This window comes from Canis lupus, chromosome 10 (genome assembly GCF_048164855.1).
Source record: "Canis lupus baileyi chromosome 10, mCanLup2.hap1, whole genome shotgun sequence".
NCBI classification, from domain to species: domain Eukaryota; kingdom Metazoa; phylum Chordata; class Mammalia; order Carnivora; family Canidae; genus Canis; species Canis lupus.
The window spans coordinates 1,875,545-1,997,385 of NC_132847.1; the positions used below are offsets into that span (position 1 = coordinate 1,875,545).

Genomic DNA, 121,841 nt, shown 5'->3' on the forward strand with positions numbered 1-121,841 from the left:
AATAATACTTTTCTCTTTGTGTGTATTTCAGAATGTTTTATAATTCTCAGATTACAGATCTTTTACCTCCTTGGCTTATTCCAAAATATTTTATTCTTTTTGATACTATTGTGAAAATTTTTATTTCCCTTTGGATTTCTCATTGTTAGTATACAGAAACACAACTGATTTTTGAGTGTTTTGTATCCTGAAACTTGGCTGGATTTGTTCATTAGTTCCAACAGTTTATTTGTGGATTCTTTAGGCTTTTCTACAGACAAGATCATGTCATCTGCAGAGATCATTTTACTTCTTCCTTTCTAATTTGTATGCCTTTTACTTTTTTCTTGTCTAATAGTTCTTGCCAGGAACTCCAGGACTATATTGAACAAAAGTGGCAAGAGTGGGCATCTTTGCCTGTTCCTGATCCTAGAAGAAAGGTCTTCACTCTTTTGAACACTGTATATGCTGTGTTTCATACATGGTCTTTATTACATTGAAAAAGTCTCCTTCTGTTCCTAGTTTTAGAGTTTTTATCATGAAATATTTGTATTTTGTCAAATATGTTTTCTTCAACAATTGAGTTAATGTAATTTTTGTTCTTCATTAAGTTCATGTGGTGTTTTTACATGGATTGATTTTTATATGCAGGACCATGCTTACATTCAAAAGGGTCACAAGTTGGCAAGGATGTAGTAAAAAGGGAACCAATCTACACTTCTAGTGGGATTGCTAGTTGCAACAGCCACTATGGAAAAGAGTATGGGGGTTCCTCAAAGAAGAAAAAAAAATAGAACTATCATGTGATCCAGCAATACTGGTACCTCTGGGTACCAAATACCTCTGGGTATTTGTCTAAAAGAAATGAGATCACTATATCCAAGAGAGATTTGTACTCTCATGTTCACTGCAGCGCTAGTTACAATAAAACTACATGAAACTACATAAATGTCCACTGACAGATGAGTGGATAAATAAAATATGGCATATATGCGATGGAATATTATTCAGCCACACAAAAAGGGAAAACCTGCCATTGATGACAACATGCATGGATCTTGAGGACATTGTACTAAGTGAAATAAGTCAGACAGAAAGATGACATACTGCATTACCTCACTTACATATAGACTCTTTCCAAAGCAAAGTCATAGGTAGAAAATAGAGTGGTGGGACGCCTGGGTTGCTCAGTGGTTGGGCATCTGCCTTTGGCTCAGGGCATGATCCCAGGGTCCTGGGATCGAGTCCCACATTGGGCTTCCTGCCTGGAGCCTGCTTCTCCCTCTGCCTATGTCTCTGACTCTCTCTCTCTCTCTCTCTCTCTCTCTCTCTCTCTCATAAATAAAATCTTTAAAAAGAAAATAGAGTGGTGGCTGCCAGCGGCTGGCAGGTGGAAGTAATAGGGAAATGTTAGTCAAAGGCTACATTTTGGGCAGCCCGGTGACTCAGTGGTTTAGCGCCACCTTCAGCCCAGGGCATGATCCTGGAGACCCGGGATCGAGAGCCACGTCGGGCTCCCTGCATGGAGCCTGCTTCTCCCTCTGCCTGTGTTTCTGCCTCTCTCTCTCTCTCTCTCTCTCTGTGTGTCTCATGAATAAATAAATAAAAGCTTTAAAAAAAAAAGAGGGTACATCTTCATGGTTATAAGATGAGTAAGTTCTGAGGTACATTATGGTGAGTGCAGATAAAAATACTGACTTACAAATTTGAAAGATGCTAAGACAGTATATCTTAAATGCTCTCAGCACACACAAAAAAAAATGAAATTACAAGGTAATAGATGTGTTAACTAACTTTAATGTAATCATTTTCATTATATGTGTGCATCAAATCATCATGTTGTACACCTTAAACTTGCACAACGCTATATACATTATATCTGAATAAAGCTGCGGGAGGACCCATAGACTCAAAAATAAAATAGTAGACTTTGGATTCCAAAAAAAAATATGTACCCTAGCCAAAAGAAATATCTTAAGATGATAATAATGTAATACATATGAACCAAGAGTGGGTAAAATGCAGTGAAAATTAATAGTTAAATCAAAATAAATATATATGGAGGGAGCTAAGATGACAGCAGAATAGGAGGACACTCAGCTCTTCCAGTCCCATGAACACAACTAGATAACTATCAAATCATTTGGAATACCCCATAATTCCACCAGAAAACTGTCATAACAAGCTTCATAACTACAGGGAGAGAAGAAGACACATGGAGGAAGGTAGGAAGTAAGGAGACATAGTTTGCGGAAAACAAGAGAGGCTAAATTTCCTGAATCCTTGCAACTAGCAGGGCTTGAAGACTGGAATTTTAAAGGTCAAGGGCTTGGCTAGGATACAGACCTGAGGGTGCCACCTTACTCCTGGAGAAAAGGCAGGCAAACAACCCAGGAATATGACAGCATGCTCTGAGGAACACCTAGGGCACACAGGGGGAAGATTATTTGCTCTTTTTGGACCAGTCCCTGAGAGGTATAGTTCAGGGAAATACCTCTCCAGAGATAAAAGAGCCAGTTGGTGTCATTTCCCTCCTGCACCCCTCAGCATAAACAGAGTGCCACCTATGGAAAGCAGCTCAACCCCAACACAGGGTGCCTAACCTGCTGACACCAAGTCCCACAGCTCTGCACCCTCAGCATGACAGCCCTTCTCTGTTAAGCTTCCCTCAGTCCCAGCAAGATGAAACCTTCTCCCAGAAGAGGAGCACAGGCCCCTGCCCACACAATGTCCCTAAAGCCTGCAGTTTTGAAGATCAGCAGGTTTGACTGGAATAGAGCCCAGAGGGCACTGTGCTGCTCCTAGAGAGAAAGCAGACAAACAACCAGGAGACAAACAGCATAGAAAGAGCAATTTGAAAAACTCCTGGAACATGGCGGGGGGGGGGGCGCAATATTCTCTCTTCTCAGAGTGTTTCCCTGACAGGCAGCATCCACAGAGGTGCCACTCTGGAGACAAAGGAACTGGCTGATGCAATCTGCACTCTCCCACCAGCATATACACAAAGCCACCTGCAGTAAGCTGCACAGCACCAACACTGGCTGCCTAACCAGCTTACACTGAATCCCATACCCCTCCACTCTGGCAGTACCACTTTCCTCAGTGAAATTTGCCTCAGTCCCAGTGCAGTGGTGGACCCCTTCCCTAGAACACTGGCAGAAATGCCACCCATACCACATCTCCCAACCACAGAGTTCTGCAGAGCTTTAGTTCAAGTGGAGTAGTAGTCACATTTAACAAACACATCAGAGCACATCTAATTAAAACTCACCACACTTTGGCCTTAACCAAACACCACCCTCTGCAGACAAGGAGAGCCTCTGCAGATGACTGGCCTGAAGGATACAGTAGCCAAAACACACAGCAGAGTACACACAGCACACACCAGAGACACTCCCTGAAGTGCCAGACCTTGGACACTATATGACCTCTTCTTCATAAAGCCATTACTTTCAGGAGCAGAAAACATAATAGGCTTTTCTAATACACAGAAGAAGGTTTGACAAAATGCCAAAACAGATAAATTCATCCCAAATGAAAGAACAAGATAAGGTCATGGCCAGAGAGCTAAGCAAAGCAGACATAAGTAAAATGCCAGACAGAGAACTTAAAGCAACAATCATAAGGATATTCATTGGGCTTGAGAGAAGAGTGGAAAACATCAGGGAGACCCTTATCACAGAAATAAAAGAGTTAAAAGAGAATCCATTAAAAATGAAAAATACAGTAACTGAGTTTGAAAACAGTTTTGATGCAATGAACACAAGACTGGAAAAAACAGAGGAATGCATAAGTGATAACGAGGACAAAATAATGGAAACTAAGGAAGCTGAACAAAAGAGAGAAAGAATAATTATGGAACACATCAATAGACTTAGGAAACTCAGCAACTCCATCAGACGTAATAATATTCATATTACAGGAATCCCAGAAGAAGAAGAGAGAAATGGGGGCAGAAAATTTATTTAAGGAAATCATAACGTAGGGAAGAAAACAGACATCCAAATCCAGGAGCCCAGAAACACCCATCAAAACCAACAAAACCAGGTCAACATTAAGACATATTGTAACTAAATTTGCAAAATACAGCAATAAGGAAAAAAATTTACAAGACATAATACAAAAGAAGCCCTTAACATACAAGGGAGACCCCATAAGCCTAGCTGAAGATTTCTCAAGAGAAACTTGTCAAGCCAGAAGGGAGTGTCATGATGTATTCAACATGCTGAATGGGAAAAATCTGCAGCCAATACACTATTCAGTAATAGAAAGTCATTATTCTAATAGAAAGTCTATCATTCAGAATAGAAAGAAAGATAAAGCATTTCCCTGGCAAGAAGGAAAGGATTTCATGACCACTAAAACACCTTGCAAAAATATATTAAAGGAGATTCTTTGAGTGGAAAGGAAAGATCAAAAGTGACAAAGAAAGGAACAGAGAAAATCTACAGAAAAATAAATAATAAAGTGACACTAACTACATTTCTATCAATAATTACTCTGAATACATATGGACTAAATGCTCCAATCAAAAGATATAAAGTATGAGAATGGATTAAAAAAACAAGATCCATCAATATGCTGACCACAAGAGATTCATTTTAGACCTAAAGACACTTGCATATTGAAATTGAGGGGATGGAGAAACACTTATCATCAAATGGAAGCCCAAAGAAAGCTGGAGTAAGAGTACTTATATCAGACAAACCATACTTTAAACCAGAGAATGTAACAGGAGATGAAGCAGGGCACTATATCATAATATAGGGGACTATCCAACAAGATCTAACAATTGTAAATACCTATGTGCCAAACATGGGAGCACCCAAATATATAAAGAATTAATAACGAACATAATTAATAACAAACACAAACTCATTGAAAATAATACAAGAATATTAGGGAACTTTAACACACCACTTAAGTCAATGGACAGCTCATCTAAGCAGAAAACCAACAAGAAAACAATGGTTTTGAATAACACACTGGACCACATGGACTTAACTGATATATACAGAGCATTTCATCTTAAAGCAGAAGAACACACATTCTTTTCCAGTGCACATGGGACATTCTCCAGAATAGATCACATACTAGGTCACAAAACAGCCCTTAACAAGTACAAAAAGACTGAGATCATACCATGCATCTTTTCCAACCACATTACTATGAAACTTGAAGTCAACCACAAGAAAAAATTTGGGAAGACTACAATACATGGAGGGTAAAATAACAAGTTACTAAACAGTAAATGGGTCCACCAGGAAATCCAAGAGGAAATTAAAAAGTACATGGAAACAATGAAAATAAAAATGTAATGGTCCAATATTTTTGGGATGCAGGAAAAGCAGTCCTAAGAGAGAATTATATAGCAATACAAACCTACTTTAAGAAGAAAGAAAAATATCAAATAACAACCTAAACTTACACCTTAAGAAGCTAAAAGAAAGAACAATATATGAAGCCTAAAGCCAGCAGATGAAGGAAACTAGTAAAGATTAGCAGAAATAAATGATATAGAAATTAAAAAAAAAAAACAAGATAAGAGTAATAAAACCAAGAGCTGGTTCTTTGAAAAAAGTAATAAAATTAATAAATCCCTAGCCAGACTAATCAAAAAGAGAAAGGACCCACATAAATAAAATCATGAAAGAAAAAGGAGAACTCACAACCAACACCACAGAAATACAAACAACTATTAAAGAATATTGTGAAATGTAGATGCCAAGAAATTGGACAACGTGGAAGAAATGGATAAATTCCTAAAAACATATAAACCACCAAAACTAAACAGGTAGAAACGGAAAACTCAAATAGACTGATAACTAGCAAAGAAACTGAATCAGAAATAAAAAATCTCCAGGACCAGATGGCACAGGTGAATTCTACCAAACATTTAAAGAAGAGAATACCTATTCTTCTTAAAGTCTTCCAAAAAAGAAAAAAAGAAAAACAAAACTGGAGGCATCATAATTCCATACTTCAAGTTACATTACAAAGCTGTAGTAATCAAAACAGCATGGTATTGCCACAAAAACAGACACACAGACCAGTGGAACAGAGTAGAAAACCCAGAAATGGACCCATAAGTATATCTTCAACAAAGTAAGAATATCCAATGAAAGAAAGACAGTCTATGCAACCAATGGTGTTGGGATAACTGGACAGCAACATGAAAAATTAAGAACTTGTACAGCTTACTTATACCATACACAAAGATAAACTCAAAATGGATGAAAGACCTAAATTTGAGACAGGAAACCATTAAAATCCTAGAGGAGAACACAGGCGGTAACCTCTTCAACACTGGCCATAGAACTTCTTACTAGATAGGTCTCCTGAGACAAGGAAAACAAAAGCAAGAATAAACTATTGAGACTTCATCAAAACAAGAAGCTTCTGCACAGCAAAGGAAACAACAAATCTAAAAGGCAACCTTTGTAATGGAAGGAGATATTTACAAATGACATATTTGATAAAGGGCTACTAACTGTATCTATAAAGAATTTATCGAATTCAACACCCAAAAAACAAATAATCTAGTTTAAAAATGGGCATAAGACATGCATAGACATTTTTCCAAAGAAGACACAGTTGGCTAACAGACACATGAGAAGATGCTCAACAGCACTCATCATCAGGGAAATACAAATCAAAACTACAATAACATAGCACCTCACACCTATCAGAAAGGTTAAAATTAACAACACAAGAAACAACTGGTGTTGGCAAGTATGTTTGAAGAAAGAGGAACCTTCTTGCACTCTTGGTGGGAATGCAAAATGGTTTAGGCACTCTGGAAAACAGTATGGAGGTTCCTCAAAAACTTAAAAATAGAACTACCCTATGATCCAGCATTTGCACTAGTAGGTTTTTAAAAAAAACCCACAAAATTACTAACTCAAAAGGATATATGCACCCTGATATTTATAGCAGAAGCATCAATAATAGCCATATTATGGAAATGGCCCAAGTGTTTATCGAAAGATGAATTGATAGAGAAGATGTGGTTATAGAGGTGCCTGGGTGGCTCAGTCAGTTAAACAGCTGACTTTTGATTTTGGCTCAGGTCATAGGATCAGAGTTGTGACATGGAGGAGCCTTGCTGAGTGGGGAGCCTGCTTATGCTTCTTTCTCTGTCTCCAGATTGGGACTTTCTGAAAGCAAGACTGAACCACAATGAATCCACTCCAAGAAGAAACATTCTACCAGCAGTTCAGCAACAAGCTCCAGGTCACAAAGCCATACTACCGGAGGAGGGCCTACCTGTGTACCAGCTGAAGCCACATGAAGGCCCCATAACTGTCAAAGTCTGCCTTCAAACCAGGTGCCACTCGGGCCATCTGGACACAAGGCCGGTAGGAGAAATCCTGAGGCTTATGAAAAGTGCCATGCAGAAATTTGCTTTATTGACGATATAAAGTCACGACAACTAGACCCATCCCAGAAGTTCGAAATCACCTGCTATGTCACGTGAAGCCCCTGTTCCACCTGTGCCAAGAAACTGGTTGGTTTGTCAAAGATCACCCCCACATCAGCCTGAGGCTCTTTGCCTCCTGCCTGTACTTCCACTGGCGCCTGAAGCATAAGGGGGTGCTGAGGCATCTGCAGACATCCAGGATCCCCATGGCCATCATGAGCCACCTGAAGTTTGAGGACTGCTGGGAGAAGTTTGTGGGCCACGAGGGCAGGCCTTTCCAGCCCTGATACAAGCTGAAGCAGTACAGTGAAAGCATAGGCCTTTGGCTCCAGAGGATCCTTCAGCCCCTGAACAGTTTAGAGAATGACTTCGGAAATTGTTTTTTTTTTTTTTAATTTTTTTTTTAATTTTTATTTATTTGTGATAGTCACACAGAGAGAGAGAGAATGAGGCAGAGACACAGGCAGAGGGAGAAGCAGGCTCCATGCACCGGGAGCCCGACGTGGGATTCGATCCCGGGTCTCCAGGATCGCACCCTGGGCCAAAGGCAGGCGCCAAACCACTGCGCCACCCAGGGATCCCTGACTTCGGAAATTTGAGACTTTAATGATCCTCAGGCCCCTCAACCCCGTCCCTGAAGCATCTCAACGCTTCATAAACTGCTGCCTCTGGGAAGCAGGTTGTGAGCTCTGCAGACACATCTGACCCTCTCCTTTCCTCCTTCATTTGTTTCCTTTTATAAATGTTTCCTTTTATAAGTTTCCTTTTATAAAAGTGTTTCCTTTTATATATTTTTATAATTGAGAAAATAAAGATAATGTGTAAGTCTGTAGAAGTTGGGTTACTTTCTAAAAGGGAAATCAGGACTTTCCCTCAATAAAAAAAAAAAAAAAAAAAATAGATTCTCTGTGCCCTCCTCCCCCACTCACATGCTCACTCACTATTTCTCTAAAATAAATAAATCTTTTTTAAAAATATAAAAACCATTAAAAAAGATGTGAGATACACACACACACACACACACACACACACACACAATGGAATATTATTCAGCCAGAAAATGGAATGAAATCTTGCCATTTGCAACAATGTAGATAAGGCAAAAAACTATTATGCTAAGTGAAACAAGTCAGCCAAAGACAAATATTGTATGATTTCATTCATATGTAGAATTAAAAAAAATGAGCATGGGGGGAAAAAGAGAAAGGAGACAAACTCTTAACTACATAGAACAATTTTAACTACAGAGAACAATCTGATGGTTACCAGAGGGGAGATGGATGGGGAGATGGGGAAATACATATGGGGATTAAGGAAGGCACTTGTAATGAGTACCAGGTGCTGTAAATGTTGAATCACTAAATTGTACACCTGAAACTAATATTACACTGTATGTTAACTGAAATTGGAATAAAAACTTTTTTAAATTAATTAACAACGTGGGGAAAAAATGGGCAGCTATTTCCACATCTTAGTTCCACTTTTAGCAATATTATAAAGGGAAAGTGTTTTTTTTAACTCAATTAGCCAACATATAGTACATCATTAGTTTCAGATGTAGTGTTCAATAATTTATCTGCTGCATGTAACACCCAGTGCTCATCATATCATGTACCCTTCTTAATGTCCATCACCCAATTACCCTATACCCCCACCTCCCCTCCAGCAACTCTCAGTTTGTTTCCTATAGTTAAGAGTCTCTCATGGTTTTTCTCCCTCTCTGATGATTTCCCATTCAGTTTTCACTCCCTAACCCTATGATCCTCTATGCTGTTTCTTATATTCCACATATGGGTGAAACCATATAATTGACTTTCTTTAATTGACTTATTTAGCTCAACATAATACCTTCCAGTTCAATTTACATCATTGCAAATGGTAAGTATTCATCCTTTCTGAATAATTCTTCCTCTTTATCCATTCATCTGTCCACGGACATCTGGGCTCTTCCCATAATTTGATTATTGTGGACATTGCTGCTGTGAACATTGGGGTGCAGGTGCCCCTTCGGATCACTACATTTGTGTCTTTGGGGTAAATACCCAGTAGTGCAATTGCTGGGTCATAGGGTAGCTCTATTTTTAACTTCTTCAGGAACCTACACACAGTTTTCCAGAGTGGCTGCACCAGTTCACATTCCCACCAACAGTACAAGAGGATTCCCCCTTCTCCACATCCTCACTAACATTTGTTGTTTCCTATCACTAATTTTAGCGATTCTGACTGGTGTAGGGTGGTATCTCATTGTATTTTGATTTGTATTTCTCTGATGCCAAGTGATGTGGAGCATACTTTCATGTGTCTGTCAGCCATTTGTAGGTCTTCTTTGGAGAAATGTCTATTCATGTCTTCTGCCCATTTCTTGACTGGATTCTTTGTTTTGGGGGTGTTGAGTTTAATAAGTTCTTTATAAATCTTAGATTCTAGCCCTTTATCTGATATGTCATTTTAAATGTCTTCTCCCATTCTGTAGGTTATCTTTTAGTTTTGTTGACTGTTTCATTTACTGTGCATTAGATTTTTTATCTTTAATTTTTTTTATTATTCATGAGAGACACAGAGAGAGAGGCAGAGACATAGGCAGTGAGAGAAGCAGGCTCCTCACAGGGAGCCTGATGCGGAACTCAATAATCCTGATTATTGGATCCTGGGATCCCAGGATCGTGCCCTGAGCTGAAGGCAGACACTCAACTGCTGAGCCACCCAGACATCCCAACATTTTTATCTTGATGAAGCCTCAATAGTTCATTTTTGCTTTTTGTTTCCCTTGTCTTTGGAGACGTGTCCCTCAAGAAGTTGCTGTGGCCTTGGCTGAAGAGGTTACTGTCTATGTTCTCCTCTAGGATTTTGATGGATTCCTGTCTCACATTTAGGTCTTTCATCCATTTTGAGTTTATCTTTGAGTATGATGTAAAAAAGGGTCCAGTTTCATTCTTATACATGTGGATGTCCAATTTTCCCAGCACAATTTGTTGAAGAGACTGTCCTTTTTTCACTGGATGTTCTTTCCTGTTTTGTCCAAGATGAGTTGACCATAGAGTTGAAGGTCCATTTCTGGGTTCTCTATTCTGTTCCATTGATCAATGTGTCTGCTTTTTGTGCCAGTATCATACTGTCTTGGCGTCTAATGCTTTGTAATACAGCTTGAATTCCAGAATTGTGATGTCTCCAGAAATGTGATTCCAGAACTGTGATGCCTGAACATTTGCTATTCAGGTTCTTTTCTGGTTCCATAAAAATTTTAGGATTATTTGTTCCAGTTCTGTGAAAAATGTTGATGGTATTTTGATAAGAATTGTATTGAATGTGTAGATTGCTCAAGGTGGCATAGACATTTTAACAATATTTATTCTTCCAATCCATGAGCATGAAATGTTCTTCCATTTCTTTGTATTTTATTCATTTCAGTTTTTAGAGTACTGGGCCTTTACCTCTTTGCTTATAAGGGTTTATTCCTAGGAATCTTATGATTTTTGGTACAACTATAAATGGGATTGACTCTTTAATTTCTCTTTCTTCAGTCTCATTGTCAGTGTAGAGAAATGCCACTGATTTCTGTGCACCGATTTTATATCCTGTCACGTTGCTGAATTGCTGTATAAATTCTAGCAATTTTGGAGTGGGGCCTTTTGTGTTTTCCACGTAAAGTATCATGACATGTGTGAAGAGTGAGAGTTTGACTTCTTTGCCAGTTTGAATTCCTTTTATTTCTTTTGTGTTGTCTGATTGCCGAAGCTAGGACTTCTGGTAATATGTTGAACGAAAGTGGTGAGAGTGGGCATCTCTGTTGTGTTCCTGACCTTAGGGAGAAAGCTCTCAGTTTTGCCCCATTGAAAATGATATTCACTAAGGGAAAATTTCTTTATCTTCCTAATAAAGAAACCATTTCTTTCCTTTGCAAAATGGAGCCTTTGGTTCATAACTTGAGAACTCAATGAGGCAGCAGTGACTGCAAGCTCAAAACTTGGCTTAGGCACTGTTTTGTTTCCACATCGTTGGAGGTACCCTATGCAAGGGCTGCAGGTCTGGGGCACCATTTTCTGTGGATCAGATAGGACTCCAAATTCCAGATGGGGCATTGCACGGCCCAAGAAGTCAAGAACAAACAAAGGCAGTCCAACAGCTATTTGGGACAGAAAAGACACTGCAGGACCACAAGAGTGATGCATACTTTAGAGTGGACTATTGGGATCCTCCCTCCCAAGAAGTCATTCTCTCCAGGAAGACAGAAAGCTGAGAAGCTGGCATGGAGAAGAGAAAGCTGGTGCTAGCTCCAAGACTGTCACTGAGTTTCCAGACTCCAGGTTGGAAATCTCCAAGCTGATGCTTAGGGGCAAGGGGAATTTGGTGGGAGGGGGAGGGGGACACAGAGGTGAATGGTGTCAGAAGATCTACAATAAAAGGTAAAAGCTCTTCAAAGCTTCCAGAAGAAATAGTTAGGACTAGACACCATGCAACACAGCCTCCCCTGATGTGCTACAGACAGTAAAATCCATTCTCTTTTTGGCTCCAGGACCCTAAGTTTATTAGTAATAATAGTAATAGTAATAATAGTAATAATAAAAGTTAATGCATTTTGTGTCTGTTTCCTATGGTAGCCGCGGTGGTAGCTCGAGAGAGTCAGTGATTTTTGCCTTGTTTTTCCTGCTTGTTCCCCCCCACCCCCGTTTTACTTTGTCAGTAGAGCACAGTTATGGGTCGCAAGAAGAAGAAGCAGCTGAAGCCGTGGTGCTGGTATTGTAATAGAGATTTTGATGACGAGAAGATTCTTATAACAGCACCAAAAAAGCAAAACATTTTAAATGCCATATATGTCGTAAGAAGTTGTACACAGGACCTGGTTTAGCTATTCATTGCTTGCAGGTGCATAAAGAGACAATAGATGCTGTACCAAATGCAATTCCTGGGAGAACTGACGTAGAATTGGAAATATATGGTATGGAAGGTATTCCAGAAAAAGACATGGATGAAAGAAGATGACTTCTTGAACAGAAAATACAAGAGAGTCAAAAAAAAAAAGAAGCAACAAAATGATTCTGATGAATACGATGATGACTCTGCAGCTTCAACTTCATTTCAGCCACAGCCTGTTCAGCCTCAACAAGGTTATATCCCCCCGATGGTGCAACCAGGACTGCCACCAGTTCCAGGAGCACCAGGAATGCCTCCAGGCATACCTCCATTAATGCCAGGTGTTCCTCCTCTGATGCCAGGAATGCCACCAGTTATGCCAGGCATGCCACCTGGATTGCATCATCAGAGAAAATACACCCAGTCATTTTGCAGTGAAAACATAATGATACCAATGGGTGGAATGATGCCACCTGGACCAGGAATACCACCTCTGATGCCTGGTATGCCACCAGGTATGCCCCCTCCTGTTCCCCGTCCTGGGATTCCTCCAATGACTCAAGCACAGGCTGTTTCAGTGCCAGGCATTCTTAATAGACCACCTGCACCGACAGCACCAGTTCCTGCTCCACAGCCTCCAGTTATGAAGCCTCTTTTCCCCAGTGCTGGACAGGCTCAGACAGCTGTCCAAGGACCTGTTGGTACAGATTTCAAGCCCTTAAATAGTACCCCTGCAACAACTACAGAACTCCCAAAGCCTACATTCCCTGCTTATACACAGTCTACAGCTTCAACTACTAGTACAACAAATAGCACTGCAGCTAAACCAGCGGCTTCAATAACAAGCCTGCTACACTTACGACAACCAGTGTAACCAGTCAGTTGACCCATCGAGATGAAGATATATCACTGGAAGAGAGATGGGCACAGTTACCTAAATATCAACGTAACCTTCCTCGACCAGGACAGGCTCCTATTGGTAATCCACCAGTTGGACCTGTTGGAGGTATGATGCCACCACAGCCAGGCATCCCACAACAACAAGGAATGAGACCCCCAATGCCGCCTCATGGTCAGTATGGTGGTCATCATCAAGGCATGTCAGGTTACCTTCCTGGTGCTATGCCACCGTATGGGCAGGGACCGCCAATGGTACCTCCTTACCAGGGTGGGCCTCCTCGACTTCTGATGGGAATGAGGCCTCCTGTAATGTTGCAAGGTGGCCGTTACTGATCTTACTTCATCCAATCTAATAGGTTTGGAGATTAAACCTTTTCTCAACTTGCGCTGTTTATATAGCCAAGCTTCCGTCAATAAGGCTTCATTGTGACTTTAACAAACATTATCTTCCCACATACCAGGAACTATTGGACATTTATTTTACATGGGAAAAATTATTTGGAATAATAAAGCAGGAACTTTCCCTGAAGTTGCAATTTATACTGTATGACTTCTTTTTCATGTTTCATCTAGTTTTTAGAAGTGAAGTATAGTAAATTTGGTTCGTTATATTGTGAAGGTGCTGGAATTACATGAACATACCACCTTAATAAAGGCAAGTTCTGTAAGCTTACATTGCTATTTGTAAAATTATGCTTTCACAGCATTTCAGATGCTGTTGGACTTCATGTCCCCAACCTAGCTTGGTGAGGGCTGTAACTGTTTCCAAGACCTGTACATTGGAAGTCTGAATGTATAACAATATTTAATGTATTTAGAGTTCCTCATGTTGCAGGGTTTAAAAAATCTGACCCACCTCATGTGACTTTTCTGTACTGTTAAACTTCATTGTAATAAAATGAGAGAAAAACTTATGCCTTTTTATTCATAACCCAGCTGTGGACCACTGCCTGAAAGGTTTGTACAGATGCATGCCACAGTAGATGTCCACATAATAAAATTCATAGTTACTGATACAGTTTTGATAAATCATTGCATTCTGTCTGAATTGTAGGTGTTCCTTAGCTGCATGTTTTAAACTGGATACTATATATAGAATTGTATGTTAGTGCTTAAGTTGACAGAAAAACTTAGGTATATATGAGTCATTATATAGTGGGTATGAAATCTTTATATTGTGTCAGCATTCCACACCCTTGGTGTCACTACATTAGATGTCCTAGATACTTAAAATGTAAACCTTAGAATGTCCTCTTCTCTGCTGATAAAGCTTAGAGCCTAGTGTCAGACCCATTCATTTCCTTCTGATTATTTTTGAGACTGCAGTACTGCGTGGACCTCAGAAGCTTTTCAGGTGCAAACTTCTAGAAGCTTAGGTGCATGCAGTAATAGTTTCTTTGCTGTTAATGGGTTGGAATCTTTTCAAGTATAATGCTAAATGATCTAAATGTGCCTCTGTTAGGATGGTTAACAGATGGATTCAAAATTTTTTATTTTATTATGTTCCTGGAAATTACATTATTTCTTTAAGATGGCTACCTTCTTTTATTATAAAGCCTCAATGGTTTTCCTCTTAACCTTTTCATTCTTGGGAATTTGAATATTACTATGTCCTGTGAACAACTTTTTGGTAGAGGTGACACTGCTATTAGTCAATATATCTTGTGTTGCAAGTCTCCTACAATAATAGCGCTTATTGACATTTTTTGGCATTCATTTTTTTTCAATCTATTTTTGCAGGGTAGCTCTATGATCAAATGACCTGCATGAAGTATAATTATTAATACAATGAACTCAAGTTGAGTTTTTCTCAACGTAAAGTTAAGACTTCTAAGAAAATGGTGATAGTTCTTTATAACCTATATGTGAAGGTGTAGATACGACATGAAATCGGAGTTTTTGTCTTTGAAAAAAAATTTTAACCTTGTAGGAAAATACTGAAAACTGTTTTAATCATCATAAAGAGTCTGTATTTAAGCAACAAGTCATTCATTTAAACAAAACAAATATTTACAAAGCTGCATGCTGTTTTAAATCGGATATTTTGCTCCAGTGAAATGTTTTATAGCTCTCTTCTTATGGTACCATTGAGGTTCAGAAAAATTCCATAGCTTGAAAAGGCAGCATCTGTGTATCACCAAAAACATGTTTCCTTCTGCCAGCAGCTAAGGCCCATACCCTCTCCCTCACCAAACACCTGCTTACTAAGTAGTTTTGGAATTAACATAACACTCAGATTTGGCAGCACATTTATCAGACTGCCAAAGAAGAGCTTGTGTTGAAAATCTGTAAGTTAAAATGGCATGATTAAGTTTAGAATAATTAAATAGGAAATATTTTCCAAAACCAAATGTCTCTCAGGCATTTAATGCACAGGCTTAATTAACAAAAAATTCAAACGGGTTAGTAATGTTTCAAAAATTAATGCAGAGCATTATTTACATTTAATGCAGTGATAACATTTTATATCAAGGTTGCTTTCTGAAGTCTGAAGGGAGAAAATCTTACTGCTTTTAAATAAATTGTAGAACTTTACTTTTAACCAAAAGTTAATCCAAAGTGTTATGCATGGCACTTAAAGCACACCGTCTCCTGTGTTGTGTTAGGTATATGGCGCAGATGGTGCCCATTTGGTATATTTAAAGTGTAATTTGTGCATGCATCAGCATAATTAAGCTTCTAGAAAATCCCTTTTACCTAACTGCTTTTAGGGTCCATAGTATGGTTAAATCATGAGTGGAACAAATCATGTTGAAATAATTAACTCTTATTTTGACTTATTCTTCCCTTAAATAGTACATGGAGTTGAGTTGAAGTAAATTTCCATCTGCCCTCACAGAGGACATCCTTTAGGACTTGCTATATTCAGGCAGGCATTGTGATTGCCATAAATAGGAAGTTGTAAGATTAATGGGATTGCCAACTTTGGCTCTCCCTTAGTCCATTTCTATATCACCTTTAAAAAAATAAATAAATAAATAAAAATAAAAAAATAAAAAAAAATAAAAAAACAAAAACAAAAAAAGTGACAACGTTTTGTCTGGCACTAGTTTCTATTGTGTGTAGATTTTACCTACTGTATGTATGACAGAACAACACCAGCAAGTGAGGATCAACTTTGGAGTGGCTGCTGGAATTAATCATTTAATTTTAATACTTATATTTTTAGTAAAAATTGCACACATTTACCATTAGGAATTGGGAAAAGACTCCTAGTGTACTCCTATTCCACTGATCAAATTACATATTGAGCTTAAACTCAGCTTAATTAAGCTTAGTTATTTAGGGGAAGATCCCCAAAAAAAATAAGTATGGGTTCAGAGTGAAATTACAGCAGACAATAGTTTGTTTTTGCTTTTGTTTTTGAGAGCTGCTCTTTTGGAGGAAGAGTAGGGTCCCCGAGTCACCTGTCCCCACCAAATTACCTAGATAACCTTCAAATCATCATGAAAATCTACGAATTCGGCCTGAGATTTAATGAGAGACCAGCTGGAAGGCTACAGTGAGAAGAGTTCGCGCTTCTATCAGGTAGGAAGACGGAGAAAAAGAAATAAAGAAACAAAAGGCCTCCAAGGGGGAGGGGCCCCGCGAGGAGCCGGGCTGAGGCCGGGGCGAGTGTCCCCAGGACAGGAGAGTCCCGTCCAGAGAAGCAGGAGCTGCACCAACCTTCCCGGGCAGAAAGGGGCTCGCAGGGAGGTGGAGCAGGACCCAGGAAGGCGGGGATGCCCTCGGGCTCCCCGGGACACTAACAGACACCTGCGCCCCGGGAGAGTGCGCCGAGCTCCCTAAGGGCTGCAGCGCGCACGGCAGGACCCGGAGCAGCACGGGGGGCTCGGGGACTGCTCTGCGGAGGGGGCTGCGGGGCGGGAGCAGCTCGGGGGGCTCGGGGGCGGCTCCGCGGAGGGGGCTGCGGGGCGGGAGCAGCTCGGGGGGCTCGGGGGCGGCTCCGCGGAGGGGGCTGCGGGGCGGGAGCGCGAATCCAACAGCGCAGACCCGGGCACAGGGCACCGGGACACAGCCCAGGATCCGGCCTCCCCCGGGACAGGCAGAGGCCGGGAGGGCCCAGGACAGCAAGGACGCTCCTGCCCCGAGCTGAGCAGATCAGCGGCCCCGCCCCGGAGCCTCCAGGCCCTGCAGACCGAGAGCTCCGGAGCTACTGCGGGGGCTGACTCCAGGGCTCCAGAGCTGGCCCCGCCACTGGGGTTGTTCCTCCTGCGGCCTCACGGAGTAAACAACCCCCACTGAGCCCTGCACCAGGCGGGGGGCAGAGCGGCTCCCCCAAATGCTAACACCCGAAAATCAGCACAACAGGCCCCTCCCCCAGAAGACCAGCTAGACTGACAAGTTCCAGGGGAAGTCAAGGGACTTAAAGTATACAGAATCAGAGGATACTCCCCCGTGGTTTTCTTTTTCTTTTTGATTTCTGATTGCTTCCCCCCACCCTTTTTTTTTCACCTTTCTTTCTTTTGCTTTCTCTTTTTCTTCTCTTTTTTCTATTTTTCTTCCTTTTTTCTTTTTTCGTTTTCTCTTTTCTTTCCTTCTCTCTCTTTTTCTCCTTTTCCCCAATACAACTTGTTTTTGGCCACTCTGCACTGAGCAAAATGACTAGAAGGAAAACCTCACCTCAAAAGAAAGAATCAGAAACAGTCCTCTCTCCCACAGAGTTACAAAATCTGGATTACAATTCAATGTCAGAAAGCCAATTCAGAAGCACTATTATACAGCTACTAGTGGCTCTAGAAAAAAGCATAAATGACTCAATAGACTTCATGACTGCAGAATTTAGATCCAATCAAGCAGAATTTAAAAATCAATTAAATGAGATGCTATCCAAACTAGAAGCCCTAACGAGGAGGGTTAACGAAGTAGAAGAATGAGTGAGTGACATAGAAGACAAGTTGATGGCAAAGAGGGAAACTGAGGGAAAAAGAGACAGACAAAAGACCATGAAGACAGATTAAGGGAAATAAACGACAGCCTGAGGAAGAAAAACCTACGTTTAATTGGGGTTCCCGAGGGCGCCGAAAGGGCCAGAGGGCCAGAATATGTATTTGAACAAATCCTAGCTGAAAACTTTCCTAATCTGGGAAGGGAAACAGGCATTCAGATCCAGGAAATAGAGAGATCCCCCCCCCCTAAAATCAATAAAAACCGTTCAACACCTCGACATCTAATAGTTAAGCTTGCAAATTCCAAAGATAAAGAGAAGATCCTTAAAGCAGCAAGAGACAAGAAATCCCTGACTTTTATGGGGAGGAGTATTAGAGTAACAGCAGAACTCTTCACAGAGACCTGAAAGGGCTGGCAGGATATATTCAGGGTCCTAAATGAGAAGAACATGCAACCAAGAATACTTTATCCAGCAAGGCTCTCATTCAAAATGGAAGGAGAGATAAAGAGCTTCCAAGACAGGCAGGAACTGAAAGAATATGTGACCTCCAAACCAGCTCTGCAAGAAATTTTAAGGGGGACTCTTAAAATTCCCCTTTAAGAAGAAGTGCAGTGGAACAATCCACAAAAACAAGGACTGAATAGATATCATGATGACACTAAACTCATATCTGTCAATAGTAACTCTGAACGTGAATGGGCTTAATGACCCCATCAAAAGGCACAGGGTTTCAGACTGGATAAAAAAGCAGGACCCATCTATTTGCTGTCTACAAGAGACTCATTTTAGACAGAAGGACACCGACAACCTGAAAATAAAAGGTTAGAGAACAATTTACCATTCAAATGGTCCTCAAAAGAAAGCAGGGGTAGCCATCCTTATATCAGATAAACTAAAATTTACCCCGAAGACTGTAGTGAGAGATGAAGAGGGACACTATCTCATACTTAAACGATCTATACAACAAGAGGACTTAACAATCCTCAATCTATATGCCCCGAATGTGGGAGCTGCCAAATATTTAAACCAATTAATAACCAAAGTGAAGAAATACTTAGATAATAATACACTTATACTTGGTGACTTCAATCTAGCTCTTTCTACCCTCGATAGTTCTTCTAAGCACAACATCTCCAAAGAAACAAGAGCTTTAAATGATACACTGGACCAGATGGATTTCACAGATATCTACAGAACTTTACATCCAAACTCAACTGAATACACATTCTTCTCAAGTGCACATGGAACTTTCTCCAGAATAGACCACATACTGGGTCACAAATCAGGTCTGAACCGATACCAAAATATTGGGATCGTCCCCTGCATATCCTCAGACCATAATGCCTTGAAATTAGAACTAAATCACAAGAAGTTTGGAAGGACCTCAAACACGTGGAGGTTAAGGACCATCCTACTAAAAGATGAAAGGGTCAACCAGGAAATTAAGGAAGAATTAAAAAGATTCATGGAAACTAACGAGAACAAACATACAACCATTCAAAATCTATGGGATACAGCAAAGGTAGTCCTAAGGGGGAAATACATTGCAATACAAGCATCCATTCAAAAACTGGAAAGAACTCAAATACAAAAGCTAACCTTACACATAAAGGAGCTAGAGAAAAAACAGCAGATGGACCCCACGCCCAGCAGAAGAAGAGTTAATTAAAATTCGAGCAGAACTCAATGAAATCGAGACCAGAAGAACTGTGGAACAGATCAACAGAACCAGGAGTTTGTTCCTTGAAAAAATTAATAAGATAGATAAACCATTAGCCAGCCTTACTAAAAAGAAGAGAGAGGAGACTCAAATTAATAAAATCATGAATGAGAAAGGAGAGATCACTACCAACACCAAGAAAATACAAACGATTTTAAAAACATATTATGAACAGCTATACGCCAATAAATTAGGCAATCTAGAAGAAATGGACGCATTCCTGGAAAGCCACAAACTACCAAAACTGGAACAGGAAGAAATAGAAAACCTGAACAGGCCAATAACCGGAAATTGAAGCAGTCATCAAAATCCTCCCAAGACACAAAAGTTCAAGGCCAGATGCTTCCCAGGGGAATTCTATCAAAGGTTTAAAGAAGAAACCATACCTCTTCTACAAAAGCTGTTTGGAAAGATAGAAAGAGATGGAGTACTTCCAAATTCGTTCTATGAGGCCAGCATCACCTTAATTCCAAAACCAGACAAAGACCCCACCAAAAAGGAGAATTACAGACCAATATCCCTGATGAACATGGATGCAAAAATTCTCAACAAGATACTAGCCAATAGGATCCAACAATACATTAAGAAAATTATTCACCATGAATAAGTAGGATTTATCCCCGGGACACAAGGCTGGTTCAACACTCGTAAAACAATCAATGTGATTCATCATATCAGCAAGAGAAAAACCGAGAACCATACGATCCTCTCATTAGATGCAGAGAAAGCATTTGACAAAATACAGCATCCATTCCTGATCAAAACTCTTCAGACTGTAGGGATAGAGGGAACTTTCCTCGACATCTTAAAAGTCATCTATGAAAAGCCCACAGCAAATATCATTCTCAATGGGGAAGCACTGGGAGCCTTTCCCCTAAGATCAGGAACATGACAGGGATGTCCACTCTCACCACTGCTATTCAACACAGTACTGGAAGTCCTAGCCTCAGCAATCAGACAACAAAAAGACATTAAAGGCATTCAAATTGGCAAAGAAGTCAAACTCTCCCTCTTCGCCGATTATATGATACTCTACATAGAAAGGCCAAAAGCCTCCACCCCAAGATTGCTAGAACTCATACAGCAATTTGGTAGCGTGGCAGGATACAAAATCAATGCCCAGAAATCAATGGCATTTCTATACACTAACAATGAGACTGAAGAAAGAGAAATTAAGGAGTCAATCCCATTTACAATTGCACCCAAAATCAGAAGATACCTAGGAATAAACCTCACCAAAGAGGTAAAGGATCTATACCCTAAAAACTATAGAACACTTCTGAAAGAAACTGAGGAAGACACAAAGAGATGGAAAAATAGTCCATGCTCATGGGTTGGCAGAATTAGTATTGTGAAAATGTCAATGTTACCCAGGGCAATTTACACGTTTAATGCAATCCCTATCAAAATACCATGGACTTTCTTCAGAGAGTTAGAACAAATTATTTTAAGATTTGTGTGGAATCAGAAAAGACCCCGAATAGCCAGGGGAATTTTAAAAAAGAAAACCATAGCTGGGGGCATCACAATGCCAGATTTCAGGTTGTACTACAAAGCTGTGGTCATCAAGACAGTGTGGTACTGGCACAAAAGCAGACTCATAGATCAATGGAACAGAATAGAGAACCCAGAAGTGGACCCTGAACTTTATGGTCAACTAATATTCGATAAAGGAGGAAAGACTATCCACTGGAAGACAGTCTCTTCAATAAATGGTGTTGGGAAAATTGGACATCCACATGTTGAAGAATGAAACTAGACCACTCTCTTGCACCAGACACAAAGATAAACTCAAAATGGATGAAAGATCTAAATGTGAGACAAGATTCCATCAAAATCCTAGAGGAGAACACAGGCAACATCCTTTTTGCACTTGGCCACAGCAACTTCTTGCAAGATACATCCACGAAGGCAAAAGAAACAAAAGCAAAAATGAACTATTGGGACTTCATCAAGATAAGAAGCTTTTGCACAGCAAAGGATACAGTCAACAAAACTAAAAGACAACCTACAGAATGGGAGAAGATATTTGCAAATGATGTATCAGATAAAGGGCTAGTTTCCAAGATCTATAAAGAACTTCTAAAACTCAACAGCAAAGAAACAAACAATCCAATCATGAAATGGGCAAAAGACATGAAGAGAAATCTCACAGAAGAAGACATAGACATGGCCAACATGCACATGAGAAAATGCTCTGCATCACTTGCCATCAGGGAAATACAAATCAAAACCACAATGAGATACCACCTCACACCAGTGAGAATGGGGAAAATTAACAAGGCAGGAAACCACAAATGTTGGAGAGGATGCGGAGAAAAGGGAACCCTCTTACACTGTTGGTGGGAATGTGAACTGGTGCAGCCACTCTGGAAAACTGTGTGGAGGTTCCTCAAAGAGTTAAAAATAGACCTGCCCTACGACCCAGCAATTGCACTGTTGGGGATTTACCCCAAAGATACAAATGCAATGAAACGCCGGGACACCTGCACCCCGATGTTTATAGCAGCAATGGCCACGATAGCCAAACTGTGGAAGGAGCCTCGGTGTCCAACGAAAGATGAATGGATAAAGAAGATGTGGTTTATGTATACAATGGAATATTCCTCAGCCATTAGAAACGACAAATACCCACCATTTGCTTCAATGTGGATGGAACTGGAGGGTATTATGCTGAGTGAAGTAAGTCAGTCGGAGAAGGACAAACATTATATGTTCTCATTCATTTGGGGAATATAAATAATAGTGAAAGGGAATATAAGGGAAGGGAGAAGAAATGTGTGGGAAATATCAGAAAGGGAGACAGAACATAAAGACTCCTAACTCTGGGAAACGAACTCGGGGTTGGTGGAAGGGGAGGAGGGCGGGGGGTGGGGGTGAGTGGGAGACGGGCACTGAGGGGGACACTTGACGGGATGAGCACTGGGTGTTATTCTGTATGTCGGTAAATTGAACACCAATAAAAAATTGTTTTGTTAAAAAAAAAGAGGTGCTCTTTTTTCCCTTTGCTTGCTTGATCATTGGGACTTTTTTTTAAATGCATGTCTTTTAAATTAATTGGTTAATGTGTTATAAAATTAAAATTTTCTTCTTCCTATAGCCCTGCCATAGGACAGGCTGAGGCTGAGTCTCAGTGTTGCCCTGTTCAGTCTGAGGCAAGCGGGATTTATTTTATTCCTTATAGGGGCTTTCACAGCTTTATGGCTGTTGGATATTTATGTCCCCAAACTTGCAGCAAGTTTGGTGAAGGGCCCTAAATTTAATTAAACTTAGGATTTTTATACTCTTTTGGCAGAGAAGTCTCTATATTAATATTCACGTTTGACTGTGGTGTTAATAAACATAAATAAAAAGTATTTGATATATGTAATTTTATGTAATTTATTTTGTGTTAACAGCCTCGGTAAAGCTGGTACTGCTATATCGATCTTTAGTAATTTGACAAAATTTAACATTCTTGATTTGGAGGCATGAAATGTTTTGTTCAAATTTTCCACTTTCACTTTTAGGAAAAAGTTACTAGACGTTTTCTCCTCAAACTATTAAATTTAACTTCATGGATAAGTTTGATCATTGGAAATACCACGGGATACTGAAATCTGCATTTTTAATCCCAAAATTATGCATTGAACATTAAAGTTGAAGGGTCATGTGGAAATGCTTGTGATTTTTTAATATGTTCAAACTTCACCACATTACAGCTAATGTTAATGTAGAGCCCTTGTGAAGAGTGGGAAGGTGGTGTGTGGTATGTATGCATATACACTACACATTTGATAAGATAAAAGGATACTTAAAGGGTTTGGGAATTATAGACCTGTCTATATGGATAGACTACTAATTTTCAGGTAATCAAACTGAAATTGAATCGTAAATGTAAAGTTAATACATTGAACTGTGGTTTTGGAACAATCATTTTGAGGTTTATTTTCAGCCTTACTGAATGATGTTTTAGGCAATATGCACACATGAAAAGTATCCACATATGATTCCAACTAAAATTTGCTTTTATCTGGTGAGAAATTTGTTTATGTGTGTATGTAGTGGGAAGTAAAGAAGGAAATGGAAGATAGGCCAAAACATAAACCTGGTTTACTTTTGTTCCCCCCTGTGTTTAAGCGACACATCTGTTCTATCCAGATTGCATTTGCTTTTGAACAGTAACAACATATAGGTACAGTGTTTACCTAACCCAGGATTGTTTTCTATGTGTTTTTTTTTAATTTTTTTATTTATTTATGATAGTCATACAGAGAGAGAGAGAAGCAGAGACATAGGCAGAGGGAGAAGCAGGCTCCATGCACCGGGAGCCCAAGGTGGGATTCGATCCCGGGTCTCCAGGATCACGCCCCGGGGCCAAAGGCAGGCGCTAAACCGCTGCACCACCCAGGGATCCCTCTATGTGGTTTTAATTCTTGGAAGCATAATGAAGAAATGTACATTAAATGAATTCCAAATTTTCACCTGTACAATCAGAACATATGATTTTCTCTGTAACTGAATCATGGAAAAAAGATCTTAGTATTTGAAAAAAATTTTGTCACAGCAAAAGAATACATTTATAACCTGTGTGGCAATTACAGCTTCTAAGTCTCCTTAATTGGAGATGTTTTCTATTGCATCTACCATCCCCCAATATAGTGAAATATTCAAGAGTGAGGCTGCTTGTCTTAATTCTAATAATTAGAATTGAAAATATTGAAATAGGGTGAAATAATTGAAATAGGTTGAAATAATTGAAATAGGCTTACATGCATACTTGAATACTGGGAGTTGGAGGGATTTTCTAAGGGTGGCATAATTTGTTAATTTTCTTGACCTCTGAAGTAGTATGACTTTGAGAATTACATAACTTTCAGGTGTCTGTCACTTCCACTGGAAAACTTTGTAAATGAAAGGAAATGTTGAACTAGCTACCTTACAGAGATAAGATTTTGAGTAAATGGATACTTGTATTTGTTAGGGGATAAAAAAAATATTTAAAATATAAAAATTGGGATCCCTGGGTGGCGCAGTGGTTTAGCGCCTGCCTTTGGCCCAGGGCGCGATCCTGGAGACCCGGGATCGAATCCCACGTCAGGCTCCCGGTGCATGGAGCCTGCTTCTCCCTCTGCCTGTGTCTCTGCCTCTCTCTCTCTCTCTCTGTGACTATCATAAATAAATAAAAATTAAAAAAAAAAATTAAAAAAATATATATAAAAATTTGTATAAATCAGGTATGTCTTCTTAAAGAGGCAATATTTTATCTCATATTAAGTAATCTTTGTATTTTATTCTAAAACAAAGTTGGTTTTCTCTTACTGTAACTTTTATGAAAAACTCTTGTAGAAGGAGGGATTCAGTTATAAGACTATTCACTCTAAGGCAGTTTTGTAAGTAAACGCTTCCCCTAGTTACACTTCTGCTTTGCTGTCTCATGACTTAAATATTAGTAAAGGTTCTCCCCCCTCCCTTTTGTTTTTACCCTTTCTCAGTATTTTGTTTTCTGTCATCTGAATCATTTTAATAAATGACTTTTTGTTTTTCTAGCATAGAAATCCTTTAACTTCTGTGTGATATTTCTTGGCAAAATTGAGAAGCAGTTACTTTAATGATGTACATAGTGGTTATCCGTAATTTTGTGATTAATGTTGAATTTTCAGAACAATACTTTTAATAAAATATCTTGCTGTTAGGCATCCCCTATCATGGGATGTAAATCAAACGAATGCTTAGGAAATGGGGGGATACAGGACTTCAGTTTGAGCTCCCTAATACTTGATACATCTCTCAACTTTTCCCCAGTGTCTTCATGTTAATACTTGGCGTTTTTGTTGAGATATAGTAAGTTTGAAAGTAACATTTTAAAAAAAGATTTCTTTAATAAAGATCAGAAGAGAAAAAAAATAATAAAATAAATAAAAGTTAATACTCTTTGAGTACTGACTAAATACCAATGACTGTTCCGTCACTATATGAGTCTTACCCCATTTAGGCCTCTCAACAGCTTTATTTATCATCCTCTCTTTACAGATGAAGAAACCAAGAACAGTAAGGCCAAGTATTTTGCTCAAAATAGCTTGACTAGAAAGTGGATTAGCCTGGCTTTAAATTCTGGCTGTAGGGAGGCCCGGTGGCTCAGTGATTGAGCTTCTGCCTTTAGCTCAGGGCATGACCCTGGGGTCCTGGGATCAAGTCCCGCATGGGGCTCCCCAAAGGGAGCCTGCTTCTCCCTCTGCCTGTGTCTCTGGCTTTCTCTGTGTGTCTCTCATGAATAAATAAATAAATAAAATCTTAAAAAAATAATTCTGGCTGTAGAAGATCATGCACTTAACCAGTCAGCCTGGCTGTAAGCCAGTCCTCAAGTGAGGTTGGGAGTTTAGACACAGCAAGATTGGCCATGAGTTGATAAGTGTGGGATCTGGGAGATAGATTCATGAGGGTACCTTGCATTATTTTCTCTACTAAAGTGAATCTTTGAATTTTTTCCATAATATAAAGTTCTTAGGCACCTGGTTGACTGTGGGTAGAGGATGCCACTCTTTGTCTCAGAGTTGTGGTTCAAGCCCAAGAAGGGTGTGGAGCTTACTTAAAAAAAAAAAAAAAAAAAAAAAAAAAAAAGTCACAATATGAACTTCAAAATAAAAGTCCCAATGCCTGAGGTCCACCAGAGATGCCTATATTTGTGAATCAGGTGTCACCAGTGGCCACCACCCTACCTCCCCCACCGACCCACCACCGAATTCACAGCCCTCACCTGTCCTAACCCTGAGTAGCCAGTTAACGCCCACTGACTGTCTAAAGGGGAACCAGGCAAACCAACTGGTAACCCAGGTTTCCAGCCAAGCCCAAAGTCCTTTGAGCCAAGCCAATATCCCCCACCAGAAACAAAGCATAAGACAACAAACCTATAGGATAGGTTGCCCTGACCACCCAAAACATCCTATGTATTCCCCACCTACTCCCACCCCAACCCATTCACACAGGGAATGTTTAGCAGTTTCTTCTAAGCCAAACTTTGTTCCACTCTCCAAACTCCCGGGGGACCCATGGCCCAAGCAACACCCTTTCCCCCACCATTGGACAATGGTTGCTAGCCCCAGGCTAGCAAACACCCTGACATCATTCAGGTCAGAGCCCCACACACCATGTGAAGAGAAAACTAGGGCCAGGTCACCAGTACCACCAATACGGTGGCCAGAACAGTCCTGCACCGCCCCCAAAAAAGAAAAACGTGGAATTGTGGCCTGGGGCCCCCGCCCAAGCCCCCCCGCCCAAGCCCCAGGCACGCCCCGCAACCCCAGGATTCACCACGGAGCCTCGGGCCACCCTGAACTCATCCCTCTAATTCATTCCTTGAACTGCGAGCTGTTAAATCCCCCTCCAATGAAAAACCATCGGGTCGCCACCCCGAAGCCTCGCGGGAGACCGCCAACAGCGGCCTCTCCCGACTCCTCTGCGCCCTCACCTCACTCACGCCCCATCACTGAACGACCGTGGGCGCGCCCGCGTCCTTCCGTGCTTGGCTTTGCGGGGCATCAGGACTACAGTTTCCAGAATCCTTTGAGCCACGAGGAGGAGGCCACGCCTCCTAGACCACAGCCGCTGGTGGCTCTTCAGCTGTTTTCTCAAAATAAGGCCAGGGGCAGTCTCGCAAGCGAAGCCCGCTCTCTCCGGACTCCGTCGCCGCAAAGCCTACACTCCAGAGCGCCTGGCGGCCGCTGCCCCCTGCGTGGCTCTCCTGGCGCACGCGTCCAGCGCAGCATCTTCTACTCTGCTCGAGTGGGTTTGGTGACTTGCGCTCGGGATTCCGCCGGGGCGGAGCTTGGGCCTCCTGCTTGGTCCCATGGGCTTTCACTCTCCTCTCGGAAACTGAGATTGGGAAAGGCACACAGCCCTCGCCAAGGTCAGCCATGACAAGGCAGACCAAGGACGCAGAGCCTGCTCTCTGACCCACAGTTAGTGCCAGACCCTGAACTCAGCTTCTGGGAGCCGGCTCTCCTCCTGAGGATTGGGCTACCTGGAGCCTTCTGCCTCCCCTCCCTGCCCTCAGTTCCGAGAGTGGAAATCGGGCCCCTCTCCAGGGCACGGGGAGGGCGACCCTCCCGGGCATCCCAAGTCCGCCTTCTCCGGGGCGAGGACGAGAAGGGTACTGGCCGTGGGGCTAATTTCCCTCCCATTTCGTCCCCTCCTGCCGCCTCGCCAATCCGCGCAGGACGCTCCCAGGGTGAGCCGCAGCCAGCCCACACAAGAGCAGTTCAGCTGAAAGTACTGGGGTATCCTAGATGCCTAAATGTCCTGTGATAAAAGTGAAGGGCAGAGACTGCAGAGGCGGCTGTGGCTTGGGGAGGGGAGGTAGGTGTGCGGGACGAGAAGCTCACGCGGCTTCCAGGAGTTGAGAACCCGTGCCCCAATCGGAGGCTGCACCCTGCCACAAAGTGGAGGTTTGTGACGACCCAAACATCGTTTCTCTGTCTAGAACTGAGAATGCTGACCCTTTCTGCTTGTTTTGGCCCGTGTTTGCTATTTGGATTTTCAGTATGTAATCGCTGGGGGTTTCTGCTTAGAGCTCTGTTTGGCCAACCTCTCTGAGAACTTGTTTCACAACAGCGATTTCCTTCCTAGGCTGTTTGTTGTTGTTGTTGTTGTTGTTGTTTTGTTTTGTTGTTTTGTTTTTAACGCCCAGAGTTTTGTTTTGGGGTTACCATGAGGTTTGCATAAAATGTTTCCTTTTGCTGCCGATAGGAACTTATCTCTGTTTTGCTGCTACTGGTCACCACTGCCTCTGCCCCCCGGATCTGCCTCCTACACACGGTCCCTGGGGGCGCCTCCAGATCTGGCAGGTGGGGTGCTGGGTTTCTCCCAGGAGACTTGTCCTGGATGCCTCAGGGACCCTGAGCAGGAGGCGCCCACACACCCCCTCTGCCGGCTGAAGGTCCCCGCCTGAGCTGTAACTGGCCAGGCTTGAAAACAGGACTTGGTGGGTGAGAGAAATGTAGTCCCCGCCTCCTGCTTTTGAAGCTGTTTACTGAACTCTCAGTAAACCCGACTTGAAACTTTGCATTCCTGGCTCTGAAAGGCACCTGGAGAGCATGCAACCACAGGACATTGATGGGGAAACAACGCCAGGTTGTGGTCAAGGCTTGGTGGCTTCGACGATGGGAAAACTTCCCAAGCTGGTTTAAACTCCCTAATGGGCGAATCACAGACAGCTGGGCATATGAATGAATACCTTATGAACAAACGAGGGCAAGGGAACATTGTTTCTCTTATCAGACTGGGAAAAGTTATCAAAATAGATTAAAGCCGTCATAAACAGCTAGATGGGAAATTAAAAATGAGATGTTCTCCTTGGATAAGGAAGATGTGGTATATATATACAATGGAATATTACTCAGCCATCAGAAACGACGAATACTCACCATTTGCTTCAATGTGGATGGAACTGGAGGGTATTATGCTGAGTGAAATGAGTCAATCGGAGAAGGACAAACATTATATGGTCTCATTCATTTGGGGAATATAAAAAATAGTGAAAGGGATTATAGAGGAAAGGAGAGAAAATGAGTGGGAAAAATCAGAAGCTGACAGAACTTGAGAGACTCCTAACTCTGGGAAACAAACAAGGGGTAGTGGAAAGAGAGGTGGGCTGGGGGATGGGGTGACTGGGTGACCAGCACTGAACAGGGCACTTGATGGGATGAGCACTGGGTGTAATGCTATATGTTGGCAAATCAAACTCAAATAAAAATTTTTAAAAAATAAAAGAGATGCTCTCCTTGGGAGCCTTTTGGAACAAGGAATCAAAATTGTCTTTTTTCTAGCTATTCCTTTTATGGATTAATCCTTAAATAGGAAAAGGGGTACTAAGTTAAAGGATTACACAGAAACATTGGTTATCATAGCAAAATTAAGAAAAATATGCAATTGTTTAAACACATTAATAAGATCCACATAATGGACTACAGTGATGCAATTATAAAAATGATAGTGTGACTATTTTGTCATTGAAATGACTACAAACGTTGCTAAATTCACTGAAAATAGGGTTTAAATGTGTCACAGGCAGGGTTCTTCAGAGCAGACAATGGAGACAGCATGGGTGAGAGAAGCAATTAGGCATAAACATCTATGAAAGAAGCCACCAGATGTGAGCTTGGGCAGAGCGAAGAGTTAAACCATAATGCAGGCTCAACAAAACCTCCACCAGCGGACAGGGACTTCAGAAGGAGCATGACCCATCAGAGTTGACTAGCTCAACCCAAGCTGGCCGGATCTTTGTAGCCACACCTCTCCCAGGCACAGGAAGGGGCTGCCAGGGAAGGGCCTGACGCCAGAAGGCAGTTCTCTGCAGCTGAAGCCCATAGCCAAGGCTGTGCACTGAACAAACTCCTCACAGGTGAGCAGCAGTCCTTCCTTATAGGTAATGCATCTCTGTATACGCCACAACATCTGTTTATGTATATATGATATATTCTTTCAGAAAACAAATTACACCTGTCTATGCCCATAGAAAAAAATCCGAAGGAAGATAAAACAGGGACTCCAGTAGGACAACTGCCAAAAAGTGAAGTGGCCTGCCTGTGATCGTTAGTGTTATGTGTCAATTTGGCCATGGTGATGTAGTTTTGGAATGTGTTGGTGAGGTCTGGAGCTGATGGCTAAGAAATAATTCTGGAAATGTCTTTGGTGCATTTATTAAAGCCCAGGGACAGGACCATCCGAAAGGACTTCCATATGCTAAAGAAGACCGTCAGGATACTGGAGGCCTGGCTATTGCCAAGTTAAGGTTTTTCCTTCTAGTAAGGCATTAAGACCATTGGGAGATTCCTGAGGAATGCTATTACTCTATCATAAGTCCTTGTCAATAGGTTGCAGGTTATAGAGAAATTCAAGCCCCACAGAACATTGCCAATGGTCATGAGATCCCCACCCCTGCCTCAGTTTCCCCATGCATATAATGGGATCTCTAGGAACTGTGGATATGTCCACAGTGGGAGAGCCCATTCCCTCAAGGCAGTGGGAGAATGACTTGAATGCAAACACAGTGGTGATACTGCAGGAGAAAAGGGTAAAGGTTTAGAAAGCGATGCCACAGTTCTGGCTGGTAAGTCATGCAGGGGCTATTGGTTGGGCCCACACCAGATCCCAGATGGAGATTCGGGGTCCCAAGGCCCAGGTGCGGCTATGCAGGGCTTGGAGAGAAGGAAGCAAAGCACAATGTCAGGCTTGGAGGGGAGGGTGGCTATAGCTCCTCCTGAGATTCTGACACCTTGAGCCTGAGCACCTTCAGTCCTCCCCCTAGGACTTGCATCTCCCTTGTTTCACTCCTGGTGGGGTAACTAGGTAGGAGCCTTAGATGCAGGACCAAGAGCAGGATCAGGGCCTCAGGGAAGGGAGAAGATGAGGGTCCAGATGGAAATGTCTAGGAGGGCAAGTGGAGGGAGAAGAAAGGAAGTGGAAGAGATGGGGATGAGAAAGGAGTGGGGGGAGGGGCAGGAGCTATATTCCTGTCCTCTGGCTGGAGGTAGGAACATGCAGCCTATGGGTAGGGTCAGATACTGGAGCCCCAGCTAAGTGCCCTCTGCTCAGGGAATAAAGAGAGTCCATGAGCTTAGTGCTGGGCAGGGGCTGTCAACAGCAGTTGTTACCTGTACTCTCTGCCTCCTGGTCTCCTTGGTTACAAAGCCTGCCTCCCACAGGCCTCTGGTTATAGAGAACCCCACCCCTTAGAGCTTCCAGCCAGCAGGTGCTCAGGATCTCCAGTTTTCTGGGATGGGGAAGCTCAGCAAGCCTTCTGTGGTAGGCTAAATGATGGGTCCACAAATATGTCCACATCCTGAATCCCAGAACCTGAGAATATATTACCTTATATGGCAAAAGGGCTTTGGAGAAGTGATCAAGGTAAAGATTTTGGAGATGAGGAGACTGTCCTGGATTATCTGGGCCAGCTGCACGTCCTGGTGAGAGGGGAGGCAGGAGGAATCCATCCCAACTAAGGCAGTGTGATGGTGGAAGCACAGACTGGAGTGATGTGGAAAATGGAGAAGAGGACCACAGTCAAGGAATACAGCCAGCCACTAAAGGATGGAAAGGGCCTCAGACCCTCCAGGAGGAACCAGCCCTGCCAACACACGGACTTCAGCCCAGTAAAACTTGTAACTTCCGGAACTGTGAGATAATAAATGTGTGTTAAGCCACTAAGCTTGTGGCACTTTGTTGCAGTGGCAATAGGAAACTCACACATTCCCCCTGGAGGAGCAGGTAGTGGCCTGGATGCCACTACCTCTGATATGCCCTACGTCTCCCATCCCTGTCAGCCAGTTACTGCCCTCCTCTCTCCACTCAGACTCATCAGAGCTCCCGGCCTTGGCAAGCTAGCCAGGCCCTGCCTGCTGGTCCACAGCTGTCTTGTCAGCCGGACACCCTGCTAGACTTGAGAGGGGATCAAAGAATGTATTCAATCTGCCATGAACCAGGGTCTCCTGATTAGGGATTTGACTTAAAGATGGATAAGACAATGTTCAACTTCAAAACCTTAGAAACACCTTGGAATTTCCCTGTGGATAGCAAGAAGGAATCTCTGTCCCTTGGCAAGGACAGGCCAATAATGAAGTATTAGAAGTATTTGATGTTCCAGAGGAGAGTAAGGCTGCAATGGAAGACCAGGGACAGAGTGCGGCAGTGTTCCTGGGAGTTTGTGCCCTCCTCTCCAGGATCACCCTCCAGGGTTGACTGATTTCATTCTGAGCAAGGAGTGCTGATAAGAATACCCTCAGGTCCACCTCCTGGAACTTCCACTGCTCTGCTTCCCATGCTCTCTTCTGCCCTTAGAGCTGAGCCCAACCTCCTAGAACCCTTAACGCTGACTCCTGGATGCGGTGAGCACTAAATGGCCACCTCTACCCCAGACCCCAACTCCTTCCTGTCCTTGACTTCCTTTCTCCCCACAGAGCATGACTTCAAGGAGCCCACCAAGCCTCACCCCACCCCAGCTGTGACTGCATATGGCTCCCAGTGGGCATGCCCAAGGCAGCCTACCTTCATTTTCCCCCTGCCCTGTTTGCACTCCCATTCTCCTTTTATCCTGCTCTTCCCATGTTCTTCTCTAGAAATTCTCCACTTTTCTCCATTTTCACTGTGTGTGTGTGTGGTTTTTTTTTTTAAGATTATATTTATTTGAAAGAGAGTGCACATAAGCAGATGGAGGCCAGGAGAGGGAGAAGCAGGCTGCCTGCTCAGCAGTGAGCCCCATGCAGGGCTGATCCCAGGATCTCGGAATCATGACCTGAGCCCAAGGCAGACTGAGCCACCCAGGTACCCCTCATTATGCTTATAAACGAGTTTGCTCTGTGTGTTAATAAAAGGAGCATTGCTGTCCTGGGATGACCCTATTGGGATCTTTGGGACCTTGGGACCTTCTATGAGAGCACCTGGGGCTGGGAACTGGGCTTTCACTCTAGCAGGGAAATTCCCCAACTACAGTTCTGTTAGTGCAGAGGTGGCACCCAGAAGAAGCGCCCCCTCTCCAGGGGGACCATACATATATATATGAGCTCAGAACCGGCTTGCCCAATTGATGGTGCCTTGCCCACTCCTGCCCAGGGTGGTGCTCCTTCTGGCAGCCAGGCGACTCCAGGTTGAGTGGGGGACCTGGGTGCCCTGCTAGCTGCCTTGCTTCCTTTTGCATCTTTCTAATTCCTCTCTTGTAATCCCCTTTACCCCCTCTGAGTCCCCTTCTATGGTCCCTTTGGTTTCATTCCAGCCTCTGCCTCTTCTGGCCCATCCTTAATTGCCAAATTCTCCCGTCTTGGGTTTCTCACCCCCAATGAAACAGATATGTCCCAATGTTTTAGGTGCAGGGAAGCTCCCTCAGAGAAGCAGCCCCTGTCCACCGTGCCCCCTGGCCTGGTCAGGTCTGACTCATTTGGGATGCCAGAGGTCAGACTGCAGCGATCGTGGGGTATATGCCAGTGAGAGCTGAGAGAGGAGCCCTGGCCTGGGTGGCCAGGAGACCATCACTCTCCCTTAACCTTGAATGAGCCCAGTGCCTGTCCCCAGTCTGATGTTCTTCTAAGGGCCTCACTCATTTCCAGGGGGGTGCCCATGGGGATCCTCTGAGAACGTTAGTATGGGAGTCGGAACCACCCCTTCCCGAGTCTCCTTCTCCTCTGCAGATGTGGACTTCAGGGGGAGTTCTTGGGCACCACCAGCCCTTTTCAGTTTAGGAATGAATGAGTGGTGACCTGTTTTCCCACCCAGCTCCCCTGATCAATGGCTACACTTCAAGTGGAGACAAATTGGAGGTGATAAATCTGGTTGGTGATGAGGAAAAACAGGCCCTCTTGCACATCACAGGAGGAAACACCTTTCAGTCTATTTTGGAAAATAATCACTAATTAAGACCACATACAAAAATATCATAATTGCAAAAAAATTTCTGGTGCTCCTCAATAGTGAGGGGGTACAGTGCAGTTGATCTCTGCCATGGATTAGGACTTCAAGTTAGATTAGGATTGGTAGGATTAAGGCATGGAGGTTAGGGTTCTGGTGAGGACCCTAATGCTAGGATTGGAGTTAGGGCCTTAAATTTAAGATAAGGTTAGAGCTTAGTTTTGTACTTTAGGATTAAGTTGACTCTTAGGAGTAGGGTCTTAAAAGGAATGTGCTACATTTCCATTAACTGGTTCATGCAGATCTCTCAGATGTGTTGAGGCACAGAATGGATACATTATAGCCCCATTTTTGTAAAACAAATGGTGAGCAACTTTTTCTGTGTGCCATTTATGTGTACACGTATACATTCATTTCAGAATGTTGTTAACATTGGATAAATGCAGGGGGAGAAGGGGATACAGGATTTTTTAAAAAGCTGCTTTATAAAGGAAGGTGCACCTACCTCTTTTGACTCCATTGACTTCACAGGGAAATACGCACTAGTCCCCAGACTTCCCTCTTTTGCCTGGTTCCTGTCTACCTTTCTAAATTCACTCACTTGTCTGTGGACACCTTGGTTTATAAGATATGGGATATAAATGATATCCTTCAGGAAAGAACAAGACCCTGCCTCTCATGCTACAACAGACAAAATAGAATACCATACAAAATGCAGCATCTCAGGTAGTAAATCTAAGGCCTCTCAGAGGGAATATCACCTACAGAAGCCAGAATGTTGTGTGTTTTCAGGAGATCATTCAGAAGTGGCAGCAGTAGGGACCCCTGCCTCAGGTCAGCACTTGCATCATCCAGGAGGCTGCCACTCCAGGAGCTCAGGATCTCTCAAGCTGTTCTAGACAGTCCTCTTACACAAAAGCCATGTGAAATTTGGCATGTTCTCTGAATCATCCATTATAATGAGGGCCAGCCTATTGTGTATCTATTTGATCACTGCTAGGAGAAGGAACAGGAGAATTCTGGACACAGCCAACTTTCCCAGACCCCTGGTGCTGCCATTCCCTGATGCTCAGCATCAGCTGTAGTAAGTAAAAAAAAAAAAAAAAAATGCTAGGTTCCAACATTAAGCAGCAAGGGTCTGATTGTGCCTGTTACATATCTGTCATTCCACAGTGAATGATTCTAGTCCAAGACATGATTCTATGGGACCTCCTCCTCCTTAATACCCTTGAAATTCACTAGGGGATTTTTTTTCTCTACCTAACACTAGGCTCTCCTCTCAGCAGATCTGTCTCTATCCCAATCTAGAATAGTCTAGCCCTCCTCTGACACTGGCTTCATAGAGCCCTCTATTCTGGTGTTGGTGATATATCTTGCCTCAGCCTTCCTCTTCACTTTCAGGACTTATCTCTGATTCAAATCTCAGGCACCTCGATCTCTTTTATCTTGAACTGTTGAAGGTCTGCCCTGTGGTTCTTACTATCCTAGAACAGGAAATTAGATTCAATAAAGCTAGCAATAGAGAAGATGAGTGGCTGGAAGTGGAACTGTGGGACCAGAAGACAAGGGAAATTTGGGAGGGACAGAGGCAAGAGAGGAGGAGGGTGTGTGGAGGACAGCAGACCAACATCTGTCCTAAATCTGGCCCACATACTGATCTGAGCACCTGTAGAGGAGCTGATGGTGTTACTGAAGAGAGGCTTTATGATGCTCTAGACATAAATGCAGATGCTTCCATGACATGACACAGAGAGTAGATCTGGAAGGAAGAAGCGATGCTTCCTCTGGGCTCTTACATGGAGGCTGGCACCATTGTTAGCACCTCAAGGAATGAGAAGTAGAGAAGCATCTTGGCCAGCACCTCAGCCAACACACGATCATTCCCATGACAGCCAAGGGAAATGGGAGGATTTTCTAAGGGGTGTAGGGGCTACAGATGTGGCCAGCAGAGGGGGAAGAACTCATAAAGGATAAAATGTATCAAACACAAAGATAAGTCAGATACTACAGTTAGCACTTCAAAGGATTATCGTATTTAAGTATCAAAATGACCCTACATGGAATGTAATATTGCTCTACAAGCACAGAGTACAACCTAGACACTCAGATTTGAGGGTCAGCTCATATGCATGAGTCATGATGTCACTGTCCTCAAGTTTGCTCTGGATCTTAGCTCCATCATCTGTAAAAGACAAAAATAATAGTGACTACATGAGAAATAAAATGGGTAATAATGGCAAAGGACTTGACATCATGGAGGACTTAAATAAACATCTGTAACTCTCACTTATGATTATCCCCATTTTATCTATTAGCAAACATGATTAGTAACTTATTCAATACAGGAGCCCACATTTGAATAACAGACTGTGACACCAAAACACAAAATCTTATCCATGAGAAAGTATCTGCCCAAAGACTCAAAACTTATAGTGTCTTCAGACAGCCATGCCCTAATATCATGGTGGCAAGGGGATTTATGTATCAACCTAAAAACTTTATAACTATCCATGTGATCTTTCAAAAGTAAGTGCTAAAAATGTCACTGAAGATATAAAATAATTGAGAGAACTTACTCCCTTACACCCTCACTAAAGGAACTGTTGAAGAATAATTTCAGCAAAAACAAAGGTGAACCTAGAGAACAGACCAGGAATACAGGAAAAATGGTCCCAAACTGTATAATTATGCAATATAATTAGTTTCTTAACCCATTAAAAGAATAGATTCTATGTAACAATTAAAATTCATGGGAATATTTGATGGGTATCAGGACTTCTCAGGTACCCTTGAGAAGAGGATACAAATATAGAATAAATGAGATTTTGTCAGAAAATATACAATTAAACTGATTTGGGAATGGGACTTCAGAGTGAGTTGGTCAGCAAAGCCTTTCCTCAAAAAAGCAATTAGAGACACCATCACCATAACAAGATGGTATAAACTTACTATTCCCTGCTTCTCCCTTCTAATGCAGAAATGATATTTATTATTATCATCATCATCATTATTATTATTATTATTATTATTATTCAGACAGCAATAAGAAGACTCTGAAGGCTAGAAAAATAAAAGTGGACTGACCAGGAACCTCATGACTTGAGGAATTACATGGGATGAGTTCCCTGTGTGTGTGTTTTTTATGCTCTCATATATATCCAGGACTTGGTGCCAAGGAGGTCTGGAACCTGGAACCACCAATGGGGGTATACAAAACAACAATAATAAAAACCTGCTGTCACTGGTCATAGGACAAGAAAGGAGAAGGCCAACAGAGACTGAGTTGGGACATTCAACCCTCGCTCCACAACGGAGTCATCAGCAAGCAGCCCCAAATGCCCATAGTGGCAGCAGCAGCAGCAGCAGCAAAGCCTTTGGTCTCCCTGCCCTTTGCCAGTGGCATAAGGAGACCCAAGAGAAATGACCTCTGACCCACCCCTCTCTTCAACGGAAGGTGGCCCACGGACACTAGAATTAGTAAACACTCTGTCCCCATAGGCAGCACTAGCAGGAATTAAGCAGGAGTCCTAGCAACTTCAGAAGAATAAAGAAGATCAGAATAGCATTGCAAGGCTCTAGACAGTCAAGCTCACAAAAATAGATCAGAATTTACTAACCCTCAACAGCAAAACTACCTGCTAAATAGAAGATTAAAATAGGGTAAAGAGGTAAAGAGTGTCTTAACATCATAACAGAAACATTGAGGATATAACAGGAAAATCATTCCTCATATAAAGAACCAGTGAAGCCACAATTTGCATAAGAAAAGACAACTGGGGGCACCTGGGTGACTCAGTGGTTGAGCATCTGCCTTTGGCTCAGGTCATCCCAGCGTCCTGGGATGGAGTCCTGCATTAGGGCCCCCACAGTGAGCCTGCTTCTCCCTCTGCCTATGTCTCTACCTCTCTCTCTGTGGTCTCTCATGAATAAATAAATAAAATCTTTTAAAAAGAAAAGAAAAGAAGACAACTGGCTGACACCAATATCCAGACAAGTAAGATGATGGCTTGACAGACAAGGATTTTAAAGCAGTCACCATATAAAAATGCTTCAATAATCAATTACAAATTCTCTCTTGAAACAAAAAACAAAATTTTAAGCAATGAAATAGAAGTAAGAAGAAAAGAACAAAATGGGAAGAAAGAACCAATTTGAATGACAACAGATTTCTCATCTAAAACAATGGAGGAAAAAAAATTTTTAAAATAAATAAATAAATAAAACAATGGAGGCCAAAAAGAAATGGCACATTTTTCAAGTGCTGAAAGCATAGAACTGTCAGTTTTGAATCCCATATCCTTCCTTCAGGAATGAATGGGAAATAATAGTGATATTCTAAGACAAAGGAAAACAAAGAGAATTTGTTGCTAACAGACCTACCCTTAAAAACTCAATAAAAGCAGATCTCCAAATTGAAAGAAAATAGTAACAGAGGGAGATTGAAACCTTCAGAAAAAAAACAGTAGAATGGGTAAAAATAGAAGTGAATATAATACACAATCCTTCACCCTATGGGTTTCTTTAATCACTTGTAGCTGAACCAAAATTTGTAACATCATCTGATGTGGTGTTCAATGTATATAGTAGAAATACTTATATTTTAAAAGTAGGGAGGGTAAAGGTAAGTAAATTTTCTACATTTCACTTGAAGTGGTAAGACATCAACACCAGTAGGCTGTGGTCACGTACATGTGAGATTACACCTAGAGCAACTACTAGGACAACTACAGGAAAAGTAACATATGCTGGCAAACATTATAAATAAATAAAATTTAACTCTAAATGCTCAGGTAACTCACAAGATTGAAGAAAAAGGAAACAGAAGAATGAGAAATATAGGGAACAGATAACAAATAAAATGACAGAAGCATGCCCTAGTATACCAATAATTACTTTAAATGACTGTAGTCTGAATATACAAACTGAAAGAGCTTGGCAGACCTAAGCATATGTTGCCTGCAAAAACTCACTTCAAACATAATGACATACATAGGCTGGAAAGTAAAAGGACAAAGCATGCAAACATTATTTTTTTATAATCAGAAAAGACTATATAGATATCAGATAAAGTAGATTTTAATGCAAAGAAACTTATTAGGAACAAAAGGTACATTACAGAATAACAAAAGGATCTTTCTGCCAAGAAGATACAACAATTCTAAATGTGTATTACCAAACAATAAAGCTTCAAAATACATGAAGCAAAAATCTGAAAGAACTGAAAGGAGAAACAGACAAATTCACAAGTATAGCTGGGGACTTCTGTCCTCATTTATTAATCGATAAAATTAACACAGAAAATCAGCAAAATAGAAAAATTCAGTAATGCTAGTAACAAAAAGAATTTGGCATTTATAAAACACTCCCAGACAGTAAAATGGACATTCTTTCCTGACATCCATAGAACATTATGACCCTTATCCAGGGTCATAAAATAAACCTTAACAAACCTACCCTTTTAAGGGTAGAAATCATAGAGTATGTTCTTTGATCATACTAGACTAAAATGAGAAATCAATTACAGAATGGCAATGAAAAAATCTCCAAATATTTGAAATTAGACAACATACTTCTAAACTCATGAGTCAAAGAGGGAATCGCACAGGAAATAAAAATTGAAATGAAAACACAAGGTAACAAAAAATTTGTGAAATACAGCTAAAGCAGTGTTCAGAGAGGTACTTAGAGCAATAAATGCTTACATTAGGAAACAGAACTCAGTAGAAACTCAATAATCTAAGTTCCTGCCTCCAGAAATTAGAAAAATAGCAAAAATAAATACCAAGCATGCAGAGAGAAAGAATTAATAAAGACAAAAGCAGCAGCCAATGAAATTGAAACAGGAAAATAGAGAAAAATAAGCAAAAACCTACTTTTCTGAAAAAAATAAAATCAACAAGCCTTTATCAAGATTGATATGACACTAATCACCAATTATCAGCAATTAAAGAAAATATCACAATGGAACTTGCAGTCATTAAAAGAATAATGAAAGGATACTTACAACTTAAAGGAATGGAACAAGTCTCAAAAACCACAAACTACCAAAATTAAGCCAAAATGAAGTAGATAACCTGACTATTCCTAAAACCATTGAAGAAAATTAATCTCTAGGTATAAACATCCCCCAAGAAATCCCTGACCCCAGAGAGTTTCATTGGAGTATTTTATCAAATATTTGAGGAAGAATTAATGCCAATTTTATACAATATTGTCCAAAAAATTTAATAGGAGGGAATACTTCTCAACTCACTTTTTTGCAGCCAGTGTTGTGATACCAAAATCAGATAAATACAGCACATAAAACATCAAATCTCACATGGGTGTCTTCAAAAAAATTTTAGCAAATCAAATCCAATAGTGTATACAAATAACAATACATGAAGAAGTGAAATTTAATATGTTACAATATATTACAAGTATGCAAGACTCATTCAGTATTATAACACCAATCAATATAATCCACCATATCAGCACAGACTAAAGAAGAAAAGTCTTGTATGATCATATCAGTTGGCACAAAAAAAGCATTGGACAAAATTCAACAGCCATATTCCTGATTTTAAAAAATATCTTACTACAATAGGAATATAAGCAATCATCCCCAATCCTGTAAAGAATATCATACAAAAAAAAATCTACAACTAACATCATAATTAAATGTAAAAAGAGGGGCAGCCCAAGTGACTCAGCGGTTTAGCGCCTGTTTTTGGAGGGGAGTGTGATTCTGGGGACCTGGGATGGAGACCCGCGTTGGGCTCCCTGCATGGAGCCTGCTTCTCCCTCTGCCTGTGTCTCTGCCTCTCTCTCTGTGCATGTCCCTCATGAATAAATGGATAAAATCTTTAAAAAATAAATAAAATATCTTGATGAAGTCCCAATAGTTCATTTTTGCTTTTGTTTCTCTTGCCTTCATTGATGTATCTTGCAAGAAGTTACTGTGGCCAAGTTCAAAAGGGTGTTGCTTGTGTTCTCCTCTAGGATTTTGATGGAATCAAAATTTTTGATGTCTTGCATTTTGATCTTTCATCCATTTTGAGTTTATCTTTGTGTATGGTGAAAGAGAGTGGTCTAGTTTCATTCTTCTGCATGTGGATGTCCAATTTTCCCACCATCATTTATTGAAGAGACTGTCTTTTTTTCTGCTTTGTCGAATATTAGTTGGCCATAAAGTTGAGGGTCCACTTCTGGATTCTCTATTCTGTTCCATTGATCTATGTTTTTGCACAGCAAAAGAAACAGTCAACAAAACTAAAAGACAACTACAGAATGGGAGAAGATATTTGCAAATGATGTATCAGATAACGGGCTAGTTTCCAAGATCTATAAAGAACTTCTTAAACTCAACAGCAAAGAAACAAACAATCCAATCATGAAGTGGGCAAAAGACATGAAGAGAAATCTCACAGAGGAAGACATAGACATGGCCAACAAGCACATGAGAAAATGCTCTGCATCAATGGCCATCAGGGAAATACAAATCAAAACCACCAATGAGATACCACCTCACACCAGTGAGAATGGGGAAAATTAACAAGGCAGGAAACCACAAATGTTGGAGAGGATGCGGAGAAAGGGGAACCCTCTTACACTGTTGGTGGGAATGTGAACTGGTGCAGCCACTCTGGAAAACTGTGTGGAGGTTCCTCAAAGAGTTAAAAATAGACCTGCCCTGACCCAGCAATTGCACTGCTGGGATTTACCCCAAAGATTCAGATGCAATGAAACGCTGGGACACCTGCACCCCGATGTTTGTTTGTTTATTTATTTTTAATAATAAATTTATTTTTTATTGGTGTTCAATTTGCCAACATACAGAATAATACCCATTGCTCATCCCCTCAAGTGCCCACCTCAGTGCCCGCCACCCAGTCACCCCTACCCCCCGCCCACCTCCCCTTCCACCACCCCTAGTTCGTTTCCCAGAGTTAGGAGTCTCTCATATTCTGTCTCCCTTTCTGATATTTCCCACTCATTTTTTCTCCTTTCCCCTTTATTCCCTTTCACTATTATTTATGTTCCCCAAATGAATGAGACCATATAATGTTTGTTCTTCTCCAATTGACTTACTTCACTCAGCATCATACCCTCCAGTTCCATCCACGTTGAAGCAAATGGTGGGTATTTGTCATTTCTAATGGCTGAGTAATATTCCATTGTATATATAAACCACATCTTTATACACTCATCTTTCAATGAACACTGAGGCTCCTTCCGCAGTTTGGCACCCCAATGTTTATAGCAGCAATGTCCACAATAGCCTTGTCTATACAGAATCTTTTTATTTTGATGTAGTCTTAATAGCTTATTTTTGCTTTTATTTCCCTTACCTCAAGAGAGTCATCTAGAAAGATGTCATTATGACTGATGTCAGAGAAACTACTACCTGTGTTCCTATCAAGGACTTTTTTTTTAATTTTTTTTTTTAATTTTTTTATTTATGATAGGCACACAGTGAGAGAGAGAGGCAGAGAAACAGGCAGAGAGAGAAGCAGGCTCCATGCACCGGGAGCCCGACATGGGACCCGATCCCCGGTCTCCAGGACCGCGCTCTGGGCCAAAGGCAGACGCCAAACCGCTGCGCCACCCAGGGATCCTCCTATCAAGGACTTTTATGGTTCAGGTCTCTCATTAAAATTTTTAATCCATTTTGAGTTCACTTTTGTGTATAGTGTCAGAAAGTGATACAGTTTCATTCTTTTGCATGTAGCTGTCTAGTTTTCCCAAAACATTTTATTGAAGAGAATGTCTTTTTCCCAATGAATAGTCCTACCTCAGTTGCTGAAGATTGACCACATAATTATGAGTTTATTTCTAGGCTTTCTGTTTTGATCCATTGACCTGTGTGTCTATTTTTGTTCCAGTACCATACTGTCTTGATGACTACAGCTTTGTAATATAACTTGAAGTCTGGAATTGTGATACCTCCAGTTTCTTTTTTCTTTTTCAAGATTGCTTTGGTATTCAGGGTCTTTTGTAGTTCCATACAAATTTTAGGATTGTTTGTTCTAGCTCTTTAAAAAAAATGCTGTTGGTATTTTGATAGGGATTGCATTCAATGTGTCTGTTGCTTTGGAGAATATACACATTTTAACAATATTGGTTCTGCCAATCCATGAACATTGAGTGACTTTCCATGTCTTTTTTTTTTTAATTTTTATTTTTTTTTATTTTTTTTAATTTATTTTTTATTGGTGTTCAATTTACTAACATATAGAATAACCCCCAGTGCCCGTCACCCATTCACTCCCACCCCCCGCCCTCCTCCCCTTCTACCACCCCTAGTTCGTTTCCCAGAGTTAGCAGTCTTTACGTTCTGTCTCCCTTTCTGATATTTCCCACACATTTCTTCTCCATTCCCTTATATTCCCTTTCACTATTATTCATATTCCCCAAATGAATGAGAACATATAATGTTTGTCCTTCTCCGACTGACTTACTTCACTCAGCATAATACCCTCCAGTTCCATCCACGTCGAAGCAAATGGTGGGTAATTGTCATTTCTAGTAGCTGAGTAATATTCCAATGTATACATAAACCACATCTTCTTTATCCATTCATCTATCGTTGGATACCGAGGCTCCTTCCACAGTTTGGCTATCGTGGCCATTGCTGCTATAAACATCGGGGTGCAGGTGTCCCAGCGTTTCATTGCATTTCTATCTTTGGGGTAAATCCCCAACAGTGCAATTGCTGGGTGGTACGGCAGGTATATTTTTAACTGTTTGAGGAACCTCCACACAGTTTTCCAGAGTGGCTGCACCAGTTCACATTCCCACCAACAGTGTAAGAGGGTTCCCTTTTCTCCGCATCCTCTCCAACATTTGTGGTTTCCTGCCTTGTTAATTTTCCCCATTCTCACTGGTGTGAGGTGGTATCTCATTGTGGTTTTGATTTGTATTTCCCTGATGGCAAGTGATGCAGAGCATTTTCTCATGTGCATGTTGGCCATGTCTATGTCTTCCTCTGTGAGATTTCTGTTCATGTCTTTTGCCCATTTCATGATTGGATTGTTTGTTTCTTTGGTGTTGAGTTTAATAAGTTCTTTATAGATCTTGGAAACTAGCCCTTTATCTGATATGTCATTTGCAAATATCTTCTCCCATTCTGTAGGTTGTCTTTGAGTTTTGTTGACTGTATCCTTTGCTGTGCAAAAGCTTCTTACCTTGATGAAGTCCCAATAGTTCATTTTTGCTTTTGTTTCTTTTGCCTTCGTGGATGTATCTTGCAAGAAGTTACTATGGCCGAGTTCAAAAAGGGTGTTGCCTGTGTTCTTCTCTAGGATTTTGATGGAATCTTGTCTCACATTTAGATCTTTCATCCATTTTGAGTTTATCTTTGTGTATGGTGAAAGAGAGTGGTCTAGTTTCATTCTTCTGCATGTGGATGTCCAATTTTCCCAGCACCATTTATTGAAGAAACTGTCCTTCTTCCAATGGATAGTCTTTCCTCCTTTATCGAATATTAGTTGCCCATAAAGTTCAGGGTCCACTTCTGGATTCTCTATTCTGTTCCACTGATCTAGGTGTCTGTTTTTGTGCCAGTACCACACTGTCTTGATGACCACAGCTTTGTAGTACAACCTGAAATCTGGCATTGTGATGCCCCCAGATATGGTTTTCTTTTTTAAAATTCCCCTGGCTATTAGGGGTCTTTTCTGATTCCACACAAATCTTAAAATAATTTGTTCTAACTCTCTGAAGAAAGTCCATGGTATTTTGATAGGGATTGCATTAAACGTGTATATTGCCCTGGGTAACATTGACATTTTCACAATATTAATTCTGCCAATCCATGAGCATGGAATATTTTTCCATCTCTTTGTGTCTTCCTCAATTTCTTTCAGAAGTGTTCTATAGTTTTGAGGGTATAGATGCTTTACATCTTTGGTTAGGTTTATTCCTAGGTATCTTATGCTTTTGAGTGCAATTGTAAATGGGATTGACTCCTTAATTTCTCTTTCTTCAGTCTCATTGTTAGTGTATAGAAATGCCACTGATTTCTGGGCATTGATTTTGTATCCTGCCACGCTACCGAATTGCTGGATGAGTTCTAGCAATCTTGGGGTGGAGGCTTTTGGGTTTTCTATGTAGAGTATCATGTCATCGGCGAAGAGGGAGAGTTTGACTTCTTCTTTGCCAAATTGAATGCCTTTAATGTCTTTTTGTTGTCTGATTGCTGAGGCTAGGACTTCCAGTACTATGTTGAATAGCAGTGGTGAGAGTGGACATCCCTGTCTTGTTCCTGATCTTAGGGGAAAGGCTCCCAGTGCTTCCCCATTGAGAATGATATTTGCTGTGGGCTTTTCATAGATGGCTTTTAAGATGTCGAGGAATGTTCCCTCTATCCCTACACTCTGAAGAGTTTTGATCAGAAATGGATCCTATATTTTGTCAAATGCTTTCTCTGCATCCAATGAGAGGATCATATGGTTCTTGGTTTTTCTCTTGCTGATATGATGAATCATATTGATTGTTTTACGGGTGTTGAACCAGCCTTGTGTCCCGGGGATAAATCCTACTTGGTCATGGTGAATAATTTTCTTAATGTATTGTTGGATCCTATTGGCCAGTATCTTGTTGAGAATTTTTGCATCCATGTTCATCAGGGATATTGGTCTGTAATTCTCCTTTTTGGTGGGGTCTTTGTCTGCTTTTGGAATTAAGGTGATGCTGGCCTCATAGAACGAATTTGGAAGTACTCCATCTCTTTCTATCTTTCCAAACAGCTTTAGGAGAATAGGTATGGTTTCTTCTTTAAACGTTTGATAAAATTCCCCTGGGAAGCCATCTGGCCCTGGATTCTTGTGTCTTGGGAGGTTTTTGATGACTCCTTCAATTTCCTCCCTGGTTATTGGCCTGTTCAGGTTTTCTATTTCTTCCTGTTCCAGTTTTGGTAGTTTGTGGCTTTCCAGGAATGCGTCCATTTCTTCTAGATTGCCTAATTTATTGGCATATAGCTGTTCATAATATGTTTTTAAAATCGTTTGTATTTCCTTGGTGTTGGTAGTGATCTCTCCTTTCTCATTCATGATTTTATTAATTTGAGTCTTCTCTCTCTTCTTTTTCATAAGGCTGGCTAATGGTTTATCTATCTTATTAATTCTTTCAAAGAACGAATTCCTGGTTCTGTTGATCTGTTCCACAGTTCTTCTGGTCTCGATTTTGTTGAGTTCTGCTCGAATCTTTATTAACTCCCTTCTTCTCTTGGGTGTAGGATCTATTTGCTGTTTTTTCTCTAGCTCCTTTATGTGTAAGGTTAGCTTTTGTATTTGAGTTCTTTCCAGTTTTTGAATGGATGCTTGTATTGCGATGTATTTCCCCCTAGGACTGCTTTTGCTGCATCCCAAAGATTTTGAACGGTTATATCTTCATTCTCATTAGTTTCCATGAATCTTTTTAATTCTTCCTTAATTTCCTGGTTGACCCTTTTATCTTTTATCAGGATGGTCCTTCACCTCCACGTGTTTGAGGTCCTTCCAAACTTCTTGTTGTGATTTAGTTCTAATTTCAAGGCATTATGGTCTGAGAATATGCAGGGGACGATCCCAATCTTTTGGTATCGGTTCAGACCCGATTTGTGACCCAATATGTGGTCTATTCTGGAGAAAGTTCCATGTGCACTTGAGAAGAATGTGTATTCAGTTGAGTTTGGATGTAAAGTTCTGTAGATATCTGTGAAATCCATCTGGTCCAGTGTATCATTTAAAGCTCTCGTTTCTTTGGAGATGTTGTGCTTAGAAGACCTATCGAGTATAGAAAGAGCTAGATTGAAGTCACCAATTATAAGTGTTTTATTATCTAAGTATTTCTTCACTTTGGTTAATAATTGATTATATATTTGGCAGCTCCCACATTCGGGGCATATATATTGAGGATTGTTAAGTCCTCTTGTTGAATAGATCCTTTAAGTATGAGATAGTGTCCCTCTTCATCTCTCACTACAGTCTTCGGGGTAAATTTTAGTTTATCTGATATGAGGATGGCTACCCCTGCTTTCTTTTGAGGACAATTTGAATGATAAATGGTTCTCCAACTTTTTATTTTCAGGCTGCAGGTGTCCTTCTGTCTAAAATGAGTCTCTTGTAGACAGCAAAAGGATGGGTCCTGCTTTTTTATCCAGTCTGAAACCCTGCGCCTTTTGATGGGGTCATTAAGCCCGTTCAATTTCAGAGTTACTATTGAAAGGTATGAGTTTAGTGTCATCATATCTATTCAGTCCTTGTTTTTGTGGATTGTTCCACTGCACTTCTTCTTAAAGGGGAATTTTAAGAGTCCCCCTTAAAATTTCTTGCAGAGCTGATTTGGAGGTCACATATTCTTTCAGTTGCTGCCTGTCTTGGAAGCTCTTTATCTCTCCTTCCATTTTGAATGAGAGCCTTGCTGGATAAAGTATTCTTGGTTGCATGTTCTTCTCATTTAGGACCCTGAATATATCCTGCCAGCCCTTTCTGGCCTGCCAGGTCTCTGTGGAGAGGTCTGCTGTTACCCTAATACTCCTCCCCATAAAAGTCAGGGATTTCTTGTCTCTTGTCTCTTGCTGCTTTAAGGATCTTCTCTTTATCTTTGGAATTTGCAAGCTTCACTATTAAATGTCGAGGTGTTGAACGGTTTTTATTGATTTTAGGGGGGGATCTCTCTATTTCCTGCATCTGAATGCCTGTTTCCCTTCCCAAATTAGGAAAGTTTTCAGCTAGAATTTGTTCAAATACATATTCTGGCCCTCTGTCCCTTTCGGCGCCCTCGGGAACCCCAATTAAACGTAGGTTTTTCTTTCTCAGGCTGTCGTTTATATCCCTTAATCTATCTACATGGTCTTTTAATTGTTTGTCTCTTTTTTCCTTAGTTTCCCTCTTTGCTATCATCTTGTCTTCTATGTCACTCACTCGTTCTTCCACCTCGTTAACCCTCGTCGTTAGGACTTCTAGTTTGGATTGCATCTCATTCAATTGATTTTTAATTTCTGCCTGATTAGCTCTAAATTCTGCAGTCATGAATTCTCTTGAGTCCTTTATACTTTTTTAGTATAGTGCTTCTGAATTGGCTTTCTGACATTGAATTGTAATCCAGATTTTGTAACTCTGTGGGAGAGAGGACTGTTTCTGATTCTTTCTTTTGAGGTGAGGTTTTCCTTCTAGTCATTTTGCTCAGTGCAGAGTGGCCAAAAGCAAGTTGTATTGGGAAAAGGAGAAAAAGAGAGGAGAGAAAGAAGGAAAGAAAAGAGAAAGAGAAAAAAAAGGGAAGAAAAAAAAAACGAAAAAAAAAAGAAAAAAGAGAAAGAATAAGAAAGGAGAAAAAAAGGGGGTGGGGGAAGGAAACAAATCAAAAAGCAAAACAAAACAAAACAAAACAAAACAAAAAAGAACCACGGGGGAGTATCTTCTGATTCTGTGTACTTTAAGTCCCTTGGCTTCTCGTGGAAGTTGTCCGTCTAGCGGGTCTTCTGGGGGAGGGGCCTGTTGTGCTGATTTTCAGGTGTTAGCAGTTGGGGGAGCTGCTCTGCCCCTGCCTGGTGCAGGGCTCAGTGGGGGTTGTTTGCCCCGTGAGGCCCCAGGAGGAACAACCCCAGTGGCGGGGCAGCTCTGGACCCCTGGATTCAGCTCCGGCAGGAACTCCGGAGCTCTGGGTCTGCAGGGCCTGGAGGCTCCGGGGCGGGGCCGCTGAACTGCTCAGCTCGGGGCAGGAGCGTCCTAGTGATCCTGGGCCCTCCCGGCCTCTGCCTGTCCCGGGGGAGGCGGGATCCTGGGCTGTGTCCCGGTGCCCTGTGCTCGGGGCCTGTGCTGGTGGATTCGCGTTCCCGGGCCGCCGCCCCCGAGCTGCTCGCGCCCCGCAGCCCCCTCCGCGGAGCCGCCCCCGAGCCCCTCCGAGCTGCTCCCGCCCCGCAGCCCCTCCGCGGAGCCGCCCCCGAGCCCCCCGAGCTTCTCCCGCCCCGCAGCCCCCTCCGGAGCCGCCCCCGAGCCCCCCCGAGCTGCTCCCGCCCCGCAGCCCCCTCCGCGGAGCCGCCCCCAAGCCCCTCCGAGCTGCTCCGGGTCCCGCCGTGCGCGCTGCAGCCCTTAGGGAGCTCGGCGCACTCTCCCGGGGCGCAGGTGTCTGTTACTGTCCCCGGGAGCCCAGGGCATCCCCGCCCTCCTGGGTCCTGCTCCACCTCCCCGCGAGCCCCTTTCCCCCGGGAAGGTCGGTGCAGCTCCTGCTCCTCCGGGACGGGGCTCTCCTGTCCTGGGGACACTCGCCCCGGCCTCAGCCCGGCTCCTCGCGGGGCCCCTCCCCCTTGGAAGCCTTTTGTTTCTTTATTTCTTTTCCCCCGTCTTCCTACCTGATAGGAGCGCGAACTCTTCTCACTGTAGCATTCTAGCTGGTCTCTCTTTAAATCTCAGGCCGAATTAATAGATTTTCAGGATAATTTGAAGGTTTTCTAGGTAATTTGGTGGAGACAGGTGATTTGGAGACCCTGCTCTTCCGCCGTCTTGCCCCCGATCACCACTTTCCATTTCTTTATTCATCTTCAATTTCTTTCATCAATGTATTATAGTTTTCAGGGTACAAGTCTTTCACCTCTTTGTTTAAGTTTATTCCCAAGTATCTTACTACTTTTAGTGCAAGTAAATCTGATTTTTTTTTAAATCAGATTGCTTAACATCTCTTTCTGCAGCTTCATTACTGGTGTATAGAAATACAGTGGATTTCTAGAAGTACATTGAATTTTGTATCCTTACGGAATTGATTTATCAGTTCTGGTAGGTTTGTTTGTTTGTTTGTTTGGTGGAATCCTCAGGGTTTTCTATATATAAAGTATTAAGTCATCTGCAAATAGGAAAATTTTGCTTCTTCCTGACCAATTTGGATGCTTTTTATTCCTTTCTCTTCTCTGATTGCTGTGCTTAGAATTTCCAGTATTATGTTGAACAATAGTGGTGAGAGTGGACATCCTTGTCTTGTTCCTGACCTCAGAGGAAAAGCTCTCAGTTTTTCACATTTGACTATGATGTTACCTGTGGATTTTTCATATAAAGCCTTTATTATGTTGAGTTGTGTTCCCTCTAACCCCATTTTGTTGAGGGTTTTTATCATGAACAATGTACTTTGTCAAATGCTTTTTTTAAAAAACATTTATTTATTATGATAGAGAGAGAGAGAGAGGCAGAGACACAGGAGGAGGGAGAAGCAGGCTCCATGCCAGGAGCCCGACTCGGGACTCGATCCCGGGACTCCAGGATCGCCCCTGGCCATAGGCAGGCGCCAAACCGCTGAGCCACCCAGGGATCCCCTCAAATGCTTTTTCTGCAGCCATTGCAATGATCATATAGTTTTTATCATTTCTCTTATTAATGTGAGGTAGAATGATTGATATGTGAATATTGAACCACCCTTGTATCCCAGGAATAAATCCCACTTGATCATGGTTAATGTTGGTTTTGTTTTTGTTGTTGTCATTTTTTTTAAGTATTTTTGGATTCAGTTTGTTAATATTTTGTTGAGTATTTTTATATCTGTTTTCATCAGGGATATTGGCCTGTGGTTATCTTTGTGCATGGTGTCTTTATCTGATTTTCGAATTTCCTTCCTCTTCTATTTTCTGAAAAAAGTTGAGAAGCATAGGACTCTTTAAATGTTTGGTAGAATTCATCTGTGAAACCATCTGGTCCTGGACTTTTGTTTGTTGGAAGTTTTTTGATTACTAATTCAATCTCCTTGCTGATAATCAGTCTATTACAAATTTTCTATTTATTCCTGATTCAGCTCTGGCAAGTTATGTTTCTAGAAATTTATCCATTTCTTCTAGGTTGTCCAGTTTGTTGGCATATAATTTTTCATAATATTCTCTTAAATATTCCTTTGTATTTTTATGGTGTTGGTTGCTATTCCTCTTCTTTCATTTCTGATTTTTTGAGTGCTTTATTTTCCTTTTTTATTTTTATTTTTGTGAGTCTGGGTAGAAGTTTATTAATTTTGTTGATCTTTTCAGAGAACAAGCTCTTGGTTTCATCCATCTATTCTATTTAGTTTCTATATCATTTATTTCTGCTCTAATCTTTATTATTTCCCCTTTCTACTGGCTTTAGGCTCCATTTGTTCTTTTTCTAGCTCTTTTAGGTGTAAGGTTAGATTTTTATTTAACATTTTTCTTGCGTCTTGAGGTAGACCTGTATTACCATTAACTTCCCTCTTAGAACTGCTTTTACTGCATCCCAATGGTTTGGGATCATTGCTTCCATTTTCATATGTCTCTATCTGATTTTTATTTCCTCTTTGATTTCTTAATTGAACCATTTATTGTTTAGTAGGATATTATTTAACCTCCTGTGTTTCTGCTCTTTCCAGATTTTTTTTGTGGTTGATTTCTAGTTTTGTTGCATTGTGGTCAGAAAAGATGCATGGTAAAACTTTGATCTTATTGAAATTGTCAAGACCTGTTTTGTTACTCATAGGTAATCTATTCTGGAGAATGCTCCATGTGCACTTGAAAAGATGTGTATTCTGCTGTTTTAGGATGGACTGTTCTGAATATATCTATTAGATCCATCTGCTTTAGTGTGTCATTCAAAGCTACAATTCTGTTGTTGTTGATTTTCTGTATGGATGATCTGTCCACCAGTGTAAGTGAGATGTTAAAATCCACTACTATTGGAGGAGGAGGGGCAAGATGGCGGAAGAGCAGGGTCCCCAAATCACCTGTCGCCACCAAATTACCTAGATAACCTTCAAATCATCCTGAAAATCTACGAATTCGGCCTGAGATTTAAAGAGAGACCAGCTGGAACGCTACAGTGAGAAGAGTTCGCGCTTCTATCAGGTAGGAAGACGGGGAAAAAGAAATAAAGAAACAAAAGGCCTCGAAGGGGGAGGGGCCCAGCGAGGAACCGGGCTGAGGCCGGGGCGAGTGTCCCCAGGACAGGAGAGCCCCGGCCCGGAGAAGCAGGAGCTGCACCAACCTTCCCGGGCGGAAAGTCCTCACAGGGGGTTGGAGCAGGACCCAGGAGGGCGGGGATGCCCTCGGGCTCCCGGGGACACTAACAGACACCTGCGCCCCGGGAGAGTGCGCCGAGCTCCCTAAGGGCTGCAGCGCGCACGGCGGGACCCGGAGCAGCTCGGGGGGCTCGGGCGGAGGAAGAGGCTCCGCGGAGGGGGCTGCAGAGCGGGAGCAGCTGCGGGGGTGGTCTCGGGGGCGGCTCCGCGGAGGGGGCTGCGGGGCGGGAGCAGCTCGGGGGGGCTCAGGGGCGGCTCCGCGGAGGGGGCTGCGGGGCGGGAGTGCAAATCCAGCAGCGCAGGCCCCGGGGCACAGGGCGGCAGGACACAGCCCAGGATCTGGCCTCCCCCCGAGAAAGGCAGAGGCCGGGAGGGCCCAGGACAGCGAGGACGCTCCTGCCCGGAGATGAGCAGATCAGTGGCCCCGCCCCGGAGCCTCCAGGCCCTGCAGACCCAGAGCTCCGGAGTTACTGCAGGAGCTAACTCCAGGGCTGCAGAGCTGGCCCCGCCACTGGGGTTGTTCCTCCTGGGGCCTCACAGGGTAAACAACCCCCACTGAGCCCTGCACCAGGCAGGGGCAGAGCAGCTCCCCCAAGTGCGAACACCTGAAAATCAGCACAACAGGACCCTCCGCAAGAAGACCAGCTAGACGGACAAGTTCCAGGGGAAGTCAAGGGACTTAAAGTATACAGAATCAGAAGATACTCCCCCGTGGTTTTTTTTTTTTTTTCTTTTTGATTTGTTTGCTTTCCCCACCCTTTTTTCTTTCTTTTTCTTCTTTTTTCTTTTTTTTCTTCTTTTTCCTTTTTTTTTCTTCCTTTTTTCTTTTTCTCTTTTCTTTCCTTATTTCTCTCCTCTCTTTTTCTCCTTTTCCAAATAGAACTTGTTTTTGGCCACTCTGCACTGAGCAAAATGACTAGAAGGAAAACCTCACCTCAAAAGAAAGAATCAGAAACAGTCCTCTCTCCCACAGAGTTACAAAATCTGGATTACAATTCAATGTCAGAAAGCCAATTCAGAAGCACTATTATACAGCTACTGGTGGCTCTGAAAAAAGCATAAAGCACTCAAGAGACTTCATGACTGCAGAATTTAGATCCAATCAGGCAGAAATTAAAAATCAATTGAATGAGATGCAATCCCAACTAGAAGCCCTAACGACGAGGGTTAACGAGGTGGAAGAACGAATGAGTGACATAGAAGACAAGTTGATAGCAAAGAGGGAAACCGAGGAAAAAAGAGACAAACAATTAAAAGACCATGAAGATAGATTAAGGGAAATAAACGACAGCCTGAGGAAGAAAAACCTACATTTAATTGGGGTTCCCGAGGGCGCCGAAAGGGACAGAGGGCCAGAATATGTATTTGAACACATCCTAGCTGAAAACTTTCCTAATCTGGGAAGGGAAACAGGCATTCAGATCCAGGAAATAGAGAGATCCCCCCCTAAAAACAATAAAAACCGTTCAACACATTTAATAGTGAAGCTTGCAATTTCCAAAGATAAAGAGAAGATCCTTAAAGCAGCAAGAGACAAGAAATCCCTGACTTTTATGGGGAGGAGTATTAGGGTGACAGCAGACCTCTCCACAGAGACCTGGCAGGCCAGAAAGGGCTGGCAGGATATATTCAGAGTCCTAAATGAAAAGAACATGCAACCAAGAATACTTTATCCAGCAAGGCTCTCATTCAAAATGGAAGGAGAGATAAAGAGCTTCCAAGACAGGCAGCAACTGAAAGAATATGTGACCTCCAAACCAGCTCTGCAAGAAATTTTAAGGGGGACTCTTAAAATTCCCCTTTAAGAAGAAGTTCAGTGGAACAGTCCACAAAAACAAGGACTGAATAGATATCATGATGACACTAAACTCATATCTGTCAATAGTAACTCTGAACGTGAACGGGCTTAATGACCCCATCAAAGGGCGCAGGGTTTCAGACTGGATAAAAAACCAGGACCCTGGGATCCCTGGGTGGCGCAGCAGTTTAGCGCCTGCCTTTGGCCCAGGGCACGATCCTGGAGACCCGGGATCGAATCCCACGTCGGGCTCCCGGTGCATGGAGCCTGCTTCTCCCTCTGCCTATGTCTCTCTCTCTCTCTCTCTGTGTGTGTGACTATCATAAATAAATAAAAATTTAAAAAACTATTAAAAAAAAAACCAGGACCCATCTATTTGCTGTCTACAAGAGACTCATTTTAGACAGAAGGACACCTACAGCCTGAAACTAAAAGGTTGGAGAACCATTTACCATTCGAATGGTCCTCAAAAGAAAGCAGGGTTAGGGGATCCCTGGGTGGCGCAGCGGTTTGGCGCCTGCCTTTGGCCCAGGGCGCGATCCTGGAGACCCGGGATCGAGTCCCACGTCGGGCTCCCGGTGCATGGAGCTTGCTTCTCCCTCTGCCTGTGTCTCTGCCTCTCTCTCTCTCTCACTGTGTGCCTATCATAAATAAATAAAAATTAAAAAAAAAATTTAAAAGAAAGCAGGGTTAGCCATCCTCATATCAGATAAACTAAAATTTACCCCGAAGACTGTAGTGAGAGATGAAGAAGGACACTATCTCATACTTAAAGGATCATTCCAACAAGAGGACTTAACAATACTCAATATATATGCCCCGAATGTGGGAGCTCCCAAATATTTAAACCAATTAATAACCAAAGTGAAGAAATACTTAGATAATAATACACTTATACTTGGTGACTTCAATCTAGCTCTTTCTACCCTTGATAGGTCTTCTAAGCACAACATCTCCAAAGAAACGAGACCATTAAATGATACACTGGACCCGATGGATTTCATAGATATCTACAGAACTTTACATCCAAACTCAACTGAATACACATTCTTCTCAAGTGCACATGGAACTTTCTCCAGAATAGACCACATACTGGGTCACAAATCGAGTCTGAACCGATACCAAAAGATTGGGATCGTCCCCTACATATTCTCAGACCATAATGCCTTGAAATTAGAACTAAATCACAACAAGAAGTTTGGAAGGACCTCAAACACATGCAGGTTAAGGACCATCCTGCTAAAAGATGAAAAGGCCAACCAGGAAATTAAGGAAGAATTAAAAAGATTCATGGAAACTAATGAGAATGAAGATATAACCGTTCAAAATCTTTGGGATGCAGCAAAAGCAGTCCTAAGGGGGAAATACGTCGCAATACAAGCATCCATTCAAAAACTGGAAAGAACTCAAATACAAAAGCTAACCTTAAACATAAAGGAGCTAGAGAAAAAACAGCAGATGGACCCCAGGCCCAGCAGAAGAAGAGAGTTAATTAAGATTCGAGCAAAACTAATCGAAATTGAGACCACAAGAACTGTGGAACAGATCAACAGAACCAGGAGTTGGTTCTTTGAAAGAATTAATAAGACAGATAAACCATTAGCCAGCCTTATGAAAAAGAAGAGAGAGAAGACTCAAATTAATAAAATCATGAATGAGAAAGGAGAGATCACTACCAACACCAAGGAAATACAAACGATTTTAAAAACATATTATGAACAGCTATACGCCAATAAATTAGGCAATCTAGAAGAAATGGACGCATTCCTGGAAAGCCACAAACTACCAAAACTGGAACAGGAAGAAATAGAAAACCTGAACAGGCCAATAACCAGGGAGGAAATTGAAGGAGTCATCAAAAACCTCCCAAGACACAAGAGTCCAGGGCCAGATGGCTTCCCAGGGGAATTCTATCAAACGTTTGAAGAAGAAATCATACCTACTCTCCTAAAGCTGTTTGGAAAGATAGAAAGAGATGGAGTACTTCCAAATTCGTTCTATGAGGCCAGCATCACCTTAATTCCAAAAGCAGACAAAGACCCCACCAAAAAGAATTACAGACCAATATCCCTGATGAACATGGATGCAAAAATTCTCAACAAGATACTAGCCAATAGGATCCAACAATACATTAAGAAAATTATTCACCATGACCAAGTAGGATTTCTCTCCGGGACACAAGGCTGGTTCAACACACATAAAACAATCAATGTGATTCATCATATCAGCAAGAAAAACCGAGAACCATATGATCCTCTCATTAGATGCAGAGAAAGCATTTGACAAAATATAGGATCCATTTCTGATCAAAACTCTTCAGAGTGTAGGGATAGAGGGAACTTTCCTCGACATCTTAAAAGCCGTCTTCGCAAAGCCCACAGCAAATATCATTCTCAATGGTAAGCCCTGGGAGCCTTTCCCCTAAGATCAGGAACAAGACAGGGATGTCCACTCTCACCACTGCTATTCAACATAGTACTGGAAGTCCTAGCCTCAGCAATCAGACAACAAAAAGACATTAAAGGCATTCAAATTGGCAAAGAAGAAGTCAAACTCTCCCTCTTTGCCGATGACATGATACTCTACATAGAAAACCCAAAAGTCTCCACCCCAAGATTGCTAGAACTCATACAGCAATTCAGTAGTGTGGCAGGATACAAAATCAATGCCCGGAAATCAGTGGCATTTCTATACACTAACAATGAGACTGAAGAAAGAGAAATTAGGGAGTCAATCCCATTTACAATTGCACCCAAAAGCAGAAGATACCTAGGAATAAACCTCACCAAAGAGGTAAAGGATCTATATCCTAAAAACTATAGAACACTTCTGAAAGAAATTGAGGAAGACACAAAGAGATGGAAAAATATTCCATGCTCATGGACTGGCAGAATTAATATTGTGAAAATGTCAATGTTACCCAGGGCAATTTACACGTTTAATGCAATCCCTATCAAAATACCATGGACTTTCTTCAGAGAGTTAGAACAAATTATTTTAAGATTTGTGTGGAATCAGAAAAGACCCCGAATAGCCAGGAGAATTTTAAAAAAGAGAACCATAGCTGGGGGCATCACAATGCCAGATTTCAGGTTGTACTACAAAGCTGTGGTCATCAAGACAGTGTGGTACTGGCACAAAAGCAGACACATAGATCAGTGGAACAGAATAGAGAACCCAGAAGTGGACCCTGAACTTTATGGGCAACTAATATTCAATAAAGGAGGAAAGACTATCCATTGGAAGAAAGACAGTCTCTTCAATAAATGGTGCTGGGAAAATTGGACATCCACATGCAGAAGAATGAAACTAGACCACTCTCTTTCGCCATACACAAAGATAAACTAAAAATGGATGAAAGATCTAAATGTGAGACAAGAGTCCATCAAAATCCTAGAGGAGAACACAGGCAACACCCTTTTTGAACTCAACCACTGTAACTTCTTGCAAGATACATCCACGAAGGCAAAAGAAACAAAAGCAAAAATGAACTATTGGGACTTCATCAAGATAAGAAGCTTTTGCACAGCAAAGGATACAGTCAACAAAATTAAAAGACAACCTACAGAATGGGAGAAGATATTTGCAAATGACATATCAGATAAAGGGCTAGTTTCCAAGATCTATAAAGAACTTCTAAAACTCAACACCAAAGAAACAATCCAATCATGAAATGGGCAAAAGACATGAAGAGAAATCTCACAGAGGAAGACACAGACACGGCCAACATGCACATGAGGAAATGCTCTGCATCACTTGCCATCAGGGAAATACAAATCAAAACCACAATGAGATACCACCTCACACCAGTGAGAATGCGGAAAATTAACAAGGCAGGAAACAACAAATGTTGGAGAGGATGCAGAGAAAAGGGAACCCTCTTGCACTGTTGGTGGGAATGTGAACTGGTGCAGCCACTCTGGAAAACTGTGTGGAGGTTCCTCAAAGAGTTAAAAATAGACCTGCCCTATGACCCAGCAATTGCACTGTTGGGGATTTACCCCAAAGATTCAGATGCAATGAATCGCCGGGACACCCACACCCCAATGTTTCTAGCAGCAATGTCCACAATAGCCAAACTGTGGAAGGAGCCTCGGTGTCCATCGAAAGATGAATGGATAAAGAAGATGTGGTTTTTGTATACAATGGAATATTACTCAGCCATTAGAAACGACAAATACCCCCCATTTGCTTCGACGTGGATGGAACTGGAAGGTATTATGCTGAGTGAAGTAAGTCAATCGGAGAAGGACAAACAGTGTATGTTCTCATTCACTTGGGGAATATAAATAATAGTGAAAGGGAATATAAGGGAAGGGAGGAGAAATGTGTGGGAAATATCAGAAAGGGAGACAGAACATAAAGACTGCTAACTCTGGGAAACGAACTAGGGGTGGTGGAAGGGGAGGAGGGCGGGGGTTGGAGGTGAATGGGTGACGGGCCCTGAGGGGGGCACTTGACGGGATGAGCACTGGGTGTTATTCTGTATGTTGGTAAATTGAACACCAGTAAAAAATTAATTTATTAAAATGAATAAATAAATAAATAAATAAATAAAAATAAAAAAGGATTGAAAAAAAAGATATCAGTGTTGTATATGGAATAAAGGTCTGAAAAGAGGAAAAGTTAAAAAAAATCCACTACTATTAATGTATTACTATCAGTTATGTCCTTTATGTTTGTTATTATCTGTTTTATATATTTGGGTGCTGCCATGTTGGGTGCACAAATATTAACAATTGTTATGTCTTTTCTTTGGATTGTCTCCTTATTGATTATATAGTGTCCCTCTGTCTCTTGTTATAGTCTTTGTTTTAAAGTCAATTTTGTGGAGGAGGGGCAAGATGGCTGAAGAGTAGGGTCCCCAAATCACCTGTCCCCACCAAATTACCTAGGTAACCTTCAAATCCTCCTGAAAATCTACGAATTCGGCCTGAGATTTAAAGAGAGAACAGCTGGAACGCTACAGTGAGAAGAGTTCATGCTTCTATCAAGTAGCCTGCAGGAAAAACCATCTGGTGTATAGCTCTCCATCCCTGCTGGCTCTAAGTTATTCCCAGCATGTGCAATCAGAGGTATGAGGTTAGTTCTCCTCATCCACCCGAAACTGATGTTCATATATGTGATATGGGAGTTCAGTTTCACATTGTGTCTCTGAATGGTGAGTGATTAGGCCCACACAGTTTATTAAATAAACCATTTTTGGGGGATCCCTGGGTGGTGCAGCGGTTTGGCGCCTGCCTTTGGCCCAGGGCGCAATCCTGGAGACCCGGGATCGAATCCCACATCAGGCTCCCGGTGCATGGAGCCTGCTTCTCCCTCTGCCTGTGTCTCTGTCTCTCTCTCTCTCTGTGACTATCATAAATAAATAAAAATTAAAAAATAAATAAATAAATAAACCATTTTTTCCCACTGACAGTAACTGTTGTTGCTGTAGACTGATTACCAAGTACGCTAGGATACAGTTCTGACTCTCCATTATGGTTCTTTGTTCTCCATGAAGACTCCTAACTCTGGGAAACGAACTAGGGGTGGTGGAAGGGGAGTAGGGCGGGGGGTGGGAGTGAATTGGTGACGGGCACTGAGGGGGGCACTTGACAGGATGAGCACTGGGTGTTATTCTGTATGTTGGCAAATTGAACACCAATAAAAAATAAATTTATTATTAAAAAAAATAAAAATAAAGTCAATTTTGTCTGATATAAGTATTGCTACCCTGACTTTCTTTTCATATCCATGTGCATGATAAATGCTTCACCATCCCTTCAATTTCAATCCGCATATGTCATTAGAGTCTTAAGTGAGTCTCTTGTAGGCAGCATATAGAAAGGTCTTGTTTTTTATCCATTCTGTCACCCTATGTCTTTTGATTGAAATATTTAGTCCATTTACACTAAAAGCAATTATTGACAGGTATATATTTATTAAAATTTTGTTACTTGTTTTGTGCTTGTTTTTGTGGATTTTCTCTCTTCCTTTCTTCCCTTGCTGTCTTCTCTCACCCTAAGTTTTCTATCTTTGGTGATATATGCTAATTCCTTCTCTTCAGTTTTTGCATATCTACTCCTGGGTTTTGATTTGTGGTTATCACTAGGCATGTATATAACATCTTCTACATACAGCAGTCTATCTTAAGTTGTAAGCTTGATTCCATTCTTTACTCCTTTCTTCCCCATATTTTAGGTATATGGTGTCATATTTTACTTCCTTTTATTTTGTGAGTTCCTTGACTGATATCCTTATTTTTACTGCTTTTGTGTTTCTTATTTTTCTAACTCCTATGGCCTTTCCTTTGCATTTACCGAATCCACTTTAACATTTTTTGTAGGGCTGGTTTAGTGGACATGAAGTCTTAACTTTTGTTTGTCTATGAAATTCTGTATCTCACCTTCTCTTCTGAATGATAGCCTTGCTGTATACAGTATTCTTAGCCTCAGATTTTTCCTGTCAGCACTTAGAATATATTATGCCGTTCTCTTCAAGCCCGTAAAGTTTCCACTGACAAATCCCCTTATGGGGTTTCCCTTATATGTAACTGTCTTCTTTTCTCTTGTTGCTTTTATAACTCTTTCTTTATCAGTGCTTTCTGCCATTTTAATTGCATGTGTCTTGGTGCATACTTCCTTGAGTTGATTTTGTTGGAATATATCTGTGCCTCATAGATATGAATTTCTGTTTCCTTTCCCAAATTTGGGAAGTTTTCAGCTACTATTTCTTCAAATACATTTCCTGCCCTCTTTTCTCTCTCTTGTTCTTCTAGGATCTCTATAATATGAATCTTTTTACACTTGATGGAGTCACTGAGTTCCCTAAGTCTATTCTCACTTTGCATAATTATTTTCCTCTCACTTGCTCAGCTTGATTATTTTACATTACTCTGTCCTCCAGGTTGCTGATTCACTCTTCCACTTCTTCTAGCCAGCTATTTATTACAATGAGTGTGTATTTAACTTCAATTATTGTGTTCTTCGTATCTGATTGGTTTTTTATCTCTATTAAGGATCTCATGATGTCCTCCACTCTCAAGTTCAGTATCTTTAGATCATTACTTTAAATTCCCTGTCAAGCTTATTACTTTTCTGTTTTGCTTAGGTCTCTTGCTGTGATTTTGTCCCATTATTTTCATTTAGGACCTATTCCTCTGTCTCCTCATTTTGCCTAACTCTCTTTGTCTGCTTCCATGTGTTAGGAAAGTCAGGTACCATTTTGTTCTTGAAAGTAGTGAGTAGGGCATGTACTTTTAATAAGATGGTGCTGGTCCTCTTCTACAGGGAATGTGCAGCCACTACAGAGACTGGGACAGGCCAGATTCACTCCACAATGCATGAGAAGGCAAGGGGTGCAGTTTTAACAAGGTGCACATGTCCTCCCTAGGAGGTGACCAGCCACCACCGCTGCTCCCCACAAAGGGAGCAGTAGGGAGACAGTGTTGGCAAGATTCACATGGTCTTCTGGGGGTGGGAGGCTGGCAGCACCAGGACTTAGGCAGGCCCAGCTGTGCAGGGGAAATGGGGTTTGGTGTAAGCAAGTTAGATAAGTGCATTCTAGAGCCACACCCCTTCTAGAACCATTCCCTAAAGTGGCCATGTGTTTATGCTGGGGTGCAAGGGACAGAAATTGTACCTGCCAGCTTCTTTTTTCCTGGAGAAGTCCCTCAGTGAACTCTGAGATTAATAAATTACTCTCCCTTCTGTATGCCCCAGGCATTTTTCAAACCCCTGCTTCTATGCTGTATCCCCCCTCAAGCTGTTGTGCTCTCTCTTTAAGGGCAGGGACTCAGCTTTTTTATCACCCTCTAGGCTCTTCCAGACGAGCCTACTGATTTTTAAATTTCCACGCTTGTTTGATTTTAAGAACTTGAAAATTTGGTCCCTCTGATTTTCAAAGCCAAATGCCATGGAGATTTGTCTTCCCCACACAGCTTCCCCAGTGTTATAGTCTATTTCTCATCTTTCACCACCCCAAGGTTCCCTCCCTCTGGCAGCCAGAGTGACGGTGTTTAGGTCTCCACTGAGTCTCCACCCTTCCTACTCTCTTCAGTGTGGCCTCTTCTTTACAGTTAGTTGTGGAGTTTGTTCTATCAGTTGTCAAGTTGTCCAGTTCTGGATTATCTTAACTAATGTTTTACCTAGTTTTATCTGTGGGGTAAGTTGACTTTAGGGTCCTCCTACTCTGCCATAAGTCCATTTAGAGGTTTAATACAATTCCTATCAAAACTCAGCAAGATTTTTCACAGATATAGACAGCTAATTCTAAAATTTTTATGAAAAAGAAAAACTCCTAGGATATAAAAAACAATTTCTCAAAAGAATAATGAAATGTCAGGAATCACTCAATGCTAAGTCTTACCATTTAGCTACAACAATTAAAGCAGTATGGTAATGTAGGGAGAAGAAGTTAGCGATTCATCACTTACATATAACACCCAGTGCTCATCACAACAAGTGCCCTCTTTAACACCCATCACACACTTAGCCAATCTCCCCATCCACCTCCCCTCCGGAAACCCTCAGTCTGTTCACTATAGGTTAAGAGTCCGTCTTATGGTTTACCTTTCTCTCTTTCTCCTATGTTCATTTGTTTTGTTTCTTAAATTCCACATGAGTTAAATGACATGGTGTTTGTCTTTCTCTGACTGACTTAATTCACTTAGTGTAATACAATCTACCTCCATCCACACTGTTGCAAATGACAAGATTTCATTCTTTTTTATACCTGAATAATATTCCATTGTATTATATATGCCATGTCTTCTTTATCCATTCATCAATCCAAGAACATTTGGGCTCCTTCTATAATTTGGCTGTTGTTGGTAATGCTGCTATAAACATCAGGGTGTATGCGTCCCTTTGAATAATATTTTTGTATCATTTGGGTAAATACCTAGTAGTGCAAATACTGGGTTGTAGGGTAGTTCTATTTTTAACTTTTTGAGGAACCTCCATACTGTTTTCCTGAGTGGCTGCACCAGCTTGCATTCCCAACAACAGTGCAGGAGTGTTCCCCTTTCTCCACATCCTCGCCAATGTTTGTTGTTTCCTGTGTTGTAAATTTTAGCCATTCTGACAGAAGTGAGTTGATATTTCATTGTAGTTTTGATTTGTATTTCCTTGATGATGAGTGATGTTGAGCATCTTCTCACGTGTCTGCCAGCCACCTGCATGTATTCTTCGTAAAGTGTCTATTCATATCTTCTGCCCATTTCTTAACTGGATTATTTGTTTTTTGGGTGTTGAATTTGATGAGTTCTTTATAGGTTTTGGTTACCAACCCTGTATCAGATAACATAATTTCCAAATATCTTCTCCCATTCTCAAAGATGCCCTGTAGCTTTGTTGATGGTTTTCTTTGCTGTGTAGGAGCCTTTTACCTTGATGAAATCCAATAGTTCATTTTTGCTTTTGTTTCCCTTGCCTCAGGAGATATCTCCAGTAAGAAGTTTCTATGACTAAATCAAAGAGGTTACTGCCTGTGTTTTCATCTAGGAGATTGATGGTTTCCTATCGCACATTTAGGTTTTTAGATCATTTTGAATTTATTTTTGTGTATGATGTAAGAAGTTCATCCAGTTTAGTTATTCTGTGTGTTATTGTCTAGTTTTCCCAACACCATTTGTGGGAGAGACTGTCTCTTTTCCATTGGAAATTCTTTCTTACTTTATTGAAGATTAGTGAAGCATATAGTTGTATGTCCATTTCTGGGTTTTCTATTCTGTTCCATTAATCTATGTGTCTGTTTTTGTGCCAGTACCATACTGTCATGAAGACTGCAGCTTTGTAATATACCTTGAAGTCTGGAATTGTGATACTTCCAGCTTTGCTTTTCTTTTTCAAGATTGCTGTGGCTATTCAGGATCTTTTGTAGTTCCGTGCAATTTTAAAATTATTTGTTCTAGCTCTGTGAAAAATACTGGTGGTATTTTGATGGGAATTGGAATAAATGTGTAGATTTCTTTGGAGAGTAGAGACAATTTAATGATATCTGTTCTTCCAATCCATGAGCATGAAATGTTTTTCCATTTTTTTGTGTCTTCCTCAAATGTCTTTCATAAGTGCTCTATAGTTTTTAGAATACAGATCTTTTACCTCTTAGGTTTGTTTTATTCTGATTATCGTATGGTGTTGGTGCAGCTGAAAATGGGATCAATTCCCTGATTTCTCTTTCTGCTGCTCCATTATTGGCGTATAGAAATGCAACAGATTTCTGTATGTTTATTTTGTATCCTGTGATTCTACTGAATTTGTTCTAGCAATTTTTTGGTGGATTCTTTTGGGTTTTCTACAGAGAGTATCATGTCATCTGCAAATAGTGAAAGTTTGACTTCTTCCTTGACAATTTGGATAACTTTTATTTCTTTTTCTTGTCTGATTTCTGAGACTAGGACTTCCAGTGCTATGTTAAATACCAATGATGAGAGTGGACATCTCTGTCTTGTTCCTGACCATAGAGGAAAAGTTCTCATTTTTTCCCCATTGAGGATGATATTAGCTGTGGGTTTCTCATATATTGGCCTTTATGATGTTGAGCTATGTTCCCTCTATCCCTATTTTGTTGAGGGTTTTTATCAAGAATAGATGCTATACTTTGTCTAATGCTTTTTCTACATCTATTGAGAAGATTATAGGGTTCTTATCCTTTCTTTTACTAACATGGGGTATCACATTGATTTATTGATTTGCAAATACTGAATTACCCCTGCAGCCCAGGAATAAATCCCACTTGATTTTGGTGAATGATTCTTTTAATGTATAGTTGGATTCTATCTGTTGAGAATAGAATTCTATTTGTTGAGAATTTTGGCATCCATGTTCATCAGGGATATTGGCCTATAGTTCTCCTTTTTAGTGGAGTCTTTATCTGGTTTTGGAATCAAGATAATGCTGGCCTTGTAGAATAAATTTGGAAGTTTCCCTTTAATTTCTATTGTTTGGAACAGTTTGAGAAGAAAAGATATTAACTCTTGTTTAAATGTCTAGGAAAATTCCCCTGGGAAACCATCTGGCCCTGGACTTCTGTTTGGTGGGAGATTTTTTATTTCTTTGCTTGTTATTGGTCTGTTCAAATTTCCTGTTTCCTCCTGCTTTGATTTTGGCAGTTTATATGCTTCTATGAACATATGCATTTCTTCCAAATTGCTCAGTTTGTTGGCATATACTTTTTCATAACATTCTCTTGTAAAAATGTTTGTTTTTCTGTGGTGTTGGTTGTGATATCTCCTCTCTCATCATTTTATTTATATACATCTTTTCTCTTTTCTTTTTGATAAGTCTGGCTAAGGGTTTCTCAATTTCATTAATTCTTTCCAAGAACCAGCTCCTAGTTTCACTGATCTGTTGTACTAGGGGGAGGGGGGGGTGTATGTTTGTTTTTATATCATTCATTTCTATTCTAATCTTTATTATTTCCCTTCTTCTGCTGGATTTAGGCTTCATTTTTCTTTTTCTCATTCCTCTGAGTGTAAGTTTAGGTTGTGTATTTAAGATATTTCTTGCTTCTTGAGATAGATCTGTATTGTTATATACTTCCTTCTTATGATCACTTTGACTCTATCTCAAAGATTTTGGACCATCGTGTTTTCATTTTCATTTGTATCCACGTATTTTGTAAAATTTCTTCTTTCATTTCCTGGTTAATGCATTCATGTTTTAGTATGGTGTCCTTTAACCTCCATCCATGTATTTGTGCTCTTTCAAAATTCTCTCTTGTGGTTGACTTTGTTTCAGAGCAATGTAGTTGGAAAAGATGTGTGGTATGATCTCAATCTTTTTGTACTTATTGAGACCTGATTTCTGACCCAGTATGTGATCTATTCTAGAGAATATGCCATGTGCACTGGAAAAAAATGTGTGTTCTCCTGCTTTAGGATGAAATATTCTGAATATATCTGTTAAGTCCATCTGGTCTACTGTGTCATTTAAAGCCATTGTTTCCTTGTTGATTTTCTGCTTTGATGATCTGCCCATTATTGTAAGTGGGGTGGTAAAGTCCCCTACTAATATTGTATTATTGTCAAAGAGTTCCTCTGTGCTTATTATTGTTTTATATATTTGTGTGCTACTAAGTTGGGGGCATGAATATTTACAATTGTTAGATTGTGTTGGATTCTTGTTGGATTATGCCCTCTATTATGATATAGTGCCCTTTTTCATCTCTTGTTGCAGTCTTTGCTTTAAAATCTAGTTTGTCTGATCTAAATGTGGCTACTCTGGCTTTCTTTTGACATCTATTAGCATTATAGATGGTTCTCCATCCCCTAACTTTCAGTCTGCAGGTGTCTTTAGGTCTAAAATGGGTCTCTTGTGGGCAGCATATAGATGGGTCTTATTTTTTTATCAATTATGATACCTTACATTTTATTAGAGTGTTTAGTTCACTTACATTTAGAGTGATTATAGATAGATATGAATTTAGTGCCATTATGCTACCTGTAAAGTTGCTGGTCCTGTAAATTGCCTCTGCTGCTTTCTGATCCTTATCACTTTTGGTCTTTCTCTCTTTCTCTCCCAGTCAAAAGCTCCCCTTTCATATTTCTTGCAAGGCTAGTTTAGTGGTCATGAACTCCTTTAATTTTTGTTTGGAAACTTCTTTATCTTTCCTTCTATCTTGAATGACAGACTTGCTGGATAAAGTATTCTTGGCTACTTATTTTTCCCATTTAGCATGCTGAATATACCATGCCACTCTTATCTGGCCTGCCAATTTTCTGTGAAAAGATCTGTTGCTAACCTTATGTTTCTTCCCTGGTAAGTTAGAGATTTCTTTTGTCTTGCTACTTTTAGGACTTTTTCCTTATCTCTATGTTTTGCAAATTTTATTATGATATGTCTTCATATGGGCCTGCTTTCATTAATTTTGATGGGAGTTCTCTATGCCTCCCAGATCTTAATGTCTGTTTCCTTCCCAAGATTAGGGAAGTTTTTAGATATAATTTGCTCAAACAAATATTCTGCCCTTTCCCCCCCTCTCTTCCTTTTCTGGGACTCCTATGATACAAATGTTATTATGCTTTATAGAGTTGCTGAGTTCTCTGAGTCTATATCCATGATGCAATATTTTTCTTTTTCTCTTCTTTTAAGCTTCATCATTTTCTATATTATGTATTCATTTTCTATTTCTTCCATCCTTGTCATTACATCCAGTGTAATGCATCTCAGCTATATAGTGTTTTTTATTTTGGTCTGACTAGTTTTTAGGTCTTTTATCTATGTTGTAAATGACTCCTTTGTGTCTTCTATGCTTTTCTCAGGCTCAGCTAATATCCTTATGATTGCTGTTTTAAAATCTGGATCAGGCATATTACTTATACCTGTTTCGATTAGAACCCTGACCTTCGCCCTTTTCTTGTTTCTTTTGGGATGAATTCCTTCATCTTGGCATTTTGTCTAGGTTTGTGTTCTCTTTTGTGTGTTAGGAAAGTCTGCTATGTTTCCTGCTCCAGAAAATAATGGCTTTGTTCAGAAGAGGTCATATACTATCCAGGGTCTTGTTCTTCAGTAAGTGTTTCTGGTGTATGCTGTGTGCACTCTGCTGCTGTTTTTGGCTACTCTTTCCCTCAGATCAGCCCTCTGCAGAGTTTCTCTTTGCCTGCAGTGGGGAGTTTTGAGACCTTGTCCAGAGGGTAGTATCTTAACCAGGTGTGCTCTGGTCTGCTTGTTAATAGAGATCTGATGCTATTTCCACTAGAGCTAAAGCTTTACAGCACTATATCTTCAGTATATTGGTGCATACAGGGGGGTTTATGCTGGTCTTCTGAGGAAGGGCCCCACTGCTCTGCTTCTCAGGCATACTTACCCTAGTAAAGAAGCACCTGCTGAGTGCACGGGGATATGCCTTGGTGTAAGCAGCTCAGGCCTCCACTGTTGGTGCTATGCTGCTCACTGAAGTCAGTCCATGCTGATGGGCAGGGGAGAAGAAGTAGCACTAGCCCTCTCCTTTGTCCCTGGAGAGGGGAATTTACTCATGCTAATGTCTGGAAGCCCTAACAGGAGAGTGAACAATCTCCCCTCATATGTCTCAGGCATCCCTCAGAACCCTGCCCTCACTCTGTGTCCAAGTTGTCTGCAATTTATCCCAGGCAGACCAGCTAAGTTTAAAAACTCTAAATTTTAGGAACTCAGTGTGGTGCACACCTGCAATGTTCCTCTGGGGGAGACTCTTGCCACCCTAGGGCCAATGCAGGTTTGTCCAGAAGGGCCATTGCACCAATGCAAAGGAGCTTAGAGTTTAAAGTAAAGCATTAGCAAAAAGCCAGTGTTAGGAACCCTGAGGAGGTATCTCTACCGCTATTCCAAAGGGTGAGGGAGCAATGCCAGTTCTTTTGTCCCCTCAGAAGCAATGATACCTCACCCAGATGCACACCAAAAAGGGGAACTGCCTCTCCCAGTGTGCCCCAGGGGTTCCCCAGGTCTCTATCCTCCTTTTCCACAGGAGCACTGTAGCACCCACCAGACTCAACACCAGCCAGGGTATGGACCTCTAAAAGCAGTCTTTGAACTCTGCTCATTGCAAAAACTCACAATAATCAGCCACTATCCTTTTCCCAGTCAGTGTTTCCTTGTGTGATCCCCTGTGCACTCTTTTCTCTCCTCTCTCACCTCCCTCCATGATCAGAGCCTCAACAAATGCAGCAACAGAAACAAGCCTCAGAGTAGGGAAGAGTCAGAATCCAAGACCATTACATATATTATCCAAAATATCTACTTTCTAAATAAATAAATAAATAAATAAATAAATAAATAAAACGTTTACTTTTCAACAACAAAAAATGTTATCTTTTGTCATCTAATGCAAAGCAACAGGGAATTGTGATGCATATTCAGTGGGGGAAACAAACAATAGAAAGTTTCTGAAGGGGCCCATTTATCAGACAAAGCAGACAAAACTTCAAAGCAACTATTTTAAAGATGTTCAAAACACTAAGAGAAAAAACATTTAAAGAATTAGCGGAAAGTAGAACAAGGACTCATTCAATAATCTCAACAAAGAGAAAAAAAATTTTAAAGAGTGAAATGGAAATTCTGGAGTTAAAAAATGTAATTGAAATGAAAAAACAAAACAAAACCCAGCAGATTTCAGATCTCAGGTAGCAGAAGAATAAATCAGTGAATTTGAAAATTTATTAATAGAAATTATCTCATCACATGAACAGAAAGAAAAACAATGAATAAAAATGAAAAAAGCCCCGCAATCCTGTGGAAAACAACACTTAGATATAATGGAAGTCCTGGAAGGATAAGAGAGAAACGGGCAGAAAAAATGATGGCCAAAAAGTTCTCAAATTTGATAGGACATTTATTTACAGATCCACAGATCTCAATGAATTGCAAGTAGAATAAATACAAAGATATCCATACCTAGACACATGAGAGTCAAACTGTTGAAAAAGAAAATATTGAAAGCAGAAAGAGAAAATGACATCACCCACAGAGGAATCACAGCAAAATTAACAGCTAATTTCCCATCAGAAACTTTAGAGCCAGAATGCAGTGGATTGACATAGTCAATGTGATAAAAGTGATAAAGTGATAAAAGGGGAAAAGCTGTTGACAAGCAACATTAAGAAAAGTCTTTAAGGAGGATGCTAATTTGAATTCCTATGAACAAAGAAAGAGCATTGGAAAAGACAAATGTATAGGTAATATAAAACATTGATCAATTTTTTTATTTTCTTCCTGTAATTTAAAAGGCATAAGATTACAAAATAATAATTATAACCTGCACTTTTAACATCTAAAGATGCAATAGCATCTCAGACAGGAGAAATAATATATTTATGTTGGAGCAAACTTTATCTTATTTACTAGAAATAAATTAGTATTAATCACTTAATTCAAATTAATCTGAAGTATATTTCTTTTAAATTTTATTTTGATATAATTTTATATTTGCAGAAAATTGGGGGGAAAGTACAGCGAATTCCCTTATACTCTTCAGCCAGCTTCCCTCAATGACAATATCTTGTATAACTACAGTACAATATAAAAACAAGGAAAATTACATTGGTACAATCTACAAAGTTCATTTAGATTTCGCTACTTTACATGAATTTATTTGTATCTGTATTTCTATGCAATTCTTTTACATGCAGATTTGTGTTACCATCACAATCAATATATAGAATTACCAAAAGCCTCCCTTGTGACATCTCTTCATAGCCACATACATCCACTACCCATCCCATGCCTAACCATTGTCAACCACTAATCTGTTCTCTAGTTCTATACTTTTGTTATTTCAAGAATGTTACATCAATGGAATCATATGCTATGTAACCTTTGGGGATTGGTTTTATTCACTCATCATAGTTCTCTTGAGGCCCATCTAAATTGTATGTACCAATAGTTTTTTTTTTTTTTTTTTTTTGCTGAACGGCATTTCATAGTATGGATGTACATAGTTGTTTAATTATTCAGCCATTGAAGGACCTTTGAGTAGTTTCCAGTTTGAGGATATCAAGAATAAAGCTGCTATAAACTGGTGAATAAGTTTCTTAATGGAAATGTTTTCATTTCTATGTGATAAATGCCCAAAGTGCAATTGCACAGTTGAATGGCAAGTCCACTTTTGGTTTTCAAAGGAACTGCCAAACTGTTTTCCAGAGTGGCTGTATCATTTTTTATATTTCAATTTTTTACTTAAATTCTAGGTGTAGAATTTAATGATTACATATACACTCAGTGCTCATCACAACAAGTGCCCTCACTAATACCAGAGTGGCTGTATCATTTTGCATTTTGACTCACAATGTATGAATAACCTAGTTTTCTACATCCTCACCGGCATTTGATATTATTACTACTTATTTAGTGATAGGTTGTTGTTGTGGTTTTAATTTGCATTTCCCTACTAGCTAATGATGTTAAACATCTTTTTGTGTGTTTGTCATCTGCATGTCCTGAAGGAGATATTTGAAAATTCAAGATGTAAATTGTAGTTCTTAGAGCAACCACTATGAAAATAATTTTTTTAAAAAGTAAAAATAAAGGGGGAAGAGAGATTAAAATAAACACTAAAAAAATCTATTTAACACAAACAAAGGTAGTAAAGGAGGAACAGAGAAGCAAAAAGCAAAAATAAAACAGAAGACAAAACACACACGAGACAAATAGAAAATAAGTAACAAAATGGAAAAAGTAAATCCACCAATAGCAATAATTAAAATAACTGTGAATAGATTTAAAAGTCCAAATAAAAGGGCAGAGCCTGGGTTTTAAAAAGTAGACTCAATTATATGCTGACTATAAGAGATACAACTTAGATTCACATATACAAATGAGTTGAAATTAAAAGAATGGAAAAAGATATTAATTGCAAACAGTATCCATAAAAGAGCTGGAGTAACTGTAGCAATAATTGGTAAAGGTGACTTTAAGGCTAAGAATATTACAAGGGAGGAAGTGGTGGGGCACCTGGGTGGCTCAGTCAGTTGAGCATCCAACTCTTGATTTTGGCTCAGGTTATGATCTCCTAGGTCATGAGATGGAGCCCTGTGACAGGCTCTGCACTCAGTGGGGAGTCTGAAGATTCTCTCCCCCTCACACTCACACACATGTGCTTTCTCTAAAATAAATAAATCTTTTTTAAAAGGGAGTAAGAGGGACATTTCATGATGAAAATAGACAATAACGTAACTACAGTTGTGTATTGTAAGACTCTATTCCCAATAGCTGATGGAAAAATTGGACAGGAAAGTAGTAAGAATAAAGAGACTTCAACAACACTATTCAATAACTTGACTTGACATTGACTGAACACTCTGCCCCCAAACAGCAGAATATACCTTTTTTTTAAGGACCTGTGGAACATTTTCCAAAATAGAGCATATGATTAGCTATGAAAATGTCCCAATAAACTTAAAAGAATTGAAATCATTAAATGTAGGTTTAAGGACACAGTGGAATAAAATTATAAATCAAAACTAGAAAGAAATGTGCAAACCCCCCCCAAATATTTGGAAATTAAAGAACATACTTCTAAACTATGGGTAAAAGAAAAAATTATAACAGAAGTTAGAACATATATTGAACTGAATGTCATCCAAACATAGCATCAACATTTTTCTAATGCCAATAAAAGGGGAATTTGTAGCTTAAAATACCTAAATTAGAAAAAAGGTCTCAAACCCCCTATCTTCCATCTTGCAAAATTTTTAAAGAAGAGCAAACTAAACCCAAAGGAAACAGAAAGAATTAAATAATATTAGAACCTAAATTAACAAATATAGAAAATGGAAAAGTGACAGAGGAAGTAAAAACCACAAAATTTGATTTCCTTAAAAAATCAACACAATTGACCAGCATTCAGCCACATTGAACAAAGGAAAGCAAGAATGAGAATGGGAGATGTTCAGATGGATATAATGTAGAAAAGGCACTAACAAAGTTGGAAATGGAAGAGAGGGCATCATTTTCTGCCTTACAGATATTAAGATAAGGAAATACAAACAAATTTTATTCCAGCACATTAGAAAACTGATGAAATGGGCACATTCCCAGAAAGATACCAGTTTCTGAAACTAATTCAAGAAGAATTAGAAAACCTTAGTAAAGGGGATCCCTGGGTGGCACAGCGGTTTAGTGCCTGCCTTTGGCCCAGGGGGCGATCCTGGAGACCCAGGATCGAATCCCACGTCGGGCTCCCAGTGCATGGAGCCTGCTTCTCCCTCTGCCTGTGTCTCTGCCTCTCTCTCTCTCTCTCTCTCTGTGTGACTATCATAAATAAATAAAAAATAAGAAAAAAGAAAACCTTAGTAGACCTACAAGATATTGAATTAGTCATTTTTATTTTATTTTTTTTGGCGGGAGGGAACACATGCCTTTTATTGGTCTAAGGAGCATAACTAGTTCATAGGCTTGGGCAGAGCTCCCCTATCTGTATGGCTCCCATCTCCCTCTGGGGGATGATGACTCATCATCATGGGGGTTTCTGACTCACCCCCAGGGAGAAGAGTGTTCTGGACAGGGGTGGCAGACAGAGCCAGGATAAAAAATACAGAACTGGGGTCTGAAAGGGTATCATGGTGAAGTAGAAAACACAGGGTTATGAGATCATCCAAATAAAAAGTCCACCAGGGCAGAAGAGAAGTTTCTCCACATGGGCCCCCCACCTGCCCTTGCCAGGAATGGGAGGGGGCAGGAAGCTTTGGCTGGAGATTTCCTACTGTGCCCTTCATGCCATCAGCATCTCCTGGATGTTGTCCTCAGCTTCCTTCACACTCCACTCCAGGTAGGATTTTTTCTGTTCTAGTTCTTTAATTTTTTCTTCTGCTATGTTCTGTTTCTCATTTTTTTCTGTTCTAGTTCTTTAATTTTTTCTTCTGCTATTTTCTGTTTCTCTAACAGCTAACTGAATTACCTCCTTGGACTGAAGAATAAACATTCTTCGTACACCTTCATACATGTTAGTCTCATCTACCAAAGTCATAATCTCTGTATCTGTAAGATGTGCGTGCTTTTTCATTCCGTTTAGCTGTTCAATCTGTATGTCTGCAAGCTTCACCTTCTGTTGAGTGTCAATAACTTTGGCTTGAAGTTCTGTGAAGGCCTTCTTCAACTCCAGATCCACGGGAGCCACCATCTTGGTTCCTGAATTAGTCATTTTAAATCTTCTCATAAAAAGAAGGCAGGCCCACATGGCTTCACTGGTAAACCCTCCAAAGCATTTCAAAAAGAAATTATACCAATCCTACAAATTCCTTCAGGTATACAGGAGGGAACCCCTTCCCAGCTCATTCTATGTGGGCAGTATTAGCTCTGACAAAAACAGCACAAGAAAATAAAATTTCAGGCCAATATCTCTCATGAATACAGACACAGAAATACTCAATAAGAAGCCAGCCCCTAGGTGGCTCAGTCTGTTGAGCCTCTGACTCTTGATTTCAGCTAAGATCATGATCTTAGGCTTAAGAGACTGAGCCCTGAGTCATTTGGGCTTGGTGCTTAGTATGGAGTCTGCTGGAGATTCTCTCCCTCTTCCTCTCCTTCCCCCTCCAATCTTCCTCTCACTTATGCTCTCTTCTCTCTCTAAAAAAAAAAAAAAAAAACCTATTAAAAAATACTTACCAAATATAAGCAAACTGTACACCAGAAAGAGTGAGTTTTACAGTTTGCAAATTAAAATCAACTCAATTATGGGAGGAGCCCAAAATGGAATGTAGATTGTGAGAAATGAATCTAGGTGTGGTACAAATGGGAGCTTATAAACTCCTTGAAAGAAAGCTGAAAGAAGCTGATTTTAAAAGTCGTGTTTTAGGGACGCCTGGAGGGCTCAGTACTTGAGTGTCTGCTTTTGGCTCTGGTTGTGATCCCTGCAGTCTGGGATCCAGTCCCACATTGGGCTTACTACAGAGAGCCTGCTTCTCCCTCTGTTTATGTCTCTGCCTCTCTCTCTGCGTCTCTCATAAATAAATAAATAAATAAATAAATAAATAAATAAAATCCTTAAAAAAATAAATAAAAGCAGTGTTTTAGTTAAAAGCAGTGGATACTATAAGACTACACAGAAATAATTGTACACAAACACTTTGATAAGTTCCTCACAGGGTTAGCAATTCTGAAACTAAAGTACATGTATTCTAGGACTGGACAAGTAAGTAAATACATTATAAATAAATGTAAATATATTAAATTGGAAAAATTTTGGATTTGGAAAAATATTAAATTGGAAAAATAAGTAAATATAATATAGGTAGATTAGACCAGGTTTCTCTGGAGAAACAGTTGGAGAAAGAAGTTACACATAAGCAAAGGGGAACAGTTCTGGAGGGAACCCTGTGGTTCTGAATTATAGTCTGAAATGCCAGTATGGATTCATTTATGCACACACATATACACACACACAGAGAGAAATACAGAAACATAGGTAAGTATGCATAGTCAGAAACATATATTTCCTAACTCTGTCTCCTGAGAGGACTTAGAAGCCGAGACTTCCTGAATACAACTGAGTGCCCATACCTGGTTTTTTTTAATTTTATTCTCCAATTAAAGGAAGCAAAGCTCCTTGGAGCAGTAATGGACTCCAGAACTGAGATAGATAAAATACAAGATGATCCTGGAGCATCTTGTGGTGCTAGAAGGTAAAGAAATCCTGCAGAAAGGGGGAAGAAGGGAATGCAGGCATGAGCAGCCTTGTTAAAAGGACTCAAAAACTACCTGAAATAATTTCACAATGGTGACATTTGGAACAATTTGAGCAACAAAATTAATAGTGATTAGATAATAGGACAAAGAATAAAATAAATCCTGATGAGCCCCTACAGATTTACATGATTGAATAAACAAATAAATCAAGAGAACCCTTCCCTAGGGAAGATTTTTTTTTAAGATTTTATTTTTTTGAGAGAGAGCACAAGCACAGAGACAGAGGGAAAAGCAGACTCCCTGCTGAGCAGAGAGCCCAAAGCAAGGCTTGATCCCAAGACCCCAAGATCATGACCTGAGCTGAAGGCAGCCGCTTAACTGACTGAGCCACCCAGGTGCCCCCTTAGAGAAACATTTTAATTAAATGTAGAAGAAACAAAGGAAGTAGAAAGAAAATCACCATTACAACAGCACAATAATGATTGCTGTGGGCAAGATTCACAGATAATGCAAAGTTCAAGGATAAACAGGGTTCTTTTGTAGCATCAAAGTATGACTCCCTCCCCCGCCCCATATTTATTACACAGGGGAAAATAACTATACAAAGTGGAGAACCCTGGCAGACAACACCTTAATCAGATGATCAAGGTTAACATTTCCCATAATAAGACATACAGATATATACCTCTGAGATGAGAAGGGTACATCACCTCTGTGAGATTTTTCTTAAAAATCCATAACCTCTATGTTCTTCTATGAAAACAAAGAGATACAAATCCAGGAAATTCTACAAAATATCTAACCAGTACTCTTCAGACATATCAAGGTTACACAAGGCATTAAGACCGAGAAACGGTCAGTTTGGAAGAGTCAAAGGAAACATGACAACTAAATGCAATTTGGAATTCTGGATTGATACTGAGACAGAAAGCAACCTTTACTAGACAAACTGGGAAAATCCAATTAAAGTCTGAAGTTTAGCTAATGGCATCATATCAATGTTAGTTTCCTGGTTTCGTTTTTGTTTGTTTGTTTGTTTTTGTTTTGTTTGTTTGTTTTGTTTTTTAGATTTTATCCATTTACTCATGAGAGACACAGAAAGGCAGAGACATAGGCAGAGGGAGAAGCGGGCTCCCCATAGGGAGCCCAATATAGGACTAGATCTCCAGACCCCGGATCACACCTTGAGCCAAAGGCAGATGCTCAGCTGCTGAGCCACCCAGGCATCCCAAGTTTCCTGGTTTCGATAATGGTTCGGTAAGATGATAACATTAGGAGAAGCTTAGTGAAGGCTAGATGGGATTCTCTGTACTCTTTGTAAACTGTTCTGTAAGTCTAAAATTGCAGCAAATTTAAGAACTAAATAAAGACTAAATTGTCACAGGTCATTTCCTTCCTAACATATACTAGACATGTTCAAGCCCATAGCGATGTCAGAGAGTAGGTGAGAAGTAGAAGTGGAAAAAGGCTAGTGTGTGGGTTGCTTTCCCATGCACTCAATACAAAAATCAGGAGTCAGCATCTTAGAGGCATGAAGTGGTACTCCTTTCCTATCAGCTGAGCCATAGATAACTTGACACAGTTAAGGCTAGCTCTTTATACAAGTCCATTTTTCCTCCACTATGTTCAAAGAACAAAGACATGGAATATTTGGCAAATTAACAAAAAGTCACATATATATTCAGTATATATTGTTATATGTAATATATGTTATATATTTGATGTTATATATGTATGTTATATCATATATGTTATATATGTATATGTATTATATACATATCACCTATGTATCACACACATAAATAATATATACATATATTTTATATCAATTATATATTCTATTATTATGCATTCTAATTATGTATTATATACATATATTATACATATGTATTGTTATATATACATCTATATTATACATATCCATTACATATATACAGTATATATCATGTATATTACATATACATTAGATTATGTAATATACAATATACACATGCACATATATGACTATATATAACATAAATGTATATGACTATATATGTGTGTGGCACATATAACTTTGTTCCTTTACTGAATGTTCATGTGGTACCAAGTGTTCATATGTAGAAAGGAGAAAGATGGACAAAGGTTCAATTAAGCAAATGAGGAAGGTGGGCAGGGGCAATTATGGCAGCCCTGGATGTCTCACCTGCTCCTCCCCTTTTGCTGGGACCCTGCCCACTGGGTGGGCCAGCCTAACAAGCTCCAGCCACCCAGTTTCTTTCTTTCTTTTTTTAAAGATTTATTTATTCATGAGAGACACAGAGAGAGAGCAAGAGAGGCAGAGACACAGGCAGAGGGAGAAGCAGGCTCCATGCAGGGAGCCTGTCGTGGGATTTGATCCTGGGACTCCAGGATCAAGCCCCAGGCTGAAGGCAGACGCTAAACCGTTGAGCCACTCAGGGATCCCAGCCACCCAGTTTCTAAGGACACATCTGGCAGAAAGACAATGGGAACAGAACGTTGTCTCTGTGGAGAGAGCTAACCTACTTGATGGGGGTATTGGTCTCACAAGGCACAGTGCCCTGGCCTTAGCTGGACTTTGGTGGTTTCCTACAATGCTTCTCCAAGGAACCAGCGAGGCCCGTACAAAATGCCTGGGTGAGCCAGGGAAGGAGGACCAATTTTTTAGAGCCAAGCCAAGCAAGGCAGAAGTTTAGGGAACACCAAAAAAAACAAAAAAAAAACAACAACACAGCGGGTGGAGGTGCTCCTCCATCTGCGGGCCTGATGGGTTCTGCATCGGCCAGAAGCTCTTCCGCGGTGCATCAGTGCTGGGGGCGGGAGGGAGAAGTGAGGACAAACCCGCAGGCTGAGCCTGCTGCAGTTGGAGATGGCCTCAGGCTTACCCTTCCAAGACCTTGTTGATCCACTGGATCACAGCTTTCTTCTCTAGGTCAAGGTCTTCAGCAGTGACTCGATAACCTAGCTGGGGCGGTGGAGGCAGGATCATTGGGTCATTTCCCCTCGATGACAGCAGTAGTGGAATCTTGCGCTTCTGCGGCCTGGAGTGGGCAGATGCCAGTGAGCGATTCTTTAGAGTGTGCTTTCGCCCAGAAGGTGCATCTGCAACCTTTTCATTCCTGATCTTTCTTTGTGGTTCCACTGAGGCCGACGAGCTAGAATGACAGCTTTCCTCACTGGCTTTCTTTGTCGGCAGCTGGGGCTGGACTGAGGATGGGGCTGGCCCCGGCACCCCAGATGCACCTCGACGGCTCCTCTGTAAGGGTAGGAAACCTCGAGTGGAGCTGTAGGAACTGGTGATGGCATTGCGTTTGCTGCATGAGCTCAAGAAGCAGATGTGGGATTTCTTCATCAGGCTGTCTTCTAAGCTGGTGGAACAGAAGTCTCTCTTCAGAGGCCCAGGTGTAGGCACGAAGGAAGAGAGGACTCCATTGACCATCAGACGCCTAAATGCTGACTGTACACTTCGGCTGCCCTCAGGCCTCCTTCTCAGATCGTCCTGCCTCTCGGGGACTGGGTACCCTTCCTCTGGCCTTGCCAGCCCTGCCCTGCCCTCTACCAGGGAGGTCAGGTCCTCCTCCGCCTTGGCTCTCACTTGACCATTCTCTTTGAGGGCCCTCGCCAAGGTCTCCCTTACACACGGATTTGGGAGGTGACCAGGAAGTGAAGACCACATACAGATGACTGTCTGCTTCAGAGCCAAACGGAGCGTCGGTTTGCCCTTAGCCGATGCCATCTTCAGGATCACTGAGGTGCAGAACATCGTAGAGGTGCAAGCAGGCAGCACTGGCTTCGGATGGTCGGTCTGGGGCAGAGCGGAAAAGGCCCCCAGAAATAAACACCGGGCCTGCTGGATCGGATACTGCCGCGGGTGGATTATGGCAAACCGCCTGCGAGGCCGACGGCGACGCGGCGAGGCCACAAGATCCTCATAGGACAGCCCGCGAGCCACTTCGAGGGTCGGCGCCGCTGAGCGCACCCGGCAAGCGGGGGGAACAGGGCAGGCGGGGTGCGCGGGCCCAGGCCCGGGGCTCGCAGTTGTCTCGGGTCGGTCCCCACCCAGCAGAGCAGAGGACGGTGGCCGAGGGCGAGGCCGGCTCAGGTAACTGCCCATGAGGAGCAGTTCTGCAAGGTCGGGTCCTTCAAATGGAGTCAGTGGCTCCGAGAGGTTTCCGTTGGCTGCCAAAGCGGCCCCAGGCAGAGCGCAGACTGTTGGGTGCGCCGCCCGTGACGCGTCCTTGCAACGTAAGAGCAAAGAAGCGGGCGCGCGAGCACTGCACGAGGGAAAGGGGAGCGCACCCACAGGTCTGCCCGACCCTTGCTTCGCATCGAAGGTGTTGGCACGAGGTAGACAAGCTCTGCGGGCGCAGCCGCCCTTCACGCAGCCAGCCCCAGCCTGGTTAGCGGGACCGTGCAGACCGTGGTTCCCAGAGCCCACCCAGGAGTGCCCACGGCAAGCAAAACATTCAGAGTCAGCCCCGGTCCACCTGTGCTTCCTGCCACCCCCCATACTCAGGGGTCAAACCTCTCAGAACCCGTGCTGCCCAGTTCCTGAGGGGTGGTACAACCACCTGAAATGTTCAGGAGGTGGGAGGACATTAGGAGGGAACTGGCTAGACATGAGATATCAAAGCGCAGTCGCTGACCTACCCTCTTCCCTTTCCCTAGAATCTTATTTTCCAGGTATTCCTTCTTGTCTCTCCCTCCCCTTTCCTAGGAAGTAAGGATTCTAGAAACATTTTATAAAATCAGAACTTACAGACCCCAAAGAGTTGCAAAGCAATCCTGAGAAAGGACAAAGCAGAAGGCATCATGCTTCTTGATTTCAAGTTATATTATTACAAAGCTGTAGTAATCAAAATGGTATGTAATTGGCATAAAAACATTCAAATCAAAAAGCAGAAGAGAGAGCTCAGAAATAAACCCATATATATATGGTCAATTAATTTATGGCAAAGGACTCAAGAATATACAATGAGGAAAGGACAGACTCTTCAATAAATGGTGTTGGGAAAACTGGGTAGCCAGATGCAAAAGAAGGAAGCTAGACCACTTTTCTATATCAAACACAAAAATTATCTCAAAATGGATTAAAACCTTAAACCAAAACTCCTGGAAGTAAGCATAGGTGGTAAGCTCCTCCAAGACATCAGTCTTAGCAATGATTTTTTGGATTTGACAGCAAAAGTAAACAAGTGGGACTATATAAAAAAATAACTCTTGCACAGCAAAAGAAATATCAACAAAATGAAAAGGCAACAAACTGAATGGGAGAAAATATTTGCAAATTATATATCTGATAAGAGGTCAATATCCAAAATATATAAAGAACTCATACAACTCAATAGCAAAAAAACAAACAAAAAACAACAACAACAACAACAAAAAAAAAGACAACCTCCAAGTAAAAAATAGGCAGAGAACTGATAGACATTTTTCCAAAAAAAAATCTACAGATGGCCAGCAGGTATATAAAAACATGTTTAAAGTCACTAATCATCAGAGAAATCCAAATCAAATCTACAATGAGATATCACCTCACACCTGTTAGAATGGCTGGAATCAAAAAGACAAGAAGTAGCAAGGGTTGGCAAGAATGTGGAGAAAAGGGAAACTTGTGCACTGTTCCTAGGAATGTAAATTGCTGCATTCACTATGGAAAATTAAATTTTAAAATTTACCTTAAAAAATTAAAAATAGAATTGCCATATGACCCAGCAATTCATTCTGGGTATTTATCTGAAGAAAACAAGATATTTCACTAATATGAAAAGGTATATACACCCTTATGTTCTCAACAGCATTATTTACAAGAGCCAAGATATGGAAACAACCTAAATTTTCATCAATGGATGACTGAATAAGGAAAATCGGTATCTACACCCAATGGAATATTTTTCAGCCATAAAAAAAAGAATAAAATCCTGTCATTTGTGACAATGTGGATAGACCGTGAGAGCATGATGCTAAGTGAAATAAGTCAGCGAGAGAAGACAGGTACTGTATATCTCATTCTTACATGCAGAATGTAAAATTTAAAGATACAAAAATAAAATTAAAAAAAATAAAATAAAATTTCAAACACTTAGCTCATAAATACAGAGAACAGATTGGTGGTTCCCAGAGGTGGAAGGTGTGAGGTGGGCAAAATGGTCGAGGGGAGTCAAAAGGTACAAACTTCCAGTTATAAAATAAATAAGTCATGGAGATGTGATGTACAGCATAGTGACTATAGTTAATAATGCTGCACTGCATCTGTGAAAGTTGCTGGGCAGCTCGGGTGGCTCAGGTGGCCTTCAGCCCAGGGCCTGATCCTGGAGACCTGGGTTTGAGTCCCACATCGGGCTCCCTGCATGGAGTCTGCTTCTCTCTCTACCTGTGTCTCTGCCTCTCTCTCTCTCGAATAAATAAATAAAAGTATAAAAAAAAAAGTTGCTAAGCAACTAAGTCTTAAAAGTTCTTTTCACAAGAAGAAATTCTGTTACTATTTACGGAGCTAGATATTAAACTTTCTGTGGTGATCATTTTTCAGTATGTCCAAATATCAAATCATTATGTCATACATCTGAAACTAATATAATGTGGTATGTCATTTATATCTCATTAAAAAAATAATCCATTAGATTTTTAAAAAATCAGAATTAGAGGTAACAACTTGAAGTCTTTTGAGGCAGCCAGGAGCAGTATTATCTGGCACCTAAAATTTGATTCCTGTTTTCAAGGTCATGCTTTACCATCACTTCAATCTTTGTTTTCTGCACCTTAACAGATCCTATGGGCCGTTGTGTCATTCTTTTTCAATAAGTCTGTGTCTGTGGAATAAGAGAGATGACCTGGGAATTCAAGATGGAACTCAGAATTTAGCTCCCCACAAACATTCTGACTGATGTTGATAGGATTAGTTCAATAATGAATACATTAGAATATTTAGGCTACTGAACAGCTTTTTTATGTTCTCATAATTACCCTCACTTCCTTGTTGTTGTTTTTAATCTTTTTGCCTTCATTTGGAATATTATCACTTAGTGAATGACACAAGTCATTTTGTTAGGCCAGGTAGTTTGTTTTTCAAAGTAATTATTACTGCTCTCAACAAGTAGTAGAAATTACGATTTTGTAGAACCAGTACCTAAAGGGCTATACATTGGGATGCCTAAGTGGCTCAGTGGTTGAGTATCTGCCTTCGGCTCAGGCCCTAATCCCAGGATCCTGGGATTGACTCCGGCATCTGGAGCCTCAGAGGGTGCCTGCTTCTCCCTCCGCCTATGTCTCTGCCTCTCTCTGTGTGTCTCTCATGAAATAAAATAAATAAAATCTTTAAAGGGCTGTACATTAATAAGATATACAAATGGTTCTAAAATCCAGAAGTTGGACTATCATTTTTTTAAATATTTATTTATTCATGAGATACACACAGAGAGAGAGGCAGAGACATAGGCAGAGGGAAAAGCAGGCTCCATGCAGGGAGCCGGAAGTGGGACCTGATCCTGGATCCTGGGATCAGGCCCTGAGCTGAAGGCAGACACTCTGCTGAGCCACCCAGGCATCCTGGACTATCATTTTTAAGCAAAAAATTTTGACAATACTGACTTATCCTCCCAATGTTTAATCAGCCTATTGTGCTTCAAAGCCCTTTTTAAAATGAAATAAGAGAAAAATTCATTATACTACAACAACATGGATAATATTATCCTAGGCATTTAAAGGTAACCCACTACTCTACTGAAGAAATAAGTCTCAATTATAGACACATTAAAGTAAAACATAATCATATTTCTGTGATCCAACAAATATGTTGAATAATTCTTTTCAATTACTAATTTTTAGACAGCTTTATTGAGACATTTATTCACCATAAAGTTCACCTATATTAAGATTACACTTCAAGAATTTTTAGTAACTTTACAAAGTATGTAATTTTCACCAAAATCTAATTTTATAACATTTCCATTAACCCAAAAAGAAAATGTGTGCCTGTTTGCAGTCACTCCCCATGCTTACCCACAGGCAACTATTCTTTTTGTCTCTATAAATTTACTTTTTCTGAACATTTCATATAAATGAACTCTTATAATATATACTCTTTTATGTCTAGTTTCTTTCACTTAGCATATTGGTTTTGAGGTTCATCTAAGTAGTAGCATGCATTAATACTTCATTACTGTTTTTTGGTTTAAATGGAAACTTATTTGTTCACAACTCTGAGATCCAAGTGTCAGCAGAGTGGATTTCTTTTGAGCCCACTCTCCTTGGTTTGTAGATGGCTCTCTCCCCACTGTGTCCTCACATAGTCTTTCCTTTGCATGTGTGTATCCTAGCCTCCCCTTCTTATAAGAATGTGTCATATTGGGTGCACCTCAGTCATTGACTCTTGGTTTGGGCTCAGGTGGTGGTCTCAGGGTAGTAAGGTGGAGGCCCACATCCGGCTTCATGCCTGAGATTCTTTCCCCTTCTTTTCCACCCCTTTCGTCCCCTGACTGATGGTCTCTCTAAAATAAAATAAGTCAATAAAATCTTCAAAAAAAAAAGAACAAGTCATCCTGGATTAGAACTCACCCCAATGACCTCTTTTAACTCCAAATACCATATTCTGAGGGTTAGGATTTCAACACGTGAATTGTGCAAGGACACAATTTAACCATAGCACTCCATTCCCTTGTTTTTCCAGAATTTTCAGAATTCACATCCACACGTGCAAAATACATTTGCCTTATCCCAACAGTCACAAGTCTTAACCTATGAACTTTAAGTCCAAAATACCATCTAAATAACATCTAAATCAGGTATGGGTGAGAATAGAAGGATGGTTCCTCCTGAGGCAAATTCCACTACAGTGATAAAACTGTGAAACCAAACAAGTTATCTGCTTACAAAATACAATGGTGAGACAGACATAGGATAGATATTTTCATTCCAAAAAGAAGAAATTGTAAAGAAGAAAGCAAGCCCAAAACCTAACAGCAAATTTTATTAGATTTGTATGTTATTCAGACATTTAGTTTATTGTCTCAACATCAGCATTAGCATCTTTGATTCTTCAGCCTGCAATACTTCTACAGAACACATTTATAAGCATTAATATATGCAGCTAATATTAAGATGTTTTTTGGAAAATTCCATTAGATTTTAAAGCTAGAGAATAATCCTCTTTGGCTCAAATGTTCTGTCCTCCAGACCATCCAAGGTACTGGCCTTGCTCCCTCAGCCCTGAGCTGCACCCCAAGCCCTCTGGAACAAGGAGACAGTCTTGCTGGCTGAACATGTGCCCTTTAAACACATGGTGGCAGTGGCAGCCCTGTTGACTTCTGACCTGTGTCTGGGGGCATTTTTTCCTTGTTACTAAAGCATGACCTGTGTTCACATCCAGACAGCTATGTCATCCCATGTCCTGCCTGTGGAATCCCAGAGGTCTGACAGGGTTTCTTCAGTTCATCCCACCTCTGTCTCTCCTCAGTCCAAGCTACAGTGCTTCTGCTAGGATGATTGATTGGATCCACATTATCACATACCATGATCTCTTTAGTGGAGCTTATCCAGCCACACACCTTTGGTGCTCTCTTGAGCAGACCTCATTTTTTGCAATATGGATTAACTGATAATTTTTCAAATCTTCACATTAGTTCCTTTTTGCTTGATAATTCCATTTTCAATTGTTTCTCTCCTGTCACATTTTGCTATAAGCATTCAGGAGAATGCAAGTCATGCCTTCAATGTTTTTCTTAGAAATAGCCTCAACTAAATATCTAAGTTCATCCCTTACACATTCTACTTTTCACAACACATGGGAATACAATTTGGCCAAGTTCCTGGTCACTTAATAGCAAGGATCAGCATTCTTCCAGTTTCCAATAACATGTTCTTCATACCTATCTCAAAATTTAGTAGGAGAACTTTTAAAGTTCATATTTCTCCAGAGAGAAGAGAGGAGCTGGAAATGGAGTTAATAATTTATCATGCATATGTAAGGAAAACTCCATAAATGCCAGTAGTAAGGGTTTAGAGAGTTTTGAATTCAGTAAACATATCCCTGTACCAGGAGGGTGATGTGATCCAACTCTATAAGGACAGAAGCCTCTGCTCTCAGGACCTTTCCAGACTTTGACAGTGTATCACTTTATCTGGCAGTTCATCCATATCCTTTAGCATATTCTTTATTATCTAATAAACCAGTAAACATAAGTGTTTCACTGAATTCTGGAGTTGTTCTAGCAAATAATCAAATCAAAGAGGAAGGAGGGAGAACCTCTTATTTATAGCCAACTTGGACAGAAGTTGTGAGTAACCTGGGGAACTACTACATGCAATTAGCATCTAAAGTGGGGGGAGGGGGCTTAACCTGTGGGATTTGACTCAATCTCCAGGTAGGAAGTGTCAGAATGAATTAAATTATAGGAACCCAGTTGGGATCACAGAATTGCTTGGTGTTGGGAAAACCCACACACATCAGCTGTCAGAAGTGTGACTATTAGTCATGAAAGTAATGGAGAAACACACAGGAGGGAGAGTGAGGTTTCAAAGTTTTCCTCTTGTGTTTTTGTTTCTGTTTTTTAATCTAGGAATTTTTTAGTTTTAACTCTTACATTTACATATATGATCCATTTTTAATTAATTTTTGTATATTACATGTATCCTGGTGTACTATCATCATTTATTGAAAAGATTATCCTTTACTCCACTGAATTGTGTTGGCACCTTTGTTCAAAATCAATTAATCATAAATGTAACGGTTTATTTCTCAATTCTGTTCCACAGGCCTGTGTATCTTTTCTTATACCACTATCAAACTATCTTGATTACTATAGCTTTGTAAGTTTAAAATTGGGAAGAATAAAAGACCCCACATAGCCAGACAATCTTGAAAAAGAAAAACAAAACTAGAGGTATTACAATTTCAGATTTCAAGTTATATTACAAAGCTGTAGTAATTAAAACAGTATGGTACTGGCACAAAATTAGACACATAGATCAATGGAATAGAACAGAAAACCCAGAAATAAACCCACAATTATATGGTCAATTAATCTTTGACAAAGAAGGAAAGAATATCCAATGGGAAAAAGCCTCTTCAACAAATGGTTTTGGGAAAACTGAACACCAACATGCAACTGAATGAAACTGGACCACTTTCTTATACCATACACAAAAATAAACTCAAAGTGGATTAAAGGCCTAAATGTGAAACCTGAAACCATAAAAATCCTTGAAGAGAGCATAGGCAGTAATCTTTCTGACATCAGCCATAGTGACATTTTTCTAGATATGTCTACTAAGGCAAGGGAAATAAAAGCAAAATAAACTATTAGGACTACACCAAAATAAAAAATTCTGCACAGCAAAGTAAACAACCAATAAACCAAAAGGCAACCTACTGAATAGGAGAAGATCTTTGCAATAAGGGGTTAGTATCTAAAACATATAAAGAATTGATATAACTCAACACTCAAAAAATAAATAATCCAAATAAAAAGGGCATTTGACATGAACAGACATTTCTCCAAAGAAGACATCCAGATAGCCAACAGATACATGAAAAGATGCTCAGCATCACTCATTATCAGGGAAATACAAATCAAAACTACAATGAGATATCACCTCACACCTGTCAGAATGGCTAAAGTAAAAAAATACAAGAAATAACAAGTGTTGTCAAGGATGTGGAGAAAAAGGGATCTTCTTGCACTGTTAGTGGGAATATGAACTGGCACAGCCATTGTGGAAAATAGTATGGAGATTCTTTTTTTTTTTTTTTTTTTTTTTTTTTAGTATGGAGATTCTTTAAAAAGTTAAAAATAAAGCTACCTAAGAAAAATAAATAATAATAAATACATAAATAAATTATTTATTTTTTTATAATCCAGCAATCAATCTATTGGGTATTTATTCAAAAAGTACAAAAACACTAACTCAAAGGGATACATGCACCCCTATGGTTATAGCAGCATTGTTTACAAGAGCCAAACTTTGGAAGCAGCCCAAGTGTCCATAGATGACTAGATAAAAAGGTGTGGTATATATACACAATGGAATATTATTCAGCCATATAAAGGAATGAAATCCTTTTTCATTCAGCGTGGATAGAGCTAGGAAAACAAAGAAGTCAATCAGAAAAAGACAAATACCATATGATCTCACCCATATGTGAAATTTAAGAAACAAAGTAAATGGGCAAAGGAAATACAAGAGAAAGACAAACCAAGAAACAGTCTTAACTAAAGAGAACAAACTGATGGTTACCAGAGTGGAGGTGGGTGAGCGGATGGGGGAAATAAGGGATGGGGAATAAAGAGTGCATTTATCATGATGAAATAAAATAAAATAAATAAAATATAAAATAGGAAATTATATGTCCTCCAACTTTGTTTTTTTAAGATTATTTTGGCTATTCTTGGTCCTTTGTACGACCATAAGGATTTAAGGATGATCTTGCCAATTTCTGGAGGAAATAAAGGGCCAGCTGAGATTTGTAAGACATTGAATGAATCAGTAATCAACCTAGGAATATTGCCATCTTAAAACTATTATGTCTCCAAACCATGACCATGACCATGGGATATCTTTCTACTTACTTGGGTCTTTAACTTTCGGCACAAAAGTTTTATAGTCTTCAGTGTAAAAATCTTACATGTCTTTTGTTAAATTTATTCCTAAGTCATTTATTATTTCTGCTGCTAATGTGAACAGAATTGTTTTTCTTAATTTCATTTGCAGACTATTCATCGCTGGTTTTCAGAAATGTAACTAACTACTCCATATTCATCTATCCTGCAGTCTTCTTTAACACCTATTTTTGGGTAGAAAAGTATATGTGTGTGTCCTCTAGGATTTACTATATATAAGAACTTGTTCTGAATAAAGACAGTTTTCCTTATTTTCCAATATGAATACTCTTTTTCCCTCCCTAGTTGCACTGGATAGAATGTCCTGTGTGCCGCTGAATAGAAGTGGTGAGGGTAAACTTTCTTCTTTTGTTTCTGACTTTAGGGGGAAGTATTTAGCCTTCCACCACTAAGACCACTAAGTATGATGTCAGCTGTAGGGATTTTGCAAATACTCTTTATAGTTGAGGAAATCCCCCTCTATTTCTAGTTAATAAGGAGTTTTATTATGAGTGGATGGTAGATTTTGTGAAACATTTTTATGCATCTATTGAGAAGACCTTACGAAATCTGTCCTATATTAATATTATGGATTATATTCACTGAGTTTCAGATATTAAGTCAATCTTGCCTTCCTGTGATAAATCCTACGTAGTCATGGCATATTATCAACTTTATTTAGTCAGACTTTGTTTGCTTATATTTTGTTGAAGTTTTCTTGTATCTACATTCATGAAGGATATTGGTCTATAGTTATCTTTTCTTGTAATGTCTATGTAAATTTGGAATAAAAATAATCATGGCTTCATAGAACTATTTGGGAAGTGTCCCCTTCTCTATTTTCTGGGCACATTTGTGAAAGATTGGTATTATTTCTTATTTAAATTATTGAAATAATTCACAAGTATATTCATCTGGCCTGGGACTTTTTATTATGGGAACTTTTTAAAAACTCTTTGTTTTCAAATAATTATACATTCAAAGGAAGTTGCAAAAAAGTATACAGAGGGATCCTGTGTACCAGTTTCCCCAAATGGTAATACTTGAATAAGTATAGTATAATATTAAAGACAAGAGATTGACATTGGTACAATGCACAGAACCTATTCAGTTTTCACCATTTTACATGCACTTATTTATGTGTGTGTGCACTTGCACATGTATGCGTACCACTATGCAATTTCATCACATGTGTAGAGTCACATAACTGTCAATACAATCAAGATTCAGTACTCTACCATCATCACAAGGCCCTCTGATTTCTATTCTTTAGTAACCATATTCACTACTTTGGGAAGATTTTTAATTACTAAAAACCTTTACTTCTTATAGGTAGATTTAGATTTTCTATTTCTTCTGGATTAAGCTTTGAACTTTTTGGTTTTGCACTTTGTTTTTCCTTACCAATTTCTTTTATTGAAGTATAATTAACATACTGTGTTATATAGCTTCAGGTATATAATATAATGACCCAACATTTCTATAAGTTACTCAGTGCTCATTATTTAAGTGTACTCTTAATTCCCTTTATTTAGTTCACCCATTCCCCGCCCCGCCCCCACCTCTTTTCTGGCAACAATCCATTTGTCTTCTGTATTTAAGAGTATTTTTGTTTGATTGTTCTTTTTTTTTTTTTAGATTCCACATATATGTGAATTCATATGGCATTTGTCTTTCTTTTTTTTTTTTTTTAATTTTTATTTATTTATGATAGTAACACAGAGAGAGAGAGAGAGAGAGAGAGAGAGGCAGAGACACAGGCAGAGGGAGAAGCAGGCTCCATGCACCGGGAGCCCGACGTGGGATTCGATCCCGGGTCTCCAGGATCGCGCCCTGGGCCAAAGGCAGGCGCCAAACCGCTGTGCCACCCAGGGATCCCGGCATTTGTCTTTCTTTGGCTTATTTCAATCAGTATAATACCCTCTGCATCCCTCCATGTTGTTGCTGAATTCAGTTTTGGTAATTTGTGCCTTTCTAGGAATTTTCCATTTCATCTTATGAATCTAACTTGTTAGCATAAAGTCTATAATATTCCCATAAAATTCTTTTGATTCCTGTAAGGTTGGTAGTGATATGTCTCTGTCATTCCTGATTTTAGCATTTTTCTGAGAACTTAAATTTTTATGCTTTCAAGAACTGACTTTTGGTTTCATTAATTTTTTCTACTTTTTTCTGTTTCTTATCCAACTTATTCCCACTATAATCTTTTCTCTCATTATTTCTGCTTACTATGAGTTTAGTTCCCTCTTCTTTTTCTAGTTTCCCAAGTTGGAAGTTTAGATTATTGAATTGAGATCTCTTCCTAATAAGTGTTTCAAGCTATAATTTTCTCTCTAAACACTGTATTACCTGCATTCTATAAGCAAACAAAACAAAAACCTTTTGTCAAAATTGTTGTGATAAAAAAGGACATTAAATATTGATGAAAAGGAAAATCTGCCAAGACTATAACAATTACAAACATATGTACCGAAAAGAGCCCCAAAATATATGAGACCAAAATTGATGAAATTGAAGGGAGAAATAGGTAATTCTACAAAAATAGTTAGAGATTTCACTACCCCAACATCAAGAATGGATGGAAAATTCAGACAGAAGATAAATAAAGAAATACAGGACTTGACCAATGAAACCTAGCAGACAAACACCAGACACTTCAAACAAAACAGCAGAATACACATTCTTCTCAAGTGCACATAAAACATCCTCCAGATTACAGCATATGTAGCCATAAAATAAATCTCAAATATTTAAGAAGACTGAAATCATAAAAAATAACTTCTCCAACCACAATGGCATGAATTTAGAAATCAATAACAAAAGGAAAACTAGAAAATTCACAAATATGTGGAAATTGAACAAATGAAAATAATACAACATACCAAAACTTATGGAATGCATTGAGACCAGTGTTCAGAGAGAAATGTATAGCTATAAACACCTACATTAATAAAAAGAAAAATCCCAAATCAATTACCTAACTTAGCACCTTAAGAAAACTAGAAAAAGAAAATCAAATTAAATCCAAAGTTAACAGAAGGGAGAAAACAAGAAAGATCAGAGCAAGACATAAAAAGAGAGAGAGAATGGAAACCAATAGAGAAACTCAACAGAACTGAAAGTTGGTTCTTGAGGAGGGGCAAGACGGCGGAAGAGTAGGGTCCCCGAGTCACCTGTCCCCACCAAATTACCTAGATAACCTTCAAATCATCCTGAAAATCTACGAATTCGGCCTGAGATTTAAAGAGAGAACAGCTGGAATGCTACAGTGAGAAGAGTTCGCGCTCCTATCAGGTAGGAAGACGGGGAAAAAGAAATAAAGAAACAAAAGGCCTCCAAGGGGGAGGGGCCCGCGAGGAGCCGGGCTGAGGCCGGGGCGAGTGTCCCCAGGACAGGAGAGCCCCGTCCCGGAGAAGCAGGAGCTGCACTAACCTTCCCGGGAGGAAAGGGGCTCGCGGGGAGGTGGAGCAGGACCCAGGAGGGCGGGGATGCCCTCGGGCTCCCGGGGACACTAACAGACACCTGCGCCCCGGGAGAGTGCGCCGAGCTCCCTAAGGGCTGCAGCGTGCACGGCGGGACCCGGAGCAGCTCGGGGGGCTCGGGGGCGGCTCCGCGGAGGGGGCTGCGGGGCGGGAGCAGCTCGGGGGGCTCGGGCAGAGGAAGAGGCTCCGCGGAGGGGGCTGCGGGGAGGGAGCAGCTCGGGGGGCTCGGGCGGCGGCTCCGCGGAGGGGGCTGCGGGACGGGAGCGCGAATCCAACGGCGCAGGCCCCGGAGCTCAGGGCGCCGGGACACAGCCCAGGATCCGGCCTCCCCCGGGACAGGCAGAGGCCGGGAGGGCCCAGGACAGCGAGGACACTCCTGCCGCGAGCTGAGCAGATCAGTGGCCCCGCCCCGGAGCCTCCAGGCCCTGCAGACCCAGAGCTCCGGAGCTACTGCGGGGCTGACTCCAGGGCTGCAGAGCTGGCCCCGCAACTGGAGTTGTTCCTCCTGCGGCCTCATGGGGTAAACAACCCCCACTGAGCCCTGCACCAGGCAGGGGCAGAGCGGCTCCCCCAAGTGCTAACACCTGAAAATCAGCACAGCAGGCCCCTCCACCAGAAGACCAACTAGAAGGACAAGTTCCAGGGGAAGTCAAGGGACTTAAAGTGTACAGAAACAGGGGATTCCTGGGTGGCGCAGCGATTTAACGCCTGCCTTTGGCCCAGGGCGCGATCCTGGAGACCTGGGATCAAATCCCACATCGGGCTCCCCGTGCATAGAGCCTGCTTCTCCCCCTGCCTGTGTCTCTGCCTCTCTCTCTCTCTCTGTGTGACTATCATAAATTAAAAAAAAAAAAAAAGTATACAGAAACAGAAGATACTCCCCCGTTTTGTTTTTTTTTTTTTTGCTTTTTGATTTGTTTGCTTCTCCCACCCCCCTTTTTTCCCTTTCTTTCTTTTTCTTTCTCTTTTTCTTCTTTTTTCCTTTTTTTCTTCCTTTCTTCTTTTTTCTTTTTCTCTTTTCTTTCCTTCTTTCTCTCCTCTCTTTTACTCCTTTTCCCAATACAACTTGTTTTTGGCCACTCTGCACTGAGCAAAATGACTAGAAGGAAAACCTCACCTCAAAAGAAAGAATCAGAAACAGTCCTCTCTCCCACAGAGTTACAAAATCTGGATTACAATTCAATGTCAGAAAGCCAATTCAGAAGCACTATTATACAGCTACTGGTGGCTCTAAAAAAAAGGCATAAAGGTCTCAAGAGACTTCATGACTGCAGAATTTAGATCCAATCAGGCAGAAATTAGAAATCAATTGAATGAGATGCAATCCAAACTAGAAGTCCTAACCACGAGTATTAACAAGCTGGAAGAACGAGTGAGTGACATAGAAGACAAGTTGATGGCAAAGAGGGAAACTGAGGGAAAAAGAGACAAACAAGTAAAAGACCATGAGGATAGATTAAGGGAAATAAACGACAGCCTGAGGAAGAAAAACCTATGTTTAATTGGGGTTCCCGAGGGCGCCGAAAGGGACAGAGGGCCAGAATATGTATTTGAACAAATCATAGCTGAAAACTTTCCTAATCTGGGAAGGGAAACAAGCATTCAGATCCAGGAAATAGATCCCCCCCCTAAAATCAATAAAAACCGTTCAACACCTCGACATTTAATAGTGAAGCTTGCAAATTCCAAAGATAAAGAGAAGATCCTTAAAGCAGCAAGAGACAAGAAATCCCTAACTTTTATGGGGAGGAGTATTAGGGTAACAGCAGACCTCTCCACAGAGACCTGGCAGGCCAGAAAGGGCAGGCAGGATATATTCAGGGTCCTAAATGAGAAGAACATGCAACCAAGAATACTTTATCCAGCAAGGCTCTCATTCACAATGGAAGGAGAGATAAAGAGCTTCCAAGACAGGCAGCAACTGAAAGAATATGTGACCTCCAAACCAGCTCTGCAAGAAATTTTAAGGGAGACTCTTAAAATTCCCCTTTAAGAAGAAGTTCAGTGCAACAATCCACAAAAACAAGGACTGAATAGATATCATGATGACACTAAACTCATATCTGTCAATAGTAACTCTGAACGTGAACGGGCTTAATGACCCCATCAAAAGGCGCAGGGTTTCAGACTGGATAAAAAAGCAGGACCCATCTATTTGCTATCTACAAGAGACTCATTTTAGACAGAAGGACACCTACAGCCTGAAAAAGAAAGGTTGGAGAACTATTTACCATTAAAATGGTCCTCAAAAGAAAGCAGGGGTAGCCATCCTCATATCAGATAAACTAAAATTTACCCCGAAGACTGTAGTGAGAGATGAAGAGGGACACTATCTCATACTTCAAGGATCTATCCAACAAGAGGACTTAACAATCCTCAATATATATGCCCCGAATGTGGGAGCTCCCAAATATTTAAATCAATTAATGACCAAAGTGAAGAAATACTTAGATAATACTTAGACACTTATACTTGGTGTCTTCAATCTAGCTCTTTCTACAATCGATAGGTCTTCTAAGCACAACATCTCCAAAGAAACGAGAGCTTCAAATGATACACTGGACCAGATGGATTTCACAGATGTCTACAGAACTTTACATCCAAACTCAACTGAATACACATTCTTCTCAAGTGCACATGGAACTTTCTCCAGAATAGACCACATACTGGGTCACAAATCAGGTCTGAACCGATACCAAAAGATTGGGATCGTCCCCTGCATATTCTCAGACCATAATGCCTTGAAATTAGAACTAAATCACAACAAGAAGTTTGGAAGGACCTCAAACACGTGGAGGTTAAGGACCATCCTGCTAAAAGATGAAAGGGTCAACCAGGAAATTAGGGAAGAATTAAAAAGATTCATGGAAAATAATGAGAATGAAGATACAACCGTTCAAAATCTTTGGGAGGCAGCAAAAGCAGTCCTAAGGGGGAAATACATCGCAATACAAGCATCCATTCAAAAACTGGAAAGAACTCAAATACAAAAGCTAACCTTACACATAAAGAGGCTAGAGAAAAAACAGCAGATAGATCCTACACCCAGCAGAAGAAGAGAGTTAATTAAGATTCGAGCAGAACTCAACGAAATCGAGACCAGAAGAACTGTGGAACAGATCAACAGAACCAGGAGTTGGTTCTTTGAAAGAATTAATAAAATAGATAAACCATTAGCCAGCCTTATGAAAAAGAAGAGCGAGGAGACTCAAATTAATAAAATCATGAATGAGAAAGGAGAGATCACTACCAACACCAAGGAAATACAAACGATTTTAAAATCTTTTTTTAATTTTTATTTATTTATGATAGTCACACAGAGAGCGAGAGAGAGAGAGAGAGAATGAGAGAGAGGCAGAGACACAGGCAGAGGGAGAAGCAGGCTCCATGCACCGGGAGCCCGACGTGGGATTCGATCCCGGATATCCAGGATCGCGCCCTGGGCCAAAGGCAGGCGCTAAACCACTGCGCCACTCAGGGATCCCAATTTTAAAACATATTATGAACAGCTATACGCCAGTAAATTAGGCAATCTAGAGAAATGGACGTATTCCTGGAAAGCCAGAAACTACCAAAACCGAAACAGGAAGAAATAGAAAACCTGAACAGGCCAATGACCAGGGAGGAAATTGAAGCGGTCATCAAAATCCTCCCAAGACACAAAAGTCCAGGGCCAGATGGCTTCCCAGGGGAATTCTATCAAACGTTTAAAGAAGAAACCATACCTATTCTCCTAAAGCTGTTTGGAAAGATAGAAAGAGATGGAGTACTTCCAAACTCGATCTATGAGGCCAGCATCACCTTAATTCCAAAAGCAAAAAAAAAAAAAAAAAACAAAAGCAGACAAAGACCCCACGAAAAAGGAGAATTACAGACCAATATCCCTGATGAACATGGATGCAAAAATTCTCAACAAGATACTAGCCAATAGGATCCAACAATACATTAAGAAAATTATTCACCATGACCAAGTAGGATTTCTCTCCGGGACACAAGGCTGGTTCAACACTCGTAAAACAATCAATGTGATTCATCATATCAGCAAGAGAAACACCAAGAACCATATGATCCTCTCATTGGATGCAGAGAAAGCATTTGACAAAATATAGGATCCATTCCTGATCAAAACTCTTCAGAGTGTAGGGATAGAGGGAACTTTCCTCGACATCTTAAAAGCCATCTCCGAAAAGCCCACAGCAAATATCATTCTCAATGAGGAAGCACTGGGAGCCTTTCCCGTAAGATCAGGAACAAGACAGGGATGTCCACTCTCACCACTGCTATTCAACATAGTACTGGAAGTCCTAGCCTCAGCAATCAGACAACAAAAAGACATTAAAGGCATTCAATTTGGCAAAGAAGAAGTCAAACTCTCCCTCTTCGCCGATGACATGATACTCTACATAGAAAACCCAAAAGCCTCCACCCCAAGATTGCTAGAACTCATCCAGCAATTTGGCGGCGTGGCAGGATACAAAATCAATGCCCAGAAATCAATGGCATTTCTATACACTAACAATGAGACTGAAGAAAGAGTAACTAAGGAGTCAATCCCATTTACAATTGCACCCAAAAGCATAAGATACCTAGGAATAAACCTAACCAAGGAGGTAAAGGATCTATACCCTAAAAACTATAGAACACTTCTGAAAGAAATTGAGGAAGACACAAAGAGATGGAAAAATATTCCATGCTCATGGATTGGCAGAATTAATATTGTGAAAATGTCAATGTTACCCAGGGCAATTTACACGTTTAATGCAATCCCTATCAAAATACCATGGACTTTCTTCAGAGAGTTAGAACAAATTATCTTAAGATTTGTGTGGAATCAGAAAAGACCCCGAATAACCAGGGCAATTTTAAAAAAGAAAACCATAGCTGGGGGCATCACAATGCCAGATTTCAGGTTGTACTACAAAGCTGTGGTCATCAAGACAGTGTGGTACTGGCACAAAAACAGACACATAGATCAATGGAACAGAATAGAGAACCCAGAAGTGGACCCTGAACTTTATGGTCAACTAATATTCGATAAAGGAGGAAAGACTATCCATTGGAAGAAAGACAGTCTCTTCAATAAATGGTGCTGGGAAAATTGGACATCCACATGCAGAAGAATGAAGCAAGACCACTCTCTTGTACCAGACACAAAGATAAACTCAAAATGGATGAAAGATCTAAATGTGAGACAAGATTCCATCAAAATCCTAGAGGAGAACACAGGCAACACCCTTTTTGAACTCAGCCACAGTAACTTCTTGCAAGATACATCCACGAAGGCAAAAGAAACAAAAGCAAAAATGAACTATTGGGACTTCATCAAGATAACAAGCTTCTGCACAGTAAAGGACACAGTCAACAAAACTCAAAGACAACCTACAGAATGGGAGAAGATATTTGCAAATGATGTATCAGATAAAGGGCTAGTTTCCAAGATCTATAAAGAACTTCTTAAACTCAACAGCAAAGAAACAAACAATCCAATCATGAAATGGGCAAAAGACATGAAGAGAAATCTCACAGAGGAAGACATAGACATGGCCAACAAGCACTTGAGAAAATGCTCTGCATCACTTGCCATCAGGGAAATACAAATCAAAACCACAATGAGATCCCACCTCACACCAGTGAGAATGGGGAAAATTAACAAGGCAGGAAACCACAAATGTTGGAGAGGATGCAGAGAAAAGGGAACCCTCATGCACTGTTGGTGGGAATGTGAACTGGTGCAGCCACTCTGGAAAACTGTGTGGAGGTTCCTCAAAGAGTTAAAAATAGACCTGCCCTACGACCCAGCAATTGCACTTATGGGGATTTACCCCAAAGATACAGATGCAATGAAACGCTGGGACACCCACACCCCAATGTTTATAGCAGCAATGTCCACAATAGCCAAGCTGTGGAAGGAGCCTCGGTGTCCATCGAAAGATGAATGGATAAAGAAGATGTGGTTTATGTATACAGTGGAATATTCCTCAGCCATTAGAAACGACAAATACCCACCATTTGCTTCAACGTGGATGGAACTGGAAGGTATTATGTTGAGAGAAGTAAGTCAATCGGAGAAGGACAAACATTATATGTTCTCATTCATTTAGGGAATATAAATAATAGTGAAAGGGAATATAAGGGAAGGGAGAAGAAATGTGTGGAAAATATCAGAAAGGGAGACAGAACATAAAGACTCCTAACTCTGGGAATCGAACTAGGGGTGGTGGAAGGGGAGGAGGGTGGGGGGTGGCGGTGAATGGGTGACGGGCATGAGGGGGGCACTTGACGAGATGAGCACTGGGTGTTATTCTGTATGTTGGTAAGTTGAACACCAATAAAAAATAAATTTATTGGGATCCCTGGGTGGCGCAGCGGTTTGGCGCCTGCCTTTGGCCCAGGGCGCGATCCTGGAGACCCGGGATCGAATCCCACGTCGGGCTCCCGGTGCATGGAGCCTGCTTCTCCTTCTACCTATGTCTCTGCCTCTCTCTCTCTCTCTCTGTGTGTGACTATCATAAATAAATAAAAATTTAAAAAAATAAATAAATTTATTAAAAAAAAGAAAAGAAAAAAAAGAAAGTTGGTTTTTAAAAGATCAAAAAGATCAACACTATTGACAAACCTTTAGCTACATAATCAAGAAAAAAGACTCCAATGACTACAATCAGAAATAAAAGTAGAGAAAAAAAAAAAGAAAAAAAAAAGAAATAAAAGTAGAGATATTACAAACAACTTCACACAAATAAAAAGGATTATAACATAATACTATGAAAAAATGTATGCCAACAATTCAATATGTAGATGAAATACTACTTATATTGACTCAAGAAGAAATTAAAAAGTTAAACAGACCTATAACAAGTAAACAGTTTGGATCAGTGATCAAAACTTCCTAACAAAAAAGTCCAAGATCAGATGTTTTCAATAGTGAATGCTACCAAACATTTATAGAGGACTTAAAACAAAATTCTTCTCAAACTCTTCCCAAAAATAGAAGAAGAGGGAACATTCCTAATTCATTCTATGAAGTCAGTATTATTCTGATAACAAAACCAGATAAAAACACTACAGGAAAACTACAGAGCAGTATCCCTTGTAAACATAGATACAAATCCTCCACAAAATATCTTTGAACTATATCCAGAAGCATATTACAAGGATTGTGCACCGTGACCAGGTGGGTTTTATCCTAGGAAGGAAAGCAAGGGTACCAAAAATCAATGTGTACCACACTGATAGAATGGAAGAAAAACTATAATCATCTCAATTGATGAAGGAAAAGCGTTAGACAAAATCTAAGAAATTTTCATGATAAAAACATGCAATAAACTAGGAATAGAAGAGGGACTTCCCCATGATGATAAAAGGCATCCACAAAAGGCCCACAGCTAACATAGTACTCAATGATGAAAAGCTAAAAGCTTTGCCCCCTAGGATCAAAAATATGATAAGCAGACCCATTTTGCCACTGCTTATTCAACATAGTACTGGAAATTATTAGACCAGAAAAACAAGTAAAAGCATTTAAGCTAGAAAAAAAAGAATTAAAATTATCTCTATTTGAAGGTGATATGACCCTCTTACAAAAACTAGGGGATCCCTGGGTGGCTCAGCAGTTTAGTGCCTGCCTTTGGCCCAGGGCATGATTCTGGAGTCCTGGGATCAAGTCCCACGTCCGGCTTCCTGCATGGAGCCTACTTCTAACCTCTGCCTGTGTCTCTACTGCCCTCTCTCTGTGTCTCTCATGAATACATAAATAAAATCTTTTTAAAAAAACTAAAACTACTAGAGAATCCATAAAAATACACAAAAAAATGCTATTGGAGCCAATAAATGAATTCAGCAAAATTGCAAGTACAAGGTAATACATAAAAATCAGTTGTGTTTCCATATACTTGCAATAAACAATCCAAAAAAGGAAACAAAAAAAATCCAAAAAAGGAAATTTAGAAAACAATTCAATTTATAACAGCATCCAAAAAAAAGTACGTAGGAAAATATTCAAGTAGTGTAAGAATATACACTGAAAACTAAAAAACATGCTGAAGAATTTAAAGACCTAAGTAAATAAAAAGCCACCTCATGTTCATGAATTGGAAGACCTTTATTAATGAATTGGAAGACAATACTGCTAATATTTCAATACTCCCCAAAGAAATCTACAGTCTATAGAATCACTATCAAAATCCCGAGGCAGTTTGTTTTTGTTGTTGTTTTAAGAAATGGAAAAACCAATTCTAAGTCCATATGTAATTGCCAGAGAACTTAAATAGCCAAATAGTCTGAAAAACAAAGTTGGGAGACACACTTCCTGATATCAAATCTTACTACAAAACAACAATGATCAAGACACTGTGATGCTGGCGTAAGGATAGATGTAGAGATAAATGAAATAGAATTGAGAGGTCAGAAATAAATTCATATATCTATAGGCAGTTGATTTTCAACCTGGGTGGCCAACACAATTCAGTGGGGAAAAAATAGTCTCTTCAACAATGGTACTGAGACAACTGGATAGCAAATATGTAAAAGAATTAAATTAGATCCCTATCTGACACCATAAATAAAAATTAACTCAAAATGGATCAAAGATCTAAATGTAGGAGTTAAAACTATAAAGCTCATAGAATAAAAGATAGGAGTAAATCTTTATGACATTGTTTTTTGTTGTTGTTTTGTTTTGTTTTTTCAAAGATTTTTTTATTTATTCATGAGAGACACAGAGAAAGAGGCAGAGACACAGGCAGAGGGAGAAGCAGACTCCTGAGGGGAGCTCGATGCAGGACTCAATCCTAGAATCCCAGGATCACGACCTGAGCCAAAGACAGATGCTCAGCCACTGAGCCATCCAGGTGCCCCGAGGACTTTGGATTTAACTAGGGTTTCTTAGATACAACATCTTAAGCATATGTGACAAATTAAAAATGAACTTGACTTCATCAAAATTTAAAATTTTTGTGTTTTAAAGTACACTATCAAGAGACCGAAAAAAAAAAAAAAAAAAAAGAAGAACTTAACAGAGAATGGGAGAAAATATTTGCAAATCATACATCTGATAAGGTTCTAGTATCCAAGATATATAAAGAACTCCTATGAGTCAAAAAGACAAACTACTCAATTTAAGAAATGGACTAGGTGCTTGAAATAGACATTTTTCCAAAGAAGATATATAAATGACCAATAAGGACATGAAAAGATGTTCAATGTGATTAGTTATTTGGGAAATGCAAATCAAAACCACATTGAGATACCACTTAACACCCACTAGGATGACCATAATCAACAAAATAAATATCAAGTGTTGGCCAACACATGGAAAACTGTCACCCTCATACATTGCAGATAGGAATGCAAAATGGTGCAGCTACAATAGGAAACCATTTGATGGTTCCTTAACAAATTAACTTAGAATTACCACAGGACCTAGCAATTCTGCTCCTAAGCACATGCCCAAAAGAATTGAAAACAGGTACTCAAAACACATACCTGTACACACAAGTTCATAGTAGCGCTATCCATAGTACCCAAAAAGTGGACACACCCTAAATGTCCATCAGTGGATAAATGTATAAGCAATATGCAGTCTATCCATACAATGAAATATTATTCAGTCACAAAAAAAAATTAAGTGCTGATATAGACTACAACATAGATGAACCTTAAAACTATGCAAAGTGAGAGAAGCCAGACACAAAAGGCCATATATTGCAAGGTCTTATCTATATCTAGAATAAGCAAATTACAGACACTAACAGCTGCCAGGGGATGAGAAGCGGTGAAGTCGGGATGGCTGCTTTATAAATAAAGCATCTCCTTTTGAGGAGATGAAAATGTTATGCAACTAGATGGTGGTGATGGTTGCACATTATAAAGTACTAAGTCCCACTGAATAGCATACTTTAAAGTGGCTAAAATTGTGAATTTCATTATGTGAATTCTATCTCAACAAAAAGGAATAGATTACTGATGCAATGACTTAGATGAATCTTAAAAGCATTATGCTAATTAAAAGAAGCCACTTCAAAAAGCTACCTAGTTACTTCATGATTGCATTTGTTTGATATTCTGAAAAAGGCAAAGTAGATTAGTGGTTGCCAGGGGTGAATGCTGCAGGACAGCATGAAGGAATTTGGGTGAGTGATGGAATTGTGTATCTTGGTTAGGTAGTTGATACACCCATCTGTGCATTTGAGGAAATTTATAAAACTGTGTATCAGAATTTCATTGTAACTACATTTTAAAATACATTTTTAAAGGGGTATAGTATGAATCATGTCTTTTATTTTCTAAATGCTGATGCTTTGACATCTAGAGTTTTGTTGATCCTGGAAGGACTGTCCCTCTCAGGTTAGCTAACTCCTAGAGATAGTAAACAACTTCTAGGAAAGCAAATGTACCCTTCATATGCAAACCACATAACCCAGAGCCGCCACCCCCAACCACCTCCTTTATAGGCTTTCACACTCTACCACCTGCCCTAATAACTCAGCACCAGGTATCAGATGTCCAAGGGGCAGCCCCTATACCCCAGAGCCCACTGAAATTACTCAAAACTAGCCAATCCTAAATCTGCTGACCCTGCCTCACCAGGGAAACTGGTGGAAACTACTGTAAAGGCTGTCGCCCACAATTGCTGCCTCTCCCTCAGCCTCCTGCCTGACCCCCTGCACCCCGCCCCCTTACTGTGGCATTATGTTCCCTCCTCCTGGGATCTTTCCAATGGTGTCGTCTCATCCTCTGTCCACCAAGCCAAAGCTATATAATTTAAAAAAAAAAAAAAAAACCTATATTTTAAAACAAACAACAAGATTTATTCAGAATCACCAAGACACTTTCCCAAAAAATAAAGAGGTGTGATTTGCTATACCAGACATCAGGATTTATTTCTGATTATGCCATAATAATTAGGATGGTTTGGCAGAAAGATAGATAATAGAATAGAGCAAAAAGCCCAGAAACAGACCTAGGTCATATACAACTTTAAAATAGGTCCTAGGTGACAGAGCTTAATAGTTCTGAAGATCTGGGAGGCTTCTCAATGTATATATTTTAAGTTATTTTGGATTTTTCGTAAAGATAACTGTCTTACTTAGTTTCATGAATGGAACATTCATTTCTTTGTAGGTCTTCTATGTTGTTCTTCAAATATAAAGGGAAGCTTGGCTTGTTGCACCAGCTGCTTCACAAGGGCTCAGCTCCTGTCACTGGCAGCATGCAAGCTGAACCAGAAGCCACCTGCAGAGGGTACTGTGCAGGGCTGGAGGACAAGCTGGATCACCTCTCAGAGCCCTTCCAACTTGTTTCCCACTCAGTAGTTCTGGTAGGCTGTTCATACATGTGTCTCCAAGAGCTCAACTGATAAGTTCCTGTTGAGTGAGCAAGTACGGAGAAAAGGCACAGACAGTAGGGGTGTGCGGAGATCTCTTGGCGTGCCAGGCAGCATTCCTCACATCTGGGGCCCTTCCTGTTTGCATAATGCATCCCCCAAGATATGGCCTTTGCTCGAGACCATAGATGGCAGAGACATCTCCAAACCAGCAACAGGGTAATGCTATGGGGCAAGTCAGTTCCCAAGAAGAAAAGTCAAGATGAATATAGCACCTACCTGATAAAGTTCTGGTGAGACCAATTGATTAAAAAGGAGCAAGGAGCTCTCACTCATTCACCTCTGTATCTGAGTTCCTGTCACAGGTAAGAGTGCAAGATGTAACTATTGAATGAATAAGAAAATAAATGCATTGCGTACTTTGCATGGAGGCTGGCCTGTCAATACCCAGTAAATACAACTGGATCGGTCACCTTCTCTAAAGAGGGGTCTTCTTCTCTGAGCACAAGTACCCCAGTACAGACAGAAAGGGGAAAGATGGACCCTCCTGACTCACATTGTCTATGCAGATCTTCCTCAAAATACTTCAGCTCATGTCTCCAGTGTGCTTTTCTCTATAGGTATAAAATATGTGAATTTGAAAGAGCATGCTAAAAATCATTCATAAGGCCTCACTTTGTGCACAGTTTTTGAAAATAATGTGAACCCTTCTAAATTAAAAAAATTATTGGGGCAGTGATTTTTTTTTTATGTTTCTGGACTTTCTTTTTTAAATGTTTTTATTTAAATTCCAGTTAGTTAACACACAGTGTTATATTAGTTTCAAGTGTACAATATAGAGATTCTGTTTCCATACATCACCTAGTGTTCATCACAATTGCTCTCCTTAATCCCCATCACCTGTATCTCCCATTCCCCACCCCCCTCTGATAACCATGTTTGTTCTCTATAATTAAGAGTCTGTTTCTTGGTTTGCCTCTCTCTTTTTTCCCCCATTTTGCTTGTTTGTTTTGTTTCTTAGATTCCACATATGCGTGAAATCATGATATTTGTCTTTCTCTGACTGACCTATTTCACTTAGCATTACACTCTCTAGCTCCATCCAAGTCGTTCCAAATAGCAGAGATTTTAAAGATACCCAGTCTTAGGTGCATGGCTGCACGACACAATACAGCCACACGATGGAGCCATTTAGGCGGTAACCAAATTGTCACTGCTGTTGCTTAGGACCTTGCAACCCAGGCTGCTATGCCCCATATTTCACCTGCAAGTGGTCTGTGTGACTTTTCTTTCTTTCTTTCTTTCTTTCTTTCTTTCTTTCTTTCTTTCTTTCTTTCTTTCTTTCTTTCTTTCTTTTCTTTTCTTTTCTTTCTTTCTTTCTTTCTTTCTTTCTTTCTTTCTTTCTTTCTTTCTTTCTTTTTCTTTCTTTCCTTCCTTCCTTCCTTCTTCTCTTTCTTTCTTTCTTTCTTTCTTTCTTCTTTCTTTCTCTTTCTCTCTTTCTTGCTTTTTGTCCATGACTATGCTGTTTTAAAATTTTTATCACACTGCCAGCTGTGCTCCAAAGAAGTGCCACAGTAATGTACCACATTCATTGGGTGGCAGCATTAGTGCCAGAGCTGAGAAACACAAACATGAATCAGTGCTTGAAATCACATGTGCTACAATGTTATGAGCCAAGGAAACTTCTACCACAGTATGCCATGCTATAATCCCAGAGAGTGTATGAAGAAAAGACTGTTAAAGTAGAATCACATAAGAGCCATTAATAGACAAGCACCAAGAAAAGATACACACACACACACACACACACACGCACATGCACATATGCATGTTTAAGGGAAAAATTACCCTTGATAAAAGTATATTTTCAATTATGCAGTGTCTTCAGAAGCACATTATTTCAAACAAAATGGAACCACTTGAAAAGATTGTGTTCCTAATTTGGCCCCCCAGAGATGGATAGAAGGAATCAAATCCTATTCCCCACAATAGCCCATTAGTTAGTTGAGCACCAGTGCTGCCCCCATGTGGACCAGTCTCAGGGGAAAATCAAGTCAAGGCCATGCCCTGTGCAGTGGGAGGGCATGAGGATGAACAAACATGGTGGCCTGTAGGATGGGGTCAGGGCTGCTGGTGGGGAGGGGCTCCACCTGGGCATCTTCCTTCCTGCATTCAGGTGGACCTTGAGGCCCAGATCAGCAGCGCCCTGGCCACAGGCAGGTGGTGGCACAACAGGCAGATCCTCAGATCTCTTCATCCTTCCCACCTGTCTCCCTGCCTTCCTTTCTTTTTCTCACTCAAAGAGATCACACCATGTTTGCTCTGTCATTTGCTCCTTTTTTTTCACTTAATCATATCTCATGGACAACTTCCACATGAGTGCATATAAAGCACTCAAGAGGGTCCACCTTTCCCCTTTCCACCTGTACTGGGATACTTGTGCTCCTCTGGAATGCCCAGGTAGCTCAGTGGTTGAGCGTCTGCCTGTGGCTCAGGGCACGATCCCGAGGTCCTGGGATCGAGTTCCGCATCAAGTTCCCCACAAGGAGCCTGCTTCTCCCTCTGCCTATGTCTCTGCCTCTTTTTCTGTGTCTCTCATGAATAAATAAATAAAACCTTAAAAAAATAAAGCAATCACCTCCTTTTAAAGGCTGTCTGGTATTCCACAATCTGGAGCTCTATTAATTTACTTAAATCCCTTCTTGGGCTTTTCTCTGTCTCACAAATGTGGAGGTTTTCACATAGATACATTGTACCTCAGAGACACAGAAATCCATGGTTCTTCATCCACAATTGAATGAAATTACTATCAGGCAACATCCTCCATTCCCACAGATGGCACAAACAAACTGCCCACACATTTGATTAGTCATTTCTAGACTGAATTTCAGATCCTCCCAAGATAACTCAGGCTCTTTGGGGTCAATGCTCGGTCTGTCAAGGCTCCTACAACTCTCCATCACCTCCCCTCTTCCCTGAAGGTAATCTAAGTTTGGGAGTTGTAGACTCCTCGGAGTTCACTCTCCACCCTCAGCAGCTCTGGGCAGAGTTAGGGTCTCTGCTGTCTGTGATCACTGGCATGTGGTCAGCTGGCCCGGTGCCATGGCCTTGTTGTAACTCTGGCTCCTCCAGAGCACACCTGCTGGAGTGCATTGTAGAAACCAGTTCCAGGACCTCCCTTCAGCCTCCCTGGCATGTAGTGCATGAGGCCCACTCTGGGAGGCTTGGTGGCAGCTCCTTCAGCCCTTGCTTGTCTATCTTCCACAGGCTAGGGACCTCCAGCACTGAGCTGGATGTGAACTTCTCTGTGGTACTCATGTTATTCCCCGGCAACCCCCAAGGAAACAAAGCACTGCCTCCATGCCCTGAATTATCCCTTAATCTTCATCTCAAGACCACCTTCCTGGGACTATGCCTAATTACTGAGGACACCAAGTAGGATTAGGTCTCATCAGACTCAGGCCCCTACACTTCTTCCTGTCTACCTATGACACACGTCTTTCCCAGGGGAAAAAAAAAATTCATAGCGACATCCCTCTTTTGTGGTGTCATTTTTTTAACTCTATGATCTGAGTCTTCCATTCTTTGCCATTTCAGGAGTTCAACCCAAAATTTCTTCCTAACACTTGCAAATCAAAAGCTATCTATTTTCAGGCTGGTTTCTCTACTCTTAGCTTGATTATTTTTTAAAGTTTTTATTTTAATTCTAGTTAGTTAGCATACAGTGTTCTATTAGTTTCAGGTATACAATATAGTAGATTCAGTACTTCCAAACATCACCCTGTGCTCATCATCAGTGCCTTCTTAATCGCCATCACTTGTTTCCCCCATCCATCCCACAGCTCTCCCCTCTGGTGACCATCAGTTTGTTCTCTATAATAAGGAGTCTGTTCCTTAATTTCTGTCTCTCTTGGTTTCCCCTTGCTCATCTGTTTTATTTCTTAAATTCCACATATCAGTAAAATCATATGGTATTTGTCTTTCTCTGACTGACTTATTTCACTTAGCATTCTATCCTCTAGCTCCACCCATGTTGTTGCAAATGGCACGTTTCATCCTTTTTAATGACCTAGTAATATTCTGTTGTGCGTATATCTTCTTTATCTATTCATCTATCAATGGACACTGGGGATGCTTCCATAACTTGGCTATTATAGATACTGCTGCTATATCAGGGTGCATGTATCCCTTTGAATTATTTTTGTATTCCTTGGGTAAATACCCAGTAGTATGAATGTTGGATCATAGGGTAGCTCTATTTTTAACTTTTTGAAGAAACTCTATATTGTTTTCCAGAGTGGCTGCACCAGTTTGCATCCCATCAACAATGTAAGAGGTTCCTTGTTCTCACATCCTCACTAACACCTTTTATTTCTGTACTGTGAGGTAATATCTCATTGTAGTTTTGATTTGTATTCCCTGATGGTGAGTGATGATGAACATCTTTTTTCATATGTCTGTTGGCTATCTGGATGTCTTCTTTGGGGAAATGTCTGTTCATGTCTTCTGCCCATTTTTAAATTGGATTATTTGCTTTTTGGGTGTTGAGTTTTATAAATTCTCTATATATTGTGGATACTACCCCTTTATCAGACTATTGTTTGTTGGTCCATTTTTTTGATTACTGATTTAATTTCATTGATGGTTTGCAGTCTGTTCAAATTTTCTATTTCTTCATGTTTCAGTTTTGGTAGTTGGTATGTTTGTAGGAATTTATTCATTTCTTCTATGTTGTCCAGTTTATTGGCATATAGTTTTTCATAAGTTTCTCTTAGAATTGTTTGCATTTCTGTGGTGTTGGTTGTTATTTTTCTCTCATTGGTGATTTCATTTATTTGGGTCCTTTCTCTTTTTTCATAGTAAGTCTGGCTAGAGGTCAATCAACTATATTGATTTTTTTTTTCAAAGAATCAGTTTCTGATTTCATTGATCCGTACTGTTGGGTTTTTTAAGTTTCTGTGTCATTTATTTCTGCCCTAATCTTTAATATTTCCTAACTTCTGCTGGCTTTAGGCTTCATTTGTTCTCTTTTCTAGCTCATTTAGATGTAATGTTAGGTTGTTAATTTGAGATCTTTCTTGCTTCTTGAGATAGGCCTATATTGCTATATGCTTCCCTCTTATGACTACTTTGGCTGCATCCTAAAGGTTTTGGACCATTGTGTTTTCATTTTCATTTATTTCCATGTATTTTTAAATTTTTTTCTTTAATTTTCTGGTTAACCCATTCATTCTTTAGTAGCATGTTATTTAACCTCCATGTATTTGTGGTCTTAACAAATATTCTCTTGTGGTTGACTTCAAGTTTTATAGCAATGTGGTTGGAAAATATGCATGGTATGATCTCAATCTTTTTGTACTTATTAAGGTCTGATTTATGACCCAGTATGTGATCTATTCTGGAGAATGTCCCATATGCACTGGAAAAGAATGGTATTCTGCTGCTTTGGGATGAAATGTTCTGAATTTATCTGTTAAGTCCAACTGGTCTAATGTGTCATTCAAAGTCATTGTTTCCTTGTTGATGTTCAGTTTAGCTGACCTGTCCATTGATGTAAGTGGGGTATTAAAGTCCCCTACCATTATTGTATTATTATTGATTAGTTCCTTTATGTTCATTATTAACTGTTTTATGTATTTGGGTGTTCCTGTGTTGGGTGCATAAAAATTTACAATTATTATTTCTTCTTCTTGGATTGTCCCCTTTATGAGTATATAGTGTCTTTCTTTGTCTCTTGTTACAGTCTTTGTTTTAAAGTCTATTTTGTCTGATACATTGTTACTCTGGCCTTCTTTTGACATGCATTTGCACCATAGAAGTTTCTGTAACCCCTCACTTTTAATCTGTAGGTGTCTTTAAGTCTCTCTGGTAGGCAGTATATACATGGGTCTTCTTTTTTGTCCATTCTGTCACCCTGTGTCTTTTGATTGGAGCATTTAGTCCATTTACATTTAAAGTACTTATGATAGATATGTATTTATTGCCATTACTTGTTTTGTGGTTGTTTCTGACAATTCTCTCTGATCCTTTCTTGGCTCTCTTTCATGGTTTGCTGATTTTTATTTAATGAAATATTTGAATCTTTATTTATTTTTCTCTTTATTCTTTGCAAATTTTTTATATGATTACCGTTTATATATGGGTTTTTGATATATGGTTACCGTTATATTTGTATATAACCTCTTCTGCAGATAGCAGTCTATATTAAGTTGATGGTCATTTAAGTTTGAACACATTCTTTGCTCCTCTCCTCCTCATATTTTAGGTATATGTTACCACATTTTATATTATTTTTTGTGAGTCCCTTGACATATTTTTTACAGAAATATTCATTTTTACTGCTTTAATGTTTCCAATTTTATACTGTCACTTTTGGTTTCTCCTTTCCACTCAAAGAGTCTCCTTTAATATTTCTTCCAGAGCTGGCTTAATGGTCACAAATTCCATTAGTTTGTGTTTGTATGGGAAACTCTCATCTCTCTTCTATCCTGAATGATAGTCTTACTGGATAGAGTAGTCTTGGCTGCAGATTTTTCCTGCTCAGCATATTAAATATATATTGTTCCACTCTATTTTGGCTTACAAATTTTTTGTTGAAAAATCTCAGGCCTTATGGGTTTTCCCTTGTAAGTTACTCTTCTTTTGTCTTGCTGCTTTTAGAGATTTTTTCCTTATCACTATATTTTGGAAATTTAATTACAATATGTCTTGCTGTGTGTCTGCTTCTGTTGATTTTGATAGGAGTTCTCTGTGCCTCCTGGATCTGGATATCTGTTTCCTTCCCCAAATTAGGGAAGTTTGCAGCTATTATTTCTTCAAATAAATGTTCTGCCCTCTTTTTTCTCTTCTTCTTCTGAGACTCCTACAATACAAATGTTATTCTGTTTGATGGAGTCACTGAGTTCCCTAAGTCTATTATCATTTTGTGTAATTCTGTTTTTTTTCTCTCTCTCTTTTTCAGCTTGGATTGCTTTTCATTGCTCTGTCTTCTAGGTCACTAATTTGTTCCTCTGCTTGGTCCATCCTGCTGTTCATTCCATCAAGCATGTTTCTCATTTCATTTATGGAAAGCTTTACCTCTACTATGCTATTCCTTACCTCTGTATTAAGGACGTCCCTGATGTTCTTCCATTCTTTTCTCAAGTCCAGTGAGTGTCCTTATGATCATTGCTTTAAATTATGTGCCACTCATGTTGCTTACATCTGTTTTGCTTAGATCTCTGGCTCTGGTTTTGTCTTGTTCTTCCATTTGGAATAAATTTCTTGGTCTCCTCATTTTATCTGCTTCCCTGTGTTTCTGTGTATTAGGAAAGTCATATATGTCCTCTGCTCTTGAAAGTAGTAACTTTTGGGGCATCTGAGTGTCTCATTTGGTTAGGTGTCTGCCTTCAGCTGAGGTCATGATCTCATGTCCGGGGGGCATAAGACTGGGCATGGTGGGGTGAGTGGGTGCAACTTACAACAGTGGCTGAGGCCATGGTGGCTGAGTGCTGTGCTGCGGCTGGGCAAGGTGCACACACAGGTTTAATAAGACTTTCCCTGAACCTTGGGCCAAGTGTCTGTGCAGCCCTATATCCTTCAGGCAGCTCTGTGTTTGTGTCAGGGAGTAGGGGAGGAAAATAGTACCTATCAACTCTCTCATTTTGGAGGACATCCCCCAACATGCCCACAAATCTGAATGGAAAAAAAATCTGTCTCCCATTTGCCCTGGCATTGTGTAAACTGCCATTTTTATTTTTATTTTTATTTTTTTATTGGTGTTCAATTTGCCAATATATAGCATAACACCCAGTGCTCATCCCATCAAGTGCCCCCTCAGTGTCTGCCACCCACTCACCCCCACCCCCCCACCTCCCTTTCCACCACCCCTTGTTTGTTTCCCAGATTTAGGAGTCTCACATGTTCTGTCTCCCTCTCTGATATTTCCCACTCATTTTTTTCTCCTTTCCCCTTTATTCCCTTTCACTATTTTTTATATTCCCCAAATGAATGAGACCATATAATGATTGTCCTTCTCCGACTGACTTATTATTTCACTCAGCATAATACCCTCGAGTTCTATCCACATCAAAGCAGATGGTGGGTATTTGTCGTTTCTAATGGCCGAGTAATATTCCACTGTATACATATACCACATCTTCTTTATCCATTCATCTTTCTTTTTTTAAATAAATTTATTTTTTATTGGTGTTCAATTTGTCAACATATAGAATAGCACCCAGTGCTCATCCCCTCAAGTGCCCACCTTAGTGCCCGCCACCCAGTCATCCTCACCCCCCGCCCACCTCCCTTTCCACCACCCCTTGTTCCTTTCCCAGAGTTAGGAGTCTCTCATGTTCTGTCTCCCTCTCTGATATTTCCCACTCATTTTTTTCTCCTTTCCCCTTTATTCCCTTTCACTATTTTTTATATTCCCCAAATGAATGAGACCATATAATGTTTGTCCTTCTCCGATTGACTTATTTCACTCAGCATAATACCCTCCAGTTCCATCCACGTCGAAGCAAATGGTGGGTATTTGTCGTTTCTAATGGCTGAGTAATATTCCACATCTTCTTTATCCATTCATCTTTTGATGGACACCGAGGCTCCTTCCACAGTTTGGCTGTTGTGGACATTGCTGCTAGAAACATTGGGGTGCAGGTGTCCCAGCATTTCCCTGCATCTGTATCTTTGGGGTAAATCCCCAACAGTGCAATTGCTGGGTCATAGGGCAGGTCTATTTTTAACTCTTTGAGGAACCTCCACACAGTTTTCCAGAGTGGCTGCACCAGTTCACATTCCCACCAACAGTGCAAGAGGGTTCCCCTTTCTCCACATCCTCTCCAACATTTGTTGTTTCCTGCCTTGTTAATTTTCCCCATTCTCACTGGTGTGAGGTGGTATCTCATTGTGGTTTTGATTTGTATTTCCCTGATTAAACTGCCATTTTTATATTGCCTTTCTGTGCAGGCTGCTGTCTTCTCAAGGTGGTGGCCCAGCTATCATTTACCCTCCCTGTTCACTAAGTGCTCAGTCAGCTGACTTTTAAAGCTTCAGGCCCTAGGTCCCACTGATTTTACAAACTCATGAAATTCAGACTCTCAGTTTATTTATTTTTTTTATTTTTATCTTTTTTAGAGAAAAAGAAAAAGAGAGAGTGCACAAGCTGGGGGAGAGGACAACAGAGAGAGGAGACAGAGAATGTTAAGCAGGTTCCATGTTCAGTGCAGAGCCCAGTGCATGGCTCATTCACAAATCTGAGATCATGACCTGAGATAAAATCAAGAGTCAGATACTCAAATGACTGAGCTACCCAGGCAGCCCTCAGCCTCTCCAATTTTTAAAGCCAAACATTATGGAGATTAGTATTCCCTCTGTGAACTCCTGGATTTCTCTGCCCTGTCCACACGTGCAGCTCCCTTCTTTCCGCCGGCAGGTTCCCTCAGCCTTTCTGACCTTCCTTTCTTTTTCTTTTTCTTTTTCTTTTTCTTTTTCTTTTTCTTTTTATTTTCCTTTTTCTTTTTCTTTTCCTTTTTCTTTTCCTTTTTCTTTTTCTTATGTAGGGTCCTTGACCAGCATGGGGTTTGAACTCATGACTATGAGATCAGGAGCCACATGCTCTACCAACTGAACCAGCCAGGCATTTCTGACCTTCCTCAACTTTTACCTGTAGCTTCTTCTCTATATTTAGTTGTGGAGTTTGTTCTGTCTTTGGATCACTCTCCAGTTTGTTGACTTGGTTGTGGATGATATCTAGCTGTAAACCTGGGATGTGGTAAGCTCAGTTCTCTTACTCTGCCATCTTTCCCAACACTTCTCTCTGCTCTGAGCTTTAAGACATTGAATTTCAAAGTCAAAGGACAGTCATTACTTGGTGATCCTTTTGCTTCCCATCCTCCAGAAGACTATTCTGGGCATGTACATGGATGGTGGCAAGTTGTAAGGGTGCAAAGAGAAAAGGTCTTCATGCTGTCAATTTCACTGAATTCTCTGGACCAAAGTAAGACAAGAGGATCAAGAGACAAGATATCAACATCAACTCCTTATGCGAGAAGTAGCAAAGTCACATTGTAAAAGTGTATGGATACAGGGACATGTAAGGGATGGTGGCCATCTTTGCAATATACCACATTAATAGAAGGGAAAAATGTAATAATAATTTTTTAAAAACCATTGAACCCAACTTGAGCTATAGATTGGATGGAATCCAAATCAAATTCCCAGCAAGTTATTTTGTGGATATGGACAAACTGATATTAAAGTTTAAGTGGAGAGGCAAAAGACCACAATAGCCAACTCAATATTGAAAGTGAAAAACAAAGCCAGAGGCCTGGCACTACTTAACTACAAGACTTACTATAAAGATACAGCAATCAAGACAGTGTGTATCAGCAAAAGAATAGGTAAATAGATCAGTGGACTAGAATAGAGAGTAGAGAAATAGGCGCACATAGATATAGTCAACTGATCTTTGACAAAAGATCCAAGGCAAGACAATGGAAAAGATTCTTTTCAATAAATGGCACATTTAGAACAATTAGACAACCACACGGAGAAAAATAAATCCAAACAGACCTTATACCCTTCACAAAAATTAACTCAGAACGGAGCATAGACCTAAATGTAAAATGCAAAACTATAGTACTACTGGAAGGTAACATAGGAAAAAAGCTAGATGACCCTGGGTATAGCAATGACTTTTTAGATGCAACAACAAAAATGTGGTCCATAAAAGAAATAATCAGACTTCACTAAACTTAAAAATTTCTGCTCTGTGAAAGGCAATGTGAAGAGAACAGTGAGACAAGTCACAAACTGGGGGAAAATATTTGCAAAAGACACCTCTGATAAAGAACTGCTAACCAAAATATTAAAAGAACACTTAAAACTCAATAATAAAAACAATTTAAAAAGTGAGCCAAAAACATGAACAGGCATCTCACCAAAGATGACTTATGGATAGCAAGTAAGCACATGAAAAGATGCTCAGTATCATCTGTCATCAGGACATTGCAAATTAAAACAACAATGAGATACCAAATAAGAATGGCTAAAATCCAGACCACTGACACCACAAAATGCTGATGAGGATATGGAACAACAAGAACTCTCACTAAGTGCTGATGGGAATGCAAAATGGTACAATCAATTTTGAAAGAAAGTTTAGTGGGTTTTTTTTTTAACTAAACACACACATACCACATGATCCAACAAAGAGCTGAAAATGTATGCTCACACAAAAAGTTGCACACAGATGTTTATAGCAGCTTGCTTTATCATTGCCAAAACCTGGAAACAACCAAGATGTCCTTCAGTGGGTGAGTGGATAAATAAACTGTGGTATATCCAGACAGTGAAATATTATTCAGTGCTAAAAAGAAACGAGCTATCAAACTATGAAGATATAGAGGAAATTTAAATTTATATCACTAAATGAAAGAACCCAATCTGAAAAGCCTACATACTGCATGATTCTAACTATATGACATTCTGGAAAAAGAAAAAACTATGGAGACAGTGCAAAGATGAGTTATTGCCAGGGGCTGAGGTTTAAGGGAGGTCGAACAGGCACAGCATAGAGGAGTTTTTAGAGCAGTGAAACTAGCCTGTAATAGTGGATATTTGTCAACACCCATAGAATGTACAACCCATCATTAACCCTAATGTCAACCATGGGCTTTGGGTGATAATGTGTTAATGTAGGTTTACCAATTATAATAAATGTAGCACTGTGGTGAAGAATGTTGATAGTGGGGAAGGCTACACATGTGTGGAAGCAGGGGATATATGGAAAATGTCTGTGCTTTTGCTGTGAACCTAAAATTACTCTAAAAAATAAAATCTACCAAAAAACATTCCATTGGACATGATACTGTACATAGAAAACCCAAGAGACTCCACCCCAAGATTGCTAGAACTCATCCAGCAATTTGGCAGTGTGGCAGGATACAAAATCAATGCCCAGAAGTCAGTGGCATTTCTGTACGCTAACAATGAGACTGAAGAAAGAGAAATTAAGGAGTCAACTCATTTACAATTGCACCCGAAAGCATAAGATACCCAGGAATAAATCTAACCAAAGAAATAAAGGATCTATACCCTAAAAACTACAGAACACTTCTGAAAGAAATTGAGGAAGACACAAAGAGATGGAAAAATATTCCATGCTCATGGATTGGCGGAATTAATATTGTGAAGATGTCAATGTTACCCAGGGTAATTTACACATTTAATGCAATCCCTATCAAAATACCTTGGACTTTCTTCAGAGAGTTGGAACAAATTATCTTAAGATTTGTGTGGAATCAGAAAGACCCCAAATAGCCAGGGGAATATTAAAAAAGAAAACCATATCTGGGGGCATCACAATGCCAGATTTCAGGTTGTACTACAAAGCTGTGGTCATCAAGACAGCGTGGTACTGGCACAAAAACAGACACATAGATCAATGGAACAGAATAGAGAATCCAGAAGTGGACCCTCAACTTTATGGTCAACTAATATTCGACAAAGGAGGAAAGACTATCCACTGGAAGACAGTCTCTTCAATAAATGGTGCTGGGAAAATTGGACATCCACATGCAGAAGAATGAAACTAGACCACTCTCTTTCACCATACACAAAGATAAACTCAAAATGGATGAAAGATCTAAATGTGAGACAAGATTCCATCAAAATCCTAGAGGAGAACACAGGCAACACCTTTTATGAACTTGGCCACAGTAACTTCTTGCAAGATACATCCATGAAGGCAAGAGAAACAAAAGCAAAAATAAACTCTTGGGACTTCATCAAGATAAGAAGCTTCTGCACAGCAAAAGAAACAGTCAACAAAACTAAAAGACAACCTACAGAATGGGAGAAGATATTTGCAAATGACATATCAGATAAAGGGCTAGTTTCCAAGATCTATAAAGAACTTCTTAAACTCAACAGCAAAGAAACAAACAATCCAATCATGAAATGGGCAAAAGACATGAACAGAAATCTCACAGAGGAAGACATAGACATGGCCAACATGCACATGAGAAAATGCTCTGCATCACTTGCCATCAGGGAAATACAAATCAAAACCACAATGAGATACCACCTCACACCAGTGAGAATGGGGAAAATTAACAAGGCAGGAAACCACAAATGTTGGAGAGGATGCGGAGAAAAGGGAAACCTCTTACACTGTTGGTGGGAATGTGAACTGGTGCAGCCACTCTGGAAAACTGTGTGGAGGTTCCTCAAAGAGTTAAAAATAGACCTGCCCTATGACCCAGCAATTGCACTTATGGGGATTTACCCCAAAGATACAGATGCAGGAAAACGCTGGGACACCTGCACCCCAATGTTTCTAGCAGCAATGTCCACAACAGCCAAACTGTGGAAGGAGCCTCAGTGTCCATCAATAGATGAATGGATAAAGAAGATGTGGTCTATGTATACAATAGAATATTACTCAGCCATTAGAAATGACAAATACCCACCATTTGCTTCGACGTGGATGGAACTGGAGGGTATTATGCTGAGTGAAATAAGTCAATCGGAGAAGGATAATCATTATATGGTCTCATTCATTTGGGGAATATAAAAAGTAGTGAAAGGGAATAAAGGGGAAAGGAGAAAAAATGAATGGGAAATATCAGAAAGGGAGACAGAACATGAGAGACTCCTACCTCTGGGAAAGGAACAAGGGGTGGTGGAAAGGGAGGTGGGGGTGAGTGGGGGGCAGGCACTGAGGGGGGCATTTGACGGGATGAGCACTGGGTGTTATTCTGTATGTTGGCAATTGAACTCTAATAAAAATAAATTTTAAAAAATTTGCCTTTGACAGTCTGAAAAGTAGGTCTTGATAAGATATTCCTGGAGTTCCAAAAAATCTGAGCTAAATAAGTTACACAAAATGAAAAAAAAATCTATTGAAAAACATTCCATTGGTTCATAAAGATAGGAAAGAAGAAATAAATTAACAAAAATATAGGACAAAAAGGAAATAAATGGCAAGATGATAGACATAAACCTAAATATCTTAGTCATTACATTAAATATAACGAATGGCCTAAAGCCAAAGATTGTCAGTCTAGGTTTGTTTTTTTTTTTTTAAGTCAACTAAATGGCATTTATGAAACTTTTTGAACATAAGGGAAGAGCTACAGTCTGTTATGCTATAATGCTTGTTTTGAATATTTGAATTTTATGCAACACAGTTGATAGATTAGGAAACAATTTGACCATAACACAAATTTTGCATTTGCTCATGTGTGAGTTCATTTGCAAGAAACATTAGTAAATGCAGAAAATTGTACCCAATCCCAACTGATTCAGCCATGTAGAAGTGCACAAAAGCACAAAGGCACAAACCTCTAACACCTAGCAGCCACCTGGCTTCACCATGTGTTTTATGAGCCATATCCACCCATATTTGGTGTAACAATTTTCCATTCTGTATGATTTCAGATAACCTCCCTTCCACCACTTCACACTGACTCATAAGCTGCAACAGTTCCAACAACCATTGAGACTCAAGCAACCTTGAGTCTTATTTGGGGTAAAAATGCCATATTTATTGCAGTGTTTATCTACTTCTTAACTATTTAATGTGTATAAAACTGTGCTACTAATTCATGTACCATAAAATTCATCCATTTAAAGCATATAATTCAATGCTTTTTTGTATGTTCAGACAGTTGTACAACCATCCCAGAATCAATTTTAGGTTTTATTACTTAAAAAAAAAAAAAAAAAAAACCTGGTACTCTAGCTATCACTCTCTTCTACTCTCATGCACCAACCCTAAGCAACTGCCAATATACCTTTCTGTTGCTATATATTTGCACATTCTGGAAATTTTGTGTAAGTGGATTCGTATAACATATGGTCTTTTGTGACTGGCATTTAGCGTAATGTTTCAAGGTTCATCCATGTTGTAGCATGAATCATTACTTCATTCCTTTTCATAGCAGAACAACAGTCCATTGTATTGATATACCCCCATTTAACTTATCCATTCATCAGTTGGTAGAAATTTGAGTTGTTTCACCTTTGGACTATTCTGAATAATGCTGCTATGAACATGTGTTTATACAATTTGTGTGGATATATGTATTCATTTCTCCTGTATATACACCCGCCAGTGAAGTTGTTGGGTCATATGGTAATTCTACTTAACTTTTTGAGGAACTACCGGATGGTTTCCAAAGTAGTTCCCACAAGCAGTAGATGAGAATTCCAATTTCTTCACTTCCTCTGCAAAACTTGTTATTTTCCATTGTTTTGATCATGGTCATCCTAGGAGGGATGAAGTAGCATTTCATTGTGATTTTGATTTCATTACTTTGATGACTAATGATGTTGAGCATCTTTCATGTTCTTATTAGCCATTTGTGTGTCTCTTCTTTGGAGAAATGTCTACTCAGATCCTTTGTCCATGTTTAACTGAATTATTTGTCTTTTTATTACTGTTATAAGAGTTTTTTATAGATTCTAGATACAAGTGCCTCATCATATGTATGATTTGAAAGTATTTTCTCCCATTCTGTAATCTGTCATTTCATCCTCTTGCTGGTATCTTTTGGTGTACAAAATTTGCTACTTTTGATAAACCTCAATTTATCCATGTTTTTCTTCTGTTGCTTCTGCTTTTGGTGTCATATCTAAGAATTGCTTACCAAATCCAAAGCCAAAAAGGTTTACCCCTTTGGTTTTTTTCAAGAGTTTTACAGTTCTAGCTCTTACATTCAGATCTTGATACATTTTGAGTTATTTTTTGTATATGGTGTGAGGAAAAGGTCCGACTTAATTCTTTTGCATGTGACTATCCAATTAACTGAGCAGTTTGCTAAATAGACTATTCCTTTCTCATTGAATTGGTCAGTTGGCAGCTGTCAAAAATCAGTTGGCCATATACAAATAAGTTTATTACTGGACTCTCAATTCTATCCCATTGATCTTTATATGCACATTATGCCAATGGATTATCATTGTTCGGTGGTAAATTTTGAAAACAGGAAGTTGTGAGTCCTTTAACTTTGTTCTTCCTTTTCAAGATTGTTGGCAATCCTGGATACCTTAGGTTTCAATATAAATTTTAGAACAGCCTGTCCATATCTGCAAAAGGGTCATTGGAATGTTATAGGAATTACATTGAATCTATAGTTCTATAGTTTGGGGAGTATTGTCATCTTCACAGTATAAGTCTTCCAATCCTAGAACATGAAATTCCATTTATTTAGATCTTAGAAGTTTCAACAATATCTTGTAGTTTTCAGAGTGTAAGTTTTTCACTTCTTTTGTTAAATGTATTTAGGAATAAATAGGAATGTATCTCCCAGTCCCCTTCACCCATTTTGCCCAACCATTCCACCATTCTCCCCTCTGGCAGCTATCAATTTTTCCTCTGTATTTATAGGTCTTATTCTGCTCTTTGTTTATTAATCACTTGGGTTGTTTTTTTTTTTTTTTAGATTCCACATATGAATGAAGTCATATGGTATTTGTCTTTCTCTGACTTATTTCACTTAGCATAATACCCTATAGGTCCATCCATGTTGTTTCAAATGGCACAATCTCATCCATTTATTTATTTATTTATTTATTTATTTATTTATTTATTTATTTTTAAAGATTTTATTTATTCATTCATGAGAGACCCAGAGAGACAGAGAGAGGCAAAGACACAGGCAGAGGGAGAAGCAGGCTCCGTGAAGGAAGCCCAATGCGGGACTCCATCCCGGGAATCTAGGAGCATACCCTGGGCGGAAGGCAGGTGCCAAACCAGTGAGCCACCCAGTGATCCCCAATATCATCCTTTTATATGATTGTGTAATATTCTATTGTACATATCAGCCACTTGTCCATTCATCTATCAGTGGACACTTAGATTGCTTCCATATTTTGGCCATTGTAAATAATGCAGCAGTTAACATAAAGGTGCATATATCCTTTTGATTTGGTGTTTTCATTTTCTTTGGGTAAACACTTAATAGTGGAATTATTGAATCATTATTGAATCATCAATCTTTCTCTTGTTCCTGATGGAGACAAACACAAATCATCCAGTCTCTCACCATTAAGAATACATGAATTGTGTGATTTTCATAGATGCTCTTTATTAGTGTTGGTTTCCTTCTAGTCCCATTTTTTTTAATGTTTTTATCATGAAAAGGTGCTGAATTTTGTCAAATGCATTTTCTGCATCAATTGATATAATGTTGTTCATTTTGTTTTTTGGCTTTTGAAATGTGTACTATATTAATTGATTTTCAAATGTTAAACCAACCTTGCATTACTGGAATGAATCCCTCTTGGTTACAGCATATAGTTACATGTACATGTTGATAGATATTATTTGTTAGCATTTTGTTGAGGATTGTTGCATCTATATTCATAGAAAATATTAGGGTGTATGGGGCACCTGGGTGGCTCAATTGTTTAGCATCTGCCTTCAGTTCAGGTCATGATCTCAGGGTCCTGAGACTGAGCCCTGCACTGAGCTCCCTGCTCAGTGGGGAGTCTGTTTCTCCCTCTACTTGTACTCTCTCTCTCTCTTACTCATTCCTTCTTTCTCTCTCTCTCAAATAAATAAATAAAATATTTTTTAAAAAAGAGAAAATATTAGGGTGTAGCTTTCTTTCCGAGTGATGTTTTTATCTTGTTTTGGTATCGGGATAATAATGACCTTGAGAATGAGTTGGAAGGTGTTCCCTCCCTCTTCTATATCTCAGGAGAGTTTATGAACCATTGGTATTAATTCTTTAAATGTTTCACCGGATATAGTAGGGAAGCTATCTGGGCCTGAGTTTTTTCCTTGTGGGTGGTTTTTTGGGTTCCTAATTCAAATCTCTTTGCTTATTATAGGTATATTCAGATTACCTATTCTTTCTTGAGTCAATTTTGGTAGTGTGTGTATTTCTAAGAATTTGTACATTCCACCTCCATTATCTAATTACTGGCACACTATGTTCATAGTACTCCTTTATACTCCTTTTTGTTCTTGTAAGTCAGTGGTACTATCCCATATTTTATTTTTTATTCTACAAATTTAAATTGTCTCTTTTCTCATAATCAGTCTAGCTAAAAGTTGGTCAGTATTGTTGATTTTTTCATAGAATTAACTTTCTATCCTATTAATTTTCTATATTGTTTTTCTACTCTCAATTTCATTAATTTCCAACTGTATCTTTGTTATTTCTTTACATTTTCTTTCATAAAGTTTAATGTGCTCTTCTTTTTCTGGTGTCTTAGATCACTGATAAGACCTTAGCTGTATCCCATAAGTTTTGTATGTTGTCTTTATTTTATTTACCTCAAAGTATTTTATTAAGATTTATTTTTTTATTTGAGAATGTGGTGGAGAGGGGTCAAAAGAGAGGGAGAGAGTGAATCTCAATCAGACTCCTTACTGAATGCAGAGCCCAACATGGGGCTTGATCTCACAACACTGAGATCATGACCCGAGCCAAAATCAAGAGTCAGATGCTTAACTAACTGAGTCACCCAGGCACCCCTCATTCACCTCAAAGTATTTTCTAATTTCCTTTTTTATTTCTTCTTTGACCACTGGGTATTTAGATATATGTTGTTTAATTTCTGAGTTTCTCAAATTTCTCTCTGTGATTGATTTTTCATCTACTGTGGTGAGAGAACATACTTCATCTGATTTCAATTATTTTACATTTACTGGCATTTGCTTTATGTCCTACCACATGGTTTCCTCAGGAGAATCTTACTTGTGCACTAGAGAAGGTTTCTGCTGTTGAAAGGTTGAGTGTTCTATAGGTTCTATGGATCCAACTGGTTTATAGTGTCATTCAGGTCTTCTATTTCCTTGTTGATCTTGTTATTCTCTCTATTGTTAAAAGTAGGGTTTAGGGGCACCTGGGTTGCTCAGTCAAGTGAGCATCTGATTTGATCTTGGCCCAGGTCTTGATCTCAGGGTTGAACTCTGATTTTTTTTTTTTTTTTAAGTTAGAAGTAGGGTTTAAAGTCTCCAACTCTGGGACTGAGTCCCACGTCAGGCTCCCTGCATGGAGCCTGCTTCTCCCTCTGCCTGTATCTCTGTCTCTTTCCCTCTCTCTTTGTGTCTCTCATGAATAAATTAATAAATTTTTTTAAAAAGTCTCCAACTCTGTAATAGTCTATTTCTCCCTGTCTTGCTGTCAGTTTTTGATTTGTGTGTTTTAATGCTTTGTTGTTAGGTGCATATTTGTCTATAATTGCTATACCTTCAGGACGGATTAATCCTTTTATCATTATAAAATGTTCCTCTTTATCTCTAGTAACATCATCTGTTTTGAAGTTTATTTTGTCTGAGATTAGCCTACCATTCCAGGTTTTGTATGGTGGCTGTTAATATGATGTATCTTTTTCTATCCTTTTTCTTTTCAATCAATTTGTGTCTTTGAATCTAAAGTATGTATCCTGTAGACAGCCTATTGTTGGGTCTTGTTTTTGTACATTTTGATCATCTCTATTTTTTTATTGGATTTAATCCACTCA

General features: G+C 40.1%; 1 protein-coding gene and 2 pseudogenes across 1 annotated transcript; 2 read left to right on the forward strand and 1 right to left on the reverse strand.

Annotated features, from left to right (window-relative positions):
• The first annotated feature begins 7,158 nt into the window (after positions 1 to 7,158).
• On the forward strand, positions 7,159 to 7,794 carry LOC140642007 (DNA dC->dU-editing enzyme APOBEC-3H-like; annotated as a pseudogene).
• A 4,264-nt stretch (positions 7,795 to 12,058) lies between these two features.
• Positions 12,059 to 14,168, forward strand: LOC140640837 (BUB3-interacting and GLEBS motif-containing protein ZNF207-like; annotated as a pseudogene).
• A 21,976-nt stretch (positions 14,169 to 36,144) lies between these two features.
• On the reverse strand, positions 36,145 to 79,486 carry LOC140642008 (nuclear envelope pore membrane protein POM 121-like). The gene is made up of 2 exons (XM_072842617.1): positions 77,862 to 79,486; positions 36,145 to 36,316 (listed from the first exon to the last, which is right to left on the reverse strand). The coding sequence occupies exons 1-2, from the start codon at positions 79,484 to 79,486 to the stop codon at positions 36,313 to 36,315; spliced, it is 1,629 nt and encodes a 542-aa protein (XP_072698718.1). The 3' UTR covers positions 36,145 to 36,312.
• Positions 79,487 to 121,841: the final 42,355 nt, after the last annotated feature.

Bases quoted from the DNA above. Each gene is read 5' to 3' on its own strand.
- LOC140642008 (XM_072842617.1), bottom strand. From the start codon at position 79,486: ATGGGGGGTGGCAGGAAGCACAGGTGGACCGGGGCTGACTCTGAATGT.